Here is a 144,179-nt window from a genome sequence, read left to right as displayed (position 1 = left end):
ATTCTAAACCATTTTCTTTCCAGTGCACCTCTCCAGATATCTAACATCTCTTGCAACGTTGCCTTAGTCTCACTCATCAGCACAATATTCTCCGCAAACAGAATATTCCAATGTGCTAGTTCTTGGACATCCTTTCTAAGTTCGTGCATCACAACTAGAAATAGGTATGGGCTAGAAATCCCACTCGATCCCTAAAGAAATCCAACGTTAACTCTGAATTATTCCATACTAACTCCCAACTCCTATTATACATCCATCATACATATATTGAATTATACAAACAAATACGCTGGGGACACTTTTTCTTCAGTGCCCTTTATATAAGATCCCGTAAGATCATATGCTTTACCTAAGTCGAGGAAAAAATATATGGGTCCCTTTCTGATATTCTCTGTGCATCACCATTGGCACCTTAGGTGCAAATACTGCATCCGTTGTCCACCGTCTTGGTATGAAACCATATTGGTCCTCTGTAATTTCGGTCTCTTTCCTCAAACGTTCTGGCAATCATATATGCTAGCAGTGAAGGCACAGGTAACAAGTCAGTTGGGTCACGATTTTTGTTGATACTATCACAGCTAAAAATAGTCATTACTCAAAATCGAAGTATTAATTTATTCGAGTTTCGTTCTGATGTTATTTCTCAATCAGGATCGAAATATGGTGTGTTTACTGCACAAGGGAATCAAGTTCACTTTTGGTAACTTCATACACCGTATTTCATGTTAACATCTCTGTGTGAAACTCCTTTTGGAGCTTAAAAATTTGGTATGCAGATATTGTAAATAATTCTTATAACGTAAAGTGTAGTTAAGCGTACCGTATAAACTTCATATCTATTTCTCTAGCGACTGTGGTAATTACACTTGATTCCCTTGTGATCTGGACGCCTCATATGTCACATTGATCAAGATTTACGTGGAAGTTCAACCAGATACATTACTAGGAGCAATCGATTATGAGTCTAAGGAAAATTCCTATACTGAACCCAACTTTGCTCACATATTTAAATAAGTTTAAATTTTAAGATAAAAAGTATATATACACTAAAAAAATATGCAATTAAGAGCATCAAGTAGAATTGAGTAAGAGGAATAACGCTTTTCGTTTGTGCATGATAATTTAATGTTTTGGGTCTTCGTAGGTCATTGGGTCTGCACAGGAAACGGATCTCTCCAGGTCAAACCAGTAACTCCGGATCACAGGCATGGACGGTTCGTGTCTTATTCCGGGTCTGATGACTGCCTGGACATTCACTGTAACAAAACATGAAATTGTCAGCAGCTCATAGGAAAAAAAAATGGGATGTCTTCTCACATCGGCTGTAATATTAATTCAAAATGTTGTCAGATAAATCTAATTTGAAACTAATACTTTCGTGAATAACATTCTCTGCTTGCTAAAATAAAACTGAGAATTCTCCTCAATGTAGAAACTGTATGATAGGTGGTTGCAGCTGTTTGAAATAGAACCATATGTAACCATATTGTGCAAATAAAAATAAACTCTCCATATTATTAGAATCTCAATCTCGGACAATGATTTATCCTTGTAATTTTGATGGCTCAGTGATCATTTTTGCTTTACAATAGTTCTTAAATATTGTAGACTTAAATTGATGGCTTTCAGTACCTTAATATTAAATTTTGTAATATACTTTAAATCTTATAGTAATATAGACTACATATATTAATATATTTTAAATCTTATAATTTCTTTGTAAATGAAGGAAACGATATTTCGAATTAAATAAAGATTGATGATGTTCCTAAGCATGTCTTGCACTCTCCCAGAAATGACGTGGGTCAATGAAAACTTGATCCACTGACCCACCAGCCACCGTGAAATACCACCCACTGGAACACAGCCCTCCATGACCCACTCTGAACCACTGCGACTTACTACCAACCACGACCAACTCTGACCCACCACCCACCAAAACCCATCGTCATTAACTCTCACCCATGATCCACGCTCTCCTCTCTAGTGGCTGAAAAGTTTATACTTGTAATAAAGCAAGGCGGTGAAATTATCATTAATCGAAGCTTGCGTTTCCACGGTCAATCGCTCAAGCAGCGTTCTGTTACAATACCAGTGGATATGACCTTTACAATATAAAATGGTAAAATGTTTGTCATGATCATATTACGCTGAATTTCAATTTAATTATTATATATAATTATTTCCTTGCTGAATTACAGATACTTTTCAGTGGAAAATAGAGTAAAATTTGAAAATCTTAAATCAAAGTAAAGTAGGCCAACGTAAAGGAAAGAAAAAAAAAAGCAGTGTAAAATTCCACTGTGTCTCAAAAACCAAGTAGTAAGTTCTGTTGCAATTATTACAGTTTACAAATATCCAAAAGATCCTTAAGTTATTTTTTCACTTACATATATTCATCTCAGATAAATAAAAAGAAACAAAAGAAAAAGGAAGGAAACAGAAGGCCTTGAAAGTAAAATGTAGACAAATTCACCGCTGTTCAGAAAATACTGTAGAAAATGGTCAGTGGGTCGGCGGGTGGTAGTGGGTCATTTGTCCATGGTGGGTTATGGTGGATCAGTGGTTCATGGTGGATCATGGTGGGTCAGTGGATAAGATTGGGTCTGTGGATCAGAGTGAGTTACGGTGAGTCACAGTGGGTCACTTCCTGTTGACCCATGACTAACTGTCCCGCTTGACCCATGACCCACTGACCCACTCCATCTCTGCTCCTAACAAGTAATGTTTCGCTTTTTTATTTATGTACACTATTGATTAAAAAAACATATGAAACAATCACTTTTGTTAGTAAAGTCTCTACTGTTTGCGGTAATAAGGATTGTAGAAACCAAATATATTTAGTCTTTGTTCCTTTGAAACATTCTTAGGAAACCCGTAAATGAAAGGTTATCGGGACCACGAGTGGAAGTTAGAGTAAGATTGTATTGTTAGTACAACCGTCAGTTTCTCCTCACGATAACCCTTAGACGAAAGGGAGCTTTCGAATTGTCTTTTTCGCAATAAACACCTGGAGCAATCAATCAGCGATCAAGTGAAAACTTCAAGTGGTTGGTTTCTTCTTATTTGAATGAAAGCGCAAAGTTTGCGTTGTCGACATTTGATGTACTGCAGATTTAGCGGTACTTGGAATATCGACATTTGTGGTGTTTGATCGTTTGCACCACTATTGAAAATAACTTCTTATTCTCCAAGCTGAGAGATGATATTTTCTGGTGTTCAGCTAGAGGATGGGCACACAGTATCCCTACTTCATAAAGATGAAGTTTATAACATTAGTGTAGCCAGCAAGTTGTACTATGGGGGAATAACATGACTTTTTAGGGATCCAGGCTTTTTGCATATTAAAAGCAGACAAAAAATCTTATTTCAGAATATGAAACCATTCACTATACATACATACAAACCTTTCCCACAACATCTACTAGTAAGATCATGTACCGCAAATGTCTCACTGTCTGAGGGAAAGTTTTGAACAGTACCGCAAATATCCCAGAAAAACCGTGTTTCTCATTGTAGTGCAAATGCTCTGATACCGGTTTGAATAGAGATTCTTATAACACGAGATCAATTCCTCAGCTCCAAATCTACTATATTATCGTTTTTTATCTATGTCTATCAACTTTTGGGGCCGGAAGTTTTGCTATACATGGTGTTCATTTATTATGTAGCCAAAATTCAGTGGTGAAATCTTCACACGTAAACAATAAAAAAAAAGTCCGTATGAACATACAGCGAAAAACGCATTGTTTCAAAGTTAGATGCCGAAATCGAGAAAATTGTAACTTTGAGTTTGCCTAGCTCGAAAACTATTAGAGATATCAACGGCGGTTAAAGATAGAGGAATTGGTACTCTGTCTATCTAAATAACCATGTTTAGAGTTGAGACGTATCGGCGCAACGGATTTTATAGAGAGAAATGCGGTATAGGTTTCACTCTTCCTCCCCTCTCTCTAAAATCATATGCGCCGGTACAATACAACTTTGAAACATTTAGATAGATAGTGTATTAGTTCCTCTAATACTTGTATTACTTCTGGTTTTAGTAGTAGAGAGTTAAGTATGGAGATTGTTGAGACATTTAGTAGATTGTATGAAACAGTTTTTATCCGTTAAGTAGTTCTTGAGATTTTTGACCCCTGAACAGTCAGTGTAAATATACGGTATAAAGGATTTTGGGTTAAAAATGTATTTATTTTGTAAGACTTAGCTTTCCTAATATTTTTCAGAACCATTTTTATAATCTCTAAAGATACAAACGTTTCTAAGAGTAACAGTGTCATTTTTGTGACAATTCTATCACATTCATGAAAATTATATATTATTGACTTTCTATTTTTTTCTTTCTTTTTTCTTTTTCTTTTCTTTTTTTCTTTTTTTTTTTGCGTCTGCGTTATCTACTACGACTGAAATCAAGAGCTTCTGTTGTGCAGTTATTTGATTGAACTAGAAACTTAGTGATATTTTTTGACCAAGTTTTTACATATTTTCTATAAATGTATGAGGCTGTTTAAAGCTATTTGTTAATTGATTGTTCTAAACAACATAAAAAATGTTTGTCGTGTTTATTTTTTTTCATCCAGCTTTGTACACATCGCAACATCTGGCACAATATATACTTTTACATCTGCAGTTCATTTCAGAAAAAAAGGCTAAACTGCAAAGAATAACTATAAATATATAAGTATGGCCTATGGAACCCGAAGATTCAATGCTGCATTCACAAGAGCTCACTATTGATGTCTATCCTTAGACAACTGGATCCAGTTTCTATTTTGTAGGCTATTCTTATTTCTGAGACATCCATTTTCGCCTAGGTCTTCCTAATGGTCGTCTTCCGATTGGACTTCCAGCAAAAACTTTGAAAAGTTCCTACTTTTTTCTATTCTGGCTACATGAGCTGCCCAGCTTAGCCTCCTAGACTTGATGACCATAACAATGTTTTATAGACATCTTTAGGAAAGATGAGCCAGGAACAATTACAGAAGAAGTCCCTTAAGTTTGACAACACAAATGTTTTACTGTGTTGCAGGTTGCATAATTCACAGACACTCTTCCTAGTTAAATAGATATAAGGACGGAAACAGCGCATGCAAATACCGCGCGGCAAACAGCACATGAACAAAAACCACGCAAGGACAAAAACAGCGCATGCGAATACTGCGTGAGGGAAAACAGCCCATGCACATTTTGCCATGGGCCATAGATGAACATTTATCTCGGTCGCGCTCGAGCTCACTCCTTTCAAATGGGGTTGCTCTCACTCGGGCTCGCGATCACTTACCTCAATGAGGATCGCGCTCACCTCTCTCGACTGGGCTCGTACTCACTCGCGCTTCAATTCACACGAGCTTGCACTCGCTATTCTTAACTGGGATCGCGCTCACTCTTGCTCATGTTCATTTCTCTTGACTGGGCTCGCGATCACTTCCCCAAACTGGGCTCGCTATCACTAATCCCAAGTGGGGTCGCGTTCACTCGGACTCGCCCTCACTAAGGTTCGATATCACTTTTCACAACTGGAATCGCGCTCATTCGGTCTAGCATTCATTTCTCTCGACTGGACTCAAACTCAGTCGGACTCGCGCTTAGTTATTTCATTGAGGCTCGGGCTCACTCAGGCTCATGTTCAATTATACAGCAGGAGCACGGCTGAGCGCAAGTGCCGAGCTCACGAGCGTCTGGTTCGCTAGTTTGGACACCTATGACCAAAGCAGCGCATGCATGGCCCGCAATGCACATCCTTTCCCAAAGCAAACATTAAGGCAATACTTGTGAGACAAATCTAGCAAAGAACACTAGCTCTTGCGCTTAACCCGACTCTTAGCTGGATCGCGCTGACTTGCTGTATTTCAGCTTTTACTATAAACTTCATCTTACTGCTGATTCCTGCCAGTCAGGACTATATTAACAAGTAACACTTCCCAATTGTAACACTCCGATTTTGATAATATTTGGCGGGTAGATACTACAAATAAAACAAAGGAATACTTTTCTGTTTTTCTGTGGAAAAACAGTTTTATGATTCAACCCCACCCCCCCCACCCCCCACAAAAAATGTTGGAAGTTGATGTTCGAAAGGCAAAAAGAAGTGGACCGAAGTGAACGAAATCGTGCACAGATATTGTAGATGTAGAATGAGGAAATATGTGTTTCGTATTTTTCTGGAAGAAACGGTTGAGTGAGGCACGGACCCCTCCAAACCTTGGATCATGAAATATCAAAAGTGATAATAACAATATATCAGAAGTGCCTAAAATACATAAAGAATTGCTGCATAACTTTGTGTAGTGACAATACGCAAAAAATAAAGGAATACGTTTTTTATTTTCTGAGGAAAAACTGTTTTAGGGGGCAAAAGCCCCCACCCAAAATTTTGAAAGTTGACGGCCAAAGAAGTTGCCCAAAGTGAATGAGACTGTATACAGTTATTGTAGACGTAAAATGAGGGACTATATGTTTCGTATTTTCTTCCAAAGAAAAGGTCGAGTGGACCTTCTTAACCGTTGATTACAAAATATCGAAGTCAAGTAAGTATACGTCAGAAGTTTATAAAGGATATGGAGAATTGCAACGAAATTTCGTGTAGGGACAATTTGCAAAACAAACGAAACGTGTTTTAATTTGTGAGGGAAACCAGTGTTGTGGCCAAGGCCCCCTTCCGAAGAAAGTAAATATTACCGTAATATTACAGGAAGGAGTGAACCGAAGCAAACGAAATTGTGTGTAAATATTATATATGTAAAATAAGGCCTTTCGCCTTTCTCAAATGTCCCTATCCGATTTGATTCAAATTTAACATATCAACAACAAGTAGGAAATAAATCGACACGTGTTCTTGTTTATACGGAAAAACATTGTAAGAGGCACCTCCTGAAATACTGTAAAGTACGCTATACTGTTTGTGCTTACTGTTGATCTGCCAAATTTGAAGAAATCGGATGGAGACACTTGTGAAACACGAAAGGGCTTATTTTACATATACAATTTTTACGCACAATTTTGTTTCTGTTCGGTGCAATCCTTCTGCCACCCAACTCCTTGGTCTACCGACCAGTTTTTCTTTTTTTCTTTTCAGAAAATACGAAACACGCATTTCCTCATCTTACTTCTATAATATCTGTGCACAATCTCTTTCACTTCGGTCCACTTCTTGTTGCCATTCGGACGTCAAATTTCAAAATTTTGGGTGCGGCTTTTGCCTCTAAAACCGTTTATCCGCAGAAAATAATAAAAAAAAACTCGTATTCCTGTATATTTTCCTTATTGTCCCTACACAAAATTTTGTTCCAAGTCTTCATGTCCTTTAGGCATTTCTGACATACTGTGATTAGCATTTTTAAAATTTCGTGATCAAAGATTTGGAGGGGTCCATGCCCCACTCAACCGTTTCTTCCAGGAAAATACGAAACGCGTATTCCCTCAATTTACGTCTATAATATCTGTGCACAATTTTGTTCACTTGGATACAATTGTTTTCGCCTTTCGGGCGTCAACTTCCAAAACATTTGGTGGGACTTTTGCCCCCTAAAACCGCTTTACCGCAGAAATTAAAAAAAAAAAAAAAACACTATTCGTTTATTTCATGTGTAGTATCTACCTGCAAAATTTTATCAAAATCGGAGTGTTACACTTGGGAAGTGTTACTTGTTAGTCACGCGAGAGCATCCAAGATGTCAATGCGAAGAAATATTCACACCAGAACATCGAGTATTATGGTGTCCATTACTGGAAGAATGGCTAGAGGGAAGTTGTTGTATGATCGGAGGACCTGATTTGTAATGGACTATGTTCATAGGGCTAAGCTCAATCCACAGATACACGACGGAACGTTCGGTTTGATATAACATATATTTAACACTAAGCAAATCTACAATTTAACTATTTACATTACAAGCGTTGTTGAATTATTATGATAATTGTGTGACGGATTGATATAGTTCGATAACACTTAATGTTCGTAGATAATGTCTTTGTATTGCGCTGTTGCGCTAAGAATATGATTTTGATGAATGCTAAATGAAATGCAATTTTTCAATCGCGGCTGAGCTGCTTGCTCCTAGCCTATGTTTTCAATGTCCACTTGTTAACTGTCCACAGCCCTTCTCTAGATTTTAAAAAGAACCAACCCAAAAGAAGAAAATGTCCCTTGCTTCTTCCTTTGTCCACTACCCCTGCTATGAGGGCGAAAGTCAATGGATGGGGGTGAAAGGGACCATAGTTCTTGGGAACTGTTGGCTTTCTTGGTTACAACACACGCGAGAAAGAAAAAAAATACATGTTTTTTTAAAACTGAACAAAATCCACTGCTATATACACCAACAGAAGTGATCAAATAAAAAGAAAATAAATAAACGAAATTATAGCTAATGAGGAGGACTATAGGATTTTAAGCAAAATAAGAAATAACTTATCAGTAGTAATAAGAGGACAATATACTAGGACAAATGATTAAAATGGTAAACAAAACGTAGAAACACCAAAATAGGGATGCTGTTTATAATAGTGTAGCTGAATGAATGGAAGAGTGGCTGTAAATCTTTTTAGGCCGGAGGACTCCTCCAGGAACGTCGGCATTCCGCGTGTCCCAGAAAGAAACTGTATGCTTGCACTCGGTATATCCCCGGGTAAAACCGGATACGAACTCTGGATATATCGAGTGTGTGTGTGTGAAGGTGTGTGTGTGTGTCGGGAACGGTGTCAGAAAGTATGTTTTGTGTAAATAAAAATTTATAAATATCTTTAATGAAAAAATGTGTCGGAACGGAAGCACAATCCAGTATCCGTATTGCCGTATTCAAATGACATGCGAATCTCGCAAGGAACATACATGAACGTGTCGTCCGGACACCCGAATCAAACCTGATCCATTCGATAAACATAACAAAAATATGCTCATTCATTAACAGTTAGGTGCCATGGACAATGGAATAAGTCCCTGGAGCCCATTATCCCTGATAGCATAAAAAAAATGTAGACTCACAGTGAACAGATATTGCATCAACACTGTTTTTTGGAAAGTCATGCTTTCTAGTTCATTCTCTTCAGCATGAAACAAGTTCTCTAGAGGTGCTATGTATTGGCGCCCATAACGTATTTGAAAACGGAAAATTGGAAAAAATTCCCTTCAAAAATTCCTCCCATCAAATTTGGCGACCTCCGGAGTGTCCCAGAAAAAAACACACAATCCAAATGTATCTTGAAAAATGCTACAGGGGTAAAAAATGAGTGTACCAAGTTTCGTTTTGATAGACGGAATAGATGTGAAGAGTAAGGTTGTATACCAATTCGCTATGTATATAGAAAACCGAACCGATGACTTGACCTATAAAGAACACACAATATAAAAAGTACAAACGCAATACTATTTATTGAGATATCAAGATTTCTACAATGTTTGCTTTGGGAAAGGATGTGCATTGCGCGCCATGCATGCGCTGTTTTTGTCATAGGTGTTCAAACTCATGAGCTCGTGCTCAGCTGGGCTCGGGCTCAATAATTGAGCACGAGCAAGAGCAACAATTATATAAGTGAGCGCGAGTCCGAGTGAGCGTGAGTCCAGTTGAGAGCAGTCATCACTAGCGCGAGTTTAGTCGAGAGAAATGAAAGCGAGTTCGAGTGAACGCGAGCCCACTTATAATTAGTGAGTGCAAGATCATTTTAGTGAATTGAGTGCCAGCCCGTGTGATCGCATGCTCAGTTTGGGGAAATGATCGGGAGTCTAGTTGAGAAAAGTGATAGTGACCTCGAGCCCGGTTGAGGGAAGTGAGCGCGAGCCCAAGAGAGTGTGAGCCCAGTTGAGAGAAGTGAGCGCGAGTCCGAGTGAATGCGAGCCCACTTAAGATTAGTGAGCGCAAGCCCAAGTGAGCGTGAGTCCGAGTAAACGTGAGCTCACTTAGGATTAGTGAGCGCAAGCCCGAGTGACCGCGAGTCCACTCCAGAGAATTGAGTGCGAGCCCTATGAGAGCGAGTCCAGTTTGCGGAAGTGATTGTGCACAGTTGAGCACAGTTGAGAGAAGTGATCGCGAGCTCGAGCCCGGTTGATTAAAGTGTGTGCAAGCTCGAGTCTAGTATTTCATTTATGTATTTGCATGTGATATTTTTGTCCTTGCGCGGTTTTTGTCCATGCGCTGTTTTTGTTCTAATATCTATTTAACTAGGAATATTGCCTGTCAATTATGTAACCTGAAACACAGTAAATACATTTGGGTTGTCAAACTTAAGCTGACTTCTGCTTAACTTTGTTGACTTCTGCTGTAATTGTTCCTGACTCATCTTTCCTAAGGATGTCTATAAAAATTTTTAAACAGTCTGTGGAAGTTGACCTGTAAGACAGACTAAGAGTAAGACAGGGTAAGACTTGTATAAATCATGTTTTTCTTAAAGCACCAAAGTCCACTTAATATCACATCAGCTGTGTTGCAAACAAGTATAACTGACCACTTTCTCACTAGTATAAATGTTCTCATTACAATACAAAATAGTGAAAAAATGTCATGAAACAACAATTATAGATTATACTTTCTTAAATGAAGAATTGAAAAATGTAACTGGAATCAGGTAATACAGAGAGTAATTGTGTTAATAGTGCCACTTCGAGTTTCATCCAAATGATGAAAAATTGTATAAGTAATTCACATATTAGCAATAAAAATAAAAAAGTAAGTAGTAAATATCTCAAAATAAAACCATGGATAACAAAAGGATTGGTCAATTCTGTAAGAGAAAGAGATAGATTAAGTCGTTTAGCAATAAAAAAAACGATTTAGAATTTAAGGAATATTACAGAAGGTATAGAAATAAACTTACACAATTAATAAAAGAAGTTAAAAAAATGACTACTATAGAAATCAAAGTATATTATATAATAACAATGATAGTAAATTATGGAAGGTAATAACAAATATTATAGATAAACATGGCAAAAAATATGTAGAAATAAATGAACTAAACACTAAAAATGGTCTATTCTTATTTTCACGAAGCTTTGCACCCTTTGTAAACAACTCAGGCTGCACCGCAGGAATGTTGCCAACTAAATAAACGAAAAATGTTATATGTAATTTTGTGCTAAGAAATGAATAAACAAACTGAAGGAGGGGAGGGGAACAATGAGATTAAAAATGAAATGGCATGAGCTTGTGATAGGAGAATCAGGAACCATTTTCTCTCGTTTGCAGTGGCGTACGCGGAAGTTCTGAGGAGAAAGGGATTCAATCTTTGAAGTTCTTATAATTTCAAGTATGTGTATGTATCTCAACATCGTAATTGTTTATTTCTGCTCAAGAATAGTTAAAAACCCGGAACCTCCTTGAGCACGCACTGCTCTCCTGAATCTTCGAATACTATGTAAACGTAGACACGCGCCAGGAGGAAGAAGAGCAGAACGGTAAATTCCTTCTACTATCTTTATTCCTAACGTTTCCTCCAGCTGCGAATCTATCTAAAATGTTATGATTCAGAGCCGCTATTACATAATGACATAGTGCCCTACTAGCAGATATATGGTTGGATAGATGGATTAAAGTTTATCGTCCCATTCAACAGCAAGGCTCTATGAGATGTGGACCTACAGCCTAACGAGCCATCCGAACTACATGAACTTTTTCCGGAATTCGAACTCGGGTCTCACGCCCGATGACACGTACGCGAATCATATAGCCACAAAGAAGTTAATTGTCGGATCTAGAAACATGTGCAGTTGTACTCACCACTTCTATTCAAAATTGGGGGGCCGCGGTGGCTAGAGCGGTCACTGCTGGCGCATGGGGTCCCCCGTTTCATCCCTCTTTCTTCATTTCACCATTTCATTTACATTTTTCATCACCGTCACCTTTAGCCTAGCCGACATAAACGTGGGACTTAAAACTCAAAAGATTTCATTTCATTTCATTTCAAAATTGAGCTCCTTGTACGTTTCCATTACAGGCGAGCGAGTGTTTGCAAGAAGCAATTGTTTATTTTTCAAGAACTTGTAAACTACTGAGTTTACTTCTTTATTGAATTATTTCCCCAAGAGGAACGAGAATTTGGAATGGTGGAAGCTTCATAACGAGGAACTACATAGTTTATACGGTTTACCCAACATTGTTAGGGTCGTCAAGTCTAGGGGGCTTAGGTGGGCAGGTCATGTAGCTAGAATGGAAGAAAGTAGAAACGCTTTCAAAGTCTTGACAGGTAGACCCATAGGAAAACGACCATTAGGAAGACCTAGGAGCAGATGGGAGGATAATATTAAGATGGATCTCGCAGAAATAGGAATACAAAGTAGAAACTGGATCCAATTAGCTAAGGATAGAAGTCAGTGGAGAGCTTTTGAGAACGCGGCACTGAACCTCCGGGTTCCATAGGCCATAGAGTTAGTTAGTTAGTTTAGTTATTGAATAGAAAATATGTAATAAAATACCTATAAAATATATTTTGAATCCTCGTGACTTATCCTTTCATTTGATATCTACATTTCCCACATTTGAACAATAATAACTTCTAAACTGTACAAGGTAGAAAAAAAACAAATTACATCACTAAATCCCTGAGCTCAAGCTAGTGTTATTTGATGTGTCATACACCACCTTCCCATTTTTAAAGAAATGAGTTGAATCCAAAATGGCAGATTCCAAGATGGCGGCCATGAATGACATACACTCCAAAAGTTGAGGCCCCTCATCAAACTTTTTACCTTCATTTTCAAACTTATGCAGGTGTCCAAGGACTTTTGACTGACCCTGTAAATAAATAAAACATGAGAATCAGGCTCACACACAAGCATTTGGTTATGTGAGCCATTTTGTATCTTTTCTTTATACTTTGCATAAGAAATACAAAAATTTCGAAATATAGAAATAAGTGCATTGAATTAATCTGCCCGACACCGGAAGATAGATATGACTTCTGAAAGTCCAAAGTCCTGTCATCTATAAATACCGGGTACGTTAAACTTTGTTAATAAATGGAACCTAGGAAGTCCGATTTTCTTTGGAGAAGTAATAGCACTTGCAAGTAGGAAATTTGACTTGCTAATTTCAGTAGCAGTTAATTTTTCCTTATACTTTTATTTTATTACATTAATATTTTGTATATTGTTATTTTTGATAACTTATTGTGTTTATGTTTTTTTATGTATATTCTTTAATATATTGGATACATCCAATACATACATTTTCTTTTCTTTAAATAAATAAAATAAATATATAAAATAAAAGTGGTTCTCAACCTAATTCCTACTTTGACCCGCTTGTGTGGGTTCAAGCCCGAGTGACTACGAGCCCAGTTGAGAGAGGTGAGGGCGAACCCAAGTGATCGCGAGCGCGAGTGATTGCTAGAACAGTCGAGGGAAGTGGTCGGAAGCGCGAGTCCAGTTGAAAAAATTGGGCTCGAGAGCGAAATGTTGCAAAATATTCATCTATGGTTTTTGTCCTTGCCCGGTTTTTATTCATGTGCTGTTTTTTTTATCCAAGCGGTATTTTCATGCACTGTATTTGTATACGCTGTATTTGCATGCGCGGATTTTGTCCTTGCGCTGTTTTTGTCCATGCGCTGTTTTTGTCCATGCGCTGTTTTTGTCCCTATATCTATTTAACTGGGACGATCACCTGTCAATTATGCAACCTAAAACACAGTAAAGACATTTGGGTTGTCAAACTTAGGGGACTTCTGCTGTATTGTTTCTGACTTATCTTTCCTAAGGATGTCTATGAAAATTTTAAACAGTCTGTGGCAGTGGTTCTGAACCTAAGCCATATTTTGACCCGTTCGCGTGAGTGCAAACCCAAGTGGCCGCGAGTGCGTGTGATTGGAAGAACAGTTGAGGGAAGTGGTCGGAAGCACGATCCCAATTGAGGTAAGTGAGCGTGAGCCCAGTTGAAAGAAGTGAGCTCGAGCGCTAGCGAGTCTACTGCAAAATGTTCATCTATGGTTTTGTCCATGCTCTGTTTTGTTCACGCGGAATTTGCATGCGCTGTTTTTGTCCTTGCGCGGATTTTGTTCATGCGTTGTTTTTGTTCATGCTCTGTTTTTGTCCACGCGGTATTTGCATGTGCTGTTTTTGAGCTTGCGCGGTTTATGTCCATACACTGTTTTTGTACTTGCGCTGTTTTGACCGTATATCTGACAAACACTTTGCCATTTTATAAAGATCAGATCAACCGGTATTGTAACAAAACGTTGCTTGAGCGATTAACTGATTGAGCGAATGAGAAATTCAAACTCCGTTTTCACAGCCTTGCTTTATTTATAAGTGTAAACTCTTCAGTCAGTGTAGAGGAGAGCGTGGATCATGGGTGAGAGTTGATGACGATGGGTTTTGGTGTGTGATTGGTCAGAATGTGTCACAGTCGATGGTGGTAGGACAGAGTGTGTCACGGTGGGTGACGGGTCATGTTGGGTCGTGGGTCAGAGTGTGCCACGGTGAGTCGTGGGTCCACTGAGTCGTGAGTCACGGTGGCTGGTGTGTTAGTGGGCCATGGGTCAAGTCTTCATTAAGCCACGCCATCTCTGTTGCGAGTCTGCGTGTGCCTACACCTTAATGTGGGATCTGAACTAGTTGAGCTCCTGCCGACAGTCAAACCCAAGTCTTTCATGCGAAATGAGTGTACGATCACCATATAGCCACGACGTAGCTCTAAATAAAAATTTATGCTGAGCATGATCACCTATGAAAGTGAAAGTGATGTTAAATTATCTTCACCAACCTTTGTGTTTTGTTATTTGAAAGGTGACGATATATTAAAGAGATAAACAATAATTAGGACTTACTCTAAAACTTTTTTCTTAACTGTAAAACAGTCCAAAGACAATACATGCCTTAATCATTAAATCATATATACATACTATATATAAAACTACGTGAACTAATTCACTCGCAGACATAAAATAACAGTTACTTTCGGTTGACGTGGAAAGTTGAAATTTGACGTGACTGTAGCTTTCCAAAACTAAGCGACAGGAATATTGGCAAAAGTAAATATTTTTAATTTTTAGGGGTCTAACGGGGGAATGAAGAAATTACTCATGTTACAAGAAATTTAGTAATAATCCAAAAAATGAATCAAAAGATTGCGATCTTTGCCAATAATTAGTTTTTCGACCAGTCGACCGGCCACAAAAGTTTGGAACGACTCCTAAATCGGATTTTCGTAATTTTCATGGAATAAGCACACCATACTGAGTAAATTGTTAGTTCCGGTTACGCTACACATTATGTAGTACTCAAAATATGGAGTGTACAAGAAAGTGTTTGATTGTATGAAATATATTGAATTTTGTGGATCAGGAGTACAAAAATTTTGAATGGTCCCTAAATCGAGTTTTCGCATTTTTTTCGAAATAAGTACATCATGCTGAGTTAAGTGGTAGTTTTGGTTTGGCTACATTATATGTAGTTCTCGAGATATTAGGCCTGCAAGAAAATTTTTGCCTGAAATATATTGGATCTTTTGATCCAATAATTATTTAAAAGAGCTTTTTATGGACTTATAATTTCATATTTTAGGTAGTTGGAATTGGAATAAAATCTTGAAATTTGGTATCCTTATACGGTTTTGTTATCGTTACCTAAGTAAATCAATACAGCATTAAATTTCTAACTTTAGAATGGTTTCCTATGTTATTTAAATGAGACAAGAATGTTTGGACACTTGGGTAGGAATAAAATTATGAAATTTTGCCTTCCGGTACTAACCCACAAGAAAATTGCTAAAGCTGAATATTTTTAGTTTTTAGGGGTGTAAAGTAGATAAAGAAATTCCCATGTTGCTTAAATGGGCGTTTTCTTGAGATACAAAATCTTATTTTATAGGTAGTTGAAATAGGAAAAGAAACTTGAAATTTGGTGGAATTGTGAGTTTAATAGGTGTGAGACCGTAGGCTGAGCGGAAGAGGGGTTCTGGGGGCAAATCCCCAGCTACCCTAAGGCTAGTCAACTTAAATAGGATGACACATCTGATGGTACATTTTCATGGTAGTTCTCGAAAAAATCGAGGAAATTATTACTATTATTATTATTATCGTTCATAAGTGTATTCATATCGTTACCAGTATGACACAGATACTGTTTATTATTAATTTGTGATTAAATATTCACTATTAAGTAGCACATTGAATATATTATTGTTTGATTTCTCCTAAGAAACTCATATAGGCCTACACTGGCATACACAGAATCCTAGCAATGATGCACATAACACTATATTAACCGCAGTTAATGATATGGCCTCAAAGCAATCGTTCGATCTTTCCGAGTTGTACAGAATTACTTGAATGTATAAAGCCTCGTGCACAATTTTCGAAAAAAAAAGCTTTCTTTTGTAAACCTAAAAATTATTCCTGTGCGTTGACCATGCTCCCTATAAAGATGAAACTCAAACTGAAGTCTAGTCTCATAAAAGTTTCCGTTATCGCATTACCACACTATGATTAAAGTTATTAACCCTTTTAGACTATTTCAATTACTAATGTGGAAGCTATAATCTGGATAGAGAAATTTACCATTGTAGAAATAGAAAACAATTAGTTAAAGAGTGTATGAACAAAGTGAGCAAAAGGAGGAAACTTATGCTTCTCAGAAATTAATTTGGAGGACCAAGAGCGCATACAAACATCAAGTATGTTCTTATGTCTGTAATAACTTGTATAGTGATTTTCTGCTTGTGAAAACTACAGACTTTCTCCTCGATAAACACACTGAATGCAGGCACCACTCCTGCGTCTTTGATACACCATCCATCAATTCCACTTCATTGCGGTTTAGAAAAAGAATTAAATGAAATATTTTGGTTTAACGTCTCACGAGTATGTCCTTTATACTATGGAACGCGATGATTAAAGAAACTGAATGATAATGGAAGTATTGCTGGAAGAAGAAAGTGGAAAGAAATGACAGGAAACCCACGAGCACGATGTTGTCCACCACAAACTTACTTAGCCTGGGATACAATCAGGGACCCCTACGCACCAAAGGTAAGCACTCTACCACTGGGCCACCGTGCCCCCATTGTTGTTTAGCGTCCGTTTGCTGGATTGAGGGTGGACAGAATCGTGTCCCTGAGTTTTCTCAGGATAATTCCTTCATATTCATTCACTTTCATTAATCTCTGTCTTCCGTAAGTCTAAAGAGCATAAACGAGGGAAGTTTATATACAGTGGCGGATCCAGGATATGATATAGGAAGGGGCTAAACCATAGTTTGTAGTTTTATCCAGTGTAAAGCAGGATTAAAAACCCATTTTATCCAGTGTATACCTGAGCATCAAGGGGGGGGGGGTCTATAGCCCCTATAGCCCCCTTGGATCCACCTCTGTATCTATGTATACTTTTGCCCTCATTTCTACTCACTTCCTAGGGTCGCCATTAGTAACTCCGGGCCCTACACCTGCAGAGGGTCACAAAACAAATCCTATCGTACAAGCATACCTAGTAAAAGTAAGCAGCCCACGTGATATTAATAATTAGATCTAATAAGATTCATTGTCATTTGATATTTGCGTGACATTGTAAATTAGTATACACTTGGCAATCAATGTGCAAATTTATTCCTTCCAGTATATTAATAGGGACATTTTTTATTATTGATACAAGAGTTCTTAGAGAAATATATATCTTCACTTTTTGTAACCAAAGATCAACAAGCAAGGATAAGATTGCTGCTTTTATTGACTGGAATATATAACCTTTGTTTTTGGCTTATCATTACCGTTCATTGTTTACTTTCCTGTGCATTTTTAAATCCTAATAACTGAGTGAGTTGAAGTGTAACAACGGTTTCTAGCTTTCTCTTGGCAAAAGTAATTCCATTTCCTCCCTCGGAGTTGCATCACGTGCAACAGGAGGGAAACTGTCATATCACCTCCCTCCCCGCGGGGCAGCTACTGAAAGTTCCCACCCACCAACTCTTTGGAGGCAAAACAGCATTCATTCTCATTGCCTACTTTCCCAATCCTCCAGCTCAAAATATGCATCGTGTTACGTCGGCAGAAATGCTCTTTCGAATTTACGGGAGACCACTTTTTACTCTTCTACTTTACAAAGAAGATAAACACTGCAAGAACACAAAGGAAGCGTCTGAAACCACACCACAATAATACCAAATGATGTGTTGTTTCATTCCAAGGTTTACAACCACATATTACATTTAGATGGGAGTAGGCCTATACTGTATTCTATAATGCATAGGCATAATGTATTAAATTTTCTATAATGCATAGGCATAATCAGTGGTGCCATACAAATCATTTATTAACCGGTTCTATATTTAGTATCTAACAACCAGTTATTTGAACAATATTTGACAAATGCTTAAATATGATTAATTATAGTAAGCTGATCTATCACTAACATTATTACCATGTGGTTACATTGGTATATATTTTTATATTATTAAAATAATTAATTTGAATGTAACTAGTAATTAGGGTATAAGTTTACACTTTGTCTATCGATTCTCAAAAAAAAAAAAAAAAAAAAAAAGCTACATATTTTGTTTTTCGTTAAGTACTGAATCTACAAACAGGAAGATAACTTTAACAATGCTTCTGGAAATCTAAAACATTTGATCAACCGGTTCAGGTGAACCAGTAACAACCACCTGAATTGCATCACTGTGCATAATAAAGTTGTTATTCAGTAAATTCACTGATCCATTCGCTAAATTACTCTCACATCTCCGAAACCATGAGACGTAAAACTGTGAAATTTTGTACAAATATTATCCTAGCTCTCTAGACTGTACATAAGACATGATTGTAACGCAATGCGACTCCTAAGGAAGGAAAGGTAACAAATATTTTTCATTCACCAGATATGCGTATAACTATGACATACTTTTGTACAAATAATTTCTGGGAATTGTATAGGCTAAGGATGAGATTATATTTTTAAAATACAAACTCTAAATAAGGAAAAGGTGAGATTTTGCATAACTCTAATGAAATCGAGCTTGTATCAACACGTATTGTATAAGCCAGTAAATAAAGATATAAAAATAAAAAAAACAATAAAAATGTATACAAATATTTAAAATATCTTTCACAAACCCCGTATTAAGAGCGGGTATTCTGCTAGTACTTAAATACAATTCATTACTCACTACTGAGGAGTATTTAAGGAGAAAGAGGACCTTTAGCACATGGAATCGAAATTATTTGTTTCTGAACTTCTGGAACAATATTTATGACGTCGGAACAATATTTATGACGATAATTGTTACAAGGTTTATAGTTTATAAAGCTTAATAAGAAAATGATCTCCAACAAAGAAGTATCACACTTAAATTCATTTTCAATTCATGCTTATATACAAAAAATTCAATCCCATCAATACTAGCAAGCTATATATAAAACTACATGAACTGACATAAAATAAAAGGTACTTCCGGTTGACGCGGAAAATTGAAATTTGGTATTATCGTAGCTTTCCGGGACTAACCAACAGAAAAATTGCCTAAAGTGAATATTTTTAATTTTTAAGAAGTCTAAAAAGTGATGACGGAATCCCCATGTTATTTAAATAGGTGTTTTCTTGGGATACAACATATTTTCTTTTATGTAGTTGAGATAGGAAAAGAAACTTGAAATTCGTTAGAATTGTGGGTTTAAGAGGTGCGGGGCCGTAGGCCAAGCAAAACGCAAGGGTGTGGGTGCAAAACCCAAAGCTGGGCAAATTCAAGAAATATGAAGAACAAGTGCACGAAATTCACTTTTGGTGCCAATTCTGATACATAAGAGATACAAGGCGGTAGGCCAAGGAAACGCGGGGGTCAAAGGTTAAACGCGGGGACCAAAAGGTAGTCTGCATATGAAATAAATAATTGAGCAAGTGAATTACCGGAGAAATGAGGGTATTTTTACTCAATCCCATTTTGCCTCCCAAAAGAAACAAACTGAATCATCCCTGTCAAGGATGCTTGAATAATAATAATATAAAAATAATTTATTGAAGGAATCCAATTTACACCCGTTACATTTTTTCACAACATGTTCTGCCGGAGAGTTGGTGGGTACAACTGTGCTCAAAAATTAGAAGTATGAAGTTGTGATGGCAGATTTTTCGAATCATTTGAATGCACTTCGACAATAATAATAATAATAATAATAATAATAATAATAATAATAATAATAATAATAATAATAATAATAATAATAATAATAAACACCGTGACCTACTTCCCTTTTCGTGTATTGTTTTGCTCATAAATTAAACTCAAGTGGTCTCAAGTAATCTCTACCATAGGCTGCAAATTGTTCTTCCTGACAATAAATGGATTAGAAGCATTTTTTATTAGTATAGAAAAATGAGTACTAAAATTAGGGGGCGGCTGAAAAAGTGTCTGCTATGCGCTGGAACTATATAGTCTCGTTTAGTTAGTACTGTATCAGAATATCGCAAGAAGCTCAATTCATTAATATTAAAAAAAAATACAGATCCAGGTGAAAATGAGGTTATAGTGCATTAACAGATACACATGGGAAGATACACATTAGATTGCTTACCCAAAAGAAAATTTCCCTCTTCTCCACATAAGCCTTATTGTTTTTATACTCAACATCGCAAACGTCTTTTCTGGTTAAACCAAATTAAATCTCTATAAACGATATTTTTTGTTTGTTTGTTTGTTTTAACTCTATTTCCAGTTCCTAGGATAATACAGAATTACATTTATGTTTTTCCTTTAGATTTCGGTGCTTTTGTTTGAACCACTCTCTCAAAGTCCTGTGGGGAATATTAAACATACATGCAGAACATGTATTTTTTACACCTTGCTCGGTGGCTATCAATGGTAACATGGGAAAGTAATTCACTTCCAGACTATCTGGCTCGAATGTTTGAAATGTTCTTACCACCTAGAAAAGACAATCCACAAAACATGTGGCTTTGCATATCTCACAGCAGCACACTTCAGCACAAAAGAACATATTTTCGACACGAGTAGTTTATATATATATATATTAGCAATTAAATGAATTGGCGTTACGAGTTTCCCTAAATCATAGACTTGTCTTTCGAGTTCCTTTGTAAATCTAAAACAGCGGTCATACACATACTATCTATGTCCTACTCTTACGTAATGATCACTGTATCGACATATACCATTAGTAATATTAAAAACTTAGTGTAACAGAACACTTACTTGTTTCATTGTGATGCAAATGACACTAATACATAGTTATCACGTGTACAATTCTTAATTTCTCTATGCCAATTCACGTCTGAGTGGCTAGTGTTTCTTGTGTAAACAAAGACAGCAAACGCCACTGCATACCACACTGCCGTGAGTGTAACGAAACATGTATTCATGGTAGTAGCTTGTAAAAGCTCAAATTGCGTTAATATCCAGCTGGCGTTATTTGTCCAAATCAGAGATGGAGTGGGTCAGTGGGTCGGTGAGTCAGTGGGTCGTGGGTCAACATCATGCCACCCACTGTGACCCACTGCTACTCACCGACTCTGTATGATCTACCGACCCACTCTGCTCTACATTGTAGACAATATCTTTTTTGAATCACTGAAATATATAAATTATTATATAAAAAAACTGAATGTAACTATGTGTGCCTGATCATCACGGTCAAATTGCAAAGTCAAATGAAATTACTTTTGGTATATAGTTAGGCCTTAATCCAAACTGGGATGTTATATTGTTTTTATTATAATGCATAATATCCTAAAGAGGTAGTGAGGATCCGAATTTTTGCGAAAAAAAATGAGCCGTTTAACTTACGGAGCTGAAATTCAGTGTATTAACTCTTTATTGAAAATAAACAGAATGTGTTCTTGCATTTTTTAAAATTCTCCTTTATGGGGGGGGTCTTTCTATACATGGAAAATTGGTAGTGATTTGGTTTGTAAATATGATCGAAAACGATAGATGTTAATTAAGAAAAAAGTCAGAAACAAAAAACACATTGCTTGGCTTCATATATCCATTGCTTTCTACTATAATAATTGCTGAAGCTTGTGTTTATTATAAAGAGCGCTTACAGCACAGTGCAATCAACATATAAAGTTGTGAGAAAAATAGGCATAAAATTTGTACTGTAAGCTTAACTAACTAACTAACTAACTCTATGGCCTATGGAACCCCGAGGTTCAATGCCGCGTTCGCAAAAGCTCTTCACTGACTTCTATCCTTAGCTAACTGCATCCAGTTTCTACTTTGTATTCCAATCTCTGCGAGATCCATCTTAATATTGTCCTCCCATCTGCTCCTAGGTCTTCTTAATGGTCGTTTTCCTATTGGTCTTCCAGTCAAGACTTTGAAAGCGTTTCTATTTTCTTCCATTCTAGCTACATACCCACCCACCTAAGCCTCCTAGACTTGACGACCCTAATAATGTTGGGTAAACCATATAAATTATGTATATAGTTCCTCGTTATGAAGTTTCAGCCATTCCCCATTCCCGCTCCTCTTAGGTCCGCATATTCGTCTCAGGATCTTGTTCTCAAATACTTTCAGTCTATGTTCTTCCCTCAGAGTAAGTTCTTCCCTCAGAGTCATGTTTCGCAGCCATACAGAACAACAGGCATGATTATCGTTTTGTATATTTTAAGCTTCAAATTCCTCGACAGAATTCGCGACGACAAGAGATTTTGAACCGAATAGTAACACGAATTCCCTGCTTTTAGTCGACATTTAATTTCTCCGTGAATATGATTTTCCTCTGCTAATATTGATTCTACATATTTGAAATTATCCACTTTATCAAAAGCATTATTTAATATTTTAACGCATCCATAATTTGCTGGATTCCGGTCCCGACGCACTTCCATGTATTTAGTTTTCTCTGCATTTACTTCTAAACCCATGGCCCTGCAAGCGTTTAATAAGATCTCTGCATTTCTTTCTATTGTTCTCTCATCATCCCCTATTAAATTTACATCATCAGCATATGCCATAACCTGGTGAATAACGTTCAACTGTAGGCCCTGGCTGCTATCTTTGATTTTCCTCATAGCGTATTTCAGATAATAATGGCGACAACGCATCTCCTTGTTTCAGGCCACTTTCGACGTGGAAGTTCGTGAACAAAAATTTTCCTACCCGGACTTTACTTTTGGATTCATTTATGCATATCTTAATTAATCTAATTAGCTTTCTCGGTATTCCAAGTTCTGTAAGAACGTTGTATAAAGTTTCTCTCCTAACCGAGTCGTACGCCTTTCTAAAATCAATAAATAGTTGATGTACCGGGGTATTGTATTCCCACTTTTTTTCGAGTATTTGGCGAGTGGTAAATATTTGGTCGATAGTTGACCGATTTCGTGTAAATCCGCACTGATAATCTTCAATAATTTCATCTGAGTATGGGGTCAACCTTGCTAATAGAATATTTGAAAGGATTTTATAGGATTTTCACAGAAGAGAAGAAATGTTTCGATAATTATTACATTCAGTTTTGTCACCTTTCTTGTGAATTGGAACAATGATTGATTCTTTCTACTCTTGTGGCAATTCTTCCTTATTACACGGAAATTTTAAGTTTGGATTGTACGCATAATTATATGGAAAATTTTACATTTTTTTTCCCTTTACGTTGGTCTACTTACTTTGATTTGGAACTTTCAAATTTCATCCTTTTTTTTTTCACTGAAAAGTATCGACAATTCAACAAGGAAATAATTATACTATGATAATGTAATTGAAAATCATAATAATTTGGCACATGCAAACAGGGAATTCGGTAATTGAAGGGGAAGAAGCAGGGAAATTCCCATTCACCTCTGAAAACTTTCCAGGAACCTCGTTCCCTTTCGCTTTCTAGACGGGGGAGGAAACTTGGTAGTGGCATCAAACCTTCATGTGTAATTACAAAAATTAAATTTATAAACAAATAAGAAATCATCAGTTTATCAGGCTTTAATTGATAATTTATTCACAAGATTCCCTATCGAAGGCGATAGATGAAGTTTCTGTTCTTCATGAGTCGACATTGCCAACTGACATGGTCGATATGGAGATGGTGATAGAGAGATGATACTTCTTGCTGAGTATTTCAAAACTGACCAAGAAAAATCGTTATCAGACTTAAGTCTAACAAGCAGATTGTCGATGAGGAGTGCAAAAATCGGGTAGCAGTATTATCAATTTCCACGACAGAGTGCGAACGGGGATTTTCCCTTATGAATTTACAGATGACTGATATTAGAAATAGACTAAGTGCTCAAACATTGTCTAACTTGTTGTTCATCAATGTTAATGGCTTACCGCTAGACAAGCTCAAAGTAGACGAGCTAGTTATTTCTTGGCTGAGGGATGGACATCATTCCACTGCGGATGATTTACTGCGAAAAAGTTACCAACAGGAAATAAACCCGATTTCAGATTTGTTTTAAGGTGGATAATCACGAGTTATGAAAAATGTATACTCGTATTACTAATGGCTTATTTGTGTTATCCAAGTTTGTACCTATTTTTTAGTAAGTCTCTTCTTTGCTTTAGGTAAACTACTTTGAATAAATATTCATAATAATTGCAATTATGCATATTTGTAACTTAAATTTAACGTGGTGTTTAGTGATTACACGAATTACAATTGTGAGCAAATTTTATGGAGATGCTCTCACAGAGGGTAACCTAGCACCTTTATACACTATGAAAAACTGATTTTTAAAGTCTTTTATGAGAAAAATACTGTGAACTGACAAGTAAACCTTACGTTTGGGTGAATCGAGTTGCTGACTGAGACATATATGAGAAAGTAGTACTAAATGTGGACAGTAATTCAGTGAAGTTGTAGGTGCGAAGCTCCAGGGGTTTAGGAGATACAGCTACCAGAACATCACATGGAAGTACAGAATAGTCTTCATACAGTTGGAGGTAAAAGCTCTGTAAGACCTCTTGTAACGACACAAGGTGAATAACAAATATATAGGTACATATTAGGACTAGGGGGAAGTCATATAGTAAGGGTATACCTGACGGCGGCCATCTTGAAATCTGCCATTTTGAATTAAGGTTAAGTTTTTTAAAATAGGAATGGGTCATGTGATACATGATTTAAGGCGCAAATTTAATCAGAAGAACAACGGTGATGTTAATTTTGATTTACGCGCAATTGGTAAAAAGTTACAGGGAAATTAAATATTATTGCAGCATATGTATTAGTCCTTTACCCCAGCTTGTACATTTTGTGTTAATAATAATAATTAATTAAAAAAAAGCAGGTGGATAAATATTGGGTCTATGGTAAGAGTTGCCTTGATGGCGGTCATGTTCAAATCCGCCATTTTGAATCAGACAAAAGTTTTAAACAAAACGCTTAACATAACACCTTATTAATAGCAAATTTTACCATAAATCCAACGGTATAACCATTTTTGCTTTATCATTAACCAGCATTTGTTATCGCATAAACAAGTTACTAATTTAAGGAAAAATGACCAAAGTGGAATTGAGTCATAATTGAACTTGGGTCTTTCTTCCAGAAAAGTCCTCAATTAGTACAATCAATATGAAGTTCAGAAAAGAGTGCATGACTTGCACAAATGCTCTGCTCACAGTGAGCACACCTGACAAAGGCAATCGAGTTACACTTGACACATTTGTCGTTTACAATTCCGTCAAAGCAGTAGTCGTAAGGAGTGATCCATTTAATTTTGTGCTGGTTAATGATGAAGCAAAAATGGTTATACCGTTGGAGTTACGGTAATATTTGCTATTAATAAGGTGCGTTTTGTTTAAAACATTTGTCTGATTCAATATGGCGGATTTGAACATGGCCGCCATCAAGGCAACTCTTACCATAGACCTAATATTTATCCAACTGCTTCTTATTTAATTATTATCATTAACACAAAATTTACAAGGTGGGGTAAAGGACTAATACATATGCTGCAATAATATTTAATTTCCCTGTAACTTTTTACCAATTGCACGTAAATCAAAATTAACGTCACCATTGTTCTTCTGATTAAATTTGCGCCTTAAATCATGTATCACATGACCCTATTCCTATTTTAAAAACTTAACCTTAATTCAAAATGGAGGATTTCAAGATGGCCGCCGTCAGGTATACCCTTACTATACGACTTCCTCCTAGTCCTAATATGTACCCATATATTTGTTATTCACCTCTTGTCGTTACAAGAGGTCTTACAGAGCATTTACCTCCAACTGTATGAAGACTATTCTGTACTTCCATGTGATGTTCTGGTAGCTGTATCTCCTAAACCCCTGGAGCTTCGCACCTACAACTTCACTGAAATACTGTCCACATTTAGTACTACTTTCTCATATGTGTCTCAGTCAGCAACTCGATTCACCCAAACGTAAGGTTTACTTGTGAGAATCCATATTGTACAGGGATATTTTCCTGCCAATAAAAGTTTCTTTTGGAATGCGTTGAGAAATTAAGGTACGCGAATTTTCTTCATTGTTGAAATTTCTTGATTGTTGAAATGGATATCCAAATCTTTAACAATGAAGCTGTTTCGACAATAAAAATATTCTAAATAAAAAATCGGCACGGGTTGTTCCCTTCAATAAGTTATGAAGTTCCTTCTCTAAAAATTTGAAGCCTCTAGGTTGAAATATGTAAAAGAAATTGTAAATTTTCGTCAAAAGTAAAAAATACATGGGAGAGATACGAAGACTGTAGTGATATCTATCGGGAAAACTTGTCCCTTTACACTAATCTTAACACTTGCAAGAATACTCTCTTAGTACAAGTATATTTTAGGTACACACTAATTTCCCCCCACCTCGAACTGTTTCAATTTCCTCACTGACAAACACTTTACCATTTTATATCATAAAAATCAGATCCACCGTTATTCTGACACAGCGGTGCTTGAGCGATTGACTAGAAATTCAAACTCCGATTAGTGACAATTTCAGTCTTGTTTTATTACAAGTGTCAGTACAGAAGAGGCCGTGGATCGTGTTTAGAGTTAATGACGATGGATTTTGATGAGTCAGAGTTGCTCATGGTGGATGAGAGTGGTTCATGGTGGGTGGTGGGTCAGTGGGTCGTGGGTCAAGTTTTCATTGGCCCACGCAAACTCTGGTTCAAATTACCTTATTACATATATTTACATATGTCATGCGTATATATTTTATAGATATACATCATGAATGATGTTGACTACGAGACAAGATGAAAAATACCATTTTATCGCCTCACCTTAAAAAGTTCAGTAAAATTCTCATCTCGTCTCGATTTCTGAAGATTTTTCTCGTCTCATATCGATTCTAGTAAAGTTTTTATCGTCTCGTTTTCTAAATTTAGGTACAAAATTTATGGCATATTTTCTCTTAATTCCATCTAGAAGTTACCTGAGACGTCCACGAAGGTGTAATATTTCAACATTCAAACCTCATTTATTATTTGATTACATTATGTAATGACTTGTCTATCTTTAAATGTTGATAAATGCTCTTCACTGTGTCCGTGCGATTACTTAGTCAGTTTATAGTTTATACTGTGAACATACTGTGAATCATGGAACTCTAAAACCGTGTTTCAATTCTAAGACTTCGACGAAGTAGTGCTGCTCACGGTACGTGAAATATTTACTCGTCTCGTGGATGCGAAAGCTCGGGAAATTGTGTTCTTTTAAAAAAAATAAAATAAAATAAAACTGTTTTCCACAGCTCTTTTGGGCTGGGGAATTTTGGGCTTTTTTAAATATATATTATATATTTTATATATCAGTTTTAATGAAGACTAGCCTTTGACTTGCTGAGGTCTCCGCACCCAGACCCCCGCGTTTGCTCAGTCTATGGCATCAAACATCTTAAACCCACAACTCTATTAAATTTCAAGTTTCTTTTCCTATTTCAATGACCTAAAAAACAAGATTTTTTATGCGAACACAACGGCCATTTAAAATAACATGGAGATTTTTCGTTTCCTCCTCAGACCTTCTAAACACCAAAAATATTCGGATTTTGCAATTTTCCTTTGAGTTACTCCCAGAAGGGTACAATAATGCCAAATTTCATCATTGTACCCCTACAGAAAGTGCCCAATAATCTCGGTGTATAGATGTCCCATAGTTCTATAAATAACATGAGGAAGATTTTTCAGTTTCCCATATAAACACTCTAAAGTTGGAATTTTTTTGGGTGTGACTTTCTTAAATAATCCTATGCAAAATGTACAAGCATACCGATTTTCAAGTTTTTATTCCAATTCCAAGTACCGGTACCTAAAACTTCAGATTATAGGTCAAAAAAGACCCATTTATATAACACTGGGATTTTTTTCATTCCCCCTTTAGATCCCCTAAAAATTAAAATATTTACTTTTGGTAATTTTGCTGTGGATAAGTCCTAGAAAGCTGCAATCGTGAAAAATTTCAACTTTTCATGTCAGCCGGAAATACCCGTTATTTTATGTCACTGAGTAAGTTTTCTGAAATTTTATATATAGTTAGGATATAACAGTACGTTCCATCTATTTTTTTTCAGATTATAATACCTTAAAAAAACATTTAATTGCTGTATTCTGAAGAGAAAACATTGAAACCAAAATAAAAGGAACAAAAAATATAATTTCTTTTAAAAATTAAAAAATCGTACCAATAAGAAAAATATTCACACTAATAATTATCTGAAAATGAGAGGTCATATCGAGGAACTAATGAGATCCTTCCTTTCATTTTAAACATTTTTTAATTGGTTACATATGCAACTTTAACCATACCACTTCAATTTAAAAGCTAAATTTTTAGTTTGCACACCTGTGTTACTTTAATGAACGAAGTTGTTCATTGAGTTTCGAGTTCCAAGTTGTATTTCACAATGTGTCTGATGAAGGCAAAGATACTTTGCCGAAACTGTAACCCTATTATTTAATAGTATACGCTTTGGTCTGAATTTTTCCTTTATTTTATACAAGAAGTTCCAAAGCTACAGTGTGTCCATAAAGTCTGGATACGTGGGAGCAAGCACATTTTAATCATTAGCCAATTTAATGTTATTGAATAATATTTTCAACATGATTTCGGTGCTGTTCAATTCATAATTTGATGCGTTTTGCAAGATTAAGGTGAACTCGATGGAATAAGTCTGAATTGCCGTCGATTTCAGCACACTGTCTGGTAATATGTTCTGTCCGCTGGATTAAATTTCTAATCTTGCATCAAGTAAACTTTCTCTTTCAGCATACCCCAGAAAAAGAAATCAAGGGGAGAACGATGCAACCACTCCACATGACCTCTTCTTCCAATCCAGGGAGGAAAATTGTCATTCAACCAATCTCTAATAGCTGTAGCAAAATGGGCAGGGGCACCATCTTGCTGAAACCAGTCTGGAAGTCCCTCACCCAAACCCTCAATTTGAGGCATCAATTTGTCTCTCAGCATGTTCAGATAAGTCTCTCCCGTTACATGTTCATCAAAGAAAAAAAAAAGGTCCTAGCACATGAACTTCCCACAAAACACATCACACCATCACTTTTTGACAGCCCTACATTTGGATGGACTTATCCAATGTGGATTGCCTTAAGATCAATATCGAAGATTTTGTTTGTTCACTTCACCATTGACATAAAACACAGCTTCATCACTGGACAACACACTGTCTTTAGTGAAATTGATATTTTCATCCAATTTATCTACAAACCATTCACACATCTGCATGCGTCTTTGATGAATTTATAATATGTTGTCCCAGTATATGAGAGCGCTCCCCAAGCGCGAATAAGCTTTTACTGATACATGAAGAGACCTTTTAAAGTAATTCTCCTGGCAATTGATATTAATTTTTAGTACATATTTTTTTTAAAAGGAATGCATGTTTTTAAGATTATCTTTATTTTACTTTATTTTCTATTTTTTAGACGTAAATAAATACAATTTCTATTACTGTAAAATTATCTTTATTCCCTTGCCAACACTTGGTACCTTTTCCCACTTTAGACAAATGGTGAAAATATTCAAAAAATTACACCCAAAAGCTTTTTTTGATATGGTAAAATGAAGAAAAATGAAACCAAGCTAAAAAAAATGATGTAAGTGGTTTCCTATAATCTATTATAATCAATCGTCTCCAATGCTTTTGTAGTCTTACACCCAATTCTTAATTTTACCGTGACTTTTTCTGTGCATTTTATAAAAGCAATAATTTTATTAAATTGTATGCTTATTATTTTCTAATTTCTTCTTATGTTTTCAGATCCAATCCGTTCTTCAAACTTTGTGGTGGACTTTGTGGTGGACAAACACCGTGCTCGTGGGGTTTCTCGGGGTTATCCCGTTTCCTCCAACTTTCTTCATTCCACCACTTCACTCATCTCTCATCATCACCGTCTCCTTTAGCCTAACCGGCATAACCGTGGGACGTAAAACTTTGTATTACTGTAAGTTCAGATTTCATTTCATTTTTTTCAGTTCTTCAAACTTTTTCTACTTTGACAATCTGAACTTACACCGATATCCTGAACGTTATACTGTACTTGAAAACTACAAAGCATTTCTGGTTGCATAACATAATTGGATATTTCTATATATATATTGGGTGTTCTAAAATGGCGCCCACGGGGTACGGAGCACTATTCTACAAATGAAAATACTTTTACAAATAATTTTATACTTTTCGGGTCCTTTTCTAAAAACACGAATTGCACTATCTGACAACATCCCAGATAAAGAAACATAGAGTAAATCTAGCAATCCATCAATTACCTACATTGATTATTTTCAAATAGCAGTTAAAAATAGTAACTAGCAACTTGTTGAAACTAGCAACCATTTATTAGCGTAACAATCTATGTAACTGTTTGATGGATTCGTAGGACAATGTTAATGGTTCTAAGCTAATATGCAACATTGTCACATAGTGAAACTTTTGATTCCTTATAGCAGCTGAAGGAGGCAAGGGTATTTATATAATATTTTTATACCATTATATAATATTTTTCACTTTATTTTGACTTGAAGAAAAGGGCTCTGTTGTCCGTGGGCGTAATTTTTAGAACACCAGATACTTGTATATACAGGGTGTTAATGAACTATACCAACAAACTGTAAGAGGTGATTCCTCACATCAAAATAAGAGAAAAAGTTCATATGGACCAATGGGGAAAAGTGCATTGTTTCAGAGCTAGGGCTGTCCATAATCACGAAAAACCTCAAATTCAAGAGGCCCTATTTCGAGTTCGAGAAACTGTAGATGGCGGTCCTTATCAGCGTAAAGGAAGTCACGCATATTTCATCAGTATTTACAATCCAAAAACGCATATTTCATCAATGTTTAATGGGCGTTCACGTGTATTCTCTACAGAATGCTTTCTCAGATATGCTCTCAACAGTGTTTACAGATATGCCCTGATTACAAAGTGGATCCAAAGTGGGCTTGACAACAATGGACACTCAATGCTTCGGAGGGAGGTCGGAAGTTTTGCGAACAGGCAGCTGTAGTTTTTTTTTTTTTCTGAATAACGTGTGCTGGGATTGAAATTACTCACTGTATAAGTGCGTTTTTTGCACTTATAAGCGTTCAAAGAAATCTCGCAGCACGCCTTTTCCCGAATACGAGAGACGATCCTTAACACTTCCAACATCCCGCCAAAAGATTATGTGTTCACTGCTCTCAAAGCTTATCGTTTGTATACTTTGGACAAAGCACATCTGAAAATCCGGTTGACGACATGTCTGAGAATTACATCCTGTAGATAATACTCTGTAAACCAATTCAACATTGATAAATATGCATTTTTGGATTGCATATGCGTGACTCCCTTTACGCTGATAACTACCACCACCCATAGTTTCTCGATTTCGAAATAGGGCCTGTTGAAATTTAGCGTTTTCGTGATTTTGGACAACTCTAGTTCTGAAACTATGTACTTTTCCCCATAGGTACGTATGAACTTTTTCTCTCATTCTGACGTGAGGAACGACATCTTTCAGTTTGTCGGTATAGTTCTTTAACACAATGTATATACCTAATGAGTGGATACATTTATTTTGTGGAGTCGTTCCTGTGTGTTTATATGCTGTTATAGTTGAAATAGTTGTAGGGAGGGAAGCTATGAGTGCTTTTATGCATTACTTTAGAGGGTAGCCAAAACATACAAGCACTAAAAGTCAACACACACATACACTCCATATTTCTTGGTTTGTTGTGTTAAAATTAGACTTCGGATCGATATGCACTAAAAAACGGAAAATATGCATGCAAATATGCGCTAAAAATCACGAAACTATGCACTGAAAATATGCAAATATGCACTAAAATTGTAAGTATGCACCAATCAAAAGCTAAAGTTAAATGAGTATATATATTATCTTTAGAGAAAAAAGCTGTATTACTTAAACTACGTGTATAACAATGATGCATTCATGCTACAATATACAACTGTGTAGTTTTCGGTGTTTTTTTGCTAAAACTTTCATTTATTTGTTAAAACATTACTGTACATGGAAAATGTTCCTTCCGTGTCACGGGTCGTTAAGGGACAGTATTTTAAAGAAACAATGTTACTTCCCGATAAATCTGAAATCCGTGCGTCGTTGTTCCCAGGAACATTTAATTCACATTAGACAAGAATTTTATGCCAGAATTTTTCGCGTTTATTGAATGTGCTTTTCGAAGAAATGCTTCTCCGACTGGTCTTGGGGACGTCTGCTTCGTTATTGAATCAAACAGCTCAAATGCACTGCAAAGTCCTAATCATCGCTCTTCTAATCTCGTTATGAACTGAAATGAGTATTGATAAACGCAAGGTCGCTTTTAATGTTTTCAGCTCCGAAAGTGTCCAAGGCTTCTTAAATAAATTTGGTTTCTTTGGATTCAAACAGTTCACAGTCAGTATGTGAAATTAAAATACATCTACTTATATATATATAAACTGACGCTCAGATATAAACTGGATAAAATGTATTTCAATCCTGCTTAACACTGGATAAAGCTGCAAACTATGGTTTAGCCCCTCCCTTGATCATATCCTGGATCCGTCATTGTTTTACAAATAATGCGCCAAGTATCTGTGAATAAAGAATAAATATACTAAGAGAAGTAAATAAACATTTCTGGCATAAGCACATAATAAAACCTGCCTAGCGAAATTGAACAGGACTCGCAAATATTTCCGTTAAGGGTGTCAAAGTTAACCAAGATAGTTCTATGCTTAGAAAAATAAATAAGGTACATACATATAATGGACATAGTGAGATAAAATAAAATGTTGTATATAGGCCTAACGTATTCAATTATATTATTTATTTATGCTACGAATTAATACACATAAAACTTACAGTAAACAAACAAACAAACAAAAAAAAAATTATATACGATTTCAAAGACCAAGACAAGAAGTAGACGCTATGCCAGGGTGTCTATCGGTCACGAAAGTCCCGAAAGTCCCGAAATGAGAAAAAGGTCACGAAAGTCAGAAAATTTAGCTTTTGGGTCACGATTTTTTTTTAGTCTGTACAAATATACGTACAGACTGGAAAATTTTGTTCTACAAAACATCAAAATTCGCAACCAAAGATGTCTATGGTCGGCTTTAGACGCTACAAAATCGTTACCAAATCGCACGCATGAAAATTCGGCCCAATTCGCATCCAACTTCGCTCTTGAGTATGTTCCGAAATTTTATGGTTTGATAAAGGAAAGGTCACGAAAAAGTCACAAAATTTCATTTTGGAATTTTAGTAGACACCCTGTATGCCCTTTTCCGCGCTCTTCCCTCTACTTTTGGCTCCCTTTTGATCTATTGTGTATATTATGCTCCTTGTTCCTGTCTCTAGAGCAGCTAGAGAACGCGTTATTGGTATTTGCAGATAACTATGTAAATTTCACTTCGTTCAAAAATTCACACAGTATCTAGGGCCTTAGATGGTTGTGGACTAAAGAGTAAATGTGTAGGGTAACAAGTAAAAGAAGATCTTTACAGACAACGCAGTTCTTACACCTAATCTCCCAGAGAATGTCTAAGAAAATTTTAAACACTGTATTAGGGAACTTGAAAATTTCTGTTAAAAAGTGTATTTTAATATCCGTTGTTCGCAACACAGGTTCTGCCTAATCAAGAGAATTTAACACATTTTGTTTTACCTTTAAATTCATGGGATCGTGAAATATTTCCGTTTAAAATAAATTTTCGTTTAATAAAGGGTCTGTTGAAGGCAATTTTTACTGTAATAAAAGTCTATATTAAAAACCCTTATGTTCTTGTTTAAAAGAAAATAAATCCACTTGAAATAACTTTTTGTATCCAATTTTCTGCTGCCGTAACATTGTCCTCTCAAACGGCAATAATTTACAATTTAGACTACAATATTGATAGTTTAAATGGAATAAAGTTATTTGAACAAGGAATAAATGGGAAGAAGGGAATGTTATCGAAAACATAACTGAAGACTTAGTAGGGAATTTACGTTTGGAGACAGAGGTGTGTATTACAGCAACACAAGCTTATATTTAAATACTCTCATATTTAGAGCTCATTTTTGAAAAGGTTGTTCATTTCTTTCTGAAATACATTTTTCAACGGTTTCTTTGGGATGAACTCTGTCAAGTATACAAAAAGAGAGCTACATCTAGGCTGTGTCATAGTGGCGTAAACTTTTTACCAGACTTAAAACTGCTATGAAAATATAAGAAAAAAAAGTTGCTGAAGTTTGAGCTTTTGCTGTCGAACAAAATAGAAATGTCCTTTTCTGAAAACAAGCTTATTTACTTCGAAAGTATTACTTGTTTAGCATACACTTTGCAAAATACATTTTCATGTTGAATTGTTAACGTTTCTCAGCTTCAATCTATTGCTTCACAAGATAACTTCTAGAAGATTTTTCGAGCCCATTTAGTTGTAGTGCGACACCTTTGTCCAATTTTTGTCCAGCCAACAAAAAAATTATACCATTCAAATTATTAAAGAGGGCCTTTTACAAATTTCGATCACTTGTAGTGCGACATCATCAAATTTGAATTTATAGTATCTTAGGAATTTTGTCCAACGAAGAAAACAATTGTACCATTTAAATTAACAAAAGAAGGCCATTTAAAAGTTTCGACCACTTCGATCACCTGTAGTGAGACATCTTCAAAATTGAATTTTAACTAGCTAACAAGGAACGGACATGAACGTGCCATCCGAACATCCGAATCAAACCTAGTCTATTCGATAAACATAAAGATATGTTCATGCACAAAAAATTAGGTACCACGGAGAACGGAATAAGTCCCTGTGGTCCATTTACTCCGTTGGTATAAAGAAAATCGCAGTGACATAGCTATTGCATCAACACTTTTCAATGGAAAATCATGGTTTATAGTTCATTCTCTTCAGCATGCACTGAGAAAAAAAAATGTAGGTGGCATACTTAAAAACGTAGGTTACATTCGTAATTCCTGTAGTTTCTGGACTTAACGTACAACCGTATATAGCATCCTGCAGCAAACGTATAGCTGAAAAAGTATGTATTATACGTACTGTCTACATAAGTGCAATGACGTCATTCATGTGACGTCATCTACAGTAACAAGTATATACGGAGGTAATATCTAGCTTTGTGACGTCAGGGTCGTATGTAGCATGTGGGTTAATAATGACGACACTCACTGACTATCAGGACGGAGCGTAATTTCAAGAAGTATGCAATATACGTTCTGTACGTGTGTTTCTTGCGTTCAATCCCGAGACAGCATCTATATTGTACTTGTGCCCCGTACGTACGACTAGATACAGTGTACGTATTGTACCTATGTATTATACAGATTTTCCTTATGTCGCACACAGCTTGTCCCGATACAGCATACAGAATATCCGTATGCACCATACAGAGTGCACATATGCAGCTTACAGACTGTCTGCATGCGGCATATAGATTACACGTATGTCGCGTACAGGCTGGCCATATGTAATGTATGGACTGGATGTATGTAGCTTGTAGATTGTCCATATGAAATATACGGATTTTACCTGTATCGCATACGTATTGCCTTGTTGTAATATATGAATTGGACATATTCAGGATCTAGATTGTACGTATAGTGCACCATTATTGAAGTGCTGCAACATACTGAGAAATGCATGATACATTCTTACTGTAATGTTGCCACATATTGTTTTTCTCTGTATGGAAACAAAAATAGCTTAAAATATGTCTCCTTTGTGCCAATAATAATAAAATTAAAAATACTACACTTTTCAAATTTTAGTTTGGAGCAGTGAAACTGTCCAGAGAAATGTATTTATCTGCAGGGTGTAAGTTTGGACTTCCTGCTAATTCTTTGGAAAGCTACTGCAAAGCCAAGTGTTGAAAAGTGGCACAAGAGTTAATTTTAAAATTATTGGCACAAAGGAGGGTAACCATATGTTAAACTATTTTAGTTTTCATACAGAGTAAATCAATATGTGACAATATTACTGTAAGAATTTATCATACCTTTTGCAATAACTTAGTTGCAGCACTTCAATAATAATGCAAAATTCACAGCCATGTACAATCCTATGTTCAAACTCAAAAAAGACTTACGTACAGTCATTTATTAAGCCGTTATCATCCATTGCTTGTACAGTCACGAAAGAAAATATTCTTCAGTTGACAAAATTTGTTTTCCTAAAAACTCAACAATAAATTAACCTATCAGAGTACCGACTTTGGCAGGTTGTCAAGTTATAACTATTCGAAGAATAACAACAAAAAGATCCAAATTAATTAATTTGTTGCCGACCTATTGGCAAAAGAAAATTTGTCAACTGTCAAATACTTTTTTTCCGTGTGTACTATATACAGACGACTTTACCTCATTCTTTTCCTTAATAATATCCTCTTCCAAAATGCAGTTGTTACCACAAGAGGCGTGAATAGGATTTTCCAGAAATAACTTCTATGAACATTTTAATTAACAGATACGTTATTTTTTAAATGAAGCTATAATTAAAAACATGGTGTCAGCTGAAAACGTTTTCCCTCACAAGATGATTCCTAAACAGTACTCCCCATTAAAAATGCAACTTCAAGGAGACAGGGTAGCTACGCCAAAGTTCCCAAGCCGATATCTAATAGTAAGTGTCGAATATGCTTAACCCTTAACATACCAAGCGGGGTACTCTAGGGACCCCAGAGAGTGATATTTGGTGATACTGCCGCAATTATAAGAATCAATTTATTCTCGATTTTTATATGTATCCTGCAACCCTTTGAGATATCAATTACATGATTAGATCAACGATGCGTTTCTTTAAAAAATACAAAAAATAAAAACACACTTCAAAATGTAAAAACTTCATTGTTCAACCTGTGTTTCAGATTTACGAACACACAAGTATGAAATTGTATGAAGAACTGAATAGTGTTCAAATATACATAATATTTGACGTCAACAATGTTCATTTAACTTAAGTATGCTTCTAGACATCCAAAAAATAATAGTTGGAGTAACCCTCTGCAATACTATGTTGAGAAATTAAAATAATACTTGGGGTCCCCAGAAGACTCCAGCTTGGTAAACAACTTTGACGACTTAGGCTTGCTACGTTAAGGGTTAAACTTACCGCTGTATTCGCTGTGTGACAACGTGGTGATAGCAGAGCAGAACTGACCCAACATTGACAACCAGAACGACTGTAACACAGCGAGACATCGAGAGGATGTTCTCTTCTGGTATGGTAAGCCATGCGTCTTACGATCCAATGCCACAGCTCATCAACTGTAGCTGGCGGAGTTCACAGGTATGAGAAGCTGTGCAGCCATCGACCAAACATATTTATCCTTCCCTGCTCTACACATTCTGCAAATTTGGACTTTCCTGGATGTATCCTTCTTAGTTCAACATTTTAAGTAACGAGCAGTGTAATAGTCTCATACATTATTTAAAAGAGCGATGATTCTCAGAATTACTCGGAAGTTTCTAGTTTACAATTATATATATATATATATATATATATATATATATATATATATATATATATATATATTTAGATAGATAGATAGATAGATAGATATAGATATAGCTATATAGATAGATAGATGTACAATAATTTAAAACGGTTATATCAAAGTTTGCATTCAGAGCACAAAAAGAAGTATAGCTCTCGGAACATTGATTTTAGCCAGATAATACCACTAGTAAATTCAACCACACTCAGTACCGTTAGTTGCTTGGTATTGTCTATGAGGCAGAGATCATCGTATCTCATTGCGTGTAGATTTTTGTATTTGTTTAACACTAAAAATTGTTTGTCGCTAACCGAACCCAGTAACATATATATACCGACAGGACGTACGTTAGTCACAAGGTTACATGAGTGAAACACTAAATTATTCGATTGACACTTGCGGCCTTGTCAACACTAGAGAAAGGTACAAAGTGATTAAATAAATACGAAACATAGTACATACAAAATATAGCGATGTATGAAGTCTCCTTTTCATACGATTTGGAGAAAGGATACATCTGTAGAGAGCAACATAAATGATTTCTCTGGATAATTTGGATTAGTCCAGAATTCGAACAAAAATAATTTTGAAATTCGTTAAGTCCAACATTTTTTCTTTCTTTCTTCGGATTCTCAATAAAGTTGACTACTGAAAAGCTGAGTTACAGATTTTATGTTAAAACATATTCACTATACCATTGCCTTATTCACAGAACAATACATTAGTTATTAATGTATGACTGAAATAATAGTGCTTCGTGCAGATTTACTTTATCCAATCGGAATTGCACAATGATAAAAAAAATGTTGCAAGGTATAATGTTCTTATTTACAGAGAAAAAGAGTTGAAAAGACCTTTAACTAACAAACATTTTCTTTAAACAGACATACATTTATTCTAATTTATGGAAGAAAGAAATAATTTGCGGAGCAGTATATTTATTAAGGTTACATATTTGTACAAAAGAATGTAAATACAATCGGGTCTGTCTTCAGAAAGGACGTGCTTTTAGCCACAAATTACACTGCTTCTTTTCGCTGTCTTTCATGCAGAATCCTGGTTTTGTTTTGATACATGAAATACCTGAAACAAAAATCCAAAAATATTTAAAATGTTACATTTTAAAATATTTAACATTTTTTAGATTAAATGGACAAAATCTGTTCGGTCAGGTATGGACTTTTGGGTTTCTGGTAGAAAAATGATGAATTAAAAAAAAGTGTTTGTTGATGCTGAACAACTCGAAATGTATTACTATGCAAAAGTAAGTGGGTACCCACTGGCGTTCGAGGTACCATGGGGTACCTAATATGTCTGCATTTTTAGATATGTGGAAATATATGTCTCTAAAATGTAAAGAACTGATATCTGTTTAGTACAGAAAACCGCAACTCGGTAAGCCTTATGGATACCGAGGTATGGGAAAATAAAGGACAACACCATAGAAGTGTGAGTTTTGCGTACTAGATTGTGCAGTTTCGAAAACGTAATTACTGAGGGCTATCAACAACCTCAAAAGTAGTTTCAATTCAATACACTACACACACGTCCTTATGGGGGTTTTCGGGTACTATGGCATTCGCAGACCTCCCATTTCTAAACATTCTAAAATATATCTTAATAAACTTATAAAGAACGTTACAGGTGTGTGTTTACCGAAACCGCAAGTCGGTATGTTTAACAGTTACCGAAATATGGTGAAATAAATAGGAACACCATAGGTATGTGGGGCTTCCATACTTGACAGTAGTTTAGAAAATTAATGAAAATATGACTAATGGCTATCAAGATATTGTCAAATAAAGGGAGGACCCACACAGTTATGAGGTTTTCGTGTTAGGTGGTGAAATTTCCGAAATCGATCATGAAATCTGAATAAGCACCAGTAGCAATTTCATCCTAAAGTAACTGGGTATTTCCATGGGGTTTTAGAACATCATGGGTCTAAAAAGATTAAGTTTTAAAAGCTTTGGAAAATATAATTTGACATTTGTAAAGAGTATTAGAAAAGAGAATAGAGTTACCCAAAACTTCCAGCCAGTACATCTTACAGCTAGAGAGACACCGTGAAATAAAAGAGTATTAGATCTTGAAATTTCATAAAACAACTTTTGATCTTAATAAAAGTTAAATAAGATGGTACTTATATGGGTTAAGTGAGTACCTCACACTCGTCAGGGCAATTCCGATCGAAAGATTAATTCAGCTCGAAGTTTTCTTCGGGTAAATCCAAGCGTGATAATTCCTAGCGTACAAAAAGAATGAAAATTCTTTGTCAATATCTAATATAGCAACCGAGATATAAGTAATTATGTATTTTACGAGGTCGTAAAAATGGAGACCCACATGGATTTGTACTGTTGAGTCTTTGCTGTAAGAAGAAGAAATTTCAGAAAACTACCGTATACACCTTAATAGACAATTAAATGGGTGGAGGCACGGTGGCTTAGTGGTAGAGTGCGTACCTTTGGTGTATTGGGTCCCTGGTTTGATCCGTGTCCAAGTCAGTTTGTAGTCGACATTGTATTCGTGGGTATTCTCGGTGTACTCCTTTCCTCCCACCTTTACACTCCATCAATTCTATCATCAACATTCACTTGCCTTAATTTCATTTTAAAATTAAATGGGCAGTTAAGTGTGATCGTATCTCTGTGGATTAAGAGAATACTCCAGTGTAGTTTCTGCAAAACATACTAGGTACACACCCCACCACTAAGTTACTGTGTCCTCACTGATTTAATTGCATATTAAGGTATATACAGTAGGTTTTTGAATTTCTTTCTTATAGCAAAGACCCAGAAGTACAAATCCTTAAAGATCTCTATTTTTACGTCATAAAATAAATGACTCGTTATATTTTGGTTACTATATTAGATATTCACAGGGAATTTTCACTCTTTTACACAGCTCGATGAACCTTTGGAACTGCCTGAAGAAAACCTAGAACTAATCTTTCCATCGAAATTGTACTGAGGTACTTACTTAACCCATAGAAATACCATCTTATTTTAATTTTGTTGGGACCAATAATTTTTCCGAAGTTTCAAGATCTCATACTCTTTTATTTCACGGTGTTTCTCTATATGTTAGATGTACTAGCTGCAAGTTTTAGGTAAATACATATTTCTAATACTCTTTACAAATGTCAAGTTATATTTTCAAAAGCTTTTAAAATTTAATCTTGGTAGACTGTAAGATGTTCTAACACCCCATGGAAATATCTAATTACTTGAAGATGGAATTGCTACTGGTGTTTATTAACTTTCCATGACCGGTTTCGGAAATTTTATCATCTAATACGAAAATCCCATACCTGTATTGGTCCTCTCTTTATTTGACAATATCTTGATAGCCGTTAGTCATATTTGAATTCATTTTCCAAATTGTACCTTCAAGTATGCAAGCCCCACATACATATCGTGTCGCTCTTTATTTTCCCATGTCTCGGTATCCGTAAGGCTTACCGAGTTGCAGTTTTCGGTAAACAAATATCAGTTCTTTACATTTTAGACACATGTATTTCCATATATCTAAAATGCAGAAATTAGGTACCGCATAGTACCCCTCTACCCCATTGGGGTACCCACTTACTTTTGCATACCAGGGTAAAAACACCAGTGGTCGTTACTTTAAGGTTGAAAACATACTCTTTTGTCTCTTCTGTGAGCACCGTGAATCGGTCGGAGCTGTACCATAGTTGGAAAGAGACACTGATCCTTCCTATATATGACCATGTAGTCAGAATTCAAAATCGAATAGCCGTTGAAGGAAAAACAATATTTTAAAATCCCTTGTATTGCACCGGTAGTAGTCATCTCAAAATCGAAATGTTCCAGTGGTAGTTAGGGTTTTGTACCAGTGTTCGTCACTCAAATAACTTGACATAATTTATTCAGAAACGCACTGTTTATCAGTTTAAAATTAAGAATAGAGTATAAAGTACTAATCTTAATAACTGTGCATCACTTTTGGCACTCAAGAAAGAAAATAAAAAAGTTTTTACATACTTTTTAAAGCAATTTCAGTAAGAAAAATGTTAACTGAATTCAAAAGTTAACTGTATATTATTTTAACGTTAAGAGTACAATATTAATTACTATGTTTAATAACTATAGTGACTTTAAACACTCAAGAATGAAAATAAACATGTTTGTACATACATTTTTAATACAATTTGAGAAACAAAATAAGTTAACCGAATTCAAAACTTAATTATATATCACCTTAAGATTAAGAATGGACAATAAAATACTGAGGTTAATAATAATGCATTAGTGAAGAATGAAAACAAAAATGTTTTTAACTACCTATATTGTATTTACATGTTGTTATTTCTCATTAACATGCTTTTTGATAACGCACGATATGGGCTAGGGGTACGCACGAGAAATGATTTGAGACTGTCACCTCTCGCAAAGGTGTCGCGAAAGTTGTCTCGTCTCGAAAACTGTATCTGTTTCTATTGGAAGAGCTATGTCTCGTCTCGAATTTCGTAACAAAAATTCGTTACACATGCAGTTTTGTGTAAAAAGTGAAATGTATAAATACAGGAGAGAAAACATTGCAGACAAACATTATGTTAGTATATTGAACATACTTTTTTGTATGTGGTGCAAAATATCTTCATCTATGGGGTTACTTTGCACCAAAGTTTATATGAAATGAAATCTTTGAGTTTTACGTTCCACGATTTTGCCGGGTATGCTAAAGGAGACTATAATCATGAGAATGAATGAAATAGTAGAAGGAAAACTGTGAGAGAAAACGGGAAAACCCCGAGAAAACCACACACAGTGTTTGTCCAACACAAAGCCCATTTGGCACGTGCTGGGATCGATCCAGGAACTTCACGCAGGAGAGGTGAACGCTCCATCACTGAGCTACCACGTCCCCAAAAACACAACCTCAGAATATACTTCATATAGAGTAGAAATGAAATGAAATCTTTGAGTTTTACGTCCCACGATTATGCCGGTTAGGCTAAAGGAGACGGTGATGATGAGTAATGAATGAAATGGTGGAATGAAGAAAGTGGGAGGAAACGGGACAACCCCGAGAAAACCCACGCACACCGTGTTTGTCCACCACAAAGTTCACTTGGCGGGGATTGGGATCGAACCCAGGACCCCAAGCACCAGAGGTGAACGCTCCACCACTGAGCTACCGCGACCCCTCATATAGAGTAGAAGTAACAAGATGTAAAAAAAAAAAAAAAAAAATTGGCCCGTCTGGAGGACATGTAAGCTAAACACCAATACAATTGTTACAGATTTATTTACTTGCACTGTTTAGGCTGAACATCGCAACACCAATATCATTATGTCACATCCTTTCAAAAGTATGCTAACTGCAACGTAGACCTGCTTTGCTTCGTAATGTCCAAATAGTTGATTACTGTGCTCGAAAGCAGGCAAGTAGCATACAAATTTATGATGTTGAAGTCGTTATTTTTCACAGCTATGGAGAAAAGACATGAAAACGAAAAATAAAAATAAATCTTTGTTTTACTTCCTACGGTTATGCTATGTATGCTGACAGTCACAAATGAGTATTGAAAATTGATGATCTTGGAATACGATTTGGTGGAATAATGAGGGGGGGGGGAAATAGACATTGATTAAATATAAAATTGAAAAGAAATAAGGGCCTGACGCTCAAATATTTATCTATCTGGCAGCCATCTTGATCCCTCTAAAATATCATGAAGTACTTGATTGATTCTAAACCCAATAATAGTAATAGTAATTATAACAATAAACACAGAATATACCTAGATATAATTTACGCACCTTGAAGTGTAGAAATTAATGATTGCAATCCTCAGCATTCCAATAGTTCTTTGGTTTCTCCAAATGAAGATTCGGACATCGGTTTTCTTCTCAAGCAATAATGGGGTACAATAATCAGTTGCAGTCCAAAGCCAAGTCACTAAGTTAAGCATGAATATAAAAGATTTTGTGTTAAATATTTCAATGTAAATTTCATGAAATAGAATTCATTAGTTAGTTACATACAAACTCTTACGCATGTAAGTCAGAATCTACTTGTAATAACTTGTAAATTTAAACAAACTAAATTATACTACAGTTATAGGGACATCAAACATATATTCCATAAGATATATAGGGTGTCTCAAAAGTCCCCTGACATTAAGTAACTCGATTATTATCAGAGTTACAACAAAATGTAATTGGGAAACCGTCTCCAAATATGATGTTTCCAATGTAAGTTGAAGGAATTTTCAAAATCGGATGAGCCGTTTGGCTGTACACTCTTTATGCGTCCAATGTTAAATGAAAATGCAACGTTGCCATTTACCTGGACCCACAACATAAGTGAATGAAGTTACTGATTTTTACGTTAACATGTCGATGGCTAGCCCCCATTTCAAACAGTAACTTCATTCACATATGTTGTGGGTCCAGGTAAATGGTAACATTGCATTTTCATTCCACATTGGGCGCATAAAGAGTACAGCCCAAACGGCTCCTCCGATTTAAAAAGTGTTCACTTTAGAATGAAAACAACATATTTAGAAATGGTTTTTCCTCTTACGTTTTGTTGTAACGTCAGAGGACTTTCGAAACACCCTGTATACATCATACGAAGTTCCTTTCTAAATTCTACACGGGTGTAGTTTAATTGAATGTGAGATGGGTGATACACATTAGGCCGTTTGGAAATACTCTCACAGACGGCCGCCATTTTGGATTAAATTTGTTTGTTATAAACTGGTGGGTAATGTGATATATATATGGCCACAGGCTAGAATTTTCTCAGTATGTCAAATATGCAATCAGATTCCATGGAGCTTAATTTGGTGAAAAGTTATTGCCAATTGAACGTTGTATTTACCTCTTTCTTCTAGATGTAGAACCATACCGTTAGCACGTGAGGAATGCATCGAAATATTCAAACTGTGGAGCGGGAGGAGTGCCTGTACAGTGGTTACCGATTGCAAACAGAATCATCCACAATGTGACTGTGTTACATGTTGCAGTGTCACAGTAATTAACTAAATTTGAGGAGACGGGCACATTCGTGAACATACGTCGTAGCGGACGATCGTAGAGAGCTACAGATGAAGCAACGCCTACGGCAGTGCTGACTTCTTTCTGGATGTGGCCCCAGAGGAGCACACGTCATTTATTAATGCAATGTGGGTTGAGTCATAGGGTCTGCGCGTGTATAAGTGCATCCGTACAAGGTGCAAATGAAGCAACATCTCCACGAGAACGATGTTGATCGCCAAGTGCAGTGAGTAATTATGGTTAACATTTTTATGCAAATACTCTTTTCAGATGAAGCTGACCTCTACGTAAATGGGAAGGTTAATAGGCAGAACATGCACAATTGGTCACCTGACAACCCCGCGTGCAAGACCCCTCCAACATGACCAGCGCAAAGAAAATTAATTATGTTGTTGGCAGACAAATGAGGAATACGTCTAATCAGTCACTTTTTCATTCCATAAAATTAACTGCGGAATAATACCTCACGCTCGTACAGGGATAGATATTGCGAGCTGCGATGCCCGAGGATGGTACATTCTCGCAGTTTTTTCAACACCATGGCGCTTTCTTCATTATGGATTCGTATTGCGTCACTACTTGAACAATTTTCTAGAACATGGGTTGATCGACGAGAGGCAGTTGAATGGCTGCTCGATCACCGGACCTAACGCTGTTCAATTTCTAGCTAAGTGGAAAAGTTAAGGCTATGGTTTGTGCAGTAAATATTCATAATTTTTATCATCTAGAACAAAGTATCGCCATCGTCTGTGCACAAATTTGACCCTATATCCTACTTTGTGTCCACAGCAATTGGAAGAAGCTTCTGCAAATGTTTATTGCTCAGTAGGAACATGTAGAACATATACTATAACCAGGGGTAAAAGTGGACCTGAAAAGGTGGGGGGACGGTAGGTAGCGGCATCACTCCACGCCGTTCCTCCTGCCTATCTCTGCCCATTGTACCATTTTAGGATCTGGGGGACGTCCTACATATTTTTCGAGGTGGGGAACTGCGTCCCCCGCGTTCCCCCTCGCTTTTACCCCTGACTATAAGAGGGAAATGTGTTCGAAGTGGGAAAAATCAGAGGCGGTGTGTTTTATTACGATTTTGACTCGACATATCGGCTATCTAAATGTTCAAATGCAGTGAGGTGTGAAGCCTACAAGATTGCATTTCTATTTACATAATGTCTGAAAACCACTGGAAAGCTTCTTTTAGTTACGGAGAAAAAACGGAGAGACTGATCCATCCATCGTGAACAACTTTCTGGAAAAAAATAAATAAAAATAGCCCTTACCTTGTATCAGAGAATTATACACGAAAGTGCTCAAAAACCGACTTTCAATATTAACAATTTCCAGCGGGAAAACTCCTGGACCACACACTCGAATGAGGGGTATTTCAAACTCCCGTAAGATCTGCCCCCACAGCAATCCCCTAAATCCGCCCATGCTCAAAATACGACGCTTATAAGAATTCAGACAAGACGACACATACATACATACGAAAGAAACAATTCAATACGGCACATCAAAATATAAACTAGATGAACTTCTTTGAAAACACCTCATTTTACAAACAAAAGGTAGAAAAAGGTAAAAATGTCAGTATTGTCAACTTAGAATCTACATAAGAAATAAAATCTTTTTATGTGCAAAGCTATTCGTCAATACGTATAAAAAATGGATTTATTAATGGTATTTAGCATTTATTCTTCCGTGAAGGTATATCTTGATCACTAAAAAACCAGAAACGGTGTCTCTATCACTGGGGGGAAAAAAAACAGAAGGGTATGACATACCACTACATATAGTCTCACTTGGTTCACTGCCAATAACATTTCACCAGAATAAGTTACATGATATCTGATTGCATATTTGACATCCTCAGAACATTTTAGTGCATGGCCATGTATCACACTACCCACTTATCGTCCGTATTACAATTTCGAATCTAAGATGGCGACCGTCCGCGTGATGTAATCCGAAAGTATCCCTCTGGGCCTAATGTGTATCTCTTATCTCGCAATCAATGTAACTACATCCCTGTAGTTTTCAGAAAGGATGACAAGGGACTTCTGATGCATCCTGTATATAATAGTTGTATCAATAATGACGGGTATACCGGCTAGGCTAAAGGAGACGCTGATGATGATATAATGAATGAAATGGTGGAATGAAGAAAGTGGGAGGAAACGGGAGAACCCCGAGAAAACCCACTCACACGGTGTTTGTCCACCACAAAGTTTACTTGGCGCGAGCTGGGATCAAACCAAAGACCCCAAACACCAGAGGTGAACGCTCTACCACTGAGCCATCGAGGCCCGACAGGAATATTTGTTGAAGTCTACTGTCTTCTTCAGTACCAAGGTTACACAAAAATGAGCCTATGGTTTTGATGGAATTCGAACCAACATTATATGTATACTCTCTCAGCGAGAATCAAAGCTGGCACCAAGTTTACATATGCGCGCGCATTGTATTTTACTTATATAGCTCACAGAGCTATGGGCGAGCAAGCAAGGCACGTGCCCCGGGCGTGTGGTTGGAGGGGCTACTAAAAGAGAGGTTATATATTAGTACTTTTCCATTTTGGTGTTTAATACTTTTCATCAGAGTGCGAAATCATGAAATCAAAGTGGGGGAGACTGAAGGACTGAAGAGAGCGAGAGAGAGGGGAAAAAAAGCTGCGCAGTCTTACACTTCAAAGAATTGTAGTGAAATGAGGTCAGAATTCAAGATGACATTCGGATGCTTGGCACGAAGAAAAACATTGCAAGCAATTTTGAAGAAAAAAAAAAGAAAGAAAAAACTTAAATAATGTGATATATTTTGTAGGCTTTGGATATGTATGTTTTAGTTGGCATCAACAATTATTGGTGTGTTTTGTCACAATTGACAGTTTAGCGAGAGACTAGGCTAACTGACAATTTTAACTTTCTGAAAAAAAAGGAAACAAATGAAAACAGCACGTTTCAAAGGATACGACTGATATTCATAGTTTGGTTTAGTATACAACAGGGGTGGATCCAGGATGGACTACTGGGGGGCGGTGGGTTGTAATGCCACTACTTACAAGATAGAGCTACTTTTAAGAGATTCAACTCTGGGTGGGTTTTATTTTATATTAAAATACACAAAGTTTCCTCTTCTTGGGGGAGATAGACCCTCCCTGGATCCGCCCCTGTCTCAGGACAAGCCACACAGACAAGTGGTTGAGGCAAAGGTCAATTAATGACATTAGTATGCTGTTCCGTCAAAATCTCAATCTTGACCTGGATGTAAGTTAGCCTGGTCTCTCACTGAACCCCTCAATTGAATGTTTAATATGTAAATTAGGCACTTCTACATCACAAACAGTAAATATAACCTACCTTATTCTACGTTTTTAAATGCATTTCTACAACTGATTGTAACTTTAAAGGTTCTCGTGAAGATTAGCTGGCGGAGGTTATCTAACATAGCCATGAGTTATCAAATTAACAGTTGTGCTTCGTGGGTGATGATAATGATCCTGAGGTTAGATGTTAAATTGGACTCGAGAGCGGAACAAGGGCTGATCTTATTCGTGTCTCAGACGGGGGGCATGGAATGGAACGAATATGAAAATAAGGTTGCTGTAATAGTTTTTCATAGGGTTTGTAAGATTTTCGAAACAATTGGCATTTTTTTTTATCAAGACTTGACATTTTTTTAAGATAAAAATCAAGACTTGGCAATTTCAAGTTTCATCCCCCTCCCAATCTTGTAATGCTCGCTACGCCGCTGTAAGCAATGCATATTTTCGACAATATTCGTTGTTCATCTGTTTCCGCTGGGTTCCAACGTGGTGAGCTGCATATGGGACTTTTAATAGTGTTATTATAATGAGAAACAATTGTAAATTATGTTGATGTTCCTAAAAGAGGGAAATTGAAAGAGAAATTAAATTAAAAATAAATAAGGGAGAGAAAAGTAATTACTTGAAAATAAAAATAAAGTCTTTGAGTTTAATGTCCCACTATTATGCTGTTAGGCTAAGGGAGTCGGTGATTAAAGCAAGTTAATGATTATGGAATATTTGGTGAAATGAGAAAGTGGGAGGAAACCAAGTCCCCGAGAAAACCTACGAGCACGTATATGAAAATGAAGTAAAACATACACTGGACTATGCTTTCTTTGTCTAGCAGAGTCATAGTTTGGAATCGAAAATGTGTTTTGAATCCTTGTATTTAGAGATTAAGAGTGTAAGTAACGAAATCACTTAATACATCCATTAAGATTTCGGAAAGCGAAATCTAAATTTAGGTAAGCTAACTCCATGTACTAACTGCTTGCATCCGCTTCGTACATTGTTCGAAGGGTCACGAAGCAAATCACCTCATTTAGTCTACACATACCTAGTACTAGCGTTAATTACCTGCTTCGTTGGGTGAAAATAAGAAAACCAGTAATACATGTATGTTACGTTAGTCAGTCACTTTTTTTACTATTACGAAACGCTCTCTCATATCGGTTATTTTCGATCATTTGTAAGATCCGTCTCCCCTCTTTCCCTCCCCAAGTTGCTTGGCTGAATTTTGATTTAAATAGTATCGGAAGTGTCACTGTCCATTTCTGCGCCCCCGAAAACAATGGATTTAGATTAGGATCAGTTCACTTAACTTAGTAAGCCTACAGCTTTGGCGCGGCTCGACTTGTTGGAAAGCAATCCAAAATCTAAACAAATATATCGATGTCATTGGGGTTTACTAAAGTGTGTCGTAAGTCAAGAAGATTGAGAATCACTGCCTCGATTATTCACTTCAATTAATCATCAAACTCCTTTAACCTGAAGTATATAATCGTGGAATGTTCAATTAAAATTATAATTTTATGGCATCTAGAAAATGCACATATCGTACATTACGTTACATTACCATTCAATCGCAATAGGTTATTACAGACATGTGTTTGGCTTGAAGCTTAGCGTCCTATTCAGCGCCAAGACTGTGTACTACCTACACCTACAGCATAATATGGAATCCTACTCGCATGATCTTCGATCAAGATTTGAATCAACGGGAGGATGAAGATTTTCCCTCTCGTCAAGTAATTTCCCCAACTCGCCAAAGAATTTCTCCCTTGCCGGGAAAATATGTTCCCTCATTTCATATTTTACATATTATATACTATATATTATATCTTGCATCACTGAGAAATAAAAGGCTTGGATTGTATATCTGAAAAGTCGCCCCCTCCCCGCAGGCACGTAGCCACGATTTCGCAATACGGGAGGTCTGTGACGAAATACTGTGGTTATCACACCAGGGGTTCGATCAATCTAAACTATTTTACTGACAACATATCCATATTGATTTGTTAGGACAATAAAATGAGGATATGTTAGTAAGTATTTTAATTAAAGAATTATGAAGAAATCTTGCGTAAAAGAATAGAAAAAAGTATTGACAAAGACATAGTCTTCCAAGGTCATTCGAACTCGGTTCTTCTCGTCTTCTTTCTATTTCTCTTATCTTAGTTCAATGCCGTCAAGGATAGCAACGAGATCTCTTTCTGGAGTAAAGACATCCTATAAAATGGATTAGTGTTGCCGCGAAATTCAAAATGGTTCATATTATTGGTAATTCTGGGCATTGCTTAAGTTCTGACAGGCTATCTGAAAGAACCGGTTTATCGATCGTCATTTGTAGTCCATAGGGTTACTGGCGCAAGTCCCGGGGGGATGAGGACATGTCCCCTCCAATCTTAGAACTGGGAGGGGGGGACTTTCCCCTCAATAATCCGATTTGAAATGCGTTTTTTGGAGAGAAATGTGATGATTTGTGTCCGATTGCCACAAAGGAAAGTAAGATGAAATTGATGTCCCCACCCCAGAATAAGCCTTAAATCTGCCCACCTCACAATTTTGAAGACAACTCTGCTCCCCTGATCCTCCGCAGCATTGTTTTTCAACTTCATAATTTGAACATCCTTAAAAAAATTATGAGAACTGTCTTACCCGTCCCTCCCAATGTTGAAGACAGATTTGCGCCGCTGCATACGGTTAACATGGAGCTAGATGGAATTCGGAATGTTCCGTTATAATAATATCCAATTTCAACTTGATCCGCCCCCCCCTCCCGTTTCCTCCACACAAAGCTCCTCGTAAGAAAGAGTAACCAAAACGCTTATTGTAGCTTTATATTTTTGAGGCTGATTCATCTGTTTCTTTCTGTTTCATCTTTCCTTAATATTTTTCATTTCTGGATCCGAAGGGGGGGGGGGTCTGGACCCACCCCTTGGCTACGTGCCTGCTTCCCGTAAAAAGCTTCATTCGAACCCTGAATCAAACAACTCCATCTGTAAAGCAGTGCTGAGTTGATTTTAATATCCTTTTCTGCAACGAGGCTGTATGAGACGTGGACTTACTGATTAACATGGACTCCGAACCACTCCCGCCGGGAATCGAACGCGGGTTTCCCACACCAAAGGCGCGTACGCTAACCGCTTAGCCATGAAGGAGCTCATATCTATAGCAGTGTAAGCAACAACAACAACAACAAAAAGAAACACACATACATACTAGAACAACAACAACAACAACAAAAAGAAACACACATACATATTAGAAGTTTGCGCAATTGGGGATCAAAACATTCTCAATGAAGTATGAGAAATAGTAAACGTCAAAGTGGGCTTCTGCTTATTCTTTACTTCGTTAATACTTAATTCCTTCTAGAAATAGTGAAACAATACTATGAAGACACAGTACTTAAACATAATCGAAAGAATAAGACAAGGAAACAGAGTAATTTCCGACTAATTAAACTAGTCATATATACTATACCTAACTGTTACATTGTATTTCTTACCATATTACGAAAGCGATATAACTTTTTTACCAGCCATAGAAGCTGGACGCAATCCAATACTGCAATTTAGACGCTGTAACGAAAGCTGCAAGTCAAACGCCTGACACTCAACTGTGTAATAGCTGTTTCAAGCGGCCTACAACTTATGACCTTGAAACTATGTGCTAGTAACCAAATTAATGCCAAGGTACGATACAAACACCCCAACTTGCCACAATGACGTCAACACAAGGAAAAAAAGAAAAACATCTAATTTTTGGTTCGAAAATTATGAAACAATAATAATAATAATGTAATTCTCAGGAACTCAAACATTAGTTAACTAGAGAACATAACAAGCAAAACAAAACAAAACAAAACAAAACAAAAAGAATCTTAAACGTGAGCTCTCCCTGACTGCTGTTTTTAAATTTCAGTGAGGCTGTAAAATATGTTTTGTTTTATTGTTAAAAAACAAAAAGAAAAAGAAAAATAAAGAAAGAAAGGAAATAAATTTTGTTGCAAATATCCTAGTAAAAATAGGTTTCCTAGACACAAGTGGCTCCGCGTAGCGTAGTTGCTAACGCTCTCGCCTTCGGTACGAGCGGACCCAGGTTCGATTCCGGTAGGGGCACTCGGTCGAAAAAGTATCAAAAGCTTTTAAGTCCAGACATCCTGAATGAGGCTTTCTTGGGTTTTCCTCATTTCATACCAGGCAAATGCCGGGTAGTACCCAACATATAGGTCCCAGGCCGTTTGCTTCCTTCCCTTTCCCCGGATAGTGTGCTCACCGAGGGACGTCATAACTCACATGTGACGGGCTAACAAGGTCATTGATGCCGAAAGCCCAGAAATCTAAATCCTAAATCTTCACTACACAAGAAAATGTTCGCGCTGAAAACGGTTTCTTAGCAATTATGTTAAGCAGTCCTGTAGTAAATCTCCATCAAGTAATAAACCGTCACATATAAAAAGGAAAGAATAAACACATAACATTCATTTTGCGTACCTTGAAATGTAAAAAGTTACAGAACATTAATATTCAAAGATTTCTCAAAATTCAGATTAACCCATTTCTTTCTCCTCAACCATTAACGAGTTACAATAGTAAGAATTGTGGTCATAAATCACATTACTTGTTTAGTACTATATTAAAGCAAGTTATACTAAAGGAATATATAATTAATGGAATATTTAACTAAAGTGATAATTTACTATTGCACTTACCCAGGCTTTTCTTTCCTTCCGCTATTCTTTTCCGTTTGTAAACAACCTCGTTTATAAACCAGCTCGCAAGCATACGACAGTTGTTTCATGACGTCATCTATGGTGCAAGAAAGAGGTGTCTATAGGCGGTCAGGACCTCACACACAGATGGACGTATATAACATATAGCTGAAGTATTTAACATACGTATACGTATATAAAATACGGAAGATTGTTAGATATCAGACATCCTGCAGCGACATGATATAACATCCAAGCGCGTTAAAGGCAGTAGCTGTGTAGCATATGGATAAAGTACGCTCCGTACAGATTTCCTTAGTAAACATAACGAATCCTTGTATTTGTACAATATACCGCTGTCCGGATAATGGATTTTTCTCAGTGTGAAACAAGCTTTCCAGAGGTGCTATGTATTGGGGCCCAAAATGCATTTGAACAGGTGAGAAAATGTTGGGAAAATTCCCTCCAAAAATCCCTCCCATCAACTTTGGACCCATCTGGAGTGGCCTCGGGTAAAAGTAGACAATCGAAATGTATCTCAAAAAATAGTATAGGGGATAAGAGATGTGTGTACCAAGTTTTGTATTGATATACAGATTAGGTATGAGGGAGAAGTGTATATTGTTATACTTGTATACTTTTATTACTTTGATCACATGTATTCCGACATTTTCAAATTCGAATTTTAACTGGCTCAGAATTTTGTCCATTTTTGTTCAACCAAGAAAAAAAAATACCATTCAAATAAACGAGGGAGGGCCATTTAAATTTTCGGGCACTTCGATCACCTATAGTGCTACATTTTCAAATTTGAATTTTAATTAGCTCAGAATTTTTGTACCATAAAAAATTGTACCATTCAATTTAACAAAAGAGGGTCATTTCAAAACTTTTTTCCACTTCAATCACCAGTAGTGTGACATCTTTAAATTCGAATTCTAACTAGTTTAGAATTTTCCTTTTTTTTTTTTTTTTTTTTTGTAGATTTTTGTAACATCAAGATAGCTGAAATTCGAATTTGAAAATGTCTCACTACACATAATTTCAGTGGCCAAATTTTAAATGACCGTCCCTGGTTTATTTCAATGGTACAGAATTTATTCTTGATGGTACTAAAATGTTTAAAAATTCGACACAATTCTGAGCTAATTAAAATTCGAATTTTAAGATGTCGCACTACAGGTGATTAAAGTGGCCTAAATTTTGAAATGGTCCTCCCTCGTTTATTTGAATGGTACACATTTTTTCTTGGGTGGACAAAAAAAAATTGAACAAAATTTTGAGGTAGTTAAAATTCAAGTTTTAAGACGCCGCACTACAGGTGATCGATGAGGACAAATTTTGAAATGGCCCTCCCTTGTTTATTTGAATGGTACAAATTTCTTTCTTGGGTGGACAAAAATTGGACAAGATTCTGAGCTAGTTAAAATTCGAATTTGAAGATGTCGCACCACAACTAAATGGACCCAGATTTTTCTTTTGGCATTCTTATACTGCCACAAGACCACACAATTTCAAATCCACACACACACACATACACACAACAATAACAACTTTAACTTCTCAGATGGATGACTTGGAAATTTTGTTGTGGGTGATTTGACACCGTTATTTATATCTTCTTTTAAAAAGGTGACAGTCGCGCATCATTGCCGGGATGATGAATCACTCACCCTTTTGTTGTTCTTTCACATGACCTTGGAAGATATTATTCTAAACCGACAACAATCAACCATTTTAAGTTCTTGACTCTAATTTATATTAGAAACTTGAAATTCCATTTATGAGGAAAGTTGTTGGACGTTAAAAATTATCAATTTGGTTGTTCCTTTAGATATGCATTTATATGCAGTAACGACATAAACATGCACTAACCTCCGAAATATGCAAATATAAGCACTATAAAACTTTGTTATTTTACCCTAAAACACCTGAAACGAATTTCTGTTTAAAGAGCATATCAATATCACATAAGGAAAATAACATGCAAATATGCAAAAATCCGAAGCCTACTTATATTATAGTTAATGTGATTGCTCTGATTAGACGTGAAAAATAAAAAGGGTAAAAGTCACTACAGAAAGTGACGCATTCCGATATTATAAGGACTTCATATAAAATGTTAAACCTTGTACAAAAGAAAAAAAAAATAGACTCATATTGCATTTAATAAAAAAGCAGACACAGCTGCCTGTGTGGTAGACATATGTATGTAAGAACTGTTATTAAAATGCAGGGGTGCCCACAAGGGGGAGGCTATGACGCAAACTGCGTCATTGAAATATTTGGGGGGGTTAAAATATATATAAATATGTTTGAGGATGTGTAAAAATTAATCGAAAAGATTTTTTTTTCATGGAAGAACACCTGCGGATAGACAATTGAGGGGGGTGTGCGTCATGGACATGAGGGGGGGGCACCACTGTAAAATGGATATATTTTATTCAAGCATACTATTCAAAGCATGTGCATAAATCCACACTATAGACCAGTGGTGTAGGGAAGAGGCTGAGACGCTTTAAGCCTACGCCGTCTTACCAAAAAATGATACCAAAAATTGATTCTACTAAAAGCTTGGCCATAAAAATACTTCGTGATTTTAGTTGATTATAAAACAAAAACCTTCTGAAATTTTATGTTCATTTTTTGCCAAAAGATATATCAAGACATAAAGTTTCATGTGGTAATTGTTCATTACAGGCACTGGACGTGGGGCCCACATGATACGCGGCAAGGATCTATTCGATAATCAAGCTCATTCAAAATTCTTTGAAGCGTACCCGGCGTGATTAGGTTGATAGCTTCTGTGATTCGTTCCTTCAGAATTCCCATCTTAACAGAACTGCAGTCACTTGGATGGTCTTCAGGTTTCAACTTCTGCACCAACTGTATTTTATACGGATAAAAGTGCAAGCGTTTGGCTAACACTTTGCTAACCGTGCTTCTTGGGATTTGTTATTCTTGGTTAGCTCTGCGCACAGGTTTCTTGGGGGTCTACACAAAGGTTTCTCTCACGCGATCAACAAATTACTGGTAGTCGGAATACTTTTTTCACTTGTCATAATTGTACCCTTCTTCTACGTAATCGTTGTACCAATTCAAAATTGACTTGTCCGAAGGTAATTTTACATCAAAGTTGCACCTGAATGCACGTTACACAGAGACAACACTCTTTGTTGAGTGAAATTTCAAAATACACCAGCCGCGTTGCTGTGTGGCGAGAGTCATCTTGAATTTGCTGCCTTTTAGAGAAACGAGGAGTGAATGTTAGAATCTGTAGGGATGAAACAAAAATGTTTTGATTTAATACTTCCCCTAACACCTTATTTACAAAGATACAGCAAATTGTTTTCATTTTATAATCAACCGAAATCACGGGGTGTTTTGTGGGCACGTTGTATATTTTGTTTGTGATCCCCAAGAGTACCACTTCTCTCATAGTTTGACATAAGTATTGTACAGTCATGTTAATACTTACTTTCCAGAAGCTACCCACAAAATGTTTTGACAAAATTAGTTTTGCACTTATCTTCTTTTGGGGGAGGGGCTCCTTCTCACCAGCATAAGCATCTCAGCTGCATTAAAATGTACCATCTTCGGGTGAGAGTAGGAACATCAAAAAAGAAGCAGTTTGCTCGCTCAAGTTTTCTCTTTAGTTTGTTGACCGTCTTAAATGCATTGTGAGAGTACGAGACTTCGTAGTGAATGGTTCCTGGTTCTACTCCCAGGATCACTAATATTTTTTGTGTTGACCCATCATCATTAGTGGTAGAGTGCTCCCCTCTGGTGCGTGGGGTTCCTTGTTTGATCTCAGCTCTTGTCAAGTCTACTTTGTGATGAACAACCACCGCTGCGTGGGTTTTCTCGTATTCTCCCGTTTCCTCCCAGTATTTTCATTTATTACAATCATCTCCATTATCCTCCAAGGTATAATCGTGGGTCGTAAAGCTGATTTAATTTCATTTTTTTCATCATGATGAGTTATTTGGGAAACAACGTGAATTAAGAAATAGTAACTCAGGTCCAGAAAATCAGAAATAGTGACACCTGAAAGCTGATGCACTGACTCGCACTATCGCGTTGAACGCTGGCTATCTATAGCTCTTCATGGATCGTAGCGGCAATTAGTTGAATACTTCTTTTTGTCTGTTAACAAATTTCATCAGTATTTCAAACCTTTACGCCTATAAAGAATACTGAAAGGGACGAGATTTTCTTATTTGTCTTTTCTTATCTGTCCACCACAAAGTTCACTTGGCGGGAGCAGGGTTTGAACCCAAGACCCCTGGCACCAGAGGTGAACGCTCTACCACTGAGCCACCGCGGCCCCAGATCAAGATAACGTGTTTGAAAGTAATTGAATGTAGTTATCGACAAAATAAATAAACATATCGAACTTTCCTGGCATTAAAAAGTATGTAGTTTTTGCCAATAATAATGAATGGTCTTTATTTTGCTGGAAAAAGTTGTAATTTATATATACTGTATATGTAGCAAAATTCCTTGTCAACTACTGTATTATTGTTTAGTTTTCCTAACGATGACACACGTACTCTTTAGACGCATACTACTTGTGAAGTATAGTATTTTCCATCATCTACCTCAAAATAGTTAATCTGCCCATATATCATGTTTAATTTTTTTTCCGGCGTCAAGTTTGCAGTATCTGAGTTTCTGCCCTGGCAACTGTTTGTCATCCATTTGTCGTGCTCCCTGCCACTTCATGCTATGATAAATGAGTATCTGCAGACGATTTTTCAATTTGACTCCGAGGGCTCTGCTCTTTGTTAGCAAGCACCCACTTGGAAAAGGACTTCCCTCTCTGCTAAAGAGATCACTAATGGACCACTTCTGGCTAAATACCTGTAAAGTTTACAAAATCTCTGCTTCCCACCTTCACAGAACAGTGCTGTTGGGTGAAGCACCAGAGGAAAGAAAATACACCCTTTATGTCAATTGCAATCTGGCTTGCAAACAGAAGTTATGTCGCACTAGTCTTCTGCCAGCTGTACACTCTGGGCTAAAATCATGCGTAATTTAAAGTTCTAATTGGCTATATTCAACCATCATTTAAAAAAAAAAATCACACAACCATATTAAACATTCATTATTTAACGAGAGTACTTAGAGTACTTAGAGTGAATGTAGTTAGAGAACTTACAGTGTAAGTTCTTTCAAGGTTAAAGAAGTGCTTATATAATTCTACTCACTGTGATCTACCTTTATCCGTAAATTTTGTTTCAAACTTTCATTAAATTTGAATGCAATGCGCGACCGCAAGACGTTGATAGGTTTAAATAAAATTTAAATATTATTTTTTGTTGTTTTAATATATAAGAATTTAAGCTATTACATTCGGAAAGGGGCTAATTTTACAATTTTAAAAATTACCGTAGAAATACGATTTTTAAATATATATATATATATATATATATATATATATATATATATATATATATATATATATATATATATATATATATATATCACCAAACATTAGCGCACATCCGCTCCCGGAAGATATAAACGGATTTTATGTTTCTTTTTTCATGCCTTTTTAGTGTCCCCAGTCTTCAACTTTTGGCGGGTATTACGACTTTAAAAAAATCATTTTTTCGGCCCACCGTATTGTGGAGATGAGTACGAGAGACATCCATCCTGTAGTGATTGGCAATAGTTCACTATGTTATATGGAATTTGTTTCCAGAATACTGCAGAAAGAATTGCTGGGTAACAGGACTCACTAATCCAATGCTTCTAGATGGAATCATCATCATCATCATCATCATCATAGGTATATTGCAATTATTGGCAGGTTACTTGCTGCAACTGAGAAGCTTCCATGATCCAAGATGTTCTGCTAACCTCTTCGTTTTCATGTACGAATTTTCAGTTTTGATATCATCCAGTAGTTGTAGTCTCCTTCGCCTCCTCCCTTTCTTTCCTGCCACCATATTCTCTAGCACGTCCCTCATGATACATTTCCTTCTTAGTCAATGTCCCAATCAGTTTATCTTCCTCTTTTCAATAACATTTAAAATTTTTCTTTCCTTCCCTACCATTTCCAACACTCTCTCATTCGTTTTCCGCTCGACGCATCTAATTCTTTCCATTATTCTTCCATTATGCACCCTTCGAAAGCTTCAGGTCGCTTTTTATCAGTTTTAAGTAATGTCCATGTTTCTGACCCATACAGTACAATACTCCACATAAAGAACTGTATGAGTCTTTTTCTCAACTCTTTATTCAAGGTCATACAAAATAGACTTTTTTACCTTCTAAAGGCTTCTTTCACCATTCCTATTCTTGCTTTTATTTCACCTTCACACTTCATATCATCAGTGGCGAAGCGTAAACCCTCAAGTAGGGTAGGCGCGATAAACTAATAACATTTAATGTATCATAAAATGTTTAAAATTATAGTTAAAATTCTATTTTCCTTATTGGGTTAAAAAAAAGAAACTACCAAATCTATTTACTTTAAACAACTATCTTAGCTGTAGAAAAAATATTTGCTTTTCTGTTGTTGTTGTTGTTTACTTTAACCCTTATCCGGGCAAGACATTTTTGTAACGTAAACGGGCAACCGGGGCCTGTGAGGCTCAGTATATATTTTAAGAGCAGAACACTCAAAATTCAATGTCTGTTGCCGCATACTGTTCCGACTAAAGGTTACAATAGTCACGTGTTCAATATATAATTATGTGACAATTTGATCTAATATTTGACAGGAATTTCACTAAAGTTATACGGGACCTCCTAGGCCCCGGTTGCCCGGTTACGTCACGAAAAGATTTTCAAATTAAAAAAAAAAAGAGGTTTAGCAACTCGATATGTTCATGATTTTAACTTCGACGAAAAATAGAAGAATTCAGTATTTTATGTCTTCGAAATATGTATGGTTATTGAGAAATTTTAGAAAAATGAAGCTACTGGGCCTGAGAGGCCCCGGTTGCCCGGATAAGGGTTAACAAAAAAGAATATATAAGCAAAAGTAGACGGATAAAAGATTAGCAATAGTTGAATAAGTTTATTATTATCATTATTCAACAAACATTTACATGGAGTGAACCACGCAATGTGTTTTAATATAATATTCTCATTTAGCTCTACTGCAACTGTTTTAAAGTGCAGAACATTGTCTGGGATTTGCAGCAGGGTTGAGGGAAATTCCCTCCTCACTTCCTGTTTTCATTTCCTGCATATCTGAAAATGGAGGGAGAGAAAAAGTAAGTACATTCTTAGAGTTAACTGTCAAATTTCGTGGACAAGCGTTTGTTACTTGCATCTCCCACTTTAAAGTACGTACAACACTGCATTTAATTAATGCATCACGTGATAATGACTTCAGTAGAAAAGTTCAGAAAGAACTTTATTTGAATTAACGCATGGTATTTAATATTACATTTTATGCAGTGACATTCGTATTTAATTGGTGGCTTTGGGCTTAAGCCCTCATCGAAATTTTATCGCAAGTTATCGTTTTACGTATATTGAAGAATTTTCACATAAAGTTAGCAAAGCCCCTCCCGAAGCATGCAATCCCCCGAAACTAGGGGTGCGCACGAGTTGAGTACGAATTCGAGTTGACACACTTTACAAACTTCGAGACGAGTCGAGACAAACGCGTTTTTCGACTCCAATTTTCGAGTCTAGACACGAGTCGAGTCGAGGCTGCTCATAAAAATCTCGACTAGACTCGAATATCTTGAAGATCTTTCTATAACTTTTAATATTACTTTGAAGAAAGTATTTACTCAGAAACGGCCTTGAAACTAATTCCAGCATTTATTACTTTAGAAAGGTACATAACGCATAAACTTAATAATTAATATTTCGAGATCAAGATTTAATTTTCAGCACAATTCAGTTAATTAAAACTATTAATTAATGTCGTGATATTTGATTGTAATTCAAATATAATAATGATATTTCAACAAGTGGCGAAACCAAGGGGAAACGACGTCCAAACGCCGAGGGGTGGGGTGTCACCCATCTCATTATAGATGTCGGATGTCGTAGGCTGGGCAGATTGGTAAAACAGGACAGGCAGCGAACTAAAATCAGACTTTAATGCTAGGCAAAATACAAGCGTGGCTGAACACACAGTGGACCGAACATTTCAAATGATGGGCCTCCGGAGCCGACGACCCATCCATGTGCGAATATCAACACTATTACATCGGCAACTACGACTGAAATGAAGACGTGACCATCATCACTGGACTTTGGAGCAGTGGCATAGCGTTGCATTATCTGATGAATCCCGATACCTTCTTCTTCATGACGATGGGAGGGTGTGAATCCGTTGTGTTCTATGGGAACAGCTCCTTGACACCTGTACTGCGGGACTGAGACAAGCTGTCGTTGGCTTAATTATGCTCTGGGGAACACTCACGTGAGCATCCATGTGTCTCGTAGAGCTCGAACAAGGCACCATGACGACCGAGGCGTAACGCACACTGCTTGCAGGCTACGTACACCACTTCATGACGACAATGTTTCCCAGCGGTAGTAGCATTTTTCGACAAGATAATACGCCACATTACAAATCCAGGAGTGTGGTGGAATGGTTCGAGGAACACAGGGGCGAGTTCCAAGCGATGTGCTGGACCCCCAGCTCGCCGGATCTGAACCCAATCGAACACATCTGAGATGTGATTAAACGTGACGTCAGAGCGCATCGTCCCGCTCCCCGGAATTTGCGGGAATTAGGTGACCTGTGTGTGCACATATGGTGCCAACTCTCTCCAGCGACCTACCAAGGATCATTGCGTCCATGCCAAGACGCGTCCCCGTTGTTATCCGTGCCAAAGGTGGACATATTGACAATTAGGTAGGTAGTCAAAGTGTTTTTGATGATGTGTGCGTATATTTTAACTCGTATATTTTGTCTCGACTGGAATTTCGAGACGTCTCGTCTCGAATTCGAGTCGAGTCTAGATAATTTTCTCTATACGGATCGACTCGTGCGCGTCCCTACCCGTAATAAAATCGTAAATACCCCAATGATTTTATGAAATGGAAAACTCAACTAAACCTGTACGGTAACGTTTGGAAAAATTATATGTATAAGTCTGATACATTAAAGACACATGGGTGATGTGTGTGTGTGTGTGTGTGTAAGTGTGTGTTTAATGTATCAGAATTATATTCTACAAGCTATTATGCTCCAGGCCCCACGTATAAAAAAAAACACAAATACTCTGAACAACTGCTGAGAGTATATACCTAAGTTAAACAAATTAGTATATCACTAATAGAAACACATAATTGTATAGAGAAACTTCTTACTCTGTGTTGAGGAAATCATTTTATAACATATTAGCATTGAAAGACACTAAAACTAAACTCCCAGAGTCGAGCCTTCGCACTTCCCAAGAATGCTTGCAATCCTGAGCTATAATAGCTCAGGTCCCTGAGCAGCATAGTCTTGTAAGCCTGTCTAGCGAGTGGTGAGGCTCAGACAAAAAGTGTCTCCAAATGTTTTCAAATGTTTCCAGAGTAGGCACCTTTTAAGCCTTATTAGTTGGAGCTTCTTTTCATACAAACATATTTACTTTCTCTTAAATGATACATATTTTGGAAAACACGAGAGTATCAGACTGATATAATACTTTTTAAAGGAACCACTTTTTAAAAGAAAGGAAGTAACCGTCTTCTACGCTTTTAAATGGAAACAAATGAAATATATTTATTACGGGAAGACAACGAATCTCCTTAGGAAATAATATTTTTGAAGGGTTAGTAAAGGTTCGAGATACATTTCATATCCTAAAATACATATTTTCAAAATCTGACTAATGTAGGTGGTTTTATATTTTTGTAAAGATGCAATATATTTTAACCAAAAATTTTCTTGTATGCTTTATATCTGGAGAACTACATAGGCCTATTGTGTAGCCAAACCCAAGCTATCACTTAACTCATGATGGTGTGCTTATTCCATAGAAAAATACGAAAACTCGATTTCTGGTTTTAAGCGTTCTATTGTTATTGTTATTATTATTATTATTATTATTATTATTATTATTATTATTATTATTATTATTATTATTATTATTTTGAAATTACATTTGCCTTAATCGTTTCTGTTGAAGTTGGTGAACATTTTTTTTTAGTTTTAATTTTCTGCTTTTTAGTGCACTTTTGAAATCGGTTTTTTTTCTCTTAAAGTGTACCGTATTCATTTTCCCACTTTTTCGTTACCCCAATAGTTTAGTTTGAAAGGTAAACTAAATAGCTTCCTGTGAAAGGTAAACTAAATAGCTTCCTACGACACATGCTACATTAGAGTTATGTGTAAATATGCACACAATAAAATCGGTTAAATATGATATTAACACTGTCAGCTGTTGGAGAGTTTCATTATCTAGTTCCAGGTCTTAATGAAATGTATATGAAACCACCAGAAAAGCATACCTTTTGAAACAAAATGGAGTTGGTGAATTTATGCATGATCATACACACAATTATGATATGAACATTGTCAGCCGATTCACGGTTTAACTCCAAAGATCATTGTTAAGTTCTCATGAAGTTAACCAAGAAGGAACAATCTTTAAAATAATAATAATAATAATAATAATAATAATAATAATAATAATAATAATAATAATAATAATAATAATAATAATAATAATAATAATAAAACAATATGTAATAAAAGTCGTTGCACATATGTTGAACTTGTACGTGGATATATGCATTAGGGTGGTTAATCACATTTTTCACTCTGTACTCTTTGAGGTTTATCATAGTATAGCTCTAAAGCTTATCATATGTCCTTATTAAACTTATCTGGGACCACCTGGAAGGTATGATCCTTCAAACAAAGAGAAAAAAAACATTGAAGTTGGTGAATCTATATGTCGAATCTATGCGTGTACATAAACTGAAACCTCGGAGACAGTGTTCGAATTAATCTTCCGGACGAGAGAAGGATGCTTGTATAATGTTGGTATATATACAGGAAAGAAATATTTATCGCAAGCAACGATGTTATGTTATTTCTGTGACACGAACCGGGATGATTTTTACTAGTGGGGATTTCCCCGCCATCCCCCCGTTAATTGAAGTTTTTTCCTGTTCTGTCTAATGACCCTTTAGCACTTTGTAACACAATTTGTATTTAATCCTATCTAATTCTTTCAAAAAGGATATTCAGATTTGAGGGAAATTTATTATAGTACCTATTTTCCCTTGATTTTCAAATACCATTCCAGAATTATTTAAATTAAATTATCTGAATCTTGTATCAAATTATCTTGTATCAAATATTTGATGATTGCATTCCCCGTAAAAGAGCAACTAATAAAATCTACCCTACATGGTTTACCCCGAATATTATTAATAAAATTAAACGTAAAACTTATCATCGTAAAAAGAGTCGTCTCAGTGTAGGTAACACTAAGTACCATGAAGAGCAATTTCGTCAACTTCGTAGAGAAATTAAAGCAGAAATAACTGCTGCTTATAAAGAGTTTTTAAGCAGCACAGAAGATAAATTGAAGAATGATCCGAAATTATTATGGTCCTTCATTAAAAATAAATCGCGTCACTTGTCTTCTGATCGCATACAGTACAATGGTCACGACCTTACTGATGATAGGGACATAGCTAAAGCATTCGGGCAACATTTTAGTTCAGTCAATGGCTCCTCAAGAGCGGACTATGACGTATCGAGCATGTTTCTAAATGATCGTTCCAGTGCTCTTCTTGATATATTTTCACTACCTCTCATATCTGAAAAAGAAATAAAAGAAGCAGTAAGGAAGTTGAAATCGAAAACAGCAAGTGGCCCAGATATGATCCCAACGTACATTGTGAAAGGCTGTTCAGATATATTCTTACAACCTCTGAATATTATATTTAATTTATCTATAGAAACATGTACCTTTCCTGAAAAATGGAAGGAGCCAGTTGTGTGTCCAATACCCAAAACAAACTCAGCTAGCAACATCGAACAGTTCCGACCAATTTCTATCTTATCTGCGTTTGCCAAGGTGTATGAATATATACTGCATAAGCGAATAATGGATCATGTTAAACCTGCATTATCTGTCAGTCAGCATGGATTTCTGAAGGGCAGATCTACTGTATCAAATCTAGCACTAATAGCAGACTACATTTCGAAGGAACTTGACAAGCAAGGACAAGTCATATATACTGATTTTTCTAAAGCATTTGACGTCATTGACCATGACATTCTCTTAAACAAACTGGCATCCTTTAACTTCTCGAAATCAACTCTGCAATATTTTGCTTCCTACCTTCAAAATCGTAAACAAACTGTATTGTATCGTAATCATAAATCTCAAATCTTTCATGCAACATCTGGAGTCCCTCAAGGCTCGAATCTGGGACCTCTACTTTTCATTTTGGCGGTAAATGATCTTCCTGAGTGCTTTCAGTTTTCTAAAAATCTACTCTTTGCTGATGACCTTAAAATATTCAACAGAATTGAAACAATTCAGGACTGTTTAGAACTTTAGAGTGACTTACAAAATCTTGAAATTTGGTGTAAAAACAATAAATTTAAGTTAAATGTTCGTAAATGCAGTTATTTAACATCCACTAGAAAAGAAAAATATATTCAATATAATTATTCAATATTAGGGGAAAAACTAAAAAAGCTTGATTTTATAAGGGATTTGGGAGTTATTTTTGACTCAAAATTAACCTTTATTCAACATATTGAAACTATTTGCAAAGAAGCCTACAAAAATCTTGGATATATTTATCGAGTCAGTAAAGATTTTCAAAATGATCAAACTTTAATTGTGCTGTATTATAATCTGTATAACGATATACTATGTGACACTGTAATTAGGCCTGTGCCTGTTGTGTTATATGTCAATAAATCAAATTGAAATGGGAATATATATATTGCATTCATTACGAAAACACAAGTCATACAGTCATGTTCAAAAAATTTATTTCCCATAAGCTCTAACTTTAGTACACACCTCTCGTGGAAAATCACCCTCAAAACTGTTCATTGTAACATTAGTTTTGTACTAAACACAATCCTAATGATCCGTAAACTATGGTGCAGTACCTATAATGTGCTAAGAGTGTAAGATCAAAAATCTAGATTTTACTTTCTATATTATTGTATATTACTAATATATTATTGTATACCAACTCATATTTGGTCAGATTTTTTCTTATGGATTATTTCTCTCATTTTTATTCGTTTTATGACCATTAAGTAGTAAACTATAGCATAATAAAGCTTTTTCTTATATGTGACTATACCAACTAAAATGTACTACTTAAAATTGAAACTAAATTTTCATGTACTTTATTAATGGAAAGGCATTTTAAAAGTAATACATACTTAATGATATTTATAAAACAGCTCTGATTAAATAATATAGTATAGATATTCGAATTTACGTAGGTTTTGGCAGGTAGTAAGGACAACTGAATCTGAGTTCTTTAATGTCTCCTTATTTGAAATAAGCAACTTAGGTTTCAATATGGAAAATGGTTGGCCAATTACAATCAAGAATTAGTTGACATCTAGTTTTGGCCAATCAGAAGCAAGTACAGTGAAACCTGTCTTCAGCGGAATCGAGCGGGACTCGCAAAAAATTCCGTTAAAGACAGGTTTCCGCTTAATGGAGATAGACCTTTCCGTTAAAAAAATATATATGCTTATAACGGACATAATGAGAAAATATATTGATGTACGCAACTTGTTCAATTAAAGTACTTCTTCCTTCTACGGATTAATACCCAAAAAAACTTAAAATAAACACAAAATATGCTGTGTACACTTTCCCTTATTTTTCCCAATAGTCAAGCAGGATTTTTTGCATACATTGCCTACTACTTGGCTGCGGTATACTTCAGGACAGAGAAAAGCTTTCTCTGGAATTTTGAAAGTCCTCTGAACTCTTTCGTCCTTGTTTTCACGACACGTGATGGAGATATATAACTTCTGCTTTACGTCAATTCCTTTTTTCCAGAACTTTGTTTTGTCAGTTTTCTTCTCATTTTTGTTGGCTGTCGCTAGTTGCTACACAAGCGGAACAGAAGTACGCCTACAAAGAAGACTGACAGCTGACATGCTACGTAGGACTAGCGAAAAATTGTGGTAGCTGAATATGAGTAGTGATTGACAAAGGTCAACACTGCCCATAAAGATTTAACAAAAGAACGAAGTATTTATCGCAGACAGTATATGTTTACCCTCTCACAGGATGTTTAAAAATTTTCTAAACGATGTAGTCTGAAACTCAGAATTTTCAGTTAAAGGTTTATTTTGCTTTCCGTTGTCCGCATAACACAGTTTCCGCTTAATGAAGGGACTTTTACATGTCTTTTACTCCAAAATCCATGGAACCATGAAATATTTCCCTTTAAGACAGTTTTCCGTTTAATAAAGGGTCCGTTGAAGGCAGGTTTTACTGTATTTGTTCCCGTTTAAAGCTACTTCGGTGAGTAAACTGAATGTCAACTAATTCTTGCTTGTAATAGGCCAGATATTGCTCCACATTTTGAATTAGAACTAAAACATGCACATCATATTTACTCTGAATTCCATATAAAAGTTACTATCTTTGGTGTTAATAACATAAGGGAAATATATATAGCCCATTATAGTTACTGCATCATAGTGTACGACTCCTTAGAATGGCCTTTACTTAAAAGCTAATCTTGCAATGGTCTAGCGATTGGTTTTCCACGAAACTTAACCCACTTTACATATTATGGGGGTCGAAACAAACGTATTTCTTCAAGTTCGATATTTTAATACTCCTTGAAAAATTACTTTCCACAAAAATACCATTCATATTACAGAAAAGTACCTCCAACTTCATTAATTCAGAATTAACCAAATGGAATCGAATCAAGCCTAACAGTTCCCCATGGCCTCAAATAACGCGTCTATCTAAAGAACTTTTGGACACAACCATCAATAGCCTCATGTGACGCAATTGAACAGGAATTTTCCCCATGGCCGCAAATTATGCAGAATCGTACTCTAAGAAAGGCGCGTGAGCAGTAAACAGACAAAATGGCAAAGGAAACAATAGCAAAGAGAAAAGGAGATAGACTATCAAAATAGACCTCTAATACCGAAATAGACTCTGAAGAAAGTATGTCATCCATCACGTAGTCCTGTGAATCATATTCAATAATTTGGAGTGGGATACGGCTGTTTCAGTGCAGAACGTTCAGGTATGAGGCTGATTCGGTATGATTTCCAATCTCTAACGATTTTTTTTAATAGGAAAAAATAAACGTAACACAAGTTATTCATTAGGAAGAAATAAATTCATAAAAAATAAAAGACTGAAAACAAAAATTAAATGTCGCCGTGAAATGTTACTAATCTGCGTAAAACAATTATTCTTTTTACTCATTTTACGAATATGAACAGCACCTTTTTAATGCTTTCTTAATGTTGCCACTAATAGAAGCTGGAAATTTTACTGGAAAGTTAATACAGGTATCCTTATGTATAATATGTATTAGTGGAAATGTCAAATCAGAAGCAAGACTTTGTTGACATTTGGGAGAAAAGGACGATGAAACCCAAGGTACGAGCATAGAGAATTCGAGTCGAATGTATATACAGCACACCTCTCATTATGGAAGTTCTTAAATGCTATTGTAAGAGAGGAATCTCTACGCGCGATTCAAGTAGAACATGGAGACAGAACAAACAAAAATATGCCAATTTAAAAAAGAGTGTGCAACATTTGTATAAATACAAATTTAATTATATAATTACTTTGTTAAAGGAAATTGCATACAATTTTGAATTCTAAATTTGGTGATTCTAAGGAAACTGAAGTTGTTCAGATTGTCTTCAACAGAATTCCTACGAGGTAGGCACATACGAAGAAATTTATTTTGAGAGGATCCAAATTAAATATGAGGATAAATTATATTAAAATTTGTAAATTTGCTCCTAAAATTAACCTAAATTTACGCAAAAGTCAGGATTTCCAGGGGCACTCTCAGGACCCTCTCATACCTGTGTATCAATCTGTAAGTGAATTTCACAGCAACGTTCTGCAATACACTTATTTGTTGACGCTGAATACTTTGAAATAAATTTGAATTAAATTCGAGTATTATTGTACATATTATTATTATTTTGTTGAAAGTTGAATATATTATTATGAACAAGTTTCATTCTATCATGAACGCACTTCAATATCATTCTGTAACTGACTTAATAATACTTTAACCAATTTACGCTATGCACGGTAACTACACTACGACACTTCCAGCGTAAGATCACAAAATTGAAATTACTTTCTTTAAAAAAAAAAGTCATATTTTCTATGTAAACTAAACATCCCTTAGAACCAAATGTCCTACACCAAAATGTAAGTAAAAAAAATCAATATATGCCGCTAGACTAGTAATGTGATATACAACAATGATCATATGCAGAAACCAACGCATATTCAAGTAGGATGTAGAAAGTAAGTTGTTCTTTGAGGGCGGAGGGGAGGGGGAGACTCAATGTGTTAATATTCGTGGCTAAGCGTTTAGCGTACGCGCCTTTGGTGTGGGAGACCCTGGTTAGATTCCCGGCGGGAGCTCATGTGCTTCGGATTCCACGTTAATCAGTAGGTCCACGTCTCATATAGCCTCGCTGCTGAACGGGACGTATAACTCAAAATCAACTCAACTCAATGTGTTACTAACGAAGAAAGAAGAATGTTATATTTCAACTCTAAGTAATTTGACAAATAGTTATTGGAAAACTGTTCAGAAAACAAACTTACATCAAAGAAAATAATAATAAAAGAATGAAGCATTTCTACAAGTTCCATTTCAATATCGTGAACAGGCATTCCACCAATCAGATAAAAGGATTTGTTTATATTTTCCGATTTTGGCCAATCACAAACAAGCATTTGTTTATATCTTTTATATGGATAATTCTTTTACCATTGAGAAGTATTTTTACTCGATGCTAAAATACTACACACAACTCAAGACTTTTATATACAGCACCTCACTGTTCTTATAGTAATAATTGTTATTTAGAGATCAGTAAATTAAGCATACAGTAGAAGAATGCCGTCCTTAAATGTTTATACAATATGCAACGCAATCAGTTAGGTCCTATTGTTCTAATTTATATATTTTTATTACTATTATTCTTAATATTTTAACTTCTATATGAGAAAATGCTAACTTAATTACATTAATGTCGAAAGTCGCTTTTTTAAAAATACAAATTTTCCTATTATTATTATTATTAAGAATTTTCCATGTCATGAGAGGGAATCAATTCACGTTTTCGCAAGGGCAATTATATGTATTTAACTATGGTGCTTTTTAGATAGTTGCACGCTCGCAACCAGAAGAATAAGAGCTCGGTGAAGTTGTAGACGGCCAACAGATTTCGCGTAAATATATATAGTATACTCGTATTAAAATAATGTTGATCTATGATTTGTAGTTTAATTTCAGAGAAGCTGAAATGATATAAGAAAATCAAGAGGTCCCGAAAGCAATTGTAATTGTCGGGAAAATAATTAGTATTAAATTTCCCTTAAATCAAAATATCCCTTTTTGCGAAGATGAGGCAGAAAGGGAATTAGGCAGCACAGGAATTAATGTTCTGCCTAAAGATAATATTAGGTAGAAAATGTGTTGCAAAGTGCTGGGGGATCATTAGGCAGAGCAGGAAGATGCCGTTAATTCGAACACTGCGAACTCTTTCTTTATTGAAGTTGGTTAAAAAATACAAAATTTTGTACCAAAACGAACTAGTTTTACAGGTGGGGGATAATAATAAAAGGATCGAATAGTTTAAGGACATCGGGGTAACTTTTGACAGCAAACTAACATTTTCCCATCACGTTAAAAAAGAATATGAGCGAATCTTAGAGAAACCTGGTGTATACAGTAAGAACTGGAAGGAACTTCTAGAAATAACACATATTAAAAACGATATACATATAAGGCAATCGTAAAATCAAAACTTGAATACGCTGCCGAAATCTGGAACCCTGCAAGCAAAAAATATAGCCACAAAATAGAAATGATACAATCAAAATGTTCAAAGTACCTAGTTTTCAAGGAAACGGGCATAAATATTGTAAATTTGAAACATACTAATCTTTAATTAAACAACTGAACATTGCATCATTTGACAACAGAAGAAAAGTTCGGTTGCTCTGCCTTCTATATAAAATTATAAACAACCAAACCCAATCTTCGCAATTACTTGAACTTCTGAAATTTAAATTTCCCACGTCAGCAGACTTCCAAAAGCTGGCTTATTTCACTCTAGAATATTAAGAACAAATATGACGAGAAGTTCACCTATTTGGAACATGTGTGACCTCCACAACAAACTTTGAATGATTGATCCATATTCAGAATGTCCTTCACTGAATTAAAACAAGCAGTAAATTCTTTAAGTGACAGAATTGGTGATTAAACAGTCATTAAAATTATCACTTGTCTGTTTATTCTACTGTTATCTGTTGTTATGAATACTGTAAATGGTATATTTACTTGTTAAATAAATAATACCACCAGTTTATTGTTTACTGATTTAAGCTCCAAGTGAGTGAATGATTCTGAAGCCTTAAAGAAAATGTATGACATACTACATTAAAATGAGAAACATTTGCAAAATTATGGAGAAACAATTTTTATTATTGAGAAGGGGGTTATAATTCATACCACATGAGGCAACCTGATTCACCGCTCATTCTTTGAGTGATTTTAATCGCAAGTACTAGGGATTTCGGAAAAGAGTCACATAAAATGTATATTATATTATATCAAAATCAAATAATCTTAAATTTCAAAAGAAATCGGGAGTTGGGATCAGGATGATAAAAGCACTATTTCTTTTAAAATTAATTTTAATTTCCTGCAGAGGAGACGATTGCAAAGCTTAAAAAGAATGACATATTAAACCAAAATTGAATATATTTTAGCGTAATTACCATGTAATATAGTTTTGAAATTGGAAGGGGGAAGAATTCGCACTTCCATTCATGGTAGATTATAGCCCAAAGCTGTGGTACAGTTCCCAATGTCATAAAGAAAATAATCGCTAAGTTTTGTCATAATCGAGAAGTGTTTACTTGATTTGTATTGGAAAACAATACCATACGTGCATGTATTCGAAACATTGAGTGGATTCACCCCTTTCGTGCCTCATGGATTGCAACCGCAAAAATAGTTATTTCTTTAAGTGGAAAGAAGCCACATATCGACAAGAGTTGAGTTTAACGTCCCGTTCAGCAGCGGGGCTATATGAGACGTGGACTTACTGATTAACGTGGAATCCGAACCACATGAGCTCCCACCGGGAAAGCCACATATCGAGTTTATCAAAATCGGATCATTTTTGTAAGACTTCTCGTGAATCGAATAGAAGTTTCAGTAACGGTTAGTTCAAGAAGAAGAATATGATGTATCATTTGATAGATATTTTCTGTATTTTGGGGGGGAGGGGGAGTGAACTAAAAATCTGCACACTTTTTTTTTGTCGCGGAATTGGAGATAAACGCCAACAATGCTCATCAGTGACATTATTGTTCATGAGTGACAGTATGGAATTATTGAATACGTAACTTACAAAATGTTTCGTAACATTTGAAGACACAAACAGTGACTACTGAATCATCTAAGTCTATGAATGTGATTTTTTTTTTTTTTTTTTTTTTTTTTTTTTGTTTTCAACAAATGACACATTTCTTTGTCTTGGAAGTCTTTCATAAGCCATTGCAACATTTGTTTATTTCGAATGTTTATATTGTTTTCTTTGTCATATTTCTGTTATTCTACCACTCTTCGCTTTCCTCCTTATTATTATGCTTACCATAATTAACAATAATGCTGTTATAGAATTCAAAGCAAAAGTAGTGCGATATATGTTTGGGTAATTTGTGAAGAATTTATTCCGGGCAACTTGGAAACATTTCTCATGTGTCAGTTGATTCCAGCTCCGCCTTCGGTTTGTAAGCTCCGCCTTTCCCCAGAGTTGTGCACGCGCATGCCTACATCGTGGTGTGCGTTGATGTCACCCACCCTCTCCACTAAGTTTCTTGGAGCCAGCCAGCCGCAAGCCTCATCGCCCCTTCCCCTCCCCCGCACTCATCACCACCACACCGAAAGAAAGAAGGCATCTCCACTGAACGTGTGTTGCATGCACAACAAACATCATTTCTTCCAGAGGAAAGGGGAGACTCCACAGATAGAGGACCCTTCGCTTCAAGAACAACACACCTCAAACGTTTGCACTAGATCTTCAGGTGATGCCTTCAACACTTAGTGTTACGTTGGTACTGGACCAACACCGTGATTGTAACTTTTCTTTATCCTGAGTGAAAAACACTTAAAAATTGAGCAAGTTGAACTGTTAAGTTTAGTGTAACTGATTAATTGTCCTCTTAAATCTTACCGATTACGAATAAGAACAAATTTTGTGAACAACTTTCGATCTGAAGTGGAAATTCACTTATTCAACGGCAGGCATTTGTGATTACAAGAACTCGACCAATTGAAGCCAAAAGAAAAAAAGAATCTTGTAACAAAGCACAAATTTTACACTTCTGAAGGAGAGCGACTAACACATCCTCGAAACAAAGCTGAAGCAAGACTCGTTGTTTCTGTGTCCTCGTGGTGTGTGTGTATATGTATATATCAACTATATTTGCGTGTGTGGGCTAATGTGTAATATACACATTGAAATTTTCTGGCTACGCGCACCGTATAGAAGAACTGTTTACATTATTATATAAAAGAGTAAACGTTCTTGAGAAGGTCTTCTCGAACAAGAACTCATCTCACTACATTGGCCTATCAAAAACAGTAAACGCTTCCTGGCTGGTGTTTGTGTATATATGTGTGTGGTGCGAGAAAGAGAGTGTGTGTGCATGTATACACATTGAGGTTCAAGTGTTTGTGTATATGGTGTAAAGACGTTTAACCATAAGATAGGACCACCAGTTACTAGTATTACAACAAACTACTACTACCAGTGGCTGTTCTTAGTAAACGAATCTCGGCGGCGTTTACTCTTTCACCCCGCTCCTCCTCCTACAGCCAGCAGCTGGGTTGTTTGGACAAGTCGAAGAAGCGTTCTAACGTAAATGTTTACCTGTTTTGTGGCTCAGCGATTGCTATAATGAAACTCGAGGATAGTGATGTCAGTGCGACTTCATGCTCACAGCAGCAACACCAGCATCAAGCTATCATAACGAATCAGCATCATCAACAACAACAACTGAGCGTGATTTTATCGGAACAACACCAACAACATGTGACATCTGCAATTGTTGAACAACATCATCATCATGGGTCTTCAATCTCTCGTCTACAATCACCGCCGCCAACAGTGGAAAGTAATCACGAAGACAACGCTGAAAAGTCCAACAATGGAAACTCGTCAAATAGCAATAGCAATGGCAACACAACCAAAAAGGGCAACCCAGGGATACGTAGACAGGAAAAACCTCCATACTCTTACATAGCATTGATCGTTATGGCTATTCAGAGCTCTCCAATGAAGAAGTTAACTCTTAGTGAAATATATCAATTTCTTCAGCAACGCTTTCCCTTCTTTCGGGGAGCTTATCAAGGATGGAAAAATTCAGTGCGACATAATTTGAGTCTCAACGAGTGTTTTATCAAGTTACCAAAAGGTCTTGGGCGTCCTGGAAAAGGACATTATTGGACTATTGATCCAGCATCAGAGTTTATGTTTGAGGAAGGTTCATTTAGACGACGACCCAGAGGATTTCGTCGCAGGTGTCAAGCTTTGAAGCCATACAACATTTTCAATAATGGAGCGTCCAGTGCAACTTCTGGAATGCTACACCAGGGACCGCTACCAACTCATCATTATGACGTTCTTCAAGCAAACCATCACCAGGGACTTGGCTGTGGCCCTACTCAGACCATTACCTCAAGTCAAGACTACCATCACCAACAAAATCTAATGTCTGCGGGTCAAATCCAGGCTGCATGTTCTTATGGAAGCCCATCACAAGCTACTGGAGTCAATATGGTAGGACTTTCCAATAGTCACTACATGGCTTCGTGTTCTCTGCCTAACATTTCCTCTATGCCAATGTGTACAAGTTATACTAGTATGTCGGCAACGAATGGTGTAAATTGTTCTGAATACAGTGGCGCTTCGTCATCCCCAGCCCCAGTGTCTATTTATTCATCAGGAGTAATATCAACAACCACGTGTTCGCCCCTGAGTCCTTTGACCAGTGGCGGTGCTGGTAGTACCAGTGGTGGACTAGAAAGAGATTCGTCGAGCACACCAGTGTTACCAACATTACAAAACAGCTGGGGAGCCTTGAGTTACCCTGGGAGCTCATCCATCGGAACAACATCTGGAAGTAGCAGCAACGCCTACATGAAACCATCTTTAAGTCCCACTACAGTGCCTGGAACGTCTATGACCCCACCAACTGAGAGTTACGGATACTCGAACCAGTACAACCTCTCTGGCAGCGAGACTAGTGATATGTCAGTTATTGGTGAGTCACGAATCTTTTTCTTATCTCGTAATTTTAATTCTTAATTTTCTTATTTGATAACCTATTTGATTCTAGCATTTAGTGACTTATTACAAATAATCCGTGTTAAGTTCACTTCCGCCTAACAAGTTGAAATCTTTAATGATGCGAGCATAATTTTGCTAAATTTGGTATTCAAAATGAATCATAAAATTATACGTGATAACGAATGTGTTAGTCCTTTAATTTATTTTTTAGCTCACGATGAAGTTAGAAGTTTAATACGTGATCAGTGTGTTTAAAATCATATTTTAAATTATGCCTTATTACTTATTTAGGAACTTGGAAATTTGTGAAGTAAAATTAAGTTAGATGTGTTTGGGCATTTTTCTCACAATTTTATTCTGTATTTTTAAAGCGATCTATATGAATAGTTCTTAATTTTGAAGTTCAATATTCTCACATAAATATGAGAAATACTGAATTAATTAGTAAAAATTCTCGTTGACATTCAGAAATCATTTACAAAACTTAATTTGACATTTTCCTATTTTCATAGATAAACAGCAAGTACTGTAAGAATTTGCTTTACTGTTCTGATAAGAAAAAAAAATATTGGAACTTGCATTAATGATAAGTTATGTATTCGTTGTGTTTTTGAATCAAAAGATCCAATATACAGGACGTATTTCAATCAAAAATTTTCTTATAGGCCTTACATCTGGAGAAATACATATAATATAGTCAAACAAAACTATCATTTAATTCAGTATGATGTGCTTATTCCGTAGAAAATACGAAAACTCGATTTAGGGGGAGTTCGAAAATCCAAACTCGCCCCAAGTGAACTTTGCAGTGGTCAAATACCATATGCGTAGCTTTTCTCTCGGTTGTCCCGTTTCCTCCCACTCTCTTAATTAAACTATTTCCTTCATTTCTCATCCTTACTATCTCCTTTAGCCTAGCCGGCTTAACTATGGAACTCAAAGATTTTACTTCATTTACTTTATTATTATTATTATTATTATTATTATTATTATTATTATTATTATTATTATTATTATTATTATTATTATTATTTTGTCAATTAAATACATGAAAATCTATTCTGGGTGTGAATAATTCTCAAAAAAGTTAGATAAATCCGAAAGATATATGTGAAACTTTGCATTATATCTATGCAGTTTAGTTATATATACGAGTATGAATGTATAATCTGATGCAAAGCCAATATACATTTATAAAACTCATATATATCTATATATCTATATATATATATATATATATATATATATATATATATATATATATATATATATATATATATATATATATATATATATAAGCTAATGTGGTTTGCAAACCTTATACTCCTAACAATTAGTGGAAAATAATCTTTAAATTACAGGTTAATAACAGAAATGCGATAAACGTAACTTTTTAAAACGAGTATATTTTCTGGCGTTATCGTTAAGATAAGTTGGGGAAACTATAGAGGTGACACAACATATTCTTAATTAAAGCATGTGCAATATACCATAAAAAAGATAACTTTTCGTTAATATCATTTCTTTTTCCACTAATTTACATTTTTTGTCAGTAATAATGGTGAATTTAAGAGTTGCAAATTGTGTTGGCTTAGACAGATAATTACATTAATGTCAACAAAAGGTTCCATCCCGAAAGTTTGGAAAGTTTGGAATTGTATTTCTAAGTGTTGTTTTTCGATTATAAGAGACAATACGAGATGTTTCTCAACACAAAACGACTTTTTTTTTTTTTTTTTTTTTTAGTGTTGGGCTGAAGTGTTCATATACAATTGAAATTATGAAATAATAATGTCAGAACCAGGGCCGGATTTAGGGGAGGTGCACCGGAACACGTGCACCCCCCCCTCCGTTCTGAATATACACTATCTAGAGTGAGAAGCTGGCAGTGAAAATAGTAATACTTTCCTAAAATTTCATGTCATGTTTCCGTTTCGGGCTTAAAAGAAAGTGGAGTTTTACAAAAGCAATAGTTGAAGTCAATTCCTCATACACGCTACAGATGCCTAAAGACATTTTAAAAATTTAAATTTAATTCTAATGTACTGGTAGTTGTTGGTGCACCCCCCGTCAGAAAATCCTGGATCCGGTCCTGGTCAGCACAATTTGAAATGAATTTTGTCAACATAGATAGTAGTTGAGTTGAATTCATTGCAATGGATCCAATTTCTGATTGTTACGGCTAGTCACTGCGCATGTGCATTCACATTAATTTCTTTGGAACTTGCACCAACGTTACATATGCACATACCATACACATTGTTCAAATTTTGCCTTCTACAATTCATTTTTATTCTTTATCACGGGATACTTCTAATAGAAATAAGAGAAAAAGTGTGAAAACTAAAACAAACTTAGAATTATCTTCAAGATTCAAGTGATGTATACTTCCGTAATCTCTCTATAGACCTACATCCACGCAAAACTTTACCATATTGCACTGATTGATATCCGGTATTTAAAACAAATCTTCGAGATTTTTACATCAATAACAAAAACAGTCTTGAAAATCTATGAAATAACACATAGAAGTGTCTAGAAGCAAAGCAAGTTGTTTTATAAATGATTTTAATTATAGAGCTTATTGCATAAAGGAACAAACAGCCAAAATGCATTTTGCCACTTCACTCAGTGTATTAAATAGTCTCTTCACTTATGAAACACAATTTTTTGTTTCCTGGTTCGTTTAGAGTTTAAAATCTCTTTGAGCAGCGAGGCTATATGAGACGTGGATTTACAGTTTAATGTGAAATCCGAATCCACCTGGAGTCGAACCCAGGTCTCCTGGTTACAAGGCGCGTATGCTATTGATATAGGCGATATGAAGTTTCTTTATTTGACATTAGTAACTTACTACGGCACGGAATGAAGATATTTTTGTAATGTCAAAAACAATTAACTATACTTTTTAGCGACGCCCAACTGAAGTTTGTACCATTAAGATAAGTTGTAACAATCATGTTATACGACGTTCAGTTGAACATTGCTACCGAATATTACATATTGAATATAAGAAATTTTATCGGTACACAAATTAGAAACTTGGGAAATTTACACGCATAAATACACACACAAACACTAAATAATAATAATAATAATAATAATAATAATAATAATAATAATAATAATAATAATAATAATAATAAATTTAGAAAGAATAGATTTATTCGAGAATTAAAAGGCGGGCACGTCAAGTACAATAGCTACAAGGTTGAGAGGTCGCTTCCAATGCAAAGGGCAGCCGTCAAAGTCCCTAGGCAAGTGAGCTTGTAGTGAAGAAAAAACTACATTATTCTTACATTAGTTTCAAGCAACGATAGGATAAAAAGGTCATGTATAAAGAAAGAAAATAAATAGAGGATTAACAAGGTACGTGCTTTACATAGATAGTAAAACTGATATCTGTAAAACTGATATCTATTCATCCATTCGTCGTCCACAATGTAAGTACACTCGCTTAGATATCATACGGTTCACTGTACACGAACTAAATTTTTAACAAACTTTTATAACATTCTCCAAGGGTGAGAAACGAACTTTCTTTTTCCCTAGAAAGTTCTCTACAAAGCAAAACTGAATCGTTGGACGACAAAAATTATTTTAAATATGAGAACTTGTCGAGAACGGTTTTAACGAGTTTGTCTATACTTCACAATCAATAATTCATTAAAAAATCATTTTACTTTGACGCAGCATCTTAAGCGGAGGAAGCAGATATTTAAAAATGATCGCAAATGATCGATGTTAGTATCGAATCCATAGTTTTCGGGGGTGCTGAGATGAACTGTGACACTCTTGATGCAGTTTAAATCTAACGTAAGTTCAGCATTTTCTGTCAGAAATGAATCGTATTCTCCCCGTGCGAAGAACGGGTATTCTGCTAGTAAATAAATGAGATAAGAAAATGAATTGATTTTTGTATCACACTTCTAATAATCTCGATATCATTAATGGTTTATTAAAATAATTTTACAATTAATTATTATTATTATTATTATTATTATTATTATTATTATTATTATTATTATTATTATTATTGTTATATTACCGTATTTACTCGCGTAATTTTCGCACTTTTTTAGACGAAAAAAGTTGTTTTGAAACAAGGGTGCGTAAATTATGCGGGGAAAAAAATTAGCCACATCAGTGAACATTATCTAATTTTCTCCCCAGTCAAAATAACACGAAAATACCGGTACACATTTTCTTTGTAGCAAGAATTGACAACAAACAACTAATTCTAAATTTGTAGAAAAATAACATTAAAAAATTGATTAAGAAGTCGTGTGGTTTCTTACCTTAGAAATCACTGTCAAATCCTAGCGTGCGCAAATTACGAGAGGAAAATAAAATATACAGAAAATGCCCTTCAAAGTTGGGATGCGAAAATTATGCGAAGGCGAAAATTACGCGCGTATTTACGCTAATTTTACATCAATTAAAACTTTTTTTTCTCAGTTTTGGAGTAACACCCAAAATATCAGGTTATTTGGAAATCAAAATTGAAATTTGAGTTATACTAACTTGTTGGAGCTACAACACAACATACTTTCTATTGTTCTCACAGTGGCTTCATGATGACGGGTCACTTGAGACTGCAAAGAAATGTTTCAAATAAATGTTACGGAACAGTAAAACAACCATAGACACGCTTGTCTATTGGTGCACCAGTTTTGTGTTCGATTCTCGTTGGGAGAGTTCAAATTTCGAACGTATTATAGTCGTTCGGATTCTACCTAAAACTCTAGTTGACGTCTCATATAGCCTTGGTGGTGAACTCGAAACTGCAAACAACAAACAATTAAATTACCAATCTCAGTAAGACACTAAAGAAAAGTACAAATAATGGTCTATAGATAATTATACTGACGGCTGAAGGAATGTTTGAAATATAGTTGCTGATAACCTATACTATATTATGAAAGATGGTATTTGTAACTGGGTACAGCTTTGTGTCTTTCAGTAAATGTTTGTCCACTATACAAAGCAGTTGATCTCCGAAAATATTTGCCTTTTTTCGATAGGTTTAAATTGTCCTAATTACAACTTGTAATTGTTTATATTTACTTTTCCTTGCTTTATTTTCCCCATCAACCTACTTGTTACACAGATATTAATAATCAAACCTAAATACGTTTGCGACTCTTGTAAAGCCCATATATATTTAGCATCATCACTATTTATTTTCAAACAATTAAATTGAATCAATATAGTTTAAAATTGAATTAAATCGCCACAATAATTTCAAATCTGCAAATTCCCAACATGTCTATGACTTCAGAGAGGAAGCGAACATAACGGACCGACGAGTGTTAACAATTAGGATTTAGGCGTTACTCACAGATTGATACGTTTTCCATTTATAATAAGGATAGTTAGCTTGGGATAATTGTGCTATCTAGAATTTTAGCTATCGGTTTATTACTAATTTTATTATAGTTTTTTGTGATTGTTTTGAAGAGATTCCAACGATTTTTTTACACTAAGAAAATAACTGCTGTGCTGTGACAGAGCTACAACTTTTTATTTTTACCAGAGCAGCGCTGGATATTTCATTTGCTAGTGTTCTAATAAATTAATTTGAAAAATCCCTCCATCCGGACTAACAAATTAATAACAATAGAAGTAACTTTATCTCTATTCAAAGGCGCCGTAAGCTTTCGGTTGCACAAAAGTTAATTATTACGTAGTTTTACTTACAGCGCTAGTAACCTAGTGATTTACCATTATCTTTATGTACTCTATAGTGTATTCAGCTTTTGATTACTTGTTCAATACATGTTCGATTTTTATGCGTTGAAGTGATACACACAAATCATGAGATTCATGTGAAAAATTTTGTGGGAAAAAAGACCAAAGCAACGATCGATAAGTAGAGCACAAAGAGTCGAAAAGTAACTTTTGTTTGCTTCTTTGAACTTAAATTGTTTATTTCAAGCTGTGGAGACTTCCTGCAATAGTTGAACGTGAAATTTGAACAACATCCCACCTGGAATAAATGCTTGAATCTTTCTCACTAAAGACGAGAACAAAAGTATTGTTTTTGCTTCATTTGAAAGATAACTCAATACCTTTCTTTTCCCTCAGAATATGATAATAATGTCCGAGCAATAAGCTTCTACGGATTGACATGGAGAAATAAAATTGTTTGCCGAAGAATCATATTTTTGTATAGACTGTATAATTTAAAACCTTTAGATTACCGTGTATAATTTGTTCATTATATATACTAGTGCAGTATATACCTAGGTTGAAGGATTACAGATCGTCAAATAAATTAGATTTTACGAAACCAAAGTTTATTATTATTATTGACCAGTTTGTGATCAATAATTAATGTGTAAGTATAAAACAAAAGTTAAGGAAGTATAAACTAATCCACGCATCATGGATGTCCTATTGAGGATAGCGCGCATAAATCTAATTTCTGTGAACTTTACTTTACGGTATCCAGCTACCCCAGTTTGGACGATTAACCAGAAAATCTATGTCTTGCCCGGAGGAATTATTTTATTCAGCTCACGGTTAAAATTCCGTAGTCCAAATTTCTGTTTCTTGAATAATGAATATACGTTACTTTGATTACAGTAAATAAATAAATAAATAAATAAATAAAATACAAGTTTGCAACTATTGCAGTCTCAAGTCTCAGGAAAAATACCGATGTAAAAATTCAGCTGAGGTGATAACTACTGATCCTGGAGTTTATTTTCTTCCTCGCACTGAAAATCTTTTAAAAACAAGACATTCCAATGTATATAAGCTTTATATACTGGCATGAGTCTATTTGATATTTTAAGGAGGACCAAAATTCTGTAAACTTCTTTTAGTGAAATGCGCATAAGCAGAAATTCTTGTTTGTTTTGTTTGTGATATGTTAGTGACATTTTTGCGAAATTTAATTTTTTCAAAAAAAAAAAAAAAAGTGTGTGTCTCCTGCAGCTATGTACTGGAAAATGGAAACTACAAACCTGAGAGTTATAAATAAATATCAATTAAAAAAATAATTATGCAATATGTTTGGAACTCTAGCTTTGGATTTATTTGAGTGTCTCTTTCAGCAGTGATACTATATGAAGTATGAACCATGAAATTCGAATCACTTGCGCTCAGACCAGGAATCGAACTCAAGTCTTACACGCAAAAGACGCGTAACCGCGAGGGAGCTGATATTTTAAGATTTCTGATTTTAGTCGTATATATATTTTTGTCAAATCTGTCTGGTAGGAGATATGTTTTTGCTTCTTAAGTCATCCCCATTTCAGTGAGTCTGCACAGGCCTATCGTGAAATATTTGTCGCGGAATGGGTGAACGCATTGTTGGGAACCTTTCCTCATTGACGAGAGCCTAATTACGAATAATGAGCCGGAGAGTCGATTAGAAAATGACTTTTTCATAATAGAATGCTATATATTACTCGGGGTTTAAAAGAAAATTAATTAGAGCCAAAAATTATAACTCTGCTGAAGACCGCAAAAAGGATAATGCTCAGAGTTTCAATTACTAACGCCGAGACGTTTACCTTTTATAATTCTACTTTGGTACAATTATACATGTAAAAAACGGATTTCAATAGGTATTGTCAAAAGTGCCATCACTCGTCATGAGGTTAATGGATTAACTCCGTTAACTAACTCGACCGAGATGGTCGCTGTAGCTAACGATTGGAAAATAAAAAGGGAAGTAACTTATCTTTGTAACTTCATACTCCTGGTACCACCCGACCCGTCCCGATCAAATTTTCAACATAGATGAAGTTTGGGCCTTAGATGGTTTTTGTTATTTCATTTTAGCGGTATAACTTAGAGGAAAGGGAGGGGAGAGTTATAAAAATGATTCGAAAATGAAGGATATTACTCCCGAATGCATAGTTTTCGGGGTTGCTGAGATGAACAGTAACATTTCCGATGCCGTTTAAATCCAAATTCAGCCAACACGACTTAGGGTAGGGAGAGGGGAGATAAATAAAAATGATAGAAAATGACTGATATGAGAGAGTCCTTCAGTAATAGTCAAAAGTGACTGACTAACGGAACATAAAACTATTTTTTTTTTCTTATTTTAACGCAGCAAAGACGATAATAAATAAATAAAATAAAAAATAAACAATTAAAATAATCGATTTTGTTCACAAATTATCGTGTGAAGTGAAAGACGTAGTTCCCAAATACCTAACTACGTACTAAAATTACACTTTTGTAAGTGACACTTGCGTGATTCTAATAATATTAAATTAACCAGTGCTCTATAGGAAGTAAATCCGTGCAATAATATTTCCACGGTAGTTCTGTAAGCATACCACAATACCTGTTATAGCCATAAGTTTTGTTCTTTCTTTCAATATTATAAAAATAAGTTATTCTACTACAATTCAATGTTACCTAGTGTTGGCGCCGAGGCGAGAAGTAGGTCTGAGGTTTGGTTGTCTCATCTTCGAAATTTTGTAAAAGTCTCGTCTTGCCTATCTACGAATAATTCTTTCTCATCTCCCCTCGATTCTTCAGAAGATTTTCTTGTATTGTTTTGTAACTTTATGTAAAAAAATAGTATCACTTACTCTTTTTTTTTCTTAATTTCATGTAGATGTTATGAAAATCCTCCGGCGTTACGACAGGTCCGCAAAGAATTTGATGCAACAACGTTTGGACCGCATTTATTATTGTGGAGTATATTGCATAGTGAATTTGGTATCTTTAAACTTTGATACACTCTTTTTATGATGTTTGTACTGTGATACGAATCATATAACACTTGATGAGCTAGTGCTACCCACGAGACTCATGAAATGTGATGTCTCGTCTCGAATTTAACAACGTTCTTTTTGTCTTGAATCTCCTCTTGTTTTCAAGACGAGACGATGAATTTGGCATTTCGTTCGGAACACTATTCTTAATTATACTTACTTAGGTTTTATTTTATTTTAAAATGTTTTAAAAATCTGTTCACTTTCACGTTTGCGTGATGTCGAATGGCGACAGCGTGCTCTTTTCGGCTCGTGTCGCTGAACGCGTGTCGTGAGATCGTGTGTGGAATCCGTTGAGAGATAGCGAACTGGGGTGAAGAAAATTAAAACTTGGTGGCGTTGGATGATAAGTTATAGACGGACCATTTCATTGAGCATAAGCAGTCAAGCCTTTCTTGGACAATAGCACCAGGATATTTAATATTATATTTTTAATGACTTCTAAAAACTTTTTCTGTTGATTTTATAGTGCCCTAAAAATTAACAAGTGTTAAATCTGAATCTGAAGTTAAAAGCGTTTCAGTACTTATAAATTGTAGATTATCTGTGTAACTTTAAGAAGCGTGTGTGTTTCTCTTGTGTCACTATTAATTATTTTTTTTATTTTATTTTATTTTATTTTTTTTTTACATAGATTAGGAATATTTCAGAAGAATAGACACTAGGAATAAAGAACATATAAGTAGTTTAAGAACTCATTTTCTCATTTTTCCAAGAAAATTATACATAAGAATTTACTAGTAAATATGCCATTTTCTTCATCTATATGCAGTCTATTGATTTTTATATGTATCATCTTAGAATATTACATTTTGTGAATCCATGGCCTTTAGGTTTCAATTTATGAAAGATCATATATATATATATATATATATATATATATATATATATATATATATATATATATAAAGAGTTTTAGCTTTTTTTTTTCAATCTTATTACTTTCATTTCTGTTTTTGTGTATTTATATGGCATAAACGAATATCTAGTATTGTAAGACAATGATGTAAACTACTTTTGCTGTCATTGTAAAACATTATATAAAATGTTTATTAACAAACATCATGTTAAAAGATATTTCATTTTACTGTAACATCAAAACGGATGATGGCAGAGAGATTTTTTGGTTAATCAAAATTTCGTCAAATAATTTTATTCCTACGTTTAAGATTTCAAACTCAATTATAAATACATGTTACTGCAATTCAACACTTTCCAGTAGTATCTTCCGTTTAGTTCCAAGTTTATTGAAAGCGATAAAGAGTTATTCAGAGATTCATTGAGAAGTTCACCTTTTTTTTAAAAGACAAATTTCAAACACTGTAGCTGTTTAGCTACTCAAAAGTTATCGTCATTAACATTCAAAGACTATATTTAAAGATCATTTCATCAAATAAAAATACATTCATTGTAACTATCATTAAACCAAAATTCTGAGTTTATTACTCTAAGAAAGTGCTAAAGAAAAATACATCATTTCTTATTTCGGATAAGTCTACATGGCGTAAAGCTTTATGCCTTTTAACCAGAAACCTACGTACATTCTGAAGCATGACATTCACACCTAACACAATATCTTACAAACTTGCTACACCAACAACACATTACACACAATATTCAATTTATCATAAATATACAGTTAACAACTCAATAATTTACTTTCCGTTTCATCACGGACCTGTTTGGTCAATACACAAACAGTACTTAAAATATCCCCAAATATCACATCCCTTACTTGCACATTATGAGTGCATTAAAATATGCTGTAAATATAAATACTAACAGATTCAATCTAGGTTGCCCAAGAGGCTTTATTAAATTATCTACATCCAACACTAATTATCGTAAAAAAAAAATAATAAATTTTGTTCTATTTTTCATTAATGCAACCTGAGAAAGATATAATTCAGTATCAGTTCCATCTTAAATGATGTGCTTAACGTACAACATCCATGTATAGGTTTATGAGTTTTTCGATTTTCTCGAAAACTACGCATGATGATTTACAATCGCCTAAGCATGTTATTTAGTTCAATAATATTTATGGATTGATATCTTCCGTCGTTTTTTTTCGTTTAAAGCTGATAATATTCTAGGATTTTAATTAGAAAAAGTAGAATCATAACGGAGAGGAAGCTACTTTGTATGAAATTATGTAATTCATAATACATTATGTCACATTCTATTATTATTACATAGAAATTCTTACAGCTACAGGGTTAAACATATGATCTCTCAGAACAAAGTACAAGCGTTTATTTCTTATAATTAAATACTCAGATATCAAAAATGAGAACTGGGATCACATGAGTATAGTGGTGAGAGTTATTTATATTTGAAACGCATACATACCATTATCTACAGTTGTTGATACATTGCTGGATTAAGGTCTTCTCAATACTTTCTGACAACCATCTATCTTGAATAATTCGTTTCCAAGATAGTCGCAGTGCTTCGTAATTTCGTCACACCACCTTGTATTAGGATGCGTGTGGGTCGCTACTTGTCACTTATGGTATCCAATAAAAAAAATGCTTTTGTCTACCTCGCATGGTTTGTTTTCAAAAACAGTTATATCTATTTATTTACTTATCCATCTACTATCTCTCTCTCTTTTTATATATGTCCCGTTCTTCGTCTTGACATTGATGTTTTCAATAATTCTATAGATGATATAGTATGTTGAATACAAGATTTATTCAACATACTATTGAAGGTATTTTATGATTGAAAGAGTTGTTTTCTCACTATAAAAATATGTAGATTTTAGGATGTATGTCATAGTAGCAAGCGTTTCCCTTGCTTTAGAAAAAAATCGATCCTTTTTTTAAGTTTAAGGAGAGTAAGTAAGAACTATGGATGGGGCCAAAGCCCATTTTCATGAAAACTAAGTGATTTCTAGAAAAATCCAAAATCGTTAAAGATACAATTCCCCTGAAAAGATTCGGTTCATTCCAAAAATTGTTAGGTTTTTCTCCGAAGCGGTTTGCGGTTTTCTCCAAAAGTGTTTTTGGACTCTACTGAAATCCGTGTGCTTTTTGCTTAAGCTTGCGTACTGAACGAGATAGCAAATAAGCAATATGTTTGTGATGAAAAATTAAACTGTTTTTAAAAGTGAAACTATTTTGATAGAAAACAGAACCCGTTTCAGAAAACGGAAAGCAGTTTAACAGAAAACCGAACTGTTTTCAAGAGTTTTCAAGAAACGAGTTTGCTTTTCGTTAAAAAAAAAAAGAAAAAGAAAAAAAAACTTTTCTGCCCACTATTAGTACGTATTCCGTCAAAAATTATAATGCTTTTAAAATGAATGCGGGAGACACTGCTACCAGTTGTTACTAGATCAACGTTTTCTAAGTGCTGATACTTTGACCTATGACAGTAGCGTGTCGTCTATGAGTACTTCTTTTGATATGGTCAAAAGCAAGTTATGAAATCAGTTTTGCAGAAGAACAGAAAAGCTTCGAAATTGTTACTGAGTTACCTTGATGCATTTTTTAAAAAGAAATCAATCACAATGACCGTATATCGTAGGACTTGAACCATTTTTTTCCAATTTAGATCAAAGTTGACCTTAAAGAATCACTACGGATCTGAAGGTGTGCAGAGCAGACATTGTGTGCCTGAGTTATGGCCAATCGAAGATGGAATTTGGACTTTCTCAAATTTTCAAGGAACAAAAATATGTAATTGCTTTTTAGAACAAAAGTATGTGAAACAAGTCCGTTGTTAAACCTTAATTTGATGCATTATGAATTTAAATGCAGTTCTAAAAAAATGCTTTCAGAAACCAATAAATAACTATTTTTCGCAATAGTTCAACGAGGTATTTGTGTAAAACAACTTTGCTATCTGAGTAATTAAGATAAAATACAAAAACAAACTCTACCTACGCCGTGTATTTTAAAGACTAATTCACAAACCAAGAAGAATATGATAAATAAACAGCAGGAAACAATTAAACACGAATAACATCAAAACAATTAAAATGGCTTTTCAGAGAAACTATTTGATCATAAAATTTATATTCTTTAAATTCGTTATTGCAATTAGAAATGAATAAAATAAATAGTACTAATAACAAAAACCAGGACAAATAAATCAAATCTGCAGCTTCAGACTTTACTGGCCTCCAATATTTCCTGTTGTTTGCAACTTCGCGAGTACTGAAAGGTTAAAAACCACTGTTGTAAAAAAATAACAACTGTTATTATTATTATTATTATTATTATTATTATTATTATTATTATTATTATTATTATTATTATTATTATTATTATTATTATTATTATTATTATTATATTTCGAAAAAAAAAAAACAGAAAACTTGGAGACAAATCACATCTAATCATGTCTAATTCTTTCGTGGGGTTTACTATGTTGTTCTCTGATTATAAGAAAGCATTTCAGAAACATAAGTATAAGTGTTTTCTTACATCCGCGTCTCTAAAAGTGTTTTTTTTCCATCGCAGTTTGATACACAAAATTAGAGAAATGCGATGGAAACGTGAAATAGGATAACAAAGCTACGTGTATCTATTATAGTAATTTATTACCGGAGTGAGCTCTTGTTAACACAAAAGCAAAAGGCCGTTCCGTTTGCTTCATGACAGAATAGTTCTCTTTAATTTTCCTGTATAGGCCTAGTGACGATCTTCTTACGTTCTCAATAATAGAAACCAGTGGACTATAGACTATACAGCAAGTAACTGGGGGCAGAGGGGACTGGACGTAAAAGCGATAATAAAGAGACGATTTGCACTTTGATATTTCATTACATTTGAAACTAAAGCACCTCAATGGTTTTCTCGTATTTTGCCTTTCGAGATACAAAACCTTGGCTTCCTTTTTGAAAATTAGATCACTAGCAAAAGTATTCTAGTATTTCCTTGTCTGTTCCTCTGTAGTTTCATAATTGTTTCAAGCTTTGGTGCCGTGATCATAAATGACACATCTAGTTGCTTAGCATCATTAGTAAAAAAAAAAAAAAAAAAAAAAAAAGTTGTTCATTAAAATGGCTATAAAAGAGTAATGTTAGCGTAATAAATAAGTAAAGGAAAAACAGATTAAATCTGTGTACAGTATGCGCTTCGAATAAACATTTGATGAATGTACCCGTATTCTTTACTTAAAACGTATAATTTGGTGCTTAATAATAGTTTGCAGCACTTTCTTTTAAGCTGACTTATTTTCAAGGACATACCAGAAAATTGTGAGATAATTTCGTCAATCGTTAAGAATAAGTTTTTTTTTTTTTTCGCATTTAATTAACTCACATTCAGTATGATTGTGTGCGAAATAAAACTTAGACGCACACCATAGTAAACGTGAACTTGGAGAATCGATTTCTTTGGGTCCATGTTCATGTAACGAATATATTTCTGATTACATAATATTAACACTTTTGAGTTCCAGAAGTTCATAAAAATAATAAAATTTCAGATAGGATGTTCTACTGTGGGTAGACAAAAATGTTTTGATTATTTTGTCGAGTCATATACTTTAAACATTGCCATTTTTCACACCTTCTTTCCTTTCTTTTCTTTTTCAGCTTGTGTCTAATTTTTTTAAGAAGAAAAAAAACTTTATAGATTTTATTTTACTTTACCTAATCAAAAAGTGAATTTGTAGAAACATAAAAATTACCCTTACTACCAGAGATGACGTGGGACAATAAAAAGTTGACCCGTGACCCACTTTGATCAACGACCCACCATGATCCACTACCCCCCTGACCCACTCTGACCCACCACCTCCAAAACTGATCGTCAACTCTGACCATCCTCCCACTGACTAAAAGTTTACACTTGTAACAAAACAAATCAGTGTGATTGTTACTAATCGAGTTTGAATTTCTACAATCAATTGTTCAAACACAGCTCTGTTACAATACCCGGTGGATCTGACCTTTACGATATAAAATGGTAAAGTTTGTTATGTTAAGATGAATTTCAGTTAACATGTATAACTGTTTCCTTGTTGAATTACAGATATTTTTCGGTCGCAAATAGGATGACATTTGAAAATATTAAATGGACGTAAAGTAGACCAACGTAAAAGGAGAAAAAATAGGAAAAATTTGAAAGGCACATAGTTAGTCCTACTGTTATTATTACAATTACAGCTATCAATATCCAAAAGTGCCTGAAGTTCTTTTGTCTCCTAGACATACTCATCACAGGTAAATAAATAGAAAGAAATAGAAAAGGAAGAAAAATGGAGACCTTGAAAGTAAAACGTAGACAAATTCACCAGTGTTGCTGTCTACGAAGCACTGACCAGAGTAGTTCGGTATTACAGAATGGGTCATGGTGAGTCGGTAAATCAGAATGGGTTACATTACATGGTGGGTCGCAGTGGGTTACGTCCTATTCACCCACGACCCACTATCCCACTCACAAACCTTGCTCGATTTGACCCACGACCCATTGACCCATTACTTATTCTAATAATATATGCAACTTGGTTAGGTTAGGTAAGGTAACTTGGTACAGAACTCCTTCGTGGTTGTACGTTCAGCATATGCACCTTTGGCTCAGGAATCCGAGGGGAGCTCTGGATTCTAGGTTAAGCTGTAGATATACGTCTCATATAGCCTCGGTGCTAAACTCAAATCCAACTAACTAATAATATTCCTCTTTTGAAATCCAAAGCAACATATCTACTGTCTCCTGTTTCAACAGCGAACACCATACTTTGAAGTCTGCGATAGTTTCAGAATGTAAAACGAATCTAATTTGATTTTAGATTCATTCTAGTGGGCTTTACCACTGTATTGTTAATACGATCTATCTGCTTTCTCCACTTGAAAACTCTTGAACGAAAGTGAATTTCTGAATTCTGTGCTCAGGAGCAGACAGCTAGAGGAATTGTTTCACTCGAGCTCGTTCCGTTAAATCTTCACGGGTAACGGTGACTTCAATGATAACTATCCATATCCCATTCATTTATAAATTTACGTAACACACATCTCTAACATACAACCCTCAAAACATTTAAGAGCTACGAGTTGCATAAACATCTAGACGAAAATAGATATTCGTGCTCTTTATTATAAAAACAATGACATTTATTCATAAACGTACGTTTGGCATGATATCTCTAATATTATTTATTTATCAATTTGCCCAGTTTATCTCGAATAATTAAAAAGATACAAAGTAATAGTAGATACTATATACAACACACAACAATAAATTATTACTTTATACAGAAATATATATATAGAAATATTAAAGGAAATGACTATGTTTGTGATTTACTAATTTTTGAATCAAGCGACCGATCTCGATCAAATTTTCAACATAGATTAGGTTCGGGCCTGGGATGTTTTTTCTCATTTCACTTTCACTCTGTAGGGGATGGGGAAGAACATACACACACACACACATACATATTGGCGGATCCAAGGTGGGCTATAGGGATTATAGCCCCCCATTCATGCTCAGGTATGCACTGGATAGAATGGGCTTCAATTCTGCTTTACACTGGACAATGCGGTAAACTATGGTTTAGCCCCTCCTTTGATCATATCCTGCATCCGATATATACATGTATACAAATGATCGAAAATGACGTATAGGTCTACTAGTCTCGAATCCATAGTTTCCGGGGTCGCTGAGATGAACAGAGACACTTCCGATACCGTTTACAACCAAATTCATCGCCTCAACTTGATGGAAGGAGGAGATACATACAAATGACCGAAAATGACAGATATTAGTGTTAAAACCATAGTTTTCGTAGACGCTGTGACGAACTAGCCGGCACTTCCGATGATGTTTAAATCCAACTTCAGCCCTTTATGTGCATAATGAAACGTATTCTAAGTAGGACCTATAGCGTACGATATTTCTTTACCCCTTTATCTGGCATAGTTTTCTGTAAATGTGTACTGTCAGGCGGCAGACGTAGTACCACGTCGTAGTTATAAGAACCTTGGAACTATCAAATAATGATGTAAGTTTCGCGAAAACAGCAATAGCACACAACAATAAACTAAAAAAAAATACAAAGACGTCCCCGCCTCCCAAGACGTTTGCTATTGTTTTGAAATGCAGTTTCTGCTTCTTTTATTACAGCAGCATCAATGTTGTTCTTAAGAGGAACAATGTACTATCTGTTATTCCAAAAGCCAATTGCGTTTGCACATTATGGGCATTCAGAGCCATATATTGATTGTTTCCGATTTAAATGTAAGAAGAAAAGTTTTCAAGAGAGACCTTCGTCATTGCCACTGAACATTAGTGACTTTTTAGTCAAGACATAGTACTACTTCATAACCAGTTAAAATGTTAAAGCATAAGGCTACTATCTACGAAAGTATCAATATTCTGATAGAATATGACGAGGTTGCATTCTAACTAGTATCAGGTCTTGAGGGAAGCCACAACTGTAAACATTTAGATTTCATCACCATAACCTAAGGAAAGAAAACTTCGTACAGCTTCAGAAATTTTTATTCAAGAATTAATGCATTAAATTATCTTTCTTTCATTGGATTGTAGGGACAAAATTACCATTGTTTCGCTATGTGAATTCCTTAGCTTCACTACGGATTCTATCTACTAGAGAGCGGTGATGGCCATTTCCGGAAATCACATTTTCCGTTTTTCATTTTCCCGGAAAACTTTCCAGTTTCTGCTTTTTACGGAAAAAAATAGATTTTGTTTTTCCGGAAAAAGTATCCGTTTTCACTTTCCCGGAAAGTTTTACGTTTTCTGTTTTTTTCGAAATTTTCCGTCTTCCACTTTTTCGAAAAAAAAAATCCGTCCGAAAAATTTTCAGTCTGTTGTTTTGCTGAAAATTTTCCGTCTTCCGTTCTCAATTTTCCGGTTTTCAGAAAAAAAAATATATGTTCCGTTTTTCTGGAAAATGTGGCCATCTCGAGAGAGTGAGCCTACTAATTCTTGAAGCAATGATTGAACAGAGCTTTTTTTATTTTTATTTTTTTGTTGTGACTAGCCGTTCCGGCTAGAACCCTGTTAGAGGGTTACGCCCTCTCTTAGGGAACAGAAGTATGGAAAAGTAGATGTGGGTGATTTTGAGAGGGTCTCAGAGTCCTTTATTAAATCTTGATCCAATTATGAAAGACTTAAGGATCTTTTGGGCCTTAACATCAGGCAGGGTAAGTGTGAAAGCTATTACATGATGTACATGAACGTTAAGTCTGGGAAACAGGGCTTCGTGATTTGAACCACAAATGATAGAAGTGAAATCTCGAGTAAGTGAGAGCAACTTATTAACTTGCTGAGGAAACTTATTTTTGTATTTTCTAGAGCCTATAAAGATGATATATGACGTGTTGGATGGCAAAGTGGCCAAACTCAGTTTTGAGGCATTGTGAGATATTGAGACTTATATTGGAATCGATATAGAAAAAAGATTAACCAAATCGATTCTTTGTGCTGCCATCTTTTGGCCTATGGCCTGGTACTTTAACTCTGAGATTACCAACTTTGGCATCCGACAGGTTATCTTTTCAAGTTCACGGAAATTTGTTAATCTCTCTCTCTCTCTCTTTTATTTTTCAATGAGTTACCCCACTTTGCCATCCAACGTCTTACATCACGGAATTCAAAACAGTCAGGCTGCAACTTTCAGTGACCTTTTTTTTTTTTTTTTTTTTTTTTTTTAAGCATTTTCTGGACACAGCACAACTTTTGATATGTGCTAAAAACTTGTATTCTGATTAGTGGCATAGTTCATCTCCATGAAGGAAACATCCTAGCTACATGATCTGGCCACCTAATCCTCCTAGACTTAGTGACCCTAACAATGTTTGGTAAACAGTATAAATTATGTAGTACGTTGTTATGAAGTTTCCGCCATTCCCCATTTTCATTCATCTTAACTCCGAATATTCGTCTCAGGATCTTGTTCTCAAATACTTTCAGTCCATGTTCTTCTTTAGACGATTTCCAAATTTAACCAAAGGTTATAGACTAATAACTCACATGGGTCGGTGCACTTTCATGACTAACGCACATAGAAAATATACGTTATGTGCGGAAAGCCCGTAGTGCAACTCGCAGCGGAAGTGCTTGCTTCGAATTTGAATAGTGTTCACAATCTTATTTTAAATAGTAGATGCTGCCTCACATTGTCTTGGTACTGAAAAGGTATTTTAATCAATCAATCAGTTGGGTCTAACATAAATTCTGAAGGCAAGTGCAACCTATGTCTCATCTTTCGTGGAATATAAAAAGAAGGGAAATAGGAAAGAAGTAAAATCTCAAGAATAAATCAGGTCTGTAGAGTGTCAACAGTAGTATTACGAAAACGAATAACAAGGTACGTATTTGGATAATTCATTGCATATAGTTACTCCGTATAATAAAGATGCACATAGATGATACATATTCATGCTCACATATTGATTACAACGGTTTAAACGAGTACATTAAATGGTACATAAAAATTTGTAAGACTAATTTTGATTGACCGTTTTATTGCTTGTATGAAAATTTTGAATACGAGATCAGGAAGGTGAAATGCAAACTATTTCAAGCGAGGAAAAATGAACTCGCGTTGCGTATGAGTAGAAACCAGAGGAATCGGTTAACCATTTTGAGACTTCCACTTTTGAAGATAAATTTTAAACCTTCAGTTAAGCAGCTATTGCGTCGAGAATATTAATTGTAGGGTTCATACCTCGTTCGGAATAAAGCAGTGTTTCCAACTGTACTAGTAAAATTTCTTTAATAAGTGCCTAAGACAATAGCTAAAATTTCCTCTTAAGGTGGGGAAAAGGATTTTTCTTTTAAAAAGGTCCCAGTTTCCCGCGAATTTCGCCCCTCCGGTACACGACACGTACATGCGAATGTTACCAAGAAACACTTTGCTTCATTCCGAACGAAACGAGGTATGAACCATGATGATGGGATAAACAGTCTTGGAGCTAAAATTCATTTACTATTTTCTCCCGACCCATTTTTTACTAGTAACTACTAATCTGTATTTATTCAATAAGCTCCACTGTCAAGAGTCTTTATCGTAATATCATAGTTTGTACCTCATTGTGTTGGTAATAAAGCAATATTTCTAACTTTACCACTAAAATTCCCCTATTATGTACAAAAACGGGAAAAATCTCGCCGAAATTGAAAAAAAAAATAGATTTTTGTCAAGAAAAAATAACTTTTTCAGAAATTGATTTTCCCAGATACATGTTAGCGCCATAAGAGTGGTACAGTTTGAAACGTTGCTTCATTACAAATAAAATTCTACAATGGACGCTCTTGACGCTAGAGCTTATTAAATATCAATACATTAGAAATTATTTCCCAAAAAATCTGGAGGAAAATTTAGTAAATCAGCTCTAGCACAAAGACTATTTACTCTAGGTCAGTATCTAATTTTGTTTGTAAGAAAATAGCATTTGCAATCGTACCATTTGCATGTCACTATCATGTACCTGAGGGGAGGAATTCCCGCCTAAAATGTATTAAAAAGTAGCGGGAAATTCTAATTTTCAAAAATTCACTTTTTCGAAAATTTATCCCCTCAGATACATGATAGCTCAACGCTAGTGCTACCGTTGGAAACGTTCTTCCATTACAAACAAAATAAGGTAAAAACCATGATCCTACGGTAGAAGGGATGCCATTGTAGCTACTTTACTAAACACATTGACTAAAACGTGTATTAGGAAAAAAAAAGGAAAAAAAATAATTGAAAAATCTCAATTTTCCCAACGATCATGGTTTGTATCTCGATTTTTTAAGATTGATACTAGGTTTTAAACTGTACCACTCATGTCCATATCATGTACATGAGGGGAGGAATTGCCGAAGAAAGGGAAACATCTCCTAAAAAATCCCATTTTTTTTCACTGTGGGCTGGATATTCCCACTTCTGGTATATAATAGTAAAATTTGAGTGGTAGGGTTGGCAACGTTCCTTCATTACAAACACAACGAGATACGCACCATGACCAAGGGTTAATAGAGATGTGTCAGGATATTTTAAAAAAGCTCTAAAATGTACCCTTTTCTTCTTTTCTTCATCCATGTTTGTGACGTCACTTCCCCCAGGCATCGAAAGCGTGACCGCAGAATCCCCATGAAACATATTATTTGATGCTTCCCCGCTCGAATGAATGCAGAAAAAACAGGCGTGAATGTTTTACTACAGATTAAAAAAAAAATCCGAAGGTTGACTCAATTGTACAAATCCGTACCAAATGTCCCCAAAGGGATAAGAACACTGCTGATATCAGGACGCGGAGATGACGGCGAAAATGATACTCTATGGTTAGTAGTTTCGAGGATCTGGAGAACCAAATATAGATATACAGGACCCTTCAAAACAACACCGACAACGTTTGGGGGGGAGGGGTGATTCCTGACACCAAGATAAGACAAAAAGTATAAACCAACCTAGGTGCAAACATGTTTGCTTTCGGAGTTATAGGCTGCCGAAAACATGAAAAAATGAAGTTTAAAGATCCATAGCTCCAATACTATTGGACCTATGTAGTCGGCTCAAAACTTCACTTTGGAACTATTAATAATATGTGTCCTATCAAAATATCCATGTTTTGAGAATCCTGCGGTACTTCCTCTACAATTTTTACAGAGGTAGTTGGTGAGTACTTCAAATTATATGCCCAAGCCAAAGTCTCTCTCTAAAAATTGTTGCAATAGTACCACAGGATTCTGAAACATGTATTTTTGGATAGCGCACATATTAGTTCTTAAGCAAAGTCTTGACTAGACTACGATAGGTCCCATAGTATTGGAGCTATGGACTTTTAAAATTATTATTATTTTTTTATGTTTTCGGCAGCCTATAACTCCGAAAGAAAGCATTTGTGCATCCAGGTTGGTCTATACTTTTTCTTATCTTAATGTCAGGAATCACCACCTTGTCGATGTTGTTTTGAAACACACACTCTCTCTCTCTCTCTCTCTCTCTCTCTCTCTCTCTCTCTATATATATATATATATATATATATATATATATATATATATATATATATATATATATGGTCCCCTCTCCTTCTTTACAAACAGCATATCTCAATTTTATGTCTCATTGTAGCTTAGGTTGCAAGGAGAATATTCCTACAATTTCAAGTTTGTACACCTGATAGTTGTGGTGATCTGGAGAATAGCAAAACAATAACACAACAAAAAAATATTTATTTCCGTTAGGACTCACATTTTCTAAATCTCATAAAGTTAGGATGCACATGAAGCATATATAACGAAAATTCCTTTTCTATGCATGAAAAACTTTCAATACATAGAGAACGACAAAAACAAAACCGTTTCTTTAGGACTCCGTCCTCTCTCTAGCGTAGGGTCCAAGAGTAATGTTTGTACAAAATTTCAAGGCTCTACAATTAAGTTTCGGATATTTAGTGATTAGTGAGTCAGTGGATGTACTATTTGATACATATCTAGATGTAATATTTCACAGATGGTGTGCGTCGATCAAATATTAGCAGACGAAATTCCTTTGCTAATTTGGCTGATAACATCTTCTATCCATATGACTCATTAAAAGTAGTAAATTTAATGTAGGTCTAAATAAAATAAAGAGTTTGTATGAGTGTTTGTCTGTCTGTCCGCCTGTGTGCTGCCTGATGACCAGACGAGTGGACCGAGAGTTATCAAATTTTGGTCAGGGGTACCTTGGCCCAGGCCCCAGATCAAGACGAAGACCTTTTTCAAATTTCGAACCAGGGGGGTCTCAGGGGGGGCGCTTACCGGAACCGGCTTGGGAACCAGACAAATTGACCGAGAGTTACCAAATTTTAGTCTCGAATGCCTTGGTCCAGGCTCCAGACCAGAGTTAAACGTTTTTGTCAAAATTCGAACCAGGGGCTATCTCAGGAGGCGTTTACCGGGACATGTAAAAGTAGTAGAAAATGACCGATATTAGTGTCGAATTCATGATTTTCGCGGTCGCTGAAATCAATGGTGAAACTCCGATCGTAATAACTTCCAAAATTCGCGCTATTCGGCTCTGGGCAGGGGGTCACCGGGGGGTTGGTGAGATACTGAGACATATAAAAGTAATTCAAAATGACCGATATTTGTGTCAAATCCATAGTTTTCTCGGTCGTTGAAATCAATGGTAACACTTCCATTAGCGATGACTTGCAAATTTAGTTACAATTGCATGCGGGCCGGGAGTCAGCGGAGGGGGGGGGGGGAAATTCCGATACATGACAAAAATGGCCCAAAATGACCGATATTAGTATCAAATCCATAGTTGTCGCGGTCGCTGAGATCAGTGATGATACTCCCACAGGCGTTGTCTTCCAAATATAGCCACCGTGTGAAGCATGGGTATATTCTACTAGTATAAAAATAAAATAAACATTAAAGATATAATTTCTTCCTTTGTTTCTGGTTTGAAGTATGGGAGATTCTCGTAATATTTACCGGTTTCTGAAGTCAATGAAAATTTATAGGGATCACCACTGACGACCGCTATAACAGGACATAAATAGAATATAGGAATATCATTTTTTTATGTAAAAAAATAGTTCGAGAGAAACTAATTCTCCAAGAGTAAATTATCACTTCTACATTTCTCGAGAGAAATGATTTATGACTATCATGTTATAAGGTTATTAATGACATACTGAATTATGAAATGAGGTTGTGAAGTTCTCGAAAAATAGCAAGTTTTTATATTTTAATAATAACTAGCTGAACCTGCGCTCTCTATACAGCGCATCATTCACATATGACCATGAATCTCCTTTCCATTCCTCACAACATCTGTACATGTCCCTTTACAGACACATGTGAAAGATATCGTGATAAAAATCGGCAGGGGGTACCATAAAGGGAAGATTTTTTTTTCAGTATCTCGCACCGTTTGCTAGATTTAAGTCTACTTTCGGTTCGTGTTTCTAATTCATGTATGATCAGTGTTTTCTTTCTTTTTTGCATGAAGTATGTAATAAGCAAATACATTACACACACAATTAATTATAATGTCAGTGGTATATGGTGTTGATTGAGCAAAACACTCCAAACAATAAAGATTTATCTTAGCCTGGAGAAACCTTCGTCATGAAACAAATGCCTGAGAGATATACAACCCCTGTATACAACTATTTTGTGTTGTAATGTATAACTCATAGGATATCATGACTCATTTTTTTTTTTATTTCAACACTTCTAGTGTACTCCTAAAAATGTAATAAAGAAATAACGGCCAAGTGCTTTAAATATTCAATTAGAACTGGACAATCTACAGAGCGCATCATTCACATATGAAGGGTAAGGGGAAAAAACAAGGAATGTCCATGTATGTGCTTTTTCAAATGCTTTGTCCTATCTGTTAGTGACTCTTGGTACTATTTGACTGTATATGCCATGCATACGTAATGTAGAAATGTCAATGTAAAAAGGGGCAAAAGATGTAACTAACCCTATTCTTCTTACGCGGTTTTCAATGTTAAATCGCAGTTTTCTCGAAAATGCAGTTTTGTGACATTCCTTCTTTTTTTCCCCTTACCTTTCATATGAGCATGAATATCCTTGTTATTCCTCACATCTGTACATGTCCCTTTACAGACACAAGTGAAAGACGTCTTGATAAAAATTGGCAAGAGGTATCATAAAAGGGAGATTTTGTCGATTACTTTTTCAATATCTCGCATCGTTGACAAGATTTGAGCCTACTTCCTGTTGGAGTTTTTAATTCATGTATGATCAGTGTTCTTTTTTTCTTCTTGCATGCAGTATGTAATAAGCAAAAATATTACACATACAATTAATTATAATGTGAGTGATATACGGTGTTCATTGGGAAAACACTCCAAACAATAAGGATTCAACTTACTGTTAGAGTGGAGAAATGGCTATCCTTTGTTTTTCATGATCATTTGGCCATGAAACAAACGCCTGATAGGTATGCGACCCCCTTATATTACTATGTGGAGTTGGAATGTATAGTGTGTAGGATATGATGCTTTAGTTTCTTTTTCCATTTTTAATTTCAGCACTTCCAGTGTACCCGTAAAAATGTAATAAAGAAATAATGGTCACGTTTTTTAAATATTCAATTAGAACTGGACAATGTACACAAAATTTGCAATCGATCAGTGAAAACGTCATCTTTGTAGAGCCTGTAGTTTCCGAGATCTCATTGTTGAAAAGATTGGCCACAAACATATAAACGCCCACAAACGTATAGTTTAAAAGAACTCCAAAGATGGCAGCACAATTCATTTTTGAGAAGGCTTATTAAAATACAAACGCTTTGAACAATAGTTTAAAAAATAAACTTTATATTAATAAAGGTCTACTTAATTAATTTATTTAAAGTACACATAGTTTAAAATATTTGTTTCTGTTAAACGTGAAATCACAAATAACCGTAAATCAAAGATTTGAAATGAAAGTTTATAGGTTGGAGCTCAGGCGCTTATGTTGTTATTATAGTATTTTAATAGATAGATTTATTATTATTATTATTATTATTATTATTATTATTATTATTATTATTATTATTATTATTATTATTATTATTATTATTATTATTATTATTATTATTATTACCCTGCAGTAAACAAAACGAAGTGGTCCGAAATCGTCATTATAATTTTGGTTCTTAGGCGCCTCATTTTGTAAGGCTTCTAGAAAGATCACAACCAAAATAGTGCAATACTAGGGTTGCCAACTGTCCGGTTTTTCACCGGCCTGGCCGGATATATTGCTGTTATTTTGATTAAAGCCGGTGACCGGTCAAAGTTCTTACAAACCCCTTTGTGACCGGTTCTTCAAAAATATGTATCTAGTTCAAAGTATAGATTTAAAAAGTAACTTTAATTCTGTAAATCCAAAACTGTCACCTATCACTATCTATCAAAGATTAACATATTTTGTTCATCTGCTTAGACAATTTTAAAGAGATAACAGGGACTGTATCAGGGAAAATTTGAAACTGACTTGTAAGGAATTTTATTGAGAGTGAAAAATGAATTCCTAAAGTAATTTCCTGTTGTTGAAGTATAAGTTTAAAAAATAAATTTCATTTTCCAAGTCCAAAATTGTCACGTAAAGATTAATATACTTTTGTTCATCTGTTTCGATATTTTTAAAGAAGTGGCAGTTACTGATAAATACAATAAAATGTTCAATGCCGATTTCAGTTTCTCATTTAAAGCACAATGTGACTATTAAGATTATTAGTGAATGTACAAAGCATTATGCTGAATAAAGGTGCACTTTTGTTCACGATAGTACATTTCCTTCTCATGGATGGGTCCAAACCACTGGCCATGGATGGGTCCGAACCATTTCAGGCTTCGCTTGAAGGGGGGCAAGTGCACCACTGACATAAGACTTTCACGTTTGCTATTAATAGACAATCGATTAAAGTATACTTATTCTTCAAACTCTTCGGAGAGGGGAGCAATTGACCCTTCTGCTTCCCTGGTCTGAACAGAAATACTTCACACTTAGACCTATATCATACGGAATTTTCGGGGGTGCAGTTTTTTTTACTTACCAGAGTTGGCAACCCTATGCAATACCGATATGCAATTTGTTGTGTTGGAACAAAACATTGAAGAATGTGGCTCCAGGTGAGACATAATTTTCTACTTGGGTGGCTAAGAAACCAATGATGTTGGAGGATCTCCAGATATTTGGCTGCTGGCGGTAAGGTCTTGGTGTTTCCCTCGAAACACTGTGATGGCTTCCTTGATAGTTCTCCATGCCTTTCCTGTCTTTAAGAGAAATGACCTATGAACCATCTGTCTTCTCATGTTACTGACTTTTTTCCATTCAAGTCGATAAAAGAAAAATACTCTCCAACCCATGGTGACCTCGGTATTTAAATGATGATTTTTGCTGTTCTCACTGGTGTTGCTCTTCTTTTTCTTGGATGATGTTGTTTTAGAATCATGTGCTGAGAGATGAGAAAATAGAAAAGAGCAAAATCTTGATTATAAGAGAAAAGCATTTCAGTGTCATGAGAAAAGATATTTTTCCTGTTTTATTAACTTTTAAAAAGAAAAAAAAAGACTTGAATTGGTTTAGTCTAGCAAATTCCGAGAGTAGAGGATTAGAGAACACAGGAAAACCTTGTTGTATCTAGTACGTAATTGAAATGACTGACTTCAGGGGGGTATCACGTACCGTTGTGAGCCTAATACTCTCTCATCTCGTCGCTGAAAATAATGATAGGATGAAGTGGAATTTTAAAAAGGGGAAATAATATATAGATAATCTTCAGGAGCTTCGGATTTTGAAAGTGCTCAATTGGGGATTCTAAAGATATTTCCAGCGTTAACATGTGTATGATTGTCACCTCGGAAAACTATGAAAATTGGCTCTCCTGAAAATGCAGTTTTAATTATTTTTGGATGTAAACAGAGTTTTTCCTTTTTTCTTGGAGAAACTGTCTCTCACTGGTAGAGCGCTTACCTCTGGTGCGTGGGGTCCCTGATTCGATTCGCGACCAAGTGAGTTGTGGTGGACAACACCATGTTCGTGAATTTTCTCGGGGTACTTTCCTTTCCTCCCACTTTTTCATTTTACCAGTTGAAGGTGAGCTGTTATTACCAAATACAATCCAAGCTGTTATGTCAAATAAGGACGGAAGTATCGACACATTCTCTTCGCATATGTCAGTGACTTTTGGTAGTTACGATAATTCTGGACGAACTTGCAATATCTCAATGACGAATTCTGATTGCAGAGCTGGTATGATTCTTCATCAACATTGAACAGATTATTCCTACTTCAGTGATATCACCAGCAGAGATATGAAAAGTATGTAACCTGTCACAGTGAGACACAGATTTATGAGTTGGCTTCCAAAAATATATTTCATCACCAAAATATAATATAAATATTATCTTGATCTTGTTCTTCAAGACGAGTATACCCTACTGTGAACATCAGGGAGCTCAGCATCTTCATTGTGCAACTAAGAATAATAGTGCATGACCACGGAAGTTTTCAGTACTTCATTGCTTTGAAAGATATTGCCCTCTAGTAAGCTAAAACAGAGTTCCGGAAGCATGCTCTGTCTCCAAGGTGTCGTGTGCTTTTTGATCGTCTATCTGCTGGACTTCACTCGTTTGCTTGGATCACAATTTGTAAAATTCTGCAGCAAATACGAAAAATTCAATATTTTCAAGTATTAACCATATTTCTGTGTTGAATTAATGTTTGTAATAAAACACAATTTGGTGTGTTAGAAAACATATAAAACAAATACCATAGTTTTTAAAACACCAGCACAATTCTAAATATCAGCTTGTACAGTAGCTTATTTGAAAATATTTATGTCATGCTACAGTGGCGGATCCAACGGGGGCTTTAGCCGCCCCCCCCCCCCTTGACGCTCAGGTATACACTGGATAAAATGGGATTCAATCCTGCTTTACATTGGATAAAAACGACAAAATATGGTTTAGCTCCTCCCTTGATCATATCCTTGATCCGCCACTGTCATGCTATATTTTTTGGTTCGTAGGCAGCGGAGTCGATTTCTGTATAACTTTGGGGGTATTTAGGTGTATGGGTTTGATTGTCAGATTTCCAAACAAAGAGAGGCCCAAAGAAACTTTATGGGCACGTACTTCTTGCCCCAGGCTCTGCGCCTGTGATCTCTTTCTTAGTAGCCGAGAATATATCATCTTGTTCCTCCTTGAATCTGCCATTCTCTTGAACTGTTCGCGACAGAAACAGTCATGTCACATCTCCAACTACATACGCCGTTCTAAGATAGCACAGAAGATACAAGGGCAAGACTACTTCTATATTTCCTGTACGGAGATTATTTTGACTGAAATGCAAAAGATGCGCAATACTGAATCCTCTTTGTTTTTGCTCCATGAAGTAATTCTTTGTTTGGTAAATAATATCAAATAAAAATTCCGAAAATAAAAATTCAGTTGCTATTATAAAGTAACTGAGATGAGAGGGGCAGAACTCAGAGCGTACGATATTGTACACTGTACAAATTGAGCTTCTCCGTGGTTAAGCGGTTAGCGTACGCGCCTTTGGCGTGGGAGACCCGGGTTCGATTCCCGGTGGGAGCTCATGTGGTTCGGACTCCACGTTAATCAATAGGTGCCATCTCACATAGCCTCACTGCTGAAAGGGGCGTTAAACTCAAAATCAGCTCAGAGCTCCTCCGTGGCTAAGCGGTTAGCGAACGCGCCTTTGGCGCGGGAGACCCGGGTTCGATTCCCGGTGGGAGTTCATGTGGTTCGGATTCCACGTTAATCAGTAGGTCCACGTCTCATATAGCCTCGCTGCTGAACGGGACGTAAAAATCAATCAATCAATCAAAATCAGCTCAATGAAAAATGTACCGTCACATTTACTGACCGATTACCATCAATTCTGGCTGCCAACCGATACTTTAAAATTTACAATATTACTGTAAAATTTATGATTATAGGCCATAAAAAGGCCATTTTTTTCTTATTACCGTAACTTTAACACTAATACCGTAAATTTCAGTGTAATCGGTTGGCTGCCAGAATTGACGGTAGTCAGTCAGTAAATGTGACCGTAATTCTCTACAGTGTAGAAAATAGGGATGAGAGACGCGACAATGTCGCTTCTCAAATTGCGACAAAGAGTTCCTTCCTTTCCAGTGCTCCTAAAAGAATGCCACCCTTAGTAATGTATTAGGCCTGAAGTGTTCCTCTACTCTACACCCATATTACGGAAGTAGGTATTACAATTAATGCAATACATTTTTATGTATGAACACAAGATAATAATCTAAATTGCATTGTTATTTTGTATTCAAACGGAAAATTGTAAATTACCGGACTAAAACTAACTAACTCTATGGTATATGGAATCCGAAGATCCAATTCCACATTTACAAAAGTTTACCATTGACTTCTGTCCTTCCTTAGCCAACTGAATATCGTTTATAATTTGCATTCATTTTGTTTTTTTATTCGGCTTCCAGTTAAAATTTTGAAAGCATCTCTACTTTCTTTCATTGTGACTACATATCTGCCCACCTGAGCCTCATATTAATGATCCGAACAACGTTTAAGATGGCATAAATTATGCAGTTCCTCGTTATGAAGTTTCCAACAGTCTCTATTCCCTCCTTTGTGGATCCGAATATTCACCTCTGGATATTATTTTCAAATACTTTCAGCCCGCGTTCTTCCCCCAAACCAAGAGACTACGTTTCGCAACAATACAGCACAACAGGCATACTTATTTGAAGCTTCAAATCCTTGGACAAAATTTGCGAAGACAGAAGACTTGTGTCTGAATAATAAAACGAATTTTGTACTTTGAGTAGACATTTAATTTCTTACTGAACATGGTTTTGATCTGATAATGCTGATCGTAGATGTTTGAAACTGTCCACATAACTCATTTGTTCTGAAGAAATATAGAAGGGGCACTATTTTTTGAGAAAAATATTTTTTTTTCGGTCAATTATCTCAAAAAACGGCTCAGGCGATACTGTTCATATTTCATAAATAAAGATTTCATTAATATTTCTATAATGCTACATTAATAACTTCTACGATAATTTCCAAAACGGGTGAGTTTTTCGACAGTTTTGTGAAATACAACTTACACGAATTTATTTTATATATAAACTAGCCTTTGGCTAGCAGGGGGCTCCGCCCGTAGACCCCAGCATTTATTCAGTCTACGGCCTTGAACATCTTAAACCTATAATTCTACTCAAGTTTCAACTTCCTAAAAGATAAGATTTTGTATCCAAGAAAACGCCCATGGAAATTTCCACAACATGGAAATTTCTTCATTTCTCTTTAGACCCCTCAGAGATTAAAATATTCACTTTTGGCAATTTTGCTGTCAGTTAGTCGCGGAACGCTATAATCATGCCAAATTTCATAATTCTAATCCTGCCGGAAATGCCTGAACATTTCGGGGTGTAAAAGACGTCCCTTACAAATAACATGGGAAAGATTTTTCAGTTCCCCATAAAACCACTCAGAAATTGAAAAGTTTAATTTTTACTTATTTACTTACTTAAAGCTAACGAAAATGCACAAGCATACGGAATTTCAAGTTTTTATTCTGATTCCAAGTACGTAAAACATGAGATTATAGGTCCAAAAAAGACCCATTTAAATAACATGGAAATATTCTTCATTCGCCTTTAGACTACCTAAAAATTAAAAATATTCATTTTTGGCAATTTTCCTATCGGTTGGTCTCCGAAAGATACAATCATGCCAAAATTCAACTTTCCACGTGAATCGGAAGTACTGTATGTCAGTTCACGTAGTTTTATATATTGTTAGAATATCTCATTAATAACCCTAGCATTTGGACAATATATTTTCTCATGGAAAATGTACAAGTGGTGAGTTTTGGGGGTGTTTTATTTGGACCAAATTTTCCGAAATTACATTATAATTTCTTTTTTTCTATTTCACAAGAAAATGTTTCATTAATAGCTAAAGCAAGACAAGCTTTAATTTTAGACATTGGAGCAAGAAAGTTCAGTGCGGTGTCCCGTAGCTTTTATTTAGTATGTGTTCCAAATTAAGAACATTTTACAAAGTTTTTCTCCTAACCAAGTTGTACGCCTTACTGAAATCAATAAATAGTTAATGTACCGGGGTATTGTAGACTATTCCCATGTCTTTTCGCATATTTGGCGAATGGTAAATATGTAACCGATAGTTGATAGATTTTGCGTAAATTCACACTGGTAACCTCCAACAATTTCGTCTGCGTGTGGAGATAATTTTGCAAAAGAAATGTTTGAGGGGTTGTATAGGTTACTGACATAAAGAAAATTGGACATTGGAAGCTTTCGAAATGTGGGTGTAGAGAAGAATAGAGAGAATTAGTTGGTTCTAGCGGAAAACGAATGAGAGGGTGTTAGAAATGGTGGCGAAGAAAAGAACATCTTTAGGTATTAAGAAGAGGAAGAGAAGCTGATTGGGACGTTGGCTAAGAAGGAACTGTATCATGAGGTATTCAACACACAATTAGGATAGGTGCAGGATCGACGAGAGAAGTGGATCGCACCGTTGGAGAATAGCCAGCTCCATAAGTCAAGAGTACCATTCTGTTGGTTTATCGCCGCAGACACTTTTGAGTTCGTCAGCAGATTAGTGGAATGAAGGTGTAGGAGAACATCATCGTAAAGACGCATTATCGACGCCCCTCGCAGATCAACAGGATAGAGATCCAGATGTTGACTGTCTCCAGCTTATCCAAGCTCCTCCAGGGGAAAGCATTCATCCTTCCAGATGACTAGAACGACGCCAGCCTCGTTGGAATTATCAGGCTAGTGCTCATTCCTTTATCTCAGTTAAAACCTTTCTCTTTCTCTTACCTTTCCCACAACTAGTCATTTTTCAAAATTAAAAACATTTTAATTTCATTAAGTTCAACCATAATTTTACAGTTAAGTGCCGTGTTGTGCATCAGTTCCATCTCCATTTGTTTGCATTTATTTATTACGTATTCTGAGCTACAACTGATGGCACAGCACCGTCACATGGTGAGGGTATGGTGGCAGATAAGATAGGAAGGAGGCGAAGGAGACTACAATTAATGGATAATATCAAAACAGAAAAATCGTACGTGAAGATGAAGAGGTTACCGGAAGACCGTAGAGCATGAAAGCTTTTCAGTTGTTGCAGGAGACTTGCCAGTAATGGGAAAATACCTATGATGATGGTGACAAGATAATATGATGATGCTTCGATGATTATTATAATCGATTCTCTCATCCTTCTTGTGAATTGGAACAATGATTGATTCTTCCCACTCTTGTGTTAATTCCTTCTTGTTTAAAATGAGGATAATATGTTTGTGTACGTCGTATTACAATTTTTCTCCTTAAGCTAAATATAACAGCAAGAATTTCGTCTTCACCTGGAGATATTTGTTTCTTAGTGTAAGTTACTGATTGTATTATCTTGTAAAGTATTCATAAGTTTTATTATGGAGATTATGCATTTTTGGTGATGGGTAGATACCAGGTTAAGAAAGAGATCTCCAAGCAGCTCAAAAAGGATGTAAATGAAATAAATATTACGTTAATATTTTTTAAAAAGCCAAAATTTTGGTATTTGAAATATTTTACTGTGGGAACTTATGCTACGATGTGCTCGTCTGGCTCTTCCGGACAACGTGTCTCCAGTAGGAGAGCTTCTCCCTGGCATCAATATATATTTTTTTCAAGTCCCGGAGGAAGAAGGACGGTCTTTTTTTTTTTAAGTCCAGTTTCTTGATGGAAACACTGAAAGCATTGATGTGGGAGGTGATGGTCGCTGATATACGATCTCTTTTAACGTCCGCCTGTCACCCTGTCCATCTGACGATAACATCTTTAGCGCTTGCTTCCACCAAAAGAACTGATGCCACTGTTCCAAACAGTTACAGATGCTGTAAGAGGCTCCCACTGCAATTAGCCGTAGTAACTAACACCTCCAAAAACATAAAGATATCAAAACACTGTGACAGACAAAACACATATTGCAATGCTCCACATCCAGATATTGATTTCTTCGTTTCGATTCAATTCATTACGAGTTGCTTCTCTGTTCTTCATTCATTATAAAAGGATCGTTGAACTCATTCGATATGCGTCTGTAGGGTTCTCTGGCATTTGCTATTGGATTGTGGTATCACAGTAATACTCATCGAGAGTCTTCTGCCATAATTGGTAAGTTAATTGGGGGAAAATTGTATAATTCACTCTTCAGTTAATCTATTCGCCCAGAAGAAAAGCAGATTGTTTGGACAGCGACGTGAAAGCTTCAAATGTTTATCAAAATTATTGGAGAATCAAAGCAATAACAGCTATTAGTAGATGCTAGAACTGAAAAATGATATTCTTTGAAACTTAATTAGGCAGCAACGCATTGTAATCCGAGTAGCAGAAACATGACCAAAATCTCCAAATCGAAGTTTCGGCCAGAAATAGTACGTTGGTATGTTTCCCATTAAAAAGGAAATCGTTTTTAAGGGCTAGATGCAGTTACTTGGCTGTCGTAATCTACAATCTAAGTCAGCGTTTCCCAACCTTTTTCAACTCGCGGCATACTACGGGTGTAATTTTAATTCTCGCGGCGCACTCATTTGTAAATGTAAAATACCGTGTTTTTTTCTTTCTGTAATTACTGATTTCCTTCTCACAAAGAAGAAAGCTCGATCACTGGTTTTCCCCGTGGTAAATCATTATGCTTATTATTTCATTCTAATTTAAAAATAGAAAATAATTGCAATGAAATATAGGATTCAGTTTTTCAAAAATATACTTTCATTTTCGAAAACTAGATCCAACCTTTCACTAAGAAGGAAGATCTCTAAATAAAGAACGAGCAAACAAATCTCTTGTACTTTAAAAGTATAAATGTAGGTAATTTGTATGCAATGTTTACTTTGTCGAAAGGATTGAATGATATTTTAAAATTTCAAGTTGCGAAATAGTTTGAAACGCTAAAGAAGCAATAATGGTTATAACAATGATAACAAGTGCATTTTTCGACATTAAAAATGTACAGAAAATTAACACAGTATGAAACTTATAATTTATTAACACGGTTAGTATACGTTACAATTTTTAAATATTACACAAATGTTAGAATTGTTCAATAATATTTTCTAATATATGAAGATTACAATTTTTCAAAAAATAAGGAAAAGAGGTTGGTGCACGAAGCAAAATTAATGTACAACTTGAGTACATTCGATGGGATAATCTTCTTCAATTGTGGATGGATAGTTCATAAATACACCCTCATATCGTGTTCCGGAGTTAACAGTTGTGACCTGTTCTTACACTTGATTGTATTCATTGCAGAAAATCCTGCTTCACTTAAGTAGAATGCAGAAAACGGAATGACAACTTTCACAGCCTTTGTAGAAATAGCTGTAGAAATATGTAAAAGGCTGCGGCAAATAAAATTCTGTTTCCGAAATACTACCTGCTACACAGTAATGTATGCACAATAATATATTACAATTACAGTATTTTTTTCCATTGTAGATGATCATAGTAATGTGAAATACAAATATATATATTTCCTATTTCTTGTAATTTGGTTGCTATAGAATTAATAATTTTGTTTCGATTTCCTCGCGGCACACCAGCGGCCCATTTGCGGCACACCGGTTGGAAAACGCTGATCTAAGCAATCGTAGCTTTCAATCTAAGCTACGAATTAGTCACATGGCACCTCGCTGATAATGCTCGCGCTCCATTCAATTGTGTTGACAGTTATAATTTTTCAAAGTGTCGTCAACGAATGAAAGAAAGTGAATGTCAACCTTCAAAATAGATTGTGATTGTTATTAAAGTATTCGAACTTTTATAATGTATTTTATCTATCTTCTGTATAAATAAAAATGAAAATGACGACCTTTGTGACTTAACTCTTGAACCAACTGACCGATCTCAATCAAATTTTCAACATTGATCAGCTTATTATTATTATTATTATTATTATTATTATTATTATTATTATTATTATTATTATTATTATTATTATTATTATTATTATTATTATTATTGGTTTTATTATTTAATTTTGAAGGTACAAGTTTGGGAAGAAGAGGGGGGAGACATATAAAAATAAATAAAACTTAATAATTTTTAAACCAGACGAGCGATCTCGATAAAATTTGCCACATAGTTGAGTTTTGGGCCTAGAATGTTATTTTATCATTTGACTTCGAGGGTGAAACTTCGGGGAGCGGGAGAGGGAAATATATATAAAAGTGGTAGAAAATGACCGATATTAGTGTTGAATCAATAGTTTTCGGGGTCTTTGAGATGAACAGTGACACTTCAGATGTCCTTTGAATTCAAATTCAGCCCAATTAGTACTCCTAAGTCGGGATGGTGCCATTGAAAATAACCAATATTAATGTCGAGTTCATAGTTTTTGGGGCCCCTAAGTTGATTGGTGACAGTTTTGGCACCCCTTATGGCCAACATAAAACGTATTCTCCCCGTGCAAAGAACGAATATTCTGCTAGTATTAAAATATAACGAAGTTATAAGTCCCAGGAAATCTCACTCTCAAACAATTTCACTCGATTTTATAAAATGTTCTTCAGTTATATAAAACCCAAATTATCACCTTGTACTTACTCGACTTAGTTGTATCCAAGATTTTCTGTAGCCATGCATATTTTTTTTTTAATTTTAGACGCGCTTTCCAAGTCTTATTTTTGTTTCATGTAAAACTAACCTAAATATTCAACAAAAAACTAGTAAGGAATTTATTTTGTCATTAATTCATGTAAAATTTAAAATCAGCGAGCTGAGAAAACTGATTTTTCCTAAAATCGAATTATTTTAATTTTAAGAGCACCATATTGGATCCGCCATTTTATGTTTTTTAAAAAGTAGTATGAAGTTCGAAATCATCGACCTTGGAAACCTAGAATACGAATTGCTCATGACATCAATTTTTTTTTTCATTTGAAGTCCAGCCTATTTGGTTTCGTTTTTTTTTTCTTTTTTAAAAAGTAATAATATCATATTCAACATCAACAATCTCAGAAATCTCTATGCACAGAGTTTTAGAAAGACTAAATAACGTTTGGGAATTGGAACCACTGTACGCCGGTTGAGTAAACTTGAGGCTGCAATTCGTGTTTCTTGGAGGCGAGATACAGATACTATATGGTAAACAACCTATACTCTCAAGATAGTGCTCCGAAACAGGATGTCGCGACATGCTGATGTATCGCGGAGTCATGAAGATTTTATGGCGAAACTTTAGAATTTAAAAGTCAAGAAGCACTTAATCCTTTTAATTCCACTGTTCCCAAATGGGAACAATTTATTTTTATCAATTTTTCTCTGTGGATTATTTGTCTGTGGATTTATTTCGTCTTTTACAATAAGGACCTGCTACCTGTCCATCTGCTACTACTAAAATGCTCAAAATATATTAAATGAGGTCAGAGTCAACAAGTGTAGAGGAATTAAGAAATTCTGAAACAAAAATAATTTGGGATTAAATGGGTTAATTAAAATCAATTTTGAACCGGATTATACCAGTCAACACCTCCAGCGGAAGCAATAAAGCTCAGCTCTGCTATATTATACTTCATGAAAACTTATAGGCTTACATTATATTATTATTATTATTATTATTATTATTATTATTATTATTATTATTATTATTATTATTGATAAAAAATAAACTCTTGTGTCGCAATGTCGTAGACATACAGTAAAGTGTGTCTTCGGTAAAAAGTTTCTAACAGTTGAATTACTGTGATAGCCTCTACCCCCACCAACTGCAGCGTATTCATAACCTCAGTTGTGGTTCAGAGAGGTACTCTGATAGCGTTGCCAGATCGGGCTACACGTATCCGATTCGGTGGTTTTAAAGTGCCCTCGCTAACAAAATTTCAATTTGGGCGACACGCTAATTTTTGGACCATTTTTAATTATCTGTACAGTTTAACTCTTAGGAATACGCTACTCTCTTATTTTCATGTATGAAATCACAATTTTTTAGTTTTATAAAACTTCCAAATTCACGGCTCTCAAATAAAGAATTCAGCAAATGAATTAAAGATATGTGGAATATCCGTGAAAAAGAATACTGCAAACATTGTAAAGTATATTCCAGAGCCAGAAAACTGACAAACATGTATCCTTGAAAATCAGAAAAGCGGCAATTTTATACTATTATCGTCTGCCCAGGTTTTTGCATACTACAATTCTAGATGTCTTTAGAAGAAAGAAAATACTATCTTGTGGGACCTTGGATAAAGAGCTGAGAAAAAAAAAACTTATAAAGTGCTTCATCTGGAGTGTTATTCTGTATGGGTCACAAACATAGACATTACGTAAAAATGATGAAAAACGACTGGAAGCTTTCAAAATGGAAAGAACGGAAACAATTAGCTGGACCGAGCGGAAAATGACAGGGTGTTAGAAATGGTGGGGGAGAAATAACAATTTTAAATATTATTAAAAAGAGGAAGAGAAAATCGTTGGGACACTGGCTAAGAAGGAACTGTATCATAAGAGACGCGCTAGAGGATATAGTGGCAGGAAAGAGAGGGAGATGGCGAAGGAGACATTAATTAATGGACGTTATCAAAACAAAGAAATCATACGTGAGGACGAAGAGGTTAGCGGAAGACCGTGAAGCATGGAAGCTTGTCAGTTCCAACAATTAACCTGCCAATAATGGCATAGTACCTATGATGATGTTGACAGCTCTGCTGCTCGTGACGTAGTATAGAGTTTGCCCTAACACACCATCGCCAACAGTCCAAAATTGAGGTCGCCACCTGACCGTTGCCAACGCAGACATCTGACGTAGTTTCAACTCTAGCTGTTATCATTAAGTATCCTAATCATATAAGAAGATTAGGGAAAAAAAGATATTAGCTGCAAAAGAAATTATTTTTCTGTTTGGAGTTGGGTTACAAATACTTTAAATACTCTACTTATTTAGCACAACCTCGATACATTTTAATCTTGAGATCTTGCAACACTGGATCATCCATATTGTATAACATTGCTGCTGCAAAAGGGCACAAAATACAAACATTCAAAAGTTAGTGTTGTTTTAATACTTTTAGTAACATGTTCATAAACTCTAAACATCACAACAACACTATTCTAACTATATATAAACCTAAAACTACATGATCAGATATAAATTAAAGGGATACTTCTGGTTGACATGGAAAGTTGAAATTGGCATGATTGTAGCTTTTTGGGAATAACCGACAGAAAAATTGCCAAAAGTGAATATTTTTAAATTTTAGGGCGTCTAAAGGAGGGATGAAGAATTTACCCATGTTATTTAAGTGGGTCTTTTTTGGGGTGATCTATAATCTGATGTTTTAGGTACTTGAAATTTGAATAAACATTTGAAATTCGGTATGCTTGTACGGTTTCGTTAGCATTACTTAAGTAAATTTTAAAAGTAAAATTAGTTAACCCTATTGATATGACAATTCTTTGAGTTGAATTGATTTTAGTTTAGCGTCTCTTTCAGCAGCGAGGCTATATGAGACGTGGACCTGCTGATCAACGTGGAATCCAAATCACATGAGCTCCCGTCGGGAATCGAACCCAGGTCATGACAATTCTTTGAAATAGCTGAAAACCACCCACGACACTCCGACGGAATAGTATTGTTAATCTGTTTCTTTTCTTTTTTCCTTTTTCTCTGATGGAGTTCATTTTAATACTAGTGGTGTTTATATATTTTAAGTGTTCACTGCTGTTGGGAATAATGCTACAACTTTCGTCATAGTGATTCTAGGAGATCTAGAAACAAGAATTTTAGGAATGACCAAAAAAATGCATAAAAAATTGCAATCTTCTCCAATAATTAGGTTTTATATCAGGGTCCACAAAATTTTTGAACAGCCCCTAAATCCATTTTTTTTAACGGAATAAGCACATCATACTGAGTTAAGTGATAGTTTGGGTTGACATTTTTTCTTACATTAAACATGCCATACTGCAGTTATTATGGAAACATTATTCATCATCAAATATGAACATAATTTTGATATGCGCTTTTGGAAAACTTCGTTCAAGCACGTCCATAGGTTTGCTCGGGGTTCTGCTGTTTCCTCTCAATTTCTATATACCAATTCATTCATCTTCATTCACTTGCTTTAGTCATCCGTCTCCCTTAGCCTAACTGTTGAATGTCAAACTGAAAGATTTCAGTTTATTTTTTTTTTTTTCATTTTAAAAATAACTGTTTGTTCTTCCCAGCCTTCGTTCTGTTGTACATTATTAATTAAAAGTTGCAATTGTCTACTTTTAACAAATGTATTTTTAGAGTTTATCCAGCTACCAACATGTAGTTGCACAGATAGTTTACCTCGAATCTAACTAAGGTTAGCATTCTTTTTATTTTAATGATAACTGCGAAGCACGTTTATGTTCAGCATTATCACCATTAATTTCGAAATAATTAAATTGAAACCTTAGAGATGAAGTTGCAATTAAATCTTCACAATAGTTTTAAATCTGGAAGTTGTCTGAAAGCTAGTTCTATCTATTAGCCTAAGCCTAGTGAGTCTTTGATATTAGTCTATAAACTAGCAGAATAACAGTTCTTCGCACGGGAAGAATAGTTTCATTTTGGATATAAAGGGCTGAATTTGTATTTAAACGTTATTGTAAGTGTTACTGTTCATCTCAGCGACCTCAAAAACTATGGATTTCACACTAATATTGGTCATCTTCGATAATTTTTAAAGATTCCTTCTCTGTGTCCCCCTTCCGTAAGTTACACCATCAAAGTGAAGTGATGAAAACCATCTCAGTCCTGAAACTTATCTACGTTGAAAATTTGATCGAGATTGGTCAAGTGATTCAAGAAATTAGGAGTCACAAACAGTCACTTTCATTTATATATATTAGCGTGATTATAAATTTATAGAGCAAATAAATTTAATATGTCAATAAATTTATTGTCAATATGTATCTCAATGTCAAAGAGTAAATGAACTGGAGAATAACTTAAACATATGAATAAACCCATTAATAGTATTTTGTACTGAAATTTATGCCCATAAATTTAGTATTAATTGATTTATTTCATCTCTTTTAGAATGTAAAAAAGTGGGGAGATCTCTGGTAAGGATTTTTAATTACTATTGATTGTGTTTTATGTTACAGTAGACCGTGATTTGCTTTTATTATTGAAGGATAAATTCTTCGATATTATTAGATATTAACAAAGAGAAATATGGAAATAAGGGATTAGGATTCTGAGCTTCCGGCATCTATGGCCAATTTAGCCCATTTTGTATGAGGGATGACGTCCCTCGGCGAACACACTATCCGGGGAAAGAGAAGGAAGAAAGGATTGGGGAAGGAAGGAAGCGGTCTGGGACCTACATGTTAGGTACCACCAGTGCATTTGCCTGGTGTGAATGAGAAAAACTTAGCAAAACCTCACTCAGGGTGGCTGAACTTGGACATATTTTTACACTTTTTCGATCAAGTGCCCCCACCGGAAATCGAAAGTGGGACCGGTCGCAGCAAAGACTAGAGCGTTAGCGACTAAAACGAAATGAAATCTTTAAGTTTTACGTCCCACGGTTATGCCTGTTAGGCTAATAGAGACGGTGATAATGAGAAATGAGTGAAATGGTGGAATGAAGAAAGTGGGAGGAAACGGGAGAACTCCGAGAAAACCCACGAGCACGGTGTTTGTCCACCACAAAGTCCACACGGCGTGAGCTGGCATCGAACCAGGGACCCCAAGCACCGGAAGTCAACGCTCTACCACTGAGTCACCGCACCCCCACGCGTTAGCGACTACGGTACACGGGGCCAGAAATATCCAAATAAAGCAAATATATATATTTATCAATCATCACATTGATGCAAACAATGCGTTATTCGTAAGTGGCAATTCTCATGGATTCTTCGTGAACCTAAGAAGTTACAATGTACGGTAACCAAGAAAAAATGACTGTGAAGGATTCCATTTCGATACCAGCGAAATGACTATATGGTTAGTGAAATATACTTCAAAGTTATCATGAACTGTAAAATCTTTTTTTTTTTTTAACTACAATATGCTAAAATGGGATATATATATATACGAATCGATAAATCACAGAGAGCTAAAAAAAAAAAAAAAAAATGGGAGTAAGCTTTTGTTCATGGTGTTCCAGGAAAATCGAGAGAAACGAATTACTGTATTATGTCCCAAGAAGTATGCTGTTTGCTGCCAAACTGACACAGTCGATAGTTTTTGTTCTGGATTATCTGCTGATGTCCTGTACATGAACAATATATATGGTAGTGTTAGGTAGCGGGTGGTGTCTATTGTAGTTTCATGTCTCTTTAACTCATAGTTCTGACAGCGACGCTCGTAGTAGAAAATAAGTAAACCTTATAAATACAGTATTTATAATGAAAGAGCTGATTTTCTTCCTACATATCACTTGAATGTTACAACGTTACAAATCTTTCAGTTCCAGAATGATGGAAACAGATCTCCAGCGAGGATGTATTGTCCTTTAGATGCTTTGGAGACAAGAATGCGCTCTATTTTCGTATTAAGTATCTAGGTATGCATGAGAGAACGTGTGAGGTCTCGTTTCTGTTGACCTGCGTCTAGTTGTCTGAAAGAAAACAGAGATGTCTTGAGACGTCAATCCTGCTCGTCTGAGCAATGGAGTCAAATACTTCCCTGACCTGAGAATTTTCCAGCATTTGGGTCACGGAACAGCTATCAGACCATAACTTTGTTCAGTTGACTTGCAAAAGATAAAAACCACGTTGCGCATTCCGAGTGTTAAAATTCCAATTGGGAGAGGAGGACAGTGTGACCAGGAAGACGAAATATGATCATCCTGAAAGGAAGTTTCATATGCGATTATCATTTAAAGAAAGAAAAAAAAAAGAAAGTAGGGAAGGTAAGGGCGGTTGGATTATTTTACGTTAACTGCAACAACTTTTACGTCTGCTTCTCGGAGGATAACAATGAAAAGAACTTTTTATTTGTCATTATTATTATTATTAAACTTTCTGCAGGTTCTGGGACTACTGAGTTTTTTTTTATTAATATTAAATTTTAGATTTGGGCCTGGAAATGTTTCTCCCACGTTTCTAGATCTCTAGCTTCCTCTTTTAACTCCAAATATTTTCTTCCATTTTTCAAACCATCGATCAGCTGAGTTCTTCTTCCCTATTCCTCGCTTTCTTTCTATGACGGTATGAAGAAGATAGTTTCTTCGTAAAATGTGTCCAATCCTACGAAGAATGCTGGATAGAGGTGTCCTCTTCTCTCCTATCCGTTTTAAAACATCTTCCTTTGTTGCTCTCTCTGTCCATTTTATCTTCTCCATCTTCTCCAACACCACATTTCGAAGCTCTCCAAATATTTCTTCTCTAACTTCCGTAATGTCCAAGTCTCTGAACCATACAGTCAAATGCTCCATATGTAGCATTTGACCAACTTCTTCTTAAGTCCAATATTGAGCGTGCTAGTGAAGAGTAATCTTTTCTTGTTGAATGTTTCTTTAGCTATGGCAATTCTTGACCTGATCTCTTTGGTACAGTAAGCGTCTCTCGTCAAAATACTTCCCAGATACTTGAAATGATAGACTTCTTCAAGTTCTGTTTGTTCTACTCTGACCCTTAAGGACGCGTTTCCACGGGAGATTCTCATGACTTTAGATTTTTCGATGTTGATTTCCATTCCCAGTGTCAACTATTTTGTCAATCATTTCCTGTAGTCCTTCTTCAGTTCTAATAGCTACTAATTCATATTCTGTTCGATTCCCGGCGGGAACTCATGTAGTTTGGATTCCACGTTAATCAGTATTTTCCGTTTCATATAGCCTCGCTGCTGAAAGGGACGTTAAACTCAGAATCAAATCAAATCCTTATTCTATGTTATTTGAATTGCAATTGTTGTGGCAAGTTCTCACATCCATTTTTACATAATTGGGGAACAGAGTGGCTCAACTTTGGTGCGATGGCTTCCTGGTTTGACCCCAAGTCATTTGAGTCGTGTTCGGGAATTTGTCTAGGTTCTCACTCCTACATTCTCATTCCATTAATTCTTTGATATCATACACTTTCATCATCATGTTCTAGCCTGAAGTCCATAAACGTGTGACGTAAAACTACATAGTTGAATTTATTTTTCTATTCATAATTCTGCAGTGCTATCCTAGGCCTGGTCAAAAGTCTCTTCTTCCTTATCTATTAAACGGTGTAAAATTAGAAATAACGCAATGTTCAACGGGTATTAGGATAGTAAGATACAAGATTCCAGTGTTTCAAAGAATTGCAGTACAGATGATACTAGTGCGACGGGGACAGAGATGGAGTGGGTCAGTGGGTCAAGATTTGTAAGTGTGTCATTGGATAGTGGGTAAACAGGACGTGACCGATTGTGGTTCACCACTCACACTGACCCACCAACTCACTCCGCTAGGTGCCTTGCGGACTGCTTCATCTGAACACTGGTGAATTTTTCTACGTTTTGCTTTCAAGGCCTAAATATGTCTTCCTTTTTTCATTTGTTGTTATTTACATACCTGAGATGAGTATACCTAGATTTAAGTGAAAAGAACTTAGAAAGAAGAACTTCAAGCACTTTTGGATGTTGATATTTGTAATTGTAATAATAGCAACAGGTTACTACTTTGCTTTCGAGACACAGCCTGTGCTTTTTACGGTGTATTTTTCCCTTTACGTTGGCCTATTTTAACTTGAGTTCAGACTTTCAAATTTCATCCTATTTTCCAATGAAAAGTGGCTGTAATTCAACAAGGAACTAATCATATATGATTGACACCTATATGTGAAATTCTAATCCCTCCTAACTATACCTAAGTATATAAAACTACATGAACTGACATGAGTGGGAGGAAACATGAGAACATGAGAAAAAGTTAAAGGGATACTCCCGTTTGACGTGGAACGTCGAAATTTGGCATTATTATAGGTTTGCAGGACTAACGACAGGAAAATTGCGAAAAGTGAATATTTTTAATTTTTAGAGGGGGTCTAAAGGGGGGATGAAGAATTTCCCCATGTTATTTAAATTGATCAGTTTTGGACCTATAATCTCATGTTTTAGGCACTCGGAATTAGATTAAAAACTTGAAGTTCGTATGCTTGTACGTTTTCGTTAGCATTACCTAAGTAAATCAGTAAAAAATGAAATCTTTAAGTCTCTTATAAGTCTCACGGTTATGCCGGTTAGGCTAAAGTAGACCGTGATGATGAGAAATGAGTGAAATGAAGAAAGTGGGAGGCAACGGGAGAACCCCGATTAAAAACCCACGAGCACGGTGCTTGTCCACCACAAAGTCCACACGGCGCGAGCTGGGATCGAACCAGGGACCCCAAGGACCAGAGGTGAACGCTCTACCACTGAGACACCGCTTGCCAAAAGTGAATATAAAGAAACTTGAAATTCGGTAGAATTATGGGTTCAAGAGGTGCAAGACCGTAGGCGGAGCAAAGATGGGGGTGGTTGCGAAGTCCGAGCTGGGCAAATTCAGGAAGTATGAAGAGGCAATGCACAAAATTCACTAGTGATGGAAAGGCTGATATATAAGAGATGCGAGGCAATAGGTCGAACAAACGTGGGGGTCACAGTGGATCAGATTATGTAAATTTTAACAACACAATTCCTTGCATAAAAGTGCACAAAAAGAGAGAAGAATATTTAGGAAAATAACATACTATTAAAGCCTTCAAAAGATTACATCAAAATAAGAAAAAAATGTACAAGTAAAAGAAATAATGGAAAATATATTGCACAAAAATTAAAAACATGAGAAAATGTAATATAATAATTAGCTAAAGAAAACCTATGTAGAAATTGACAACACAATATACTATGAACGTATAGAATTGTCCTAGGAAAAATAGATGACTTATTCATGAACATTGTCTTGAGATATTGCTTTTAATTGAGGAGATTGTTTATTAAGAATACCAAGTATTAAAATCTCTTGTTAACCGTTTGAATATTTTTATATATTAGAGTACAAACCAAGTTATAGTTACAAGGAAAGAGTCGAAAATTTATAGAGTTATAACATGGAGTTATGACGTACGACAAATCTATGATATCAATGTTACCACGAATTATACTGTAAATAAATTATGTTTGCTGTGAATTTATTCGTTCAACGAGGAAAATCAAATTGAGTTTAAAAGAATAGCATCATTGATTAAGGTTCTAAATTTAAATGTTAAATCGAAGCCAAGCCAAGAAAGAAATAGCATCAATAGCTTGGGAGATCGACATCAAATTTCTATTTCATACCAAAGCATCATACTTTAATTGGGATCTAACATAAGCACAATATAGAACTATCTACGTTAAAACACGTTTAAATTCTCTGGCAACCCATTTAATAAGAAATAAGTTCATTCTTGCCTTTAACAAAATATTAGGCTTATCAGTAAGTCCATTAAATAGTAATTTATTATCCACAACAATACGATCTTTGGTCGTTGAAACAATTTCAATTTATGATCATTAATTTTGTACTGATAAATTGATACACTGGTTTATAATACCCTGGAATATAATACTGTTTTAGTTTTATTCATATTCACAGGTAATAATAATAATAATAATAATAATAATAATAATAATAATAATAATAATAATAATAATAATAATAATAATAATAATAAATACACATACTCACGCTGTCCCTTGCTACTTAATCAACACAATGTTGTGTAGACTTTTGGGCGGTTGGTGCGGAAGCTAAGCGTATGTTAAATATAAACAATTGGGGCTTTTAATCATGACAAATATAACTTACCTATGGTGTACAGCTAATTGAAAGATCAAGGAAGCAACTAATTTGGATTTGCTAATACTACATTTTCGGAATTATACTATAACTAAATTATTAGATAACTTGACTTGCTTCAGAATATAATGCCAAACTTTCGTTTCTGTGGCGATACACCTCCGGCTTTTTTAAGCATCAAAATTGTGTCTCCCACGATCTAAATAAGAGGAAATATCTACCAATTTTTCAGAAAATCTATAAGTTTGTCCCTGGGTAGAAGTGTAGCAAACAAAACCAGCTTCTCATATACATCCAAGTCAGAAGGGAACTCGTCTTGTTATTTTGTTCGTTGCAAATGGCGCCAAGGGTAAGGCAGGTAGAAAGGCTCAAAAATATTCTGCCATAAAATTGCCACAAAATGAGGTCTTCTCGTTCGAAGAGAAAGAACCCTTTGCCAAAGAAAATCGGCTTCCTCTCTATTTTTAAAAGACGAACAGAAAAATTCCTTCTCATCACTCGAAGGGGAAGCAGTTACTCATATGGAAAGTTTCTGGTACAACACTCCCACTAAATAATAATAATAATAATAATAATAATAATAATAATAATAATAATAATAATAATAATAATAATAATAATAATAATAATAATAATAATAATAATAAAATTGAATTTTTGTTGCAGGTAGATAAAACTTGCAAAGCTAGATTCTAAGCCATAAAACATTTATTTTTATTAGCTTTTATGTTAAATGGAAACTTTAAGTCAGTTTACCTCGTCTTATAACAATTTATCAATGAAAAAAGTAGGGGTTTAAAATAGGGGGAGGAAATGACAGAAGACAGTGCAATTGGAAGGGAAGTTCGACAGAGATGCTGTCTCTCGCCAACACTATTTAATATCTATCTAGAAGAGATAGTGAAAGAGAGGCTACAAAATGAACACCACACTTCGGAAGGAGGTAGAATGATTACATGTTTGCGGTTTGCAGATGATATGGCGCTTGTTGTGGAATCTGATGAGAAAATCAATAAGATGTTACAAAATTTGAGGAAGGGGTCTGAAGAATACGGGATGGAAATACATTTTAGAAAGACAAAAAATATAGTGATTGGAACGATGTGGTCTCTTGTAGAAATATGAGTGTAGAAAACAGAACAGGTGACCAGTTTTCGATACCTCTGTTGTATTATTTGTGACTATATGAAGTGTGAACGTGAAATAGAAGGATGGATAGGAATGGCGAAAGAAGCCTTTATTAGGAAGAAAATACTATTCTGTGGGACCTTGAATAGAGTTGAGAAAATGACTCATAAAGTGATTTGTGCGGAGTATTGTTCTGTATGGGTCAGAAACATGGACATTACACAAAAATGATTAAAACAACTGCAAGCTTTCGAAATGTGGGAGTGGAGAAGAATAGAGAGAATTAGCTGAGTCGAGCGGAAAATAAATGAAAGGGTCTTGGAAATGGTGGGGTAGAAAAGAACAATTTTAGGTATCATTAAGAAGAGGAACGAAAACAGGTTGGGACATTGGCTAAGAAGGAACTTTATCATGAGGGACGTGACAGAAGGTATGGTGGCAGGTAAGAGAGGGAGAGGGCGAAGGGGTCTACAATTAATGGACGATATCAAAACAGAAAAATCGTATGTGAAAACGAAGTTAGCTGAAGACCGTCCAGCATGGAAACTTCTCAGTTGCGGCAAGTGACCTGCCACTAATGGCAGAATACGTGGTGATGATATATACAATTATTAGTTGCCAATTGCTTCAGATTTTCTAATCCCACTTTTTTGTTTTTAAAGCATGGTACGGACCACACACATTTAAATTTTGGTATCTGCATAGTAGTAGTAGTAGTTAAGAAGTAGATAGCAATATTAAAACCAGTTGAGAATGCTCCAACAGCATCCTCAGAACGAACTTAAAAAGAATGCAGAGGTGGAGTGGGAAGGATAGCTATCGTTGTTCCTAGATGTAAAAGTAAACATTTTTATCCACGCCTTCTCTTTCTCGCAAAATATAATCTCTCTATGACTTACAGTTCTCGAGATATGGCTGCTTAAATATCTAGAAATTCGAACCTTTTGGCCAATATCTGGGGAACGGTGGCGAGTTGGCCAGTAGACAATGAATCAGCGGCCACCGGTTACTACTTGATACCAAAATTTTCACCATCCTGTAAGATATTGATCAACACCAATATGATCTCTGTATGACTTACGGCTCCCGAGATTTGGCTCCTTAAATTTCCCAAAATCGGAACTATTTTTTGGCCAATATCACGGGAACGGTAAGTCATAGAGAGATGATATTAGTGTTAATCAATCCCTAATAGAATGTTGAACATTTTCGTACCGTTATTAATTGATGGCCACTATTGGTGCCAAAATATTTAGCATCGTCTTAGGTATTGATCAATATCAATATCATCTGTCTACAAAATTATGGTTCCCGAGTTATGGCTCCTTAAATATCTAGAAATTGGCTATTTTTCGGCCAATTTCTCGGAAACGGTAGGAGTGTCGCAAAACATTTAATTACTTTATCTGATAGTTTTTGATGCTATATCGAATGCAGGGTTCGAAATTGAAAAAATAATCGCAAATATCAGACAGAAGAACTGACAGGCAGACATAAAGAATTCAGTAACGTACTTTTTAAGTTGGTTGAAAATTACAAATTTTTGTTTATGTTATAAACACAAAGCATACAGTATCTAAGTACAGGTCATTATTTATATATTTTATGAATTATGAGCTGTAAGTAATGACACAGATGTTTAGGGATCCACGGATCATTAATTGGGAAATACTAATCTAATATATGCGTTCAAGAAAAGCAAATGCAACATAAGTAATATATGAAACGTTGAATAGAAAGACGTCTATAATTTGGAAACAGAAAGAAGAACTTAAAATTGGAAAGACAAGTATTCTTTATTTGATTTTGTTTTTTTCTTTTACAATATTTATATGGTGCCTTCCATTTATATTCAGGCAGAGCATGTACCATCACGATTTCAGATATTGTTGAAAGTTTTTTTTTATAGCAACTAGACATGTTTTTAAGAGACCCATATTTTTTTGTTTTGTCGAAAAAAATTTTCCCGCCAAGTAATGGGCCATCAAAGACGGGGAGTACAATTTATGAATTGTAGAAGACATGGAAAATGGTCAATTTCGGAGCCTCACCATTCGGCTATGGAGACAGGTAGAGTTATAATTCTTGTTGTGGTATGTACATAGGGATATAAATAAACTATATTTTATTATAGTTTGGTTTGCGCATGCGTATCTTTTTGTACATAAATTAACAAATGAACGTCAATTTATCTGAAAAGTCGAAGTTTGCGAATTTTTTTCGAGCACTTCCGGTTCGAATTTTAAAATTCTGTTCTCACGGTTGGTAAGACCTAGTTACCCGCTTTCCGAAAAAAAAAATGTATCGCTTCTGTGGTCAACCGTTTTGTCGCAAAAAATTCGAGAAATTGTAAAATTTTCAAAAATCGCAATTTTTGGGCGCCATTTTCTCAAAAACACCATTTTTTTTTAAAATTCTGAAATTTTGTCAGATGGTTCAACTTTACATGAATAACAAACACACCAAATATCATTCTCGACCAATGCTTCATGGATTAACTGCAGCCTTTTAAAGTTAGCGAAGTTTCGCTAATTTTGATGTCACAGTTAGCAACACTGGGAACAATAAAAGTGCAATGATTTGATGATGTTTGTGGTTCATATTCATTAAATGAAGAATAAAAGGTTTTCTTGGCTAGTTTTTTATTATTTTGAACAAAGAGGCTCTCTGAAATATGAGCCGCCCCTTCTCCTCCGTTTTCTTAAACTGAAGTAATCTGAGGTGGAAATTACGATTACGAAACACACAAATTTCAAGTTCACTTACTTAAAATGGTCTTCGGGAACAAAATTTCACTTTTTTTCATCATCAACATCATCAAATCATTGCACTTTTATTGTTCCCAGTGTTGCTAACTGTGACATCAAAATTAGCGAAACTTCGCTAACTTTAAAAGGCTGCAGTTAATCCATGAAGCATTGGTCGAGAATGATATTTGGTGTGTTTATTATTCATGTAAAGTTGAACCATCTGACAAAATTCCAGAATTTTAAAAAATGGTGTTTTCGAGAAAATGGCGCCCAAAAATTGCGATTTTTGAAAATTTTACAATTTCTCGAATTTTTTGAGACAAAACGGTTGACCACAGAAGCGATACAAATTTTTTTTTCGGAAAGCGGGTAACTAGGTCTTACCAACCGTGAAAACATAATTTTAAAATTCGAACCGGAAGTGCTCGAAAAAAATCGCAAACTTCGACTTTTCAGATAAATTGACGTTCATTTGTTAATTTATGTACAAAAAGATACGCATGCGCAAAGCAAACTATAATAAAATATAGTTTATTTATATCCCTATGTACATACCACAACAAGAATTATAACTCTACCTGTCTCCATAGCCGAATGGTGAGGCTCCGAAATTGACCATTTTCCATGTCTTCTACAATTCATAAATTGTACTCCCCGTCTTTGATGGCCCATTACTTGGCAGGAAAATTTTTTTTCGACAAAACAAAAAAAAAATATGGGTCTCTTAAAAACATGTCTAGTTGCTATAAAAAAAACATTCAACAATATCTGAGATGGTGATGGTACAATTTTATATTTTTTTGCCTGAGTTGAAATGGAAGGCACCATATTTAATTGCTACGTATTTAAGTCCACCTTTTTATTATCCCCATGAATTAATTTAGAACTTTGACAGCCCATTACTCGTGAACCGAAAGCCTGCACAACGTATTTTCTACACTTGTTTATAGATCAAGGCTTACTACAATGCCAAATTTGCTCTCAATTGGACAGATTTCTTTTCTGTTTATTTTCGAAAATCTGACTCAAAATTTGGTTGCACATAACTCAGGAACAAGAAACGTGTATTCTATATATTCTACACATTTATATAGCAGGTCAAAGTCTACGATCATGCTAAGTTTGATTCGGATCGAAAACTTTGATGTATGGCTTTTTGTGTTCGAAAATCTGACTCAAAATTAGATCACCCATAACTCGGGAATCGAAACCCTGCACAACATAACATTTCACACTTTTAGACTATACATCATGTCAAGGTTTACAATCGTGCCAAGTTTGATCTCGATTGGATGAGTTCGAATGAACTCGTACCGAAAAAACGAAGGAACAGGCAATCATTTGCTGGGCAACATTCCTCGAACCAGAGATGGCGTCAGTCAATGAAAACTTCACCCATGACTCTCTGACCCACGAACCACTGGTGCTACGACCCACCGTGATTCACTCTGACCATGATATACTCATGATATACTCAATGTTGCGCAAAAATCGGACCCCCAATCCTCCATTAGGATATGTATTATAATGAAAGCGATATGATAACATTCTAGTTGGGATTGAAGCCTAACCATATAACAAAAGTCATTTCATTTGGCTTGACATTGGGCCGTGATGGTTACGCACACATAGTTACATTCATTATATATATAATTCATATGTAAGAGGTGATTGAAAATGTATTTTTTTCAATATTCTTAAAACTCAGAGGCTGTGTGTCTCGAAAGGCAAGTAGTAAGTCCTATTGCTATTATTATAATTGCAAGTATCAATATTCAGAAGTGCATGAATTTCTTTTTTCACTTAGATATACTCATCTCAGGTAAGTAAATAGAAACAATTGAAAAAGGTGGAAACATGGCGGCCTTGAAAGTAAAATACACACAAATTCACCAATGTTCAGAAGATGTTGTCTACAATGCACTAAGCAGAGTGGGTATGTGGGTCGTATGGATCAGAGTGGATCACTTGCATGCCGGGTCACAGTGGGTCACCTCCCGTTGACGCACGACCCACTGACTCACTCACAAATGTTGACCCGTTGACCCATGACCCACTCCGTCTCTGGTTCAAACGAACAACTTTTAATGGTTTCGGTTCACTTTGAAACACTCAAACAGCAAATTATTGTTGTTTGGATTCAGATTGAAGTTTCTTTCCCTGCAGCGATGAAGTTCATTCACTTTGACTTATCTTGGTTGAATTTTCTGAGCATTTCTTTACTCCAATTGACAGAAAACTTCGATTGAGTTGTGTGAGATCCAACGGCTTGAAAGTTACTGTATGTTTAGGTGACCATACAAAATCTCATGTATTGCTTTCATGCCAATGTTCAATGACTTCTTAATCTCACAGTATGTCACATAGTGATCATTCTCAATCATTTGGATGGACGATCTTCAAAAAATTCATCACTGAGAAATGTGTAACCAAGCTGGAATTCTGAAACCCAATTGTACATAACCCTATTGGCAATGGCGCATCTAGCCCGGGGTTGGGGGGCCTAGGCCCCCCAGTTTTTGAGTGACAAAAATAATTGAATTTATTATTTATGTACACTGAAAAAAGGTTTGGTGAGATTTACCAAAAAATTGATGCTGGTACACAAATCGTTTGGTCAATATAGCCCAAACAAAACGTTTGGTCACAGCACGAAATCATTTGATTACAATTTGTTTGGTTGCAGGAACCTAGTATTTGGTTACCAGTGCCAAATATGCACTTGATAATTTTGACCAAATAATGACCAAATAAATAGTATTTGGTTTGTAATACCAAAAATTTGGTTAAAAGGATCCTGATTTGGTTCTTGGAACTAAATAATTTAGTTGTAAATACTAAACCTACATTTAGTGAATTTGACCAAAACATTTGGTAGACCTAGAAATTACCAAATACCGTTGGTATAGGTACTAAACTGAAAAGTAGTTGATAAAGCTTCAAGAGCATTGCCAGAACGAACTTAACAAGAATGGAGACATGGAGCGGGAAGGATAACTGTCATTGTTCCTAGATGTAAAAGTAAATCTTCTTTTCCGCACCTTCTTCTCTTTCTCGCAAAATTAGCAAAATATCATCTGTCTATGACTTATTTTTCCCGAGACATGACACCTTAAATCTCCCGAAATTCCAACTTTTTGGCCAATATCTGGCGAACGGTGGCTAGTTGGCCAATAGACAGTTAATCAATGGTCACCGGTTACTATTTGGTACCAAAATGTTCACCATCCTCTTAGGTATTGATCAACATTAATATGATCTCTGTGTAACTTACAGTTCCCGAGATTTGGCTCCTTGAATCTCCCGAAATCGGAACTATCTTTTGGCCAATGTCATAGGAGCGGTAAGTCAGACAGATATTATTTGTGTTAATCAATCCCTAATAGAATTCTAAACATTTTCGTACCGATATTAGTTGATGGCCACTATCGAATTGTGATAATACGTTGTTCGTTGATAATACGGAGGTTATCGCAAAAGTGATGGGAACTTTTTTTTTTTTTTTTTAATGAATATGGTAACGAAGCAATAAATTCTTAAAGATGCAGATAGAGAGTTAGTACATATGTAAATATTGCGTGTAGGTTGGATGAAAATAAGTATCCCATAATACCTTTTTTGGGTTTAAACTATTCTTTAAAGCACAAACAAGAAAACTTTAAAGAAAAAAGTCAACAATCGTGTGCACTTCGTGGTACGTTTCCACTTATCTCAAACCATCTGCATTAAATGATTCCCACGGGCAAAAGCCCTAACGGAACCTCCAGAAAATGAAATGAAATCTTTTAGGTTTACGTCCCACGATTATGCCGTGGAGGCTAAAGGAGACAGTGATGAAGAGAAACAAATGACATAGTGGAATGAAAAAGTGGGAGGAAACGGGATAACCTCGAGGAAACCCACGCACACTGTGTTTGTTTACCACAAAGTTCATTTGAACTGAGTTGGGAACGAACCAGGGACCTCATACACCAAAGGTGAATTCTCTACCACTGTACTACCGCGGCTCCTCTCCACAAAATAATTCGTTTCGCTTACTATGTTTGTGCCCTTTATGTCAAAGGTGACAGTAGATTAATGGAAGGGAATAGTTGTAAAAAAATGGTTTAACGAAAATGTATGAAAAAACGGGAAAACCTCAAGAAAATTCACGATGTCCAACACAAACTCTCGTGGGAGGGAATCGAACAAGGAACTCCTTTGTAATTGAGGTTCCTCTTTCGCCCAATATTTCTTCGCACACTTAATTTTACCAAGAGTTCTCTAGATCTTCATCACTTTGGACACTATTCCTCGTGACAGACATACCAGTGGCATACGCAGAAATTCGTCAAGGGGAAATGGTCAAGTACCAAAATTCAGATAAGATAAATTTAGGTTATGATATTTGCATACATAATACAGAATATACATACAGAAGGTCAAGGTCACTATTTACATCTCTTCTAAAAATTAAAGGATCTATATGGGTCAGCGGAACGCTGGTTCACTATATTTGTTGATTATTTCTCGCAAACGTAACTCTACAGATTCTTAAAATTCTGTAATTTGAGTCTAAAAGTTTTATTTTATTTTATTTTATTTTTCTTTCAAATTTCAATAATTTCTGACATTGGTCATTTTGATACCACAGATTTTTCCTTTTTGGAGATAATACAATATTCTCCGAATATTTTCAAGAATGTAATACTTTCTGCATACCTGATAGAAGTCAAAGTATACACTCGAACATTTTTTGGTACTGGTTCAGTTTACGGAACCACAAGTTTGTAAAATTTACAGAAATATGACACAGTGTACAGAAGCTGAATTTTATGTTTACAAGTGGATCGTTACTAGTATGAAACCATGACAAGTGATATTGAAACCCGTATCATTGCAAAAACCCACTTCATCTCACTACCCTTGCTTTTGCGTATACCCACCTTCACATATGCGCCTCCTCCCTTCGGACGCCCCCTAAGCTACTGAATGGGCTCACCAGTTTTGCCCTGTTCTGACTCGGTTAAATAGCATTCGTGCTTTTAAGTGGACACCTAGGACAAGTTTTTTTTTCTTTTTTTTTTCTTTTCTTTCTTTCTTTCTTTTTTTTTTTTTTTGCACTGTAGATTCATCCCATAATCCAAAAGTTATATTTATACGCAAATCATAAAAGAATTATAATTTTTCAACAAATTTTGACGTATCTGCACCGTAAGGACGCACCACGTTGCTAATAGGGATGGGCACGAGCGAGTTCGAGCGAGTTTTCATTGAAACTCGACTCGAGAACTCGGCTCGAAAAATTTCCTCCAACTCGACTCGAATTTGACTCGATTTTTGAGTCGAGCCAAAACGAGCCATATGCTGTGTGTAGTTTCAAGTACTTTCTTCAAGTATTCTACATAGAAAATAAAATTATTATCAATGATACTACTACTACTATAACATTATTATTATTATTATTATTATTATTATTATTATTATTATTATTATTATTATTATAACAATAGACATGACAGTGTATAGACTTGAAAAATAGGTTATTTGTGTCTGAATACTAAAAACTAGTTGACTGCTGACCTCGATAGTCGCGAAGTCTAGGAGGCAAGGACATCGTTCACGAGGTTCTGGGTTTGAGTTCCGGAGAGGCAAGTATCCGGGCTCAAACCAAAAATCGTTAAAAGTTAGAGGGCCCTGGCCAAACATGTTCAAAACTGCTTGGGTTTAGGGTTCTTAAGGGCTCGAGCGGCTGGGTTCACAGCTCATTCCCTATCGAGCCGAGCCAACAGCTCACCCACTCAAACCGACACGAGCCGAAACAAACCGAGCTGATGGCTCACCCCAACCGAGCCGGCTCGGGACGATGGCTCACTTGAGCCGAGTAGGTGCCTTATCTCAACCAAGCCGGCACGAGCTCTTTGCTCAGTTGAACGGAGCTAAGCCGATTAACATCCCTACACGGGTTGGGCTTCAGCTTCGGCTCAAAACTTTCACCGTGCAAGTCTCAGCCTTGGTGGTGAGAACTACAGTATATACTTATGTTTCTGCTCATGACATTTGAGGCTGTCTCATCCATTTGAGCAGTGTCTCACCTCGTGAGCAACACTAAAAATATTCCACATGCTGCTTACATTTCTCATAGCTTTCACTTTCCAGTCTAATCAGGCATTGATTTCAAAACGAGTTAAACGAGCTAAACGAGAGAGCCATTTTTAAAACTCGACTCTACTCGAAACTCGACCTCAAAACAGTGACTCGACTCGAGAAAATTACCTTTGACTCGAGTCGAAACTCGACTCGAATTCGCTTCGAGTTGCGTGTCGAGTCGAATTTTAGCTCGACTCTTGCCCATCCTAGTTGCTAACACTCGGGCACCCCTGGTGCGCTCCTGTACTGACTCGGTTAGATAGTATTCGTGCTTTTCAGTGGCCTCCTAGCAGAAATTGGTTTGCGTTTTATACATCGTAGTTTCTATGCCATACGTTCACACTGAATTTATATTCATGACCACGTCACAGTTACAAATAGCGAGTGGCAACCCCTACCAAGTAAGCCAGAGTCAATACCAAGTGATATGGGTGAGAAACTAAACAATACTTCTTATTTCTTCCATATATTTTAGATTTTGCGCATCTGTAAAATGTGAATGCACCAGTTTATTTTGCAAACTTCTGGCGTTAGTGTCACTTTATTTACCCCTTTCAGGAAGTTTCTAGTGCGGGAGTTGGAAATGCCTCAATCCCTGCCCCTATAAGTTTGCCACCTGCTCTAGCGTCGTCAATAGAACTTGCCTGCTTCATCTGTATATAAAGGCCTATTTGTTACGCCAAATTTATCGCCACTAAAATAACCAATACGCATTACATTACAGTAAAGTAATATATACGAAAAAGTAAGCCTACATCGATTTTCTCAATTAATCACACATTTCAAATATTTATTCTGTGCTGCTAAATAGTCAGTTTTATTTGTCACTTACAAACGCTCAAACCACTGATAGCTTCCATAAAGATTACCCAGAAGTCAAATCGATACACGTGACTTTGTAACTAAACACTTTGGTCAGGAAAACCAAATCTTTACCAAATCACTTAAGATTTGGTTGGCATAATCAAATTACTGAACCAAATGTTCTGAACAAAAAAATATGGTGTTCTTGATCAAACACGTTTGGTATAAATGACTAAATTTTGTTTAAACTAACCAAATAAAGTGACCAAATGCCTTGTCCAAACAAATTTGGTATTCCTGACCAAGTCATTTTTTTCAGTGTATTCTTGCAAGTTTATAGTAAACACATAATATACTTATCATAATCTGGATTCTGGCTGCCTCCTCCCAGTTTTTACTTTCTACATCCGCATCTGCAGTGCTTTATCTTCAAAAGGTAAATAGTCACTTGATGCTTGATGATAAACTATATTTGACATAAAATCATTGTCAACAAATATTCACGAGGAATGTCCATTTCTCACACGAAACTAATTACTTCCTCAAACTTCTGTGAAAAATAGAAGAATCAGGTTAAAAAATAATTTAAACACAGAAATACACAATCTCCCTAATTTTAAAGTGGTGGAACGCTAACGTCACTCTATCTAAGTAATAGTTTACTAAACTTTTCCAGCAGTTCTTGTATCTCAAAATAGTATGGTAAGTCTTACTAATTTTATGAGTTTCTGAAAGTAGTGACAAGATATTTAAATATATGTGGTTTATTGCAAATGGCCATAATAAAGAAAATAAAAGTGATATTGTTTTCGATTTTGTGTACACAAATTAAGAAACTGCATAGATATTCTTATATTTATGATTTCTATTTTTCAGCGATGCGACCTTTGCAGCCGATGCAGTGTGACCGGAAACCGTACATGACGCCCCCTCCTCCCTCTATTCCAACGAGTTTACCATCTCCACCTGCCGCCAACACAGCGCACACATTTTATGACAACGTAAAATACACTTTGTAACGACACGAGATCAGGCAGGCAAGTACAATACAAAGTGCAAAAGTTTGGTGCCATTGCAAGAAATTCTTCAAAGTGGAACATTATCTACAATGTATGTTCAAATGTATGTTTCATTATATTGAGTTGAATCGATATATAATTTCTTGTGTGTTTGAATGTGTTTAAATTTACTGAGAAATCACAGGACTCGAACAGTACAACTTCAAATTTATGTTGACCCCAAAATACAACAACGTTGGTTTTGTCAGTATAAGTTGTATATGATGTGAAATCTAAGGTACACCTTGTATGATTCTCAAATGAAGAATATAGCTTCCACTTAAGTAAAGTTGGAGAACTTCAGTTATCAATTTATTATGTTACGTATAAGTGCAATATTCGTTCTAAATCGATTTTTAGTCCTCAGTTACTAGCTATTTTCTTAGCTGAATGTGCATTCACTCGATTTTTCGTAACACAACTACGATTTGTACAAAGTATAAGGATTTCTTTTATATTTAATTAAAGCATTCGAAAGTGAACAAAATATACTCTGTAGATTATTGCACACAATATATTCAACAGAAACTCTCGACGCCGTAACCTGAACCAATTAAAAGTTCAAGAATGTAGGAGCAGATTATGAAAGTTCTATTAGGGTCTAATTGTCCCTTATTATTGTTATTGGTGCAATTATGTAAAATACTCTTTATTGTAAATTCCTGAACAATATTGTTTCTTCCTAATAAATAGAAGGCAATTATTCAATGATACGAAAATCGAGTCTGCTTTTTGCACTTAATGTTCACTTTTTCAGCTTCTCTTCTATAAATGTTAATGTAAATGGGTTAAGTAATGTATTGGAGAAAATGAACAGAAGAATTCCAAGTGTTGAAAAGTTGTCTATTGCTCTCGAAAAAATAATAATAATAATGAATCTAGAGATGAATGAGGATTGTGCGTTATATTTATTTTATTTTGAAGTTAGAAATTTAATATTATTATTAAGAACTTTAATATTTTAATATTCCACGTTCATTTATTTGATAAATAGTGAATACATCCTATTCTATTTGATTTTAATCGAGATAGTGACGATATACAACATTAAATAACTTCGTTATTTATATCAGTGGCTCAAAACCGGTGTGTCAAGCAGTGCCATAGAGTGTGTCACGAACCCTAGAATTTAAACATCATTAAGAATTCAATAATTAGTTAAAACGAGTTTTGAGACAGACTGTACCAGTCAACGCGTCCAGCGGCGGCATCATCTGTGTTCAATGTATTACATGGAGTTACTACTTTTATACTCTTATGATATTTATTATTAATAATAAAAATCTAACAAGAGTATCGCAATGCTGTGAGCATTTAGTAAAGTGTGTAGTCTGTCAAAAAAGTAGGGAACCAGTGGCTTATATGACAATAAAAGTAAATTCGATAGTCCTGCAGTTTTGATTTGAAGGTTTAAGATGTTCCAGTGATCAGATGATAGATTCGAGTGAAAGCATTTAAAGGAGTTCGAGGAATGATGTGAGAGGAAAATTCTAAGGAAAAACCAAATGAACTATCTATTCCACTACAAACTTACATGACCAGCGAAAAATCAGGGACTTTTACGCTAGGAACTTGTGCCTTCCAACATTTGCCTGAGTTATTCCAACGATCCACTGATTCACAGTCGTACTGGAAAGCGACTCTTAATCATGTGGGTCGACTTATTGGAAAATTTCTGTATTGTAGAATGCGTTTGGGATGCACTCTCAACTATATATTTTTTTTCTCCAGTAGCATATAACTAGCACTGAAGTAAATAAATAGTACATTGAATTAAATAAATATTGCGTTCAAATATACTTTGAGAACTATTTCATATTTGACAGGGTATAGTGTCATTTGATAATTCCGACCAGTTTGTCTACTTGACATCGGCATCGGCATGATTCATTTCTATCCGTGGTCACATTAAATCAATTCCTCATTAAATACAATATTATTCCTTTTGGACTGATTTATAAGGCTTTCTTTACACTTCTTAAATCCTCTATAACAGACATATAAGGTACACTTCACAACAACACGCCAAGACTTCAGAATAACAACTATTTGTAAAATTATAAATACTTTCCAGTATATGTTTGATTATTGTAGGCTTGTGTATGTATATACATTGCGTTGTGTATTTATCACAAAACGCCTTTCTCACAAGTATATATTTTTAAAAAAGCAAACAAATAAATTTATGCTATCTGCATAAACTATACAAATAAGCCTTAATTTAAAGATATCCAGTTAGTAGAAAAATCCAACTTAAAGCCATGTCCGTAAATAATAATAATAATAATAATAATAATAATAATAATAATAATAATAATAATAATAATAATAAATAAGTAAAAAATTTTCATATAATAAATTTTTACCAATTTATTTCAGTCAACTTTGTACTTCTTTGGTTCATCAGAGCCTACCTTTTAGGTTTCAGGGAGAGAGTCAAATTTCTGTCTCACAGTCAATGCTTTGTTAATCAATAAATTAATCAACCGATAATAATAATAATACAATGGGAGGCTGGAAAGTTCATGAAATCACCAAGAAGAAGTTTACGTGGAAGGACCATTTTAATACACTATTCAACGTATTCCCCCCGAAGCCCAAATACACTTTCACAACGATGTTGCAACATTTCTAACCCTTGCAAATAGAAGTCTTGTCCTGCTGTGCAAACCAGCCCTCCACCTCCGCAATGAGGGCCTCATCGGATGGAAAATGTTTGCCTTTGAGATGTTGGGCCAGATCACGTAAGTAGGGTGGGTGAGGTACACAGGTGAAGCCCAGATCCACCAGCAGTTGCATGGTTTGAAGAAAAAAATGATGACACTGCGAAGCTCTTTCTTCTCGAATTTCATTAGATCTCCGCCATATCTTCTTACAGAATCTGTAACAAAGGAAATAACAATGATAACATGACCATATACGGGATGAGAGGTTCACAATATAACCTTTGTAATGACTACAATGGTATGTTTCAATTTTTATTTCTTCTTCATGATTTTATGAATTTTCCAGCCACCCTCCCCCATGGTAATAATGCTTACCAAACTTAAATTTCCATTTTCTTCATAAAACAAAGTTGATGCTGTATAGAAGCACTTTGTCTCCCAGGTTTGACATGTATATGTTCATAAAATTGTGTGAATAAGTCACACATTATTAAAATATCTTTAGACATATTTTATACAATTCTTTGGTGAGTTTCTTTCTATTTGAAGTGTATTAAATTAATACATTCAAGTACGCACTGTACCTGGAATTACAAACTATTTTTAAATTATAACTATGAAGATAATTTCGACATTTACGATAGCAATACCAAGCGTAACCATTTTACGATGGATGATTGAAATATCATGCATAGCTTACAAGATGGTACTGCAATAAATGATACAGCACAAAAATATTACGATTAGTTCTCAAGTCTTGTTTGAATACAAAACGAAGGTACTTACGTATTATCTGATCTTTTTTTTATGCCTATAAGCAACCATATGTATATACATTTCTACGAAGGTATAAAATGTTTTTTTTTAAAACTTAAACACGTTTCAAAAGAAATATAAAATACGTTAAGTGCTCCTTTAAATTAGAAAAGAAACAAATGATACGTTTTGAAACATCTTTGTTGACACATCCTATTTTATGCACCAGAACAGTTTGATTCTTTGACAAATTTAATCTATACGTATTTGTTTGTATTATTGAAAACATTTGAGCCAAAAATACTATAAAATGAAACTTTTAACCAGAAAAGTATATGACAAAACATATACCAAAGGTTCAAACAGGATTCCCGCCAGCTTTTTCAAGGCAGTTTCTGTGTGGTTTCGGTTTCTTAGCATTAAAATATTTTTACTTCAGAGGCCACTCACGTATTTAGTTCTCTCCGTAGCGAATTGATCTCTACACGTGATTTTGGCGTCTGGATTGAATGTTTGATCACCGATGAAGCACAAATTAGTAATTAGGCTATTCTCTGAATTTTGACTGACTGAACTGACAATCCAAATTGAAATAATAATAAAATGGGATAGCATTTGTTGTGACTGTAAATGAATAATACTCGGGGGTGCAGAAATGTACCGCCTTACAGAATTAAACCAGGGACAAGCCCTTATGACGCTCGAAACAGAAATTATCGCCCCTTTGACGATTCGTATTTGTAACTACCGATTCTTAAAAGAATACAATCCCTGAATGGATACAAAGCTGCAAATTTCACAGTTAAAATATCGACTGATTTGAAACTTGATTATAGTAGAACAATTCTGAATAAAATGTGTTAAAAATGGTATTCATCTTATTCTTTCAATTCACTTAGTTATTTAAGTGGGAATACGAAATTGGTAAAATTTGATAAATAAGCTTTCCTTGGTATTAATGTACAGTAAGAACATCACGTGCAAGAATTCCACCTTCAACGACCTTGCTACTGCTTCACAGGTACTTGTTATATAGATGGCGAAATGTGCTTTTCCTCTGCGACCGTTGCGTAGTCGACGCTCACACAGGGAATTATTATTTGATTTTATTGTCGATAACTAAATGCGAACTCAGTCTGAACGATATAGAGAACAATGTAAATCGAGAGGTCAATACATTACTTATCATTTAGAAATGAAGAAATTAGCAATACTGTGCGAAGTAGAAGACATCTAAGATTTTTAAAGTGGGTGATTTCCGTAATATTTCCAATCACAGCCAATTGAAACAATTTATGAGATTTAAAAAAAAAAAACACACTATGCTTCATGAAAATGCTAATTTATTTTAAAATCGTACCTCTAGTGAAGATTTGCACTAGATAACATTTTACATGCTTACTAAATTTGTCAAGGTCTACCACGTCAAGTTTGGTTAATATTGAATGAGTTTTATGGGTCATGTATGATATACAACTATCCTTATGATTAGAAGCCACGGTGGCTCACAGTCAGTGGTAGAGCGTTCACATCTCTAATTCCTGGTTCCTTGTTTGATACCAGATCGCGCCAAGTGGGCTTTGTGCTGGATAAACAGAGTATGTGTTTGTTTTCTCGTGGTTCTCAAGTTTCCTCTCACTTTCTTCATTCTATCATTCCATTCATTATCATTATCGTCTGCTTTAGCCTACAGGGCATAAGCGAGTTACGCGAAACTGAAAGATTTGAGTTTATTTCATCCTTGTCATTGACCTTTTGTACAAAACAGAAAAGAAAAGAAAAAAAGAAAGGAGAAAGAAAGAAATGAAGAACGAAAAAGTCTTAAAAACATTTATTATATTTGATCAAAACCTCAATATGTTGGTTGGATGTTGACATTGTGGACGTCAAATATTGTTTTACACATTACATAACTGAACAACTGCAAGTGAAAATATATCTAATATTTCAAACACTTTCCAATAACTTAAAGGCAACGCTTTATAGAAACAATAGTTTTGTCACTCAGAAAGTTGGGTACTAGCACCCTTAGGCCCTGGGCTGGATCCGCTACTGCACCTGCCCCATTTGATCCTAAACGGTACAACTCTGGGAATGTAAAATTACAAATTTAATTTCATTTAGTTTAGAATTTCAGCCCCAAGGGAATGGGCGTCGAAGGGTAGAAATTTTGTCAAAAAAAAAAAAAAAAAGAGAAAAGAAAAAACATATTCTCCTTGGTAAGTAATCTGTAACAGGTTACTGTGAAACAGATACAGAGTAATCTGTAATGGTGATACAGATTATCAAGAAGGAAAGTCATTATACCGTAGTGTAGATACATGCACAAAATTGGCAGAATAACTAATTCTATATCATGAATGTACTTTGCACTCTGTTTGAAACTTGTTGCTTTGGCCTTGAGATTTGAAACATAAATTTAGTTTAATCATATTTTAAAATCCATGAAATGTTAACTAAATTGAACATCGATTCCATTAAATTCTCACTAATGAAAATGGAAGGCTGAGTGCATATGCTCTGGTTGAATTAGAAAATAAAAATAAATAAATAAATAAAAATAAAAGAGAGATCATTTTCGCATCAGTGCTTGATCTCATATGATATGCGAATTACGTATGTGTGAACTGGCGTACGTGACATCGTGAGGAGCGAGAGATATCATATGACGTCAGTTGTCCAGGACTTCCCGTGACGTAGTTATAAGGTGGGGGACATCTGAAGATTGGGTGGGAGGGAGGCCATCCTCCTTCCTCAAGCAGTTCCTTTCCAAGCGAGCGAGAGATAGAAGTGAGACAAACTCTATAAATACACCAACCACTCTTGTCGAACGTTCATCTCATTTCATGTCTTTCTACTTTTTTTTTCTTTCTTTCTGGGTTTTAGTCCCATTTTTGGAATGGATTGTGAATGATTATGCTTTCTCATAATTCCCAGAAACTTCCTGTTGGACATCCTTAACTAATATACCAAGATCATCAAACGAAGATTTCAACTACAGACACGCGCATCTGTTACTGATAATTTTGTTTTTCTAAGTACTTTTAACTCCCACGGCTGCACTGGATCGAGTTCAAATGAAATGTATCTTTAAGAGTCACTAATTCTACCACATTGTGAGCGGATAAGAGTATAACTTTCAAAGATAACACACACAGCAATCGATAAATCTCATTAACCTGAACAAAAGGATTCTGATGCGTAGTTTTGGAGAAACTCTGAAGAAACGATTGTTGTTACAAACACTTGTAAGCACGGGTCTAGTTAATCTTATTCAATTTCGTGCCTAATTCACTTGAACAGAGGTACGAACACATAAACATCGAGAACAGTTGAAATGAAAATAAAATGTTTCGCTTTCATGTCCAACGGTTATGCCAAGTAGGTTAAAACAGACGGTAATAATGAAATCGTGGAATGAACAAAATACGAAGAAACGGGAAAACTCTGAGAAAACCCACACACACTCTGCTTGTAGGCCAGAAAGCTGGGATCGAGACAGGGATCCCAGCCACCAGATGTGATTGAGAATAATTGAAAACACTCATGTTCTTTGAAGGAACTTGAACTCTAAAAGGGTTTCGCCTTACAATTGTTATTATTCAACCACCATGATTCCCGACAAAACATACAAACGTCATAAGTATTAACGCTTTGACTCTCTAGAATATTATGAACACAGTAGATTATAAACTCACTGTGAAAATAAATAAATAAACACTCTGCATTTGCATGTATAATAATGTTATTTTAGAACGCATTTTGTCAATTACTGCCCATAGTGGGTCACATAGTCATTGCAAATATAATGCACACTAGTTACAAAAATAACCGAACTATCACGAATATATATATTTGATATGCGAGTGCTGCAGTTTGGATTTCTCGACACTAGAGCACAAGAATTATCTCCGTTATGTAATAAAATATAATGTAATGCTATAATCTTGGGAGCTTTCGGAATGTGGGTGTGGAGAAGAAAGCAGACAATTAGCTGCGTCGAGCTGAAAATGAATGAGACGGAGGTGGAGGAATGACAAATGGTGGAGGAAAGAACAGTTTTATATATTATTAAGAAGAAGAGAAACTGATTGGGTCATTGACTAAGAGGGTATGGTGACAGAAAAAAGAGGGAGGGGATGAAGGAGACTACAATCAATGGACGGTATCAAAACAAAAAAAAATCGTGCTAAGAGATTAGCGAAAGACCGTGAAGCATGGGAGCTTCTCAGTTGTAGCAAGTGACCTGCCAATAATGGCAGAATACCTATGATGATGATGACGCTGTTAAACATGCACTTAATATGCAGTAACAATGCAATAAAAGAGAGAATTTTCAAACATGGAGCAGGTGAAATATAACATACGAAATATAAGATGAATGTTTTGTGGGTGAAATATAACATACGAAAGTGGACTTTCAGTTACTATCCAGAATTTATTTTTATAACAGTTTCGGTTTATATACTCCTAACCTTTTAAAACAGACACACATTATGAGATTAAATAAACACAGTGATATCAAAACACGATCTATACTTTTTCTTCACAGTTATATTTTAGAGTGGATTCACTTTACACGAAACAATACGGACCTTACTTTTCTACACGTTTCCACTGTACAAAAAAGTTTTAGTTTTGAAGGATTTACTTCGTAATTAGCTATACAGTATATCACAAGATGCTTCTCTGCAGTTTTTGGTGTCAGTTTTGTGACATTTGTAGCCAGCAAATGACATGTTAACTGGGCAATAGATGTTACTGAACAATATTCATAGAGAGGAGTAAGAGTAGTATCTATATTTTCTGGCAAGTTGAAATTTAACCCTTGAAGATATTTCCCCATGACTTCAATTGTTTTGTAGTTGGAGTTTCTGGCAATGATATCCGCCACCCCCCCCCCCACAGAACCCTAGAATTTACCTTGAACTGACTGGAGCTCGTAGTGAACTTATCACCTAGAGCTAAGCATTCATTGATCAGCATCCTTCTCGTCTCTTGTTCTGAATTTATGTCGACATGATGTTCCAATATCTTTATCAGATCTCTCTTAACGTCTTGGCAATTGTAAGTGTCTGTGCTATGAGGATCGGTTGCTAGCATTATTGGTTCTCCATAAACTAGGCATTCTTCCATCCTCCCACCCAAAAAACCGTTCTCCACCATAGACATGTAAATGCATTGAAAATACAAACTGAAACTGGATTTATTTCGTGCTATAAGCATATATCTGAAATGAAAACGTATAAGAATATGCTGAATGTTCTCTTAGTGCCATTTTTCTCTAATCTCTGAAATATGCATTATAAAACTTCAAATTTGAGATGCGTTATTCTTGTTAAAAACACCTACCAAGTTAATAAGAGATGAACATAAGAAAACAAAATATGCATTTGCATAAAAACCCAATGTCTACTCATGATGTACACATTAAAGTCTGTGTTAGTGAACAAAGCAATACATGGCATATAGTGTACAAAATCTGATAGTGAAATGGTTCACACAGTAGATCTTACTGTTAGAAACGTCTTGGACTCAAGTGAGTGTTACATATACACTCTTGTTCATTATTATTTAAAAAAAAAAAAAAAAAAAAAAAAAAAAAAACCCTTACCACCTGTCACATTGTAAAAGGCTTGTTTTATCTGTAAATGTCTTCGGTGAGTCCTTGCTTGATATCAAAGTTTTAAACTTCCAACATATGACTATTGGACAAAGGTGAGTTTAGTATATTTTTTCAAGAAAACTGTGCATTTAAAAATAGCCTCAAAAGAAATCTACACGGTATCCTATAAGTCTGGAAACATGGCTGTCTATAGGGAAATGCCGATCTGTATAATGTGCTTGATGTGCTGGCCCTTGTGTTTCACGAATTGGTGAAACGTAATGACACAATCCTGGATAACATGCAAAATGGTCACTGGTGTGATTTGCAGCCACACTTATGTAGATGCACAAGGGATTGAATCTTCTTAGGGCACACCAATGTTTTCAAGTGGCCGCAGAGGTAAAACTTCAAAGGTTCACATCTGGACTTTGTGCTGGCACTCCAGTGTTTTCCGTAACTCGCTGAATATGCTTATCCTTGCTTAGACTCATACTTATCTTTATCTGTAAAAATATATCATGGTTTCCCTTTGCTTTCAAACTTAAGGAACACCATAAAAAACCAATCATATAATAAACTATAGCACTGAGTGGAATTAAAAGTGTTTTCCTGGCAAAATATAATCTCAAATTTTAAATTGATTATTATGTTTCAACTGAGCGTTAAGTGAATCTTTAGTTCATGTCAAATCAGTGGCGTATCTAGAAGGTAAAAACTGAGGGGAGGGGTAGCCATAACCTATACTATGATAGTAGGTTCACGAGTTTACTATACTGGGGGCCAAGGGCCCCGGCCCAAAGCTAAATCCGCGTCTATGACAAACTTTGAAACTTGTTACGACTCGAATTAAAACATCTAGAGATTTTGTTTGAGTACGGTTCTTTATGTATCAAGCTTCATGTCTATAAGTTAATGTCTGAGAAAGTTCCTGTAGGTCTCTTATACACATTGCGGTCTATAAGTTTCCGGACTTTGGCCATTGGAAGAAAAATAAGAAGGCTGGTATGTTTTTTAAAGTTAATTATTCAAAATAGATCCATTTCAAGCAATAAACTGTTGAGTACGTTTTCCTAACATTCGCATGGCTTCGGAAAACTCTTCTGCGGGGATCCTGTTCACCTGGTCGGTCACAAATTTTTGTATCTCTTTGATGGTATCAAAGTTTTCACACTTTACTTGCAACTTCACCTTGGGGAAAATAAAATAACACAGGTCTGCAAAAATAAAACAATGCTGAACTGTTTCGGTTTAGTTAACTGATTCGTATGTGTTGGTGTGCTCTGAATTCACGAATGACAACCGCCTTGTCCTGGGACGCCTGGGTTTCGAACAAACGGGTGGTCATTGTGGAACAAAAATATGAACACAAATATGCGATTTACAGAAACACCATTAACAGCGTAACACAAATTAATGTACGGAAATACGCACACATTGTGAAGACAAAAAAGTAATATCACCCTCAATCAGATTGCTTGTGAAATCGTCTTTTTCTAAAAGGCCAAACTTTGTTTGGAGCTTGTCCTTTTGTAGGTGGCTGCCGGTGGATCGCTAAACAACATCCAGCATCATCGTAACACTCCAGTTCCCCTGATACCGTTGTTCCATTTCTTTGATATCTTGATGGAAACGCTCCCCCTGCTCTTCACTCACTACATCCACATTGTCAGGAAAGTAGTCAAGGTGGGAGTTGAGAAAATGGACTTTTAAGCTCATGGAGCAACCAAGCTTTAGGAAGGCGTGCAACATTTTTTCCACCATTTGCTTGTACTGTGGGTCCTCCCTATTTACCAAAAACGTTTTGATGACCACAGTAAAGGCAACCCAAGCCTCTTTTTGAGTTGGAGTCATTGAAGTGATGAAATCCTTGTCGGATATGAGTTTTCTAATATGAGGGCCTACAAAAACC

General features: G+C 35.5%; 1 protein-coding gene across 1 annotated transcript; it reads left to right on the top strand.

Moving 5' to 3' along the window:
* The first annotated feature begins 73,862 nt into the window (after nucleotides 1–73,862).
* On the top strand, nucleotides 73,863–135,506 carry LOC145674536 (uncharacterized). Its single transcript, XM_081744693.1, has 2 exons — nucleotides 73,863–75,378; nucleotides 133,059–135,506. The coding sequence occupies exons 1-2, from the start codon at nucleotides 74,013–74,015 to the stop codon at nucleotides 133,199–133,201; spliced, it is 1,509 nt and encodes a 502-aa protein (XP_081600819.1). The 5' UTR covers nucleotides 73,863–74,012; the 3' UTR covers nucleotides 133,202–135,506.
* Nucleotides 135,507–144,179: the final 8,673 nt, after the last annotated feature.

This window comes from Thermobia domestica, chromosome 17, assembly GCF_964235325.1.
Source record: "Thermobia domestica chromosome 17, izTheDome1.hap1.1, whole genome shotgun sequence".
In the NCBI taxonomy this organism is placed as follows: domain Eukaryota; kingdom Metazoa; phylum Arthropoda; class Insecta; order Zygentoma; family Lepismatidae; genus Thermobia; species Thermobia domestica.
The sequence above is the reverse complement of the archived record's forward strand: the minus strand, read 5'-3'. Positions and strand labels throughout refer to the sequence as shown.

Excerpts from the sequence above, each read along its gene's own strand:
- LOC145674536 (XM_081744693.1), top strand. The coding sequence starts at position 74,013 with ATGAAACTCGAGGATAGTGATGTCAGTGCGACTTCATGCTCACAGCAG. Across the intron at positions 75,379-133,058 it reads TAGTGATATGTCAGTTATTG|CGATGCGACCTTTGCAGCCG; the intron begins GTGAGTCACGAA and ends TCTATTTTTCAG.